The following is a 144,179-nucleotide window of genomic DNA, read 5'->3' on the forward strand; positions in this document are numbered from 1 at the left end:
TGCAAGCATCAGGAACAAGCTACTGGGGAATTAGTTTCTGGGCCCAAGGCATCAGATTTCCTTGAATCAATGCAGGAAATCACACCCGTCACGGGACCCCTTGCTTTGCATATTCCGAAGCCCCAACTGCAGCAGTGCCGATGTGTATCATTCAGTCCCATGGTCCTGGCACATGTGGCTTGTCTGCTTTGGCAAGAACTCACAGTAACGTGGGACCATAAACTAGATGTGCTGGGGCAGAGAACCTCCTTGTCTTTAAGAGGACCCCACGATGCTGTCAAAAAAGACCACCTGAAGTTCCATCTCTGCCACCTTCCTCAGGCTCCCTCCAAAACCGACTGGTTATTTTTCAATCAAAGTTGTGCTCTAGAAGCAGAGATGAAGGGGTGGAGCTGGGGAATCAATGTTTAGTTTGAATTCAAACCCTGTCCCTGACTCTGGGCACTTCACTGACTCAGTTTCTTCATCCGTCAAACAGTCATAACAGTTCTTGGCTCACTGGGGTGTTTGGGGTTTCCATGGGGTAACAGATGTAAAAGTGCTTCATTCGTTCCACCAGTAATTTTTGAGTAGTCACGCACGACTTAGCAACTAAACAGCAACAACTGTGTGTAGGAACATTTCCTACCCTCTTTTAGGCACTAGGGATACAGAATGAAAGCAAAGCCATCATCCTGAGAGAAATTAAATTCTAGTGGATGCATCAGGCAAAAACAAATAATACATCATGCTATGCCAGGACGTGTAAAGCATAATGAGGAGACGGGGGTGGTGGTGGTAGGGGGGTGATACCAGGTAAGATGGCTTAGTCAGAGAGGTTCTTTTTGAAGAGGGGGTGTTTAGCAGATACCTGGACCATGAGAGAGACGGAGCCATTGGAATATCTGGAGAAAGAACAGGCAGAAACACCCTGAGGGATGGCTGCACTTGGCAGGAAACTGCAAGAGGCGCTGAGTTGGGAGTGGATGAAGCCAGTAGGCCTCGAAGACCAGGGTCAAAATTCTGGGTTTCATACCGTTTTAAAGCACTACATGTAATTTTTAGTTATTAATTCCATTTAGCTCATGAATCACTCAAGAAAATGTATGATTTATTAATTTTTTATATACTATGAGGTTGGAATAAAAACAGAATGTTTACTTTGTCATCTCAAAGTTGATTAAGAAGAAAAGATCAACATCCTTGATATATTTTATACTGATAAAATGAAGACTATTAAATGTAAAGACAGAAAGAAAATGTTAGGGGAAAAAAAAAGGTTCTGAATTTTAACCAAAGTGTCATGAGAAGTCATTAGAGGATTCTGAGCAAAGAGAGTGACTCTGTCACCTACATCTTAGAAGGATCCTCTGCCTACTGTTTGGAGAAGAGGCTTTAGAGAATCACGGTAATCACTAAGCTGACTGCCAAGTATTTCTTGCACCTCCCAGGTACACGGTGGGTTGCATTTCCTATTGCCAAGTGGGGCTATAATACTCTGACCAATGAGTTGGGGGGGCAGAAGTCAAAAGTGTCACTTCCAGGGAAAGCAGTCAATTTCCAGTCGGAGAAGGCAATGGCACCCCACTCCAGTACTCCTGTCTGGAAAATCCCATGGACGGAGGAGCCTGGTAGGCTGCAGTCCATGGCGTCATGAAGAGTCGGACATGACTGAGCGACTTCACTTTCACTTTCCACTTTCATGCATTGGAGAAGGAAATGGCAACCCACTCCAGTGTTCTTGTCTGGAGAATCCCAGGGACAGGGGAGCCTGGTGGGCTGCCGTCTTGGGGTCGCACAGAGTCGGACACGACTGAAGCGACTTAGCAGCAGCAGCAGCCAGTACGAGACCCTCCAGGGCTCGTTCTCCTTCTGTGTGAGCAGTGAACAACATTGGAGGTGAAGCCTGGGTTTGTAGGTGGACAGAGCTGCAGCTGGCCTGCAGTGGGTACATCGCTTAAGTGAGAAATCAACCTTCATCAGGATAAATCATGAAGCTTTGAGAACTGTAACCATAACCTAACTGAATCTATCCTAACAGATTCCAGGAGCAAGAGGGGAAGTAGGGAGCCGTTTAGAAGGCTGGAAAGTGATCCCAGCTTAACCTGGAGTGATAGCAATGGGGATGAAGAGGAGTGGTAAGATTCAGGATGCGGATTTGCTGAAGGACGGGAGATAGGGTATAAGGCAAAGAGATGAGTCATGGATGCCTCCAAGGATTATGGCCCGAGTAACTGGGTGAATTACTGGAAAGAACACCTAGGAAAGCACAGGGCTTACCCACAGTGCTAGGCACACAGCAGAACTACAAAATTGTAGCTTTGCGGTTATTACTATAAAGAGGGCAGACAATGTGGAATGTGGAGGCTTGGGGGCCTTTTCAATTCCAAATGATCAAAAGTCAGATTTATTGAGGCATAATTTATATGGGCTTCCCAGGTGGTGCTAGTGGCAAAGAACCCTCCTGCCAATGCAGGAGATGTAAGAGACATGGGTTTGATCCCTGGGTCGGTAAGATCCCCTGGAGGAGGGCATGGAAACCCACTCCAGTATTCTTGCCTAGGCAATTTCATGGACAGAGGAGCCTGGTGGGCTACCATCCATAAGGTCACAAAGAGTCGGACATGACTGAAGTGACTTAGTACAATCTATATACAGTGATAGCTACTTTTTTGGGTGACTAGATCTGAGTTTTATAGACATGTATTTTGTCTTAGCCACCTCCACAATCAAGATGTAAGTTACTTCCATTGCTTCCCCAATTCCCTTCTGCTGTTCCTCCTCGTGTAGTCAAATCCTCCCTCCACCCCTGGCAACCATTGATCTGTTCTCCATCCCTGTAGTTTTGGTTTTTCTACCATGTCACCTGAAAAGAATCACACCCTATGTGACCTTTGGAGACTGGCTTCTTTCACTTAGGATAATGCATTTGAGATTCACCTGTGCTGCACAGATATGTCCAGAGTTTATTCCTTTGCCTTGCTGTGTAGTATTCCATGGTGTGGAGGTACCTACTGCTCATTGTTTCTCATTCACCAGCTGAAGGGCATTTGGGTTGTTTCCAAATTTTGGTGATGAGGCATCAATATCTGAGTACAGGTTTTTATGTGAACATATGTCTTTACTTCTCTTTGTAAATTTCTAGAAGTGGGATTGCTGGCTCACATAGTAAGTGTGTGTTTAACTTTGTAAGAAACTGTCAAACTGTTGTTTCAGAGGAATCATACCATATTGCACTCCCACTGGTGTTGTTTGAGGGTGGCTCCATGTCTTCCCCGGCCCTTGGGAATGTCGGGATTTTTTATTTAAGCCTTTCTTAGGTACAGTGGTATCTCACTGTGGCTTAATTTGCATTTCTTTAATGAATAATGGTGTAGAGTGTCTCTTCACATGCTTATTAACCATTCATACTTTTTTTTGACAAAATGTCCATTCAAATCTTTTCCTCATGTTTCATCAGATTACTTGTTTTTCAATTGTATTGTAAAAATTCTTCATATATCTTGGATGTAATTCCTTTATCAACTATGTGTTTTGCAGATATTTTCTCCCAGTCTTTGACTTTTCATTTTCTAAATAGTGTCTCTCAAAGAGCAGAAGTTTTTAATTTTGATGAAGTCCAAGCTACCAGCTTTTTCTTTTATAGATCATGTGGTTTTGTTTGTTTGTTTTTTGTATCTAAGAAATATAGGTCTATCCAAGGCCACAAAGGTTTTCTTCTTTCTTTTCTTTTGGAAGTTTTATAGTTTTAGGTTCTGCACTTAGGTCTCACCTATTTGGAATTAATTTTTGTAAATGTGACATGGTATTTCCTACTGTGCAATAAGCAGACCAATAAAACTTGCTGTCTCTGATGAGCGTGAGCACAGGTGACAGTGTAGCCCGTGGAAAAATCTGGTTAAGTTTCAAACACAGATGTTCTGGGAAGCTCCACCTCTTTCTGACTCCAAGGTTGAGTCTTTAGAAGTTAATCCTATCTTCAGTAACTCTCTACAGATGTCTGCAGTGGTACCAGCACAGGCCTGAGCTTTTCAGTGAAATGAGCTAGGTTTTCTCCAGTTTCTAAGATACTGTAGGTAGTTAGATGCTTCAAGAAACAATGTTTTCTCTTAAACCACTGAAGGAATATTCAGTGCAAAGTAGGGCATTAAATCTTAGCAATTATGATCGAAAAATCTTAATCTTCCTAGCTTCTGTCCTTCTTGGGTGACTTTTTCATTCACTAAGTGATACTGGTTTTTTTTTTTTTTTTCTGTTTCACTCAATAACACTGTCTTGGAATGTTTCATTAAAGTTATTCAGATCTTGGTACACTTAAAATATCAAAGATAAAATTAATGAGGAGAGAGCGTTAGGAAGCCAACAGAGAATTGTCCTTGTGATTTGGTCAACCGAGGACATTTTAAGCAGGCAAATACCGTCTACTATTGCCAACACTCATTAAAAAAAGGAGCATTTAAATTACCCAAACCTCCAAGAAATGAAAAAAATTGGAAGGACATAATATCAGAATAAAAAATAGTGTTTGCTGAGAACCAACTAATTGGTAATTTATTTGGACCTAGTATAGTATTCATACATTTACCCCTTTCCTGCTAAGTCGCTTCAGTCGTGTCCGACTCTGTGCGACCCCATGGACTGCAGCCTACCAGGCTTCTCCGTCCATGGGATTCTCCAGGCAAGAACACTGGAGTGGGTTGCCATTTCCTTCTCCAATGCCTGAAAGTGGAAAGTGAAAGTGAAGTCGCTCAGTCGTGTCTGACTCTTAGCGACCCTATGGGCTGCAGCCTACCAGGCTCCTCCGTCCATGGGATTTTCCAGGCAAGAGGACTGGAGTAGGGTGCCATTGCCTTTTCCATTTACCCCTTTAGCTTTCTCATTTCACTGCAGATTGGGGACAATCTCACCCCAAACTATAGTTTGCACTCAGACTAAAGGAAGGTGTATCATGGAGAGAGCAAGCCCTAAGGTATTGGAGAAAGGCTTTTTTCTCTCACTTAAAGTTCCAGTCTTAGTATTTAGATTTTCTGTCTGGGAGTAAATACAGGAGAAAGCTGAGCTGATGACATTTCAGACCTTTCCTTTGACAGCCACCAGTAGTTTCGCATCTTTCTTGGGCATAAGAAAAGGAGGGGAGTTCTTTATGAACTGCCTTCCTGTTCAACTCCCAAGGAGATTTAATTCTCCCACTGTGTCCCCGCTCCAAGGGGATCAGCCTCTCCCAGGCCCTTATTCATGAAAGCAGACCACAGACAGTCCCCAGCAGAAAGTCTTGTTAAACTCATCCGTGGCTTCAACAGCACTTAGGATAAAGACTGTACTTTCACCTTAGCCCACCCCACCAAACAGGACATAGCCAAAGGCTACATCTTCCGTCTCAGGTCTCCTCTGTTGTAGGGCTCCTGGTACAGCTGCTTGCCTCAGACTTCTTCAAAGCTCCACATCCCTGAATGTTCTTCCTTTCTCTTCTTCTAGGCAATCTCGCCTTGCATCCTGTACTTGGCAGTAGTTGTCACAATCGTAATGAATTACTCAGATAAAGTTGGCCTTCTCAAGGAGAATGCAAACTCCAAAAGAACAGAAATCAAGTCTATTTTGTTTATCTGATCTTCTTGTCCCTGGCATGGGGCAAGCCACCAAGTTGCTGTGCAATAAATTACTGTTAAATGAAAGAAATCCTCTTCAATGCATGTTTACCAGGCACTGTTCTAGGTGTTTATATATAACAGTGTGTGTGTGCTGGAGTGGGGATGGTGGTGTGGGGGAGAAAAAGAGAAAAAAAAATCCTTGCTGCTATAGAGCTTCTATCCTACTGGGCAAAGATCTGCTAAACAAGATAAGTAAACGGCATGGTATGTTAAGCGGTGATAAGTGCAAAGGACAAAAAAAAGTAAGGCAGTTAAAGAACACGTAGAGGGCTGGTGGACGATATTTTTAGATTAGATGACTCGAGGAAACCTTACTGAGAACGTGGCTTTTGAGCAAAGACATGAAGGAGGTAAGGCATCTGTAAATGTGGTTATCAGGGTGGGATGTGGAGGAAGAGCATTCCAAGCATAGGGAATAGCAAGTGCAAAGGCCCTGCGGTGGCAACATGACATTCCTGGAACAGTCAGTGTAATGGAAGTGGTGAATAAGGAGGAAGGAAGCAAAGTGTCCAAATGTAGTCTTTTAATCTGCCCTGTGTATCCATGGAATCATTTACACCAGACATTTCTTGGAGAGTGCCTCTGACCGTGTCTACTCTAAAATCATGGGTTTCTAATAGTTTTAAAGCAGTAAGTAGAACCTCTCCTTCCAGTGAAATATGAAATGGAAGTTCAAGATAGGAAACAAGAGGGTGGCTCTCTGTCAACTGCCACCCATCCCTTCACCTCACACTAGTTCAAAGCAACACGGTGGAAGAAAATTTGCTCCCCACCCAGCTCAGGTTGAGTGCACTGCTCTAGAATCATAGTCTGATGCTCTGTCTAGAACCCTGCTGTTCTCCAGCATGAAGTAGAGTTGTCTGGCTCCTGTAACCACAAGGAGACTCACAGTAGATATTTACCTCCAACATGTGAATGAACTTAGAGCTTCTATAGTTACAACCACATGGTGTGATGTGTGCATCTGATATGTTCCCAGAAACTAGTTCTCTATTCTGGAACTTCTTTTTTCTTCAAATCAGGTTTTAAACTTTTTCTTTTTTTTAAAAGAGATAAAACAGGTCAAATACACATACACACAAACACACTAAAAGGTTGGTTTCCTGCGGATAGCTAAATGACCGTGTATTTGCAGTGGAACTCTACACAAGCAAATGAAAATGAACTACTAGAACAGGCAACAGCATGGATTAATACCACACATATTTGGTTGAGCAAAAGCTGCCAGCCAGACACTTCAGTACATACCATATGATCTTCAGGCAAAGCTAGTCTGCAGGGAGGAAAGATGGAAAGATTCTATATCTTGATCTGGATGTTGCATGCAAAGGTGTAGTGGATACATGTAAAAATTCATGGAGCTATCAAAAACAATCCGTGCGTTTTACTCTAGGTAAACAATAATAAAGTCAGTGTCCTTCCCACTACCTGTGGCTCCCAGCTACCCTCCCCAGAGGCTACTCCTCCAGCTGGGATTTCTTAATTCCCTTTTTCTCGCTGTACCTTCACGCTAGGGGCAGAGTCCTGGGAGCATGCCAGGCAGACACCAGAGGCCAAGGCTGTGGGCACCCGGCCATGGCTTGTGTACATGCCCCTTGTCTTTCTCTGGCCTCTTTGACCCTCAGCTCCATGCCTCCCTCCTCCTCTTCCTCCTTTTCTCCCTGAAGGTTGGCCTGGGAGGTTGCTGACCCTGGCTGAACACTGTTGTCCCTCCTGGCTCTCCAGGGTGTGCCTCCCTAGAAAGGACACCGTGGGCTGATCAAGGTTATCATTGACACATTCCCTCCCTCTTTTATTCTCTCTTCTGATCCCTGGACTGATCCTAGGACTTCTTGCTCTGTGGGTACTTTGTCTCAGGGAAGTGAGCTTCCCTGGTGTCCTGCCCTGGACCGCTTCCGTTTTATAGGGCAGCCTTGATAGTAGCCCATTCTGCGTTTGCATATAAACTGGGGGGAGGGGAGCTATCTCAGTGGAAGCTGAGAGCCCCTCTTATTTTCCCTCCACACCCCTATCCCCACCCCTCAATTTCTAGCATCATCCTCTGACCCTGTCCCTACCCCCACCCAGAGCTTCCACCCAGCCAAGCCTTTTATCTTATCATCTGGGTCCTACCTCAACCATGATTCCCCATTGCCTGAGGGCAGAGGGGCCTGAGTCACGTTCAAGTCAATTTGGCAAGCGTTCTTGGAACAGGCTAAAAAGTAAAGGGTACTACTTGTTCCTGGCCTCCAAGAAGCTTCTAAAGCAGGGGAAATGGTGCACAACCCAGGCTCAGTTATAATAGTTCTCAACCACTATTTTCTATTGGTCCTTTCTAAGTGCCAGGTACTGACCTGCTTGCTTTTCGTACATTAAGTCCCTGAATTTGCCAAACAACCTAAGGAGGAGAATGGCACTGAGGCACAAGGTTTAAACTGCTGGCATGTGGCTGCTGGCATTTGAACAGTAACTTCCCTAGGGAAACGCCCCATTTAGGCTCTGGGCGGGGGGGGGGGGGGGTTCAAGCAGAAGCAGAGTTGTCGGGCCTTGGGGGACATGTAGTTGTGCCACACCTCTTCTGCACAGTTCCCTCCTGCGTCAAGGGCTTGGAAAGGGGCTTCGGGGCGGTCTATCTACTCGAGGCAGGAAATTTACGAGAGGCAGGTACAAAGCTCCGCGTGGCAGAGGAGCAGAAGGGAGCGGGGGAACCCGGGCCAAAAGAGGCCCTGCCAGCTCCGGGGGCACTGCAAGCCTCGAGGCGTTGCGAGCGTCGCGGCGGTTGAAAGCCCCACCGGCTCGCGCAAACTGTGCCCAACTACTTCCCCGGGGCGGCTTCGGGGCCCGGGGCCCTGCGACAGCCCTACGGGGCGGCCGCGCGGGGGCCAAAGCCCAGAGTGGGTACCCGGGCGCGGCCACGTGCGCCCTGCGGGGCTCGCACGCTCCGCCACGCCGGGCCGCGGGGCCACCAGCAGGCACGCGCGCCCCCAGCGCGCACACACTCCGGGGCACGCACACCGACGGCCCGGCCCACGTCCACCACGCCCCGCCCTCCCCCGCGCCCCGCCCCCGCCCTCGCGGCGCCGGCCGCCGCCTTCCCATTGGCCGCCCGGCGAGTGACGCGCGGCGCCCGGCCCCGCCCCTCGTCAGTCACTCGGCGGAGGCGGCGCTGGCGGGGACTAGTCTCGTCCGGAGACTGGCAGCGGCGGCGTCGGCGGCGGCCGGAGCTCGAGCCCCAGCGGCTGAGGGCGGGCGGGCGGGCGCGGGGGAGGGAGGGGGGCCGGTCCGCGACGACTCCCCGGACGGCGTTTCTCCTCCGAGCAGCGCGGGTGTCGGATTTGGGGGGGGCGGGGGTACAGCCCATCCATGACCATGGGCGACAAGAAGAGCCCGACCAGGTACCTGCTCCGAGCCGAGGGGGCGGAAGGGGAGGGAGGGCTGGGGGCGGGCGGGGGCCGGCGACGACTAGGCCCCGGAGCCACCCGGGGCGGGGGGAGGCGCTGCTAAGATGGAGATCCGGGGGCGGGGGGAGGCGGCGGCGGCGGGCGGTGGCGGCGGCGGCGGGAGGCGGTGTCGCTCCCGCTCGGGGCCGGCGGCCGTGCGCGCCGCAGCCATGGCGGCTCCTTCTCAGCCGCCCTCCGCCGCCGCCGCCGCCGCCGCCGCCGCCGCCACTCCTCCCAGACAAAGGGAGATTTAACCAGGTGGGGAGGGAGGGAGGGCGCGAGCATGGGAGGGGAGAGGGAAGGAGCCAGCCCACTCCCCGCCGCCGGCCTCGGGCTGCCCCTGCGCGCCCCCTCCAGATCCGGCCCGCGGCTCCCCTCCCGGCCCCCCCCCCCCAGCCCCACGCTCAAGTCCACAAGTCCGCCCGCTTCCTGCGCCCGCCGCGGCCCTTCCCGGGGCGCCGCCGCCGCCTACTGTGCGAGGCAGCACAGCCCGGGCCCGGAGGTTGCAGGGTGCCGGTGGGGGCGCCCGGTCCCCTCCCCCGGTCCCTCCTCTCGGCCCTGAAAAGGGTGGGTGGGTGGTCGTCTTAGCGAAGTTTCCAGCGCTGGATTCCTGGGAAATTACGACGGCTCACCAGCGCCTGTGTTTTTGCTCTCGCTCCCCCTTTTTCCTGCTCCCTGACTCTTCCCTCCCCTTTCCCCCACTCCTCACTCCTCTGAAGGCCAAAAAGACAAGCAAAACCTGCCGCAGACGAAGGCTTTTGGGATTGTAGCGTCTGCACCTTCAGAAACAGCGCCGAAGCCTTTAAATGCAGTATCTGCGATGTGAGAAAAGGCACCTCCACCAGGTACTTGAAGATTTCTGTTATCTTTTGTTAAAGGACTTTTTTTTTTTTTTTTTTTTTAAATCAAGGTTGGGGAGCGGGTTGTGAGGTCTACTTTCTGCCCTCTTTCCAACTTGTTGATTACGGCTTTTTTCTGCATTTGCGGGTTGGGGGGGGGCATTGATGTGTGGTTTTGATTGTGTGTAATTTCATGTTGGGTGCAAAGCCTCGTGTTCACTGAATGATTTATGGGAGAGAATTTTTCCAGGTTTCGTCTTATTTCAAACAGACGCTGGATTTATTTGACACTTGTATCCATTGGCTTATTGGTATTGGCTCCAAAAGACAGGAAGCAGTACTTTTGCTATGGATTGTAGGACATTGGACCTTTTATTTTTGCCATGTGCAGAATGTTTTTAATTTGCCTATCCTGATTTATTTTTCTCTTTCCTGAGAAATTTGGTGGTGGTTGTACAGTAACGGGGTTGTGCTTTTCCTGTCTTGAACTGCAGCTGTCTCCCGCCCCCACCCCCACCCCCCCTTGCACTTGACAATAAATGGTGGGGTTTGATAAAGTGCATTTTTTGAAAGACCGAACTGCCAGTTTGTGTCTGTGTTTTTTTCTGATTAGCTTATGAGGGATGGTGATGGAGGACGGATTTTTGGAAAATGTGTAATGAATAGTGTGATTATACTGAAGTTTGTGTTTAGAGCTTTATTATAATGAAAAGAATGTTGAAGGAATTCCTTTTCATTCTAGTGAAGGTACTAAAGTGTATGGTATCAAAACGAGTTGAACTACTTCAGATTTAACATTTAGATATACTTGAGTGAAATCTCAAAGCTGATTTTTTAAGTCTTTCGGTCATCTTTTAACTTTTATCTTGTATTTGTTTCGGTGATTTTAGTTTGAAGTTAAACTATTCTTTATGTCATTTAATGGGCAGACATTGGGGGAGTGTGTGTGTGAAAGTAAGATGGAACGAGTGATTTTCCTGTGCATCTTTAAAGTTGATTGCTGAAAGTCTCATTTCATCAGGTACTTGTTTTTGAATTGGTAATCTTCCAACATGACCGTGTAGTAGTACTGCACGGTTCTAACTGGATGTTGTTCTTTGACTAAGTGAATGTGTCCTGTTAGGGTTTGGTTGCTTTGTTTATACCTGGGACTAAATAGCATATTGAGCAACCTAAAGAATGTAACTGGGATGAATTGGTCCAATTACTGGTGGAACACTTCTGTGAATTTCACTGACTGTAAGTAATGAGACCTTTAAGTAAAAATACTCCAGGGCTAAAAGTATCTCCCCATAGGTACTTTTTAAAGTAAATTCATATCAATATTTGGTATTATTATAGAGCAGATTTAGTTAAAAACACCCATTGGGAGCTCAGTAGATCTTGTTTTGCTACTTAAAACAGGGAATTCCATCAAATGACATGAAAGTTTAGAAATGTATTTGTTATTTAAAGCAATAGTGATTGTATTTTATTTGAGTAATGTTTTTTTACATGTAGAATCCCTCAGAGGCCAAACCTCTTTATTGTGGTTTTGCTTTGAGTGTTACCGTAGATGATGTTAAAGTAATGACTAGGAAACTCCTAAGAACTTGAGAACTTTACTGGTGAAGAGAAACAAATTCAGAAGTTTACATCCAGTGTATTGCTGGGAATAATTATCTCATAACAAAGTGCATTTCAGTTTCTATATGTATTTAAAAAAAAACTGACTCATCAACTTTTGCAAGCACGTGGAAGGTGTTGATTTTAAAAACAATGTAGATGTTTAAAATTTCTTCAGACCCGTAGATGACAACATTAGAATTAAATTTTTTAAACAAATATATTAAATTCTTAATAATGAAAATACAGGAACATGATACTCATGTATTGTCTTTAAGAGTCTATGATTTTTTGAGGTCTCTGGTTGTGTAGGATTTGAACACAGATTTAAGAGATCTGAGGATTTAGATTCTTATCCAACTCATGATACTTTTACATAACTTAATTTCATATTGGTTGTTGTCAGTATTTTGGTGTGTTAGAACTAAAAGTCTTTATAAAAGACTGTTCTAAAAGTCATTAATAAGAAGGCAAATAACATTTTGGCCTTCCTATGCTGTGAATGGGTTTCATGTAGAAGGGTGAATTCCACAGGTTTTCATCTGTGCTATCCAGTGTATTAACTGTTGGCTAATTTCTCTGTGATACTAGTTACTACTGCTTTGTCTTTTCCCAGGGCCTTTTTTATTTGTAATTTAATTGATTCAGCAAAGATTTGACATTTGCTGCCTTTTATAGTTTTATTTATTAAAAAAAAAAAAAAAAAATTTGCCAGACAGCATGTGGGATCTTAGTTCCTGACCAGGAGTCGAACCTGCACCCCCTAGAGTGGAAATGTTAAGTCTTAGCCACTGGATCACTCGCGAAGTCCCATGCCTTGTATAGTTTTAATCAGACGTGGTGTTAACGGCAGTAGAAAACGTGTTGGGTTTTCGATACTGGGTAATAAGCTAAATTTTTTTGATATTTAGTATAATTTTTAAGTAATGAAAGGACTTCTAATCTGCTGACTGGTATAGTAATTTGGTTTTGTTGCTCTGAGCTGATGTTTTGTAACAGCCTTGACAGTTGGGAGCTAGTGGTAATCCTGGAGTTTGTTCATCATTCATGTCATTGTTGTTGCCATCATCTGTCTGACAATCAAGTAAGGAAGTCAACTTTGAATTAATGGTAGTCCAGTAGGATCCAGACTGTATTCTTTGAGAATAGAATTGATATTCTTCAGTTTGATTTGGAAAATACTGTCACTCATCCAAAGAACATTTATTAAATTACTAGGATGTGAAAGACTCCTGCTCAAGACATTGAAGACAGGAAGGGGGTTTTTTAGAATGTTGGTAAGACATGTATAGGAATGATCATAATCTAAGTTATAAAGGCTCTAAGAGAGGTATGCATAAAATGCTACAGGAGGTCTGAGCAATCTGGCTTGGGCATCAATTAGAAGAATTCCTCTCCCTTCAGTTCTTCTGGAGAAGAATTGATTTCTACAGAATTGCCTGCCATCTTTCACTATTATTGCCATGTGTACCAGATAAATTTAATTCTACAGTAGAGTCATGAAAGTGATTCAGAAGGTCTTTTCTTTTTGTAGTAGCATAGAGCAGAATGAAAGGTCAGAAGCTCCAAAGGAATCTGTTAAGGGAAGAGAGAAGAAATACTTTGTTGGCTACTTGGAGGTTCAGAGGGCAGTGGAAATCTTTATTTTGGATTTGTTTTACATCTCTTTAGTTCTTAAATACACTCCCTTTCCCAACTATTGCATTCCACTCTTTATTTTTTTTAAACAGCTTTATTAAGACATACTATAAGATTCACCAGTTGTATAAGTTTTTAATTCAGTGATTTTTGCTAATTTTAAAAATTGACTATACAGCCAGCACCACAAACCAGTTTTAGAACATTTCTGTCGCTGTGAATGGCTTCCTTATGCCTGTTCTGTGATATACTTTTAAAAAATTACTTATTTAGTGAGTGATTTATTTTTGGCTGTGCTGGTCTTCTAGTTGTAGCACGTGGGGGTACTCTTTAGTTGGGGGGCTTGGGCTTCTCATTGTGCTGGCTTCTTTTGTGGAGCACGGTCTCTAGGGCTTGTGGGCTTCAGTGGTTGAGGCACCTGCAGCTGAAATGTTCATTTTCCCACCATGCTGATGTACCCTGAGCTTTTCAAGATAGAACTTTTCAAGTATGTGAAAGGTGGTGGTGAGTGGGAAGAAACACTATCCCTTCCGTAGGTGATAGCCTAAGTAGTATTTCCCAGCCCACTTTGCAAATCTCATGAAAGAGGATATCAGCTTTTAAAAGGGAAAAAAAGCCCAACAGAACCACAAACTCACAAATTTACCTAACTGTTGTTCTTCTAAGTTGAAGTTCTTGAGTATTGGACAGAGTAATAACTTCCTGGACATCTTGATAAATGTATTTTACTTTTGGTCTTGTTAATTCTCTGAATGTAATTATCTATAAATAAATATTGTAAAATAAAAATTACTGAGATACTGCTGCAGCTTTTCTTGATTAGTGGTGCTTTGATAATAGTGCTGCACTGAATACTATCCCCCTGAAAAATGTACTCTATTTAGAGCTTTTACAGACAAGTAAAAGTGAGGTTAGGTGTGTAATAAAATGGTGTGGCCTTAAAGAAAAGAAAAAACAGCCTGGTACTCAGGCTATTGAATGGGAATTGGTAGGACTCAGTTGTCTGTGTGTAAAATAATCCCCTTGTCCAGGAGCTCCCTGATTCTTGGCAGTTGTAACTTTGGACGTTTTCTCCCCGTCAATTGAGATACCCTGACAGCTCAGAGTCTCTTGACTTGTCATGAAGTTCTTTAGAAGTTTTAGGGGGAAAATGCACATATTTAGTGAAACATGAAAAGTTTTCGTCTTGGCTGAAAGCTTCAGAAGTGCATCATCCTGTGATACACTTTCAGATAGAAAGACTCCCAGAAAGCTGGAGAGTCTCCACTCTGCCCTCACCTAGAGTGGAGCGGGACTTCTGGGTCATCTGCCACCGTGGTTTTGCTTCTTAGGCCACATTGGGTTTTTTTTGTTTTGTTTTTTTTAGTTTTACAATTTTTATTAATGTTTGGCCGCCCTGGGTCCTTTGTTGCTATGCTTGAACTTTCTCTAGTTGCGGGGAGTGGGGGACGACTCTTGATTGCGGTAGATTGTCTTGTTGTAGAGCACAGGCTCTAGGGTGCGTTGGCTTCGGAAGTTGCAGGATGGGTTTAGTTGCTCTGCGGCATGTGGCGTCTTCCCAGACCAGGGATTGGACCCATGTCCCCTGTGTCGGCAGGTGGACGGATCCTCAACCACTGAACCACCAGGAACTCCCTGCACTGGTTTTATTTTAGTGTTTGCCTTTTCATAAAATTTCTCCATAAAGTACATAGAAAATTATCCATCTTCCAAATCATCAAACCTTGTTAAACATTTCAGCCTCATAGTTGGTGCAAAAGCGGGTACAGGTTAGAGATTATTCTTAACCCAGAAACGAAGTGATAATTTATTTTGTGTTTGCTGTTACACTGGACTTAACTGATTTATTGTTACTGACTTGATCTTATGTATACTTGGAGACTTAAAGTATCAATAAATTACCTGGGTAGTTGTGATTGACAAGCTTTTATTGAATACACAGTCATCTGTGCTCTGTGTACATGGTGTACAGACAGATGAGATCTTTGTTTTCATGAAGCTTAAAGTACTATGGAGAGGAAAAGAAAATAAACAAGTGAACAGAAGAAAAAGCGTTTCAGCTGGAGATCAGTGCTCCAAGGAAATTGGAGCAGGATAGGGAACTAGAGTGGTGAGAACTGGGCGGAGCAACAGCTTTACAGACAGTATTGAGATGCACACTGGCCTTTTTAGGAAACACATGCTGCTTTCTTCTGGAACTAGGGGATAACTTTTTTTTTTTTGGAGGTTTACCTGCACCAGTTTGCTCATTTGGTTGGGGACAGTTTATAGAGTTTGAGCCTTTATGCCCAGGCTAAACTTTGAGTTAAACTTGTAGATGAAAGTCTGGCCAGCTGCCATGCAGTATATACTGTTGCAGTTGACCCTTGAACAACTGGGAGATGAAGGGTGCTGATTCCCACGCCTCTGTGTGTAGCTGGACATTAACGTAACAGTTGTCCCTTGGTATCCAAAGGGCATTAGTTCTAGGACATGCCTTGGTGGTGATGGTTTAGTTGCAAAGTCGTGTCCGACTCTTGTGACCCCATGGACTGTATCCTGCCAGGCTCCTCTGCCCATGGGATTTCCCAGGCAAGAGTACTGGAGTGGGTTGCCATTTCCTTCTCCAGGGGATCATCCTGACCCAGGAATCGAACCCAGGTCTCCTGGATTGCAGGCTGTCTTTAGTTTTGCAGCTGTGAATTCAACCAACCATGGAATGTGCAGTACTGTAGTACGTGTTTATTGAAAAAATCTGTGTATAAGTGGACTTGTGTAGTTCAAACCCATGTTGTTTAAGGGTTAACTGTTCCTCCAATAGGAGATGTTAAATGGATTCAGTTATGTGTTTTTTTTAATGCATCATATATTTATTGTGTACTTTCATAGATGCTGAACAAATTCCAACTAATTGTATGTAGTTTAGCAAAATAGTTATCAGCACTAACACAGTTCCGTGAAAGTGAAGTCGCTCAGTCGTGTCCGACTCCTAGCGACCCCATGGACTGCAGCCTACCAGGCTCCTCCATCCATGGGATTTTCCAGGCAAGAGTACTGGAGTGGGGTGCCATTGCCTTCTCCTAACACAGTTCCTTAGTACTTGAGGAAATAGTGGCTCTCCAGATGTCCTCTTTTCAACTTGAACAAAAATATTTTGCAGTCACTGCGGTTCTCAATTGCCCTCTTGCCCCATCGCCAGGGCCTTTTCTCTTTGTGACATCTTCTATACTTACTATCATTTGCTCTCCTGGTTTTTTTTTTTTTTTTTTTTTTGGCTTGTTGGCTTGTTTATTTTTAAGTGAACTTTGTGAACGGTAGCATACGTACAGAGATGGGCACAAACCATAATTGTAAGACCTGATAACTTTCACAAAGTGAGCACACCTGTGTAACTAGCAGCCAGATTAGGAAACAGAATATTAACAGGACCCCCAAAGCCCTTGGGGCCCCTTTGCAGTCACTTCCCCCGTCCCAGCCCTGTCCTTACTTCTGACACTGGAGATGAGCTTTGCTTGCTTTTAACTTACAGTATGTACACTTCTGGGTCTGTCTTCTTACACTAATTCTTATATTTGTGAATATTCATGTTGTGTGTGGTTCTTGCTTATTTTACCAGTGCTGTTTTATCATAAGAATATCTTAAGTGTTTAACTCTGCATGCAGACCTCTAACACGTTCTAGAGATAGAATCTCTCTGCGACTTCTGTTCATTACGTACATACTTGAACTCAGCCATCTCCTTCCAGCAGCAGCATAAATCCACATATCATTAGGTAAAAGGAGGAAAACCTGGTATGTGGAACTTTCTAGAGTGTATAAATAGAGTAAACTTTTGCCTGTCATGAGTAATATTATTCATGAATCATTTATATTTCAAGGCTTTGGTTAAATAAACACAAAATTCCTGCTCTGAAGGAACCTAACAAACTTGTTGAAAAGATAAGACTATAAAAAGATGACCAGTGGTTGTGAATGCAAGTTATTTTTCACAGGAGGTGGAGACCCTGTTTTGAGGGGTATTGGGGGAAGACCTCCTCACTGAACCTGAGATTTAAACTATGCCATAGTTTTTTGGTTCTTGATATGGGGTTTGTTATACAATGTGATGCAAGTTAGTTAGTTCTGTGCCTTCTCCTTTTTAACTGTTCACACTCAGATGTCACCCATACCTTCCCACTTGTCTTTACAGCTTGATAATTCCCAGATACTATTGATTAACCACCTGTCACCACCCCCATGCATGAATACACGTGACAAACAGATCCAACTGGTTCTTGGGCCTTGCCACTTGGACAGCTTAGATTATCTCCTGGTTCTCATTGTTCTTAGGGTAAAGTCCAAATCCTTAACCATCACAAAGGGTTTCTGATTTGATCCTTTGCTGTTTCTGTAGAATTGCTGGATGCAGCCTGCCCCCACTCCATCTGCCCCGTACACACAGCACTTGTGTGTTTCATACCAAACTGCCTGGTATTTCCTTGTATGGACCATACTGTCTCATTTCCATACCTCCACACATTCTTTTCCTCTGGATTTCTTCTCAGATGTGCCTCCTTCCTTAGCCTGGCTGCTCCTGTTTGTCCTTCTAGGCATCTTGGGAAGTCTTTTTCCAGTGCCCTACAGTCATGTATGCCTCTTCATTACATTTGAACTGTAGTTTTGTTTGATTGCCTCTGTTACGTTTTCACCTTTTTGAGGGCATGATCTTTCTTTGTGTTACAGAGTCAGGCGCTCAGTAGGGGTTCAGTAAATGTATGTAGAATAGATGAAGACTGGAAGTTTGAATCAGAGTTGCCTTTAAAACTGTTCCAGTTAAAGAGTTCTGATACATACCCTTGCACATTAGGGCTTGCGTTTTGTCTGTAAAGTTATTGAGTTAGTGGAAATTTGTCTTTATAAAGTATGTCCTTAAGTAGTATTCTCATTTTCTGGTTTTGTTTCCTAAACATGTTCTAGAAATTACACACAGATTATAACCTTGGAGACCCTGGCCTATGCATTTAAAGTACTTCCTGGAGTGGTTTTGGGCTTCAGAGTTTTAGCACACTTACCTAAACAATAACTGTGACCATTCTCCTTCTCTTTTTGTTGCGCATTTGGTGATTTAAGCTGCCAAAAGTCATATGGAAAAGTCTGCAAATAAAGCAGAGGATCAATCATGTTGTGTAAAACCAATTTTGAGGTGTGTTAAGGAACTAGGTAGCAGCCCGTGGGATTGCAGGGGACAGACGCCACTTAGCGACTGAACGAGGAGCTGGGCGAGTGTGCTTGTGAGCTTGGTCCTAAAGGCAGTTTAAAAATTGCTACGGAGCATCTTAAGTGTTGTTGAAAATGTTACGCTATGCTGTCCACTGTGTTAACATACCCATAACTTGATAGTTGCACCTTGCACATGGTATACATGACTGTTATTTGAATTAATTACTGCTGTTAAGTTGAAGTCTTGACTCCTTCATTTATTTAGCTATAGTTTCACTTCTGTGCAGTGATTGACACAGATGGATGCCAAAGGTGAATTCTCAGTAAAGGCATTGCAAATAAACCCCTGTGTAACTCAGAAATCAGAAGTACAGACCTTTTTCGACTTAAAAATGGGATTATGTCCAGAACCATCATAAGTTGAAAATACTGAAAGGTGAAAATGCATTTAAAACGCCTAACTTGTCGAATATCACAGCTTGGCTTAGACTACCTTAAACACCTCAAAACGCTTATGATGGCCTACAGTTGTGCAAAATCACCTAACACAAAGCCAGTTCTTCAGTGAACTGTTGAATGTCTCATGTAATGTTTGAATACTGTACTGAAAGTGAACAACAGAATGGTTGGCTGGGCACAGAATGGTTGTAAGTGCATCAGTTGTTTGTCTTGCCGATTGTGTGGCTGTCAGGGAGCTGCGGGGCCTGCCCTCTGCCCAGCATCACCAGAGAGTACTGGACCCCACGCCTCTGGCCCAAGGAAAGATCAGAATCTGAAGTGCGGTTTCTACTGATCGTGTACCACTTGGGCCCGCCGTAAAGTCAAAAAATCCTAAGTTGTGAGCCATCCTTAAGTTGACTGTCTGTAGTTGAAACCACAGGGTAAACAGCTGAAATTTTTATTTTTAAATATAATTAGATCCTTATCACTCCTCTCCTTTCTTCCCTCAGTCAGTTTAGAAAATTTGTGTAGGTTATCCTTTGGTTCGGAAAAGAAGCTAGGAAGCAGGGATGGAAAAGAAGCATCTTCAAACTTATTCATACCATTTTCTCTATAATTTGAGATCATTAACAATACAATTGAAGAGAAAACTTCAAAAGCCTTCGGAAGGGACAAGAAATTAAGGGTGATGTAGGATGCAAGTTTCATCAACTTATTGGGTCTTAAAATATCAAATGTGTGGTGGTTAGTTGGAGAAAACAAACCTGGTGACTGCTTTCTAAGAACAGATATGATTTCATATTGTAGGCTCTCAGTTTTTGATTAAGTAGGTCTGGGATAGCATTGCGTTTCTTACAAGTTCCAAGGTGATGTTGATGGTGCTGATCTAGGGAGCATACCTTGAAAACTGGTTTCAGTTCAGTTCAGTCGCTCAGTCGTGTCCGACTCTTTGCGACCCCATGAATTGCAGCACGCCAGGCCTCCCTGTCCATCACCAACTCCCGGAGTTCACTGAGACTCACGTCCATCGAGTCGGTGATGCCATCCAGACATCTCATCCTCTGTCGTCCCCTTCTCCTCCTGCCCGCAATCCCTCCCAGCATCAGAGTCTTTTCCAATGAGTCAACTCTTCGCATGAGGTGGCCAAAGTCCTGGAGTTTCAGCTTTAGCATCAGTCCTTGCAAAGGACACCCAGGACTGATCTCCTTTAGAATGGACTGGTTGGTTCTCCTTGCTGTCCAAGGCACTCTCAAGAGTCTTCTCCAACACCACAGTTCAAAAGCATCAATTCTTCGGCGCTCAGCCTTCTTCACAGTCCCAACTCTCACATCCATACATGTCTACTGGAAAAACCATAGCCTTGACTAGACGGACCTTTGTTGGCAAAGTAATGTCTCTGCTTTTGAATATGCTATCTAGATTGGTCATAACTTTCCTTCCAAGGAGTAAGTGTCTTTTAATTTCATGGCTGCAATCATTCTCCTTTAAAGAGAAACCAGCCAGTCCTCATGAAGATGAAGATTGTTTTTGATGTTTGTTATGGAAAAATTATGTCTTGGCATTTAAAGTGAACTTAAATAAGTGATAACATTCTAAGAAGCATATTTTTAATCCAGAGCTGGCATTAGTGTCGATTCCTCCACATTGTGTGGAGTATAGGATTACTGATAAGTTGGGGGACCATATCAAGTAAACGTTTATTTTTTGCATCCTAAAATCAGTGATTATCTTGCATTACTAACACTTGGGTTGAATTTCACATATATTTATTTAAACAGCTCTTTCTTTGCACCATAAGTCAGAGAGACAGAACCAGGTCTTAAAATCGATACACCAACATTCCAGTAAAATGTTGGCAAAGAATATGAACAGATAATTTATGAAATTACTACAAATTAAGTCAGGAAATGTGGGAAATGTATACAACCTTCCCATTATTCAAATATATACCAAACAAGATAATGTTTTTTGCAAGTAAAAAATTAAAGATGGAAAAAGATATTTTAGTGAGATTAGGAAGTGAACATTCTCACAGACCATTGGTGGGTGGTGTGTATGTTGATTTAAGTTTTTTGAAGGTCATTATGGCATTTGTATCTCGTTACCCAATAATTTATCATATAGGAATTTATGTGACCTGTATGCAAAAATTTTTGTGTATGTACACTAACGGCAGCATTTTAACAAAAATGAAATTACCTACGTAGGAATCGCCATGGAGTTGTTAGAAGCCGTCAAATAGCTATAAATATTTTGCATCTCTTAAAAATGTTTTGAGATCTCTCATACACTGGTGGTGGGAATGTAGAATGGTACAATTACTCTGAAAAAAGTTTGGGCAGTTTTTTTTACAAAACTAGGAATTTGACTTCTGGACATTTATCCCAGGGAAATTAAAACTTGTATTCACACAAAATCTGTTCACAAGTGTCCATGGCAGCTTTACTTGTAATAGGCTGAAACTGGAAAGAAAAGTGTCTTTCAGAATGGTGCATCCGTACCATGGACTATTACTCAGTTCTTAAAAAGGAGCAAACTCTTGATGCATACAACTGGCATGGATATCAAAGGGCCCTTGTGCTGAGAGAAAAAAGCCAGTCTCCAGAGTCACCTATTGTAGGATGCTAGTAACATTCTTGAAATACAGAATTAATGGTTGTCAGGCATTAGGGATGATGGAGAAAGGAGGGAGATTGATGTGACTGTAAAGGGGATAGCAAGAGGGAGATATTTGTGATGAAATAGATCTGAATCTTGATGGTAGTGATGGCTTCATGAATCCAAATGTGTGATGAGATGACATAGAACTGTTTACATGTATTATACCAATGTAAATTTCCTGGTTTTGATACTGTACTATAGTCAAGAAGATGCAGTTTTGAGGAAATTAAGGTTTATATAGGACCTTGTACTATTTTTCCCACTTCCTATGAATATATAATTATTTCTAAATAAAAATTTAATTCAGCATTAAAAAAACTAAGATCATGGCATCCAGTCCCATCACTTTATGCCAAATAGAAGGGGAAAAGTGGCAGCAGTGACAGATTTTATTTTCTTGGGCTCCAAAATCAACTCAATGGACATGAATTTGAGCAAACTCCAGGAGATAGTGAAGGACAGAGGAGCCTAGCATGCTGCAGTCCATGGGATCATAAAGAGTTGTACATGACTTAGTGACTGAACAACCACAAAAATTTAAGAAAAAAAATTAGAAATAATATGTAGTAAAAGAAAATGCTCTTAATTTATTAGAGAAAGCAAGGTATAAATGATACACAGTGTAATCCCATGTTAAATATTATTTCATGTGATTTCATCTGCTAGAAGTAATGACTGATCAAATACTAATTCCGTTTGGTGGCATGATAGGATTTTTTTCTATGTGTGCTTTTCTGTAGTTTCTGTAGTATTAATGAGCCAGTATCAGTTTTGTAGTTGGAAAAACCAATGTTCATGATAGAAAATTTAAAAAATAATTATCTAATTCTAGAAATTGAAATTTAAATACACAAAATCACGTTTTAGGTTAAGGAAATTTAAAGTTCTGTTTATATTGATTACACTTAGTTTTTATTTAATGTTTATTTTTGTTTACTGATTTTTGTCTGTGCTGGGTCTTTGTTGCTGCGCAGGCTTTCTGTAGCTGTGGAAGCATGGGTTACTCTCCAGTTGCGATCCACAAGCTTCTCACTGCAGGTGCTTCTCCCATTGTGGAGCACAGGCTCTCGGGCATGCAGGCTTTAGTATTTGCAGCACATGGACTCAGGAGTTGCAGTCGCAGGACTCTATAGAGTACAGGGTCAGTAGTTCTGGCACATGGGCTTAACTGCCCCGCCGCATGTGGGAGCTTCTTGGATCAGAGATCAGACCAGCGCGTCCTGCATTGACAGGTGGATTCTTTACTACTGAGCTTTCAGGGAAGCCCTGGTTAAACTAACTTAGTATTAAAACAGCTGTTAGGATGGGAAAATACTTGTATACTCTAAAACATACTGTGTTTATAAATTTAAAGTTGTCTTGTGCTCGTCGTATAACATTGCTTATATGTGGAATCTAGAAAAATAGTACAGATGAACTTACTTGCAAAGGAGAAATAGAGACACAGGTAGGACAGATGGGATACCAAGGTGGGCAGGAGATGCGCGATGAACTGGGAGATTGGGGCTGATGCCTACACACTGCTGTGTATAAAATAGATAGCTAATGAGAACCTACTGAATAGCACAGGGAACTCCACTCAGTGCTCTGTGTTGGCCTAATTGGGAAGGAAATCCAAAAAGGGGGTGGGGAGAATACATGGGGGAATACATTGGATTGGCCAAAAAGGTGGTTTAGATTTTTCCATAGCATGGTACAGAAAGACTTCAATGACCTTTTCTGCCAACCCAGTTTGTATATGTTAGCTGATTTTCTTTGCTGTACAGTAGTAACTAACACAATATTGTAAAGCAACTATATTCCAATAAAACTAATTTAAAAATTAAAACATTTAAAAAACTGTGCTCTTTTGATTCACAAAATCCTGTATGATATTCTAAATCAGTGTATTCCAGTATATGCATTATAAGCCACAAGTAATTTTAAACTTTCTAGTAGCAACAATAAATAAAACTAGGTGAAATTAGTTTTAGAATATATTTTATTTAATCCGTTATGTCGAAATCATGATTTCAGCTTGTAATCAATATAAAATTGCAGTGAGATACTTTACATTCTTTTTTCATACTAGGTGTTCAAAATCTGTTGTGTGTTTTACAGCACAAGTCAATTTAGACTAGCCGCGTTGCAAGTGCTCAATAGCCACAAGTCCCTTGTGGCTCTCATATTGGAGAGTAGTAACAGTAGGAGTTGAAAGTCAGGGCTTTGGCGTCAGACCTAAGTTTGAGTAACATCAGGTCTGTCATATGCAATATTGAGACCTTGGGTGTGTTAATAGATTGTGTATTGAATTAAACGACTAACCATTCTAAAGGCACAGCTGATTTCTTAGTATTATTACTAGTGAATAAATATGTAAGAAGTATATGAGATAATCTTTGGTTCCAGAATTAAAGTTTTGGGCACTAACTTTTAAATTATGGCTGAATGAATGGACAAATATTTGAGCATTTATGTGCAGAATACTGCATGAGGCACTCAAACATTTGGACTGTAAGTTCTAAGATGCTATCCTCAAATACAGTGTATTTGCATAGCACTTTACATTTTGCATACCACTTTTATGTCTGTTTTCCCAGTGCAGTGCTCAGAGCAGTCCTGAGAGGTAGTTGTTATTCCAGCTTTCAGTTGAAGAAGCTGAGACTCAGAAAAGTGAAATAACTTACTTGATTTCATACCCAAGTTAGTAGAATAGAAGAAATAGAAAAATGAGTGTAATTAAACAGGCAAATATGATACCAAAGTGTTCTAACTATATTCTTTTGATTCTTTCCCTTCCACATTTTCCACCTCGGGAGAAACACATCATCCTCGTCTAGGGCCATTTAAGTTAGGAGAGGGTGGTGATGGAATGTGAGTTGAATAGCTACCTCTCTCAGAATTATCCAGTCATTATTATTAGCTGAATCAGATCACCTATGTTGTAAAAATGTTAATATAAGCTTGTATAGACAAGGTGATATATTTTGCTCGTTGTGATGTTTCTCATAAAGTTGAGGGTTTATCATTCTATCTCTTGGCTAAATATACCCATAAAAAATGGGCTAAGAGTATGCTATATATGCTGACTGCCTTAAAATCACATTCTTTGAAGTGCTGTTTGTCTGAAGTGCTGTTCATCGCTTGACTTACTCAGAAAATTACACAATTCTTTGAAAGAACATTGCATGCCACCATTAAAAGTCAGTGGTGAGAGGCAATGAGTTTGTGAATGATTGACTCTCTCGAGGCAGTGGTGCAGTAGAAGGCAGTCGTCTCCTGGGTGGAGTCAGGTGGAACATGTATCATCAGGTGTTCAGTTTCTGTGTTATAATATGTAGATTCTCTTTTCACTTGGTGCCTTGTGGAACTTCTGGTTTCTTCTTCAATTAAATTGAAGTCACAGGACCTCTAATTTGTTACTGTCAAGTCATCTTCTACTTTGGTGTACATCATTGAAGCATATTTATAAGAAGGGGAATTATGTTTTGGTGCTCCAGGACACGAGTGATGACTGGGGGAGGTAGGTGAAATGTTCTTTGCCCCTTAGTTTTCTCTTTGCCTTCTCAGATAGTTTTCCTTTGGCTTAGCATGATTTACCTGACAATATCTCTCTTCCTGTCTGTGTTATCTTCACTGTAGGTTTAGGGCTATAAATCTTTCACAAAGAACCCATCAGAACTCCTACAAAAGAGTCATCATTTCTGATCTTGGTAATACTTAGTGTTTGTTTTCCTTTATTGGAGGGGTGTGAGAATTGTGGGATGTAGCCATTCTGATTGACTTTGGGGATGAAATTTGATATAGTCATGTTTCAAACATGTCTATTTTGTCAGCGGCAGTCTAGAATTTCTTACAAGTTTCACTGTACACAGTGTCTGCTATTACAGTTATATAATAAAAAATAATATATTGTAATAAAACATATATGTACAGATTTGTGTACAAGGTTGGAATGTAAAACTATGGATTGCAGTTAACACTTGAAATACCCTGAAATTCACAGAACTGAATGATGTCTGTGTTTGCTCCAGTTTTGAAATACTGTGATGTATGTCAGTTTTGGTAGCTAATAATGACTGTTAAATATTATGGATGCCAAATACTTGTCTTAAAATATATGGAAAATAATGTGTTTGTAATGTCTTAACCCTCCACTCACAAGCTATAACACTGGATGCACATTTCACAGTCTTTCAATAGGAGTTCTTTATTTGTGAAAACTTTCTGGCATTGTCGAGTTTATATGTGGCTATGTAGTTTCCTATTTAAGTTATAGTTAATCTTTTTATTTTGAAATTCTTCATTTATGAGTTAACAAATCCTTGTCCCTGATTTTGCCAAATAGATTAAGCTCATTGCAGACTGACCAAAACACTAGAATCAGTTAATCTCCTGTTAAGGATCTTTAAGATGATACGGGCTTCCTGACAGAACACGTAGTGTGGAAGATGATTTTTTTTTTGGTAACTAAAGACAGGGGTACTGCAGCCCTAGGGGTATTCTTTCTTTTTGTTACAGCATTTAATTAAAAGGACAAGTTTATAGAATGGATAAACAACAAAGTCCTATTGTATAGCTCAGGGAATTATATTTAATACCCTGTGATAAACTAATGAAAAAGAATGTGTATACACACACATATAATTGAATCACTTTGCTGTACAACAAAAATTAACACAACATTGTAAATCAGCTATACCTGAATAATATGTTGCTGATGCTTTTTTTTTTTTTTTAAGTTTGTATTATTAATAAAATAGTTAATGCTTGCATCATACCCCAAGGCAAAGCTGGGTTCTAATAGAACAGGTGTACTTTTGGACTTTCTCATGCTTAGCGTTTATTGGACAACTTTATCGAGTGAGCTAGGAACTGTAAATGTAACAGATCCAGAAGGAGCTTCATCAGGGGTAACAGGAAGGACAGTGGGATATAGCTCCTCAAAGACTTGATCAGTTCTGCGCTCAACCCAGTAATGCTGGTGAGGGCACCATTTAATGCGCATTTAACATACAGCAGGCACAGTGTTCATTTCAGTCGTTGTCTCAGTTAATCTTTACGTGGCTATGGTATGTGTATAGTTATATTTCCATTTTACAGATAATGGATCTTAGAGTTCACATTCCTAATGGAAGTTCAAATAGCAGTTACACTTGACTTGGATCTTCAGCTTCACAGGATTTCCTTTTGTTTTCTATTTAGTCTTGTCTGAAAATGGCATTGCTATCTATTTTGCCATGCAATCCAAATATATGAATTTAGACACCCACCTGTAGGTGGGTGTAGATTATTTCATGTTTTATTTAATTATAAACTTAATTAATCACAAGCCTGTGGTTGAGACCTGCACCTGGACCATTGCATTAGCCTTGAGACTTGTCTGCCAATTATGTCACATGTCCAGAAAATATGTAGCTGATGTAGCTTATCCGCTTAGAATTCTTGGTTGTTGCCTTGTTGCCCAAGGAGGTATTGACTTGTTTCCTTAAACATGACACAGAAGCCCGCCTTGGCTTGGCTCTGTCCTGCTCATCCATGCCACATCTTATCCTGCACCTTCCAGTCAAACTTCGTGTTCTTTCGTGCTATCGTGCTGTATAATGACTCTTAACAGCTGCCTAAACGCAGCTCCTGGAAACTCTTTTGGGAAACCTTCCTTGATTCTTTTCTTTTGTGATCACTGAAGCACTTTGTATGCATCTCTAGCATAGCATCATTTTCTACCAGAACCTCTTGTTTGTGTTTGTTCCTCAGTTTTTCTTTTGAAGCTTTCATGAGCACGCACAGGTGCATATGGTTACATTTTCAGAGGCAGGTTCTTCTGTGCTGTTGCTGTTGTATTCTTCATTGAACCCTCTAGGGTGTAATCCATTCTCCTAATCTCCTTTTAAAAAATCCTGTTTCCTTTTTAAAATAATTGTAGAGTATTGGTTTACCCTCTCTGCACATGTCCATTAAAAAAAAAAACAATCATGGTAAGTGACTAGGAAATACTGCCAACTCTAGTTTACTTCCCCCTCTATAGTTTCTAATTTTACATTTATTCTTTGCATAGTCTGTTGTTAACTGTTAGGTTAGGTCTCTTGATTTTCTCCCTTTCAAGTTGATACGTGCTTTTCTGCTCACAGTAAGACAACAATTGATTGCAAGATAGAATTCTTCTGTAGTGGTGTCTGTTTTAAAAAGATGATCCTTCTCAGGAGAACTAAAGAATGCCTCCCTCTTAAATTCCATTCTGTTCTGTGCTTGCTGGCTTAAGGTTTTAGAAACAGAGTTCTCTTGAAAGTTTTGTAAAACAGTGACTAGAGGGTCTAGACTCAAAAGTATGGCTGAAGGAGGAAAAGGTGGATTAAAATTGACAAGATCACAAAGTCTTATTTTTCCTAGAAATTTTGCAGCTGTATGGGACTCAGAATGATTGTATTTCTCTTAGCAAAAGGATCTTCAAGAGGTGGACTAGAGAATTTTTTGAATTGCTTAATAATTTAGACATGTTTGAATTCTACCTGTTAGTTTTTCAGGAGTGATGTCCCAGATCTTTCCCTTTTCAGCTGGTAAGCCTCTAAATTAGTATTTTCAGAACTCTTTGATTTAATAATGTGAGAAGATATTTTTCCTGATGCATAATTACGTTTCCATAAAAATGAATTTGTTACATCTTAAATTAACCTCTTAGCTAGTAATGAACAGTTAAAAACTGGAGCATGAATTTTGAGACTAAATTTTCAATGAAAATAGAGACTTCAAGTTTCTAAACAGATATTAACATGGGAACTTAATACCTAGTTTTAGAGGATATTTACAAGCAGGAAATGTCCTATAAAAATTGAATAATTTTAGTATACAGCAACTGGGCTGATCAGTAGAAACTTTTGCTAAATTTAGTATTAGAGTTAATCCTAGTACTTAATCAACAAGTCATTGTGATCCTCCATGGTTTTGAAGGTGTTTTTTGAGAATTAATTTTGTTTGTAACCTGCTCACAGAAAATTGGCATAAGGATATTGCTTTGTTTTTCTCAGTGACTAATAGAATGCTAAAATGTCCTTTTTAGTTTTGTTTTGCTGTCACCAAAGTTTGTTTCCAGTTCAGTGATTTTATGAGTAAACAGGTCTTGATTATCTTTTCCCTTTTCCCTTTACTTTATCTAGCGTCTATATAGTTTTATATGAAATAATACTTCAGAAATTTTTGTTGATAACTCTTGTTCAAATGTCTATAAAGTAAAATTCAAATTTACATTAGTTTAGCTTCTTAGTTGGAGAAGGCGATGGCACCACACTCCAGCACTCTTGCCTGGAAAATCCCATGGACGGAGGAGCCTGGTAGGCTGCAGTCAATGGGATCGAGAAGAGTCAGACACGACTGAGCGACTTCACTTTCACTTTTCACTTTCATGCATTGGAGAAGGAAATGGCAACCCACTCCAGTGTTCTTGCATGGAGAATCCCAGGGATGGGGGAGCCTGGTGGGCTGCCCTCTGTGGGGTCGCACAGAGTTGGACACGACTGAAGCGACTTAGCAGCAGCAGCAGCTTCTTAGTTATAGGCAGTATGGTGAAGTGGAAAACCTTTCAAACTCTTACATAATGACAAGTATATCTTGAATACTTTTGTGTCATTTAAACTTTTCAAACCCTGGTGCTAATGGATGAGATTTTCAATATAGGTCAGAGCTAACTTCTAACTTGGCTTATGGTGGTGGCTGCTATGAATTTCATTTTAAAAGTCTTTTATGTAATTGAGTAAACCTACCTGGATTGTAGAATGTAGGATACAGTATATAGGTTTTTTGGTGTCCTTTCTATTTTTTTCTTTCCTTTAAAGAATAGGTTTTTGAACTTAATGAATTGTTCTTTATAGAATATTTGTAGTGTGCAGATAAATCAGACTTCTCCTGTAGTCCTGTTCTTGGGTATATAATTTGACCTTCAGTTTAGCAAATATTTGTGGAATGCATTTGATGGCCTGTGAATGAAGACATTTGTAACTCATTCCATTGGCTGTATTTAAAATCAAAGAAACCAGTATTGTTGGCCTCCTCTGCCCTGTGAGATGAAGCAAAATAAGAGTGGTGAATGTGGAGTGATGAATGCATCAGTTTCCAGTTGTCTTACATAATTTAGAATTTCCTCATCTAACTCCCAAGTTCATTTTAATCATTTTAGTTTCAACCTTTTTATCACCGCTGTCACACACACCCCTGCCCGCCCGGAAAACCCCCGCAAATAAAACACCAGACAAACCCAAGCCCTGGAATTAGACCAAAAAGGCTTATGGCAAATAGAAATTGATAAATTAGTACTTTTCCTTGCTTACCTCTGAGTTTTCCAGACTCATAGCTGACCAGATAACTAACCTTTAGGTAAATTCAGCCTGGCTGTGTATTGTTCCTTTCATATCTTTTCTTGTGCTGGGCATAAAATGGTTTGGACCAGATACTGGTGTGGACATAGAAAAAGAGTAGGATTTCTGTATGTAGAGAATATGAGAAATAGCATAGTGACCCCCAAATCACATGAAGTTGTAAACAAGCTTGATTTATGGTCTCTTCCAGTCGTCAGGAAAACCACTCTATGCCTTGGTGAAACTCTGGCAGTGCAGATTGTTTCTGAAGAGATGCATGTTACAATTTATAGGGTGTGTTGTGTGTGTGTATGCAATGGTAATGATCATATTGATACTAAATTTACAGCTAAAATGTCAGGCTCTATTGCCAGTTAAAATTACTAGGAATGAATATAGAGTATTTTGAAAATACTTGAGAAGTTAGTGAGAAAATAACTCGGCTCTACAAGAAGATGATCTATTTGTAGCATTTCTAGAATGTATCATCAAATAGTACTGAACAGTTAGATTTTTATCTCCTGATTTAAAAGATGATGAACAGTAAAAGTTGTGTAAATTTTGTACACTAATGTATAATTTCTGTGTAAACTGTGCTATACGTAATCCTTTGTATTATTTAAGAGAAACCAAGAAGTATACTGCAGTCAGGAAATAAAGCACAGCATCTTGTCATTTGTGTTTATTTTTTCTCAGTTTTGTTAAGGTGTATTTGGCATATAAAAAACTCCACATTTAAGAATATAAACTGGGAAACCACCATAAAGAAGATAATGATCATCTGTTACTCCTAAAAATTTCCTCTTGCCCCTTCATAATTGCCTTTGCTCCTTTCTGTCTCCAGGCAACCGCTAATCTGCTTTGTGTCACTGTAGATTAGCTTGCATTTTCTTGAACTTTATCTAAATGTTATCATACACCATGTACTTCTTTGGGTCTGATTTCTTTGAATTAGCTTGCTTATTTTGAGAGTTAGCTGTGTTTATTACTTTTGACTGCTGAGTAATATTCCATTGCGTGCATATTCTGCTGTTTGTTATTCCTTCACCTGTTGATGGATATTTGAGTTTACATTTTCTGACCAAGTCTTAGTGTAGACGTATGCTTTCACTTCTCTTGAGTACATATCTAGGGGTAAAATCAGTGAGTATGGTTAACTTTTTAATAAGTTTCCAAACTATCTTTTTCAAAGTAATTATATTATTTTAAATTTCCAAAACAATGTTTGAGAGTTTTAGTTGCTCTACATCCTTCCGACCTTGATGTGGTCAGTCTTTTTAATCTTAGGCTGATAGAGGACTTCTGATGGTATCTCATTGTGGTTTTAATTTGTTTTCCTAATAACGAATGATGTTGAGATGTTGAGCATGTTCTCATGTGTTTAGTTGTCATCTGTGTGTTTCTTTTAAGTTCTTAATTTATTTTTTGTATCTTTGTTTTAAAATTTGGTTGCTTGACTTACTGAATTGTGAGTTCTTTATTCTTGATGTGGATGTATCTTTTGAAAGTGTGTTGACGAGAAGATTTACTAATTTTGATGAAGTTTTCATTTCTTTTTTCTTTTATAATCTTTGTGTGATTTAAGAAATCTTTGCCAAACATTATCACTATAGTTTTCTCAAATCATATTCTAGAAGCATAATTTATAGTTACAGTGTCTACACTTAAGTGTTATTATTCTCTTCACCTCTTCCACTATTGATGTTATCTTTGGAAGTCTATGTTTTGGTTGCTTGACGGTTGCTTCTTATTTGAGATGAGGGTTTCAGGGTGTAACCTGCTTTCTCTTGACATGTTTCTGTTCTTGAACCCATCTGATTTCCCTCAGTGGGAAGCATGTAGAAGAGATTGGTGTGCCTTTTTTTTTTTTTTTTTAAAGCGACCATCTATATGATTTCCGTGTCTTTCCCTTTGTAAGATGTCCTTTGTTTTTGAATCGTTTCATATTGATGATTCTTCTTGATGACTTTTAAAAAATATTTATTATGTATTTGGCTGCTCTGGATCTTAGTTGTAGCGCAGGGGATCTTTGATCTTTATTGCAGCAGTGGGATCTTTAGTTGTAGCATGTGGGGTTTAGTTCCCTGACCAGGGATTGAACCCAGGCCCCCTGCATTGGAAGCACCATCTTAACCATTGGACCACCGGGGAAGTCCCCTTGATGACTTTATTTATAAGCAGTTGTGCAACAGCTGGAATACTTTTACAGATCTAGAATGCTTTCCTTCTCTTTTTGGAGGTCATCAGATTGTACATTTCTTTGCATTAGAAACATACTGTCTAGAAATATGGACAGCTCACCTTGTCTTGTAGAGTTGATGTTTGATAAAGCTGCTTATATGAGACTCCTCATCAGAAAGCCATCTACAAGGACACGATGAAAGGAGTTTCTGAATGGAGAACTGAAATGATTTAAATGTTTTAGAGAAAATACTTAAGAAAATATATAAGAATTTTTAAAAAGTTAGGTTTGTTGTGGTATTTTTGTATAGTAGTATCAGAACTTTTCATGTATATGTCTGAACTTGGTTTTGTAATTACAATCAAGAGAAAGATTATTTCCATCATCCCAAAAAAGTACCATTTAGTACTCACATCGGCAGTAGAGGAATTCCATTTCGGTGTGTCTTTCTCAGTAGTTGGTATTGCCAGTTGCTGTTTGGAGTAGTAGCTTGTAGTGGTACTGCATCGTAATGTTTATTTTCATTTCACTAATGAATAAGGATAAACCTGTTTTCATTTGCTTATGTAACTCACCCATGTATCTTTGATAAAATGAACTCAGTTTTTTGCCCATTTTAAAATGTTTTGTTTCTTTGTTACCGGGTTTCTAAATTTTTTCATATATCCTGGATAACAGTTCTTTATCAGATAGCTATTTTGATAATACACAAAATATTATTATACATCTGTATTACATAGATGTAGATTTTGTAAAAAAAAAATTTTGCTGGTCTGTAGCTTTATATTTTCCTATAGTATCCTTCATCGAGGAGGGAGAATTTGAAAGAGTTGGTCAGAAGGTACAAACTTCAGTTATAAAAAAGCAGTAGGGATGTAATGCACAGCATGATGACTATAGTTTCCACTGCTTCATGATACACGCTAGTTCCCCCCTTATCCATGGGTGATACTTTCCAAGACCCCTAAAGGATTCCTGCAACTGTGGGTAGATAGCACTGAACCCTTATCGTTGTTCAGTCGCTGAGTTGTGTCCGACTCTTTGTGCCCCTATGGACTGCAGCACGCCAGGCTTCCCTGTCCTTCAACATCTCTCAGAGCTTGCCCAAACTCATGTCCATTGAGTCTGTGATGCCATCCAACCATCTCATTCTCTGTCGTTCCCTTCTCCTCCTGCCCTCAATGTTTCCCAGCATCAGGATCTTTCCTAATGAGTAATTGCTCGTATGTAGAGAGAGAAAATTGATGATTGTATTCACTTATTTTAGTAATTTTTTTGGTATGTTCTTTGGGATTTTCTGCATATACAGCCATGCAAACTCTGAATAAAGACAGTTTTATTTTGATCTTTTTAGAATGTCTGCTTGCTCCATGGGTAAGTACCTCCAGTACAGTGTTGAATAAAAGCCTTAGTTTGCTGGTTTTTTGAAAATTACTACAGTGAATGAATGTTGCTTTCTTACTGCATTTATTGAGATACCGGGTTTTCTTTGTGGTCGGGGGTTGGGTTGCTGCACAGCTTGTGGGATCTTAGTTTTCTGGACCAGGGATGGAATGTGACTTCTGTAGTGAAAGCAGAGTCCTAACCACTAGACTGCCTGGGAAGTCCCAACATACAGTTTGTTTAATCTGTGAACATGGTGAATTATTTTAATTTTTCAAATAGTGAAACAACTTTGCATTCACAGTATAGGACCCACTTAGTCATCATGTTTATTATTTTTATGCATTTCTGGATTCGGTGTACTAGAAATTTGTTAACAAGTTTTGGGTCCGTATTTGTGAGAAAGATTGGTCTGTAGTGTTCTTGTGTTAGACCTTTGTCTAGTTTTAGTATTCAAATAATGCAGGCCTTTGTTTTTTTCTGGAGGAGATCTGTAGAATTCTTTTCCAGGAGAGACACTAATGAAATATCTTGACCTGGAGGGTTTCTTCTGGATTTGTTAATTGCTGTAGGTTGTTTAAGTACAAATCAGTTAATTTAGTAGATACGGGTCTATTTATATTCTCTCTTCTTAAGTGAGCTTTGACTGGAAAAGTTCCTTGACACATAGTTCATCTAAGCAGTCGTAAGCATAAAATTGTTTGCAATTTTCCCATAAACTTCTAATTTTTAAGAGTTTGTAAGAGTTGTAGTGATGTCTCTTCTTTCATTCCTGATAGAGAGAGTTTTTTTATATTCTTTTTTCCTTGACTTAAATATGTTAACCCCTTTCAAAAACGTAACAAACAGCATAATCCTGTAAGTTAATAGAAAAGTACAGAAGAGTAGTAATAAGTACCCATGTACTCTCACCACTTGGTGTCAATAAATGTTAATATTTTTTTTTTCTACATTTGCTTTGTGTGTGTTAATCACTCAAGTTGTGTCTGACTCTTTGTGACCCCCGTGGACTGTAGCCTGCCAGTCTCCTCTGGCAGGGGAATTGTCCAGGCAAGAATACTGGAGTGGGTAGCCATTCCCTTCTCCAGAGGATCTTCCTGACCCAGGAATCGAACCTGGGTCTCCTGCATTGCAGGCAGGTTCTTTACTGTCTGAGCCACCAGGGAAGCCCCAAATGTTTAAATAGAGAACATTTAGTTGGAGTTGAAATGGTGAGTACACAGGCCACTGTTCCTCAAGCTGGTGTACATCATTCACGTGCATACTTTCCTATTTCTAGTACTTGTTTGTAAGAATTCATTATCAGTGTAATCCTTTTTTCTTTGAAGAATCTGCCTAAATGGTGTACAGTACCTCTCCTTTTGCATCTTTTTTTTCACTCAAGTTTTGTTTGAGATATATCCATGTTGATACTAGATCTGACTTGCAAATTTTAATTGCTGTGTAGTATTTTATTGGGTAAAATATAGCTTGTCTATTCTTAGATAAGTTGCTTCTCCTTTTTCTTTATTACAGATAGCACTGTTGGAAGCAGCTTTGAAATTTTTTCTTGTGATAGTATGTGAGTTTCTTTAGAGATCTTAAGTGGAATTGATGGATTGTAAGATACGCGTTTCTTCAGTATTAAGAATCATAGTCATCCCTGGGAATTACCAGGGGATTGTTTCCAGGAACCTGTGATGATACTAAACTCTGAGAATACTCAAGTGTCTTAAATAAACTGGCATGGTATTTGCATATACCCTACATACATCCTCCTGTGTACTTTAAATAATCTCTAGATTAATACCTTATACAAAGTAAATGTTATGTAAATTGTTGCTGTCACACTGCAAATTGAAGTTTTGGGTCTTGGAACTTTTTGGAAATATTTTCCTTTTTTGCAAGTAGTTTCAGTTAGCAGTTGGTTGAATCCGTGAATGTGGAGCCTGCAGATAGAGGGCTGACTGTGTGTTAAATTGTCCTCCAGACTCTTTGCGAGCAACAGATTTCCAGTTTTCAGATATAAGGCATACCTTGTTTTATTGTGCTTCACAGGTAATGCATTTTTTTTTTTCTTTTTTGACGAATGGAATGTTGTGACAATCCTGTGTCAAACAAGTCAGTTGACATTTTTCTAAAAGCATTTGCTCAGTTTGTGTCTCTGTCACATGTCAGTAATTATTGCAGCATTTCAAACTTTTTCATTATTAAATGATGATTGTGATCTTTGATGTTACAAATCAAAGATTTTACTATTGCAAAATTTTATGATGTGCTGAAGACTTAGATGATAGCATTTTTAAGCAATATTTTCTAATTAAGGTGTGTATTTTTTCTTAAAGCCCATAACATTTAATAAACTACAGTATAGTATAAACATACCTTTTATATGCACTGGAAAATCAGAAAGTTCAGGAACAAAACCCAGGATATCTCCAGGGTATGTCTATAATGCCAGCAGTGGGATTATCAGATTTAAATTTGAGAGGGGAGAGTGGAATCTATAGGATGGGGAAGGATTTTTCATGGTTTTGATTTACATTTCCTTTGTCAAGAAGGTTAAACATCTTTCCAAACATTTGTTGGCTATTTGAAATCCATCTATATTTGTTAACTATTGAAACGTTGAGAGGGCTTAATCTTCTGAACATACTTCCCTGAGTTATAATTTTGAACTTTGGCATTCCTTTTTTTGTTGAATCTCTTCTCATATTTTCTATCCTTTTGTCTTTAGTTACTGTTTAGTTCAGGGTGCAAAGGACGACGGTGTGTGCCCATTTTGGTTATCTTTCTATTCTTATAACTACCAGGTAATGTTTATAGTTTTAAATGACTACTTTACAGCTGCTCCTTTCTTTGAAATGGACAGGAAATCTTACCCACTTCTACCCAATCCTCCTTTTCCTGGCAGTTGTCCATTCCATTTGAAGACTACATAGTGCCATCAGTAGGTCACCAGGTTCCAGGGACTGAGTCTCATAGGCTTTTGTTGTTGTTGTTGTTCTTCAGTTGCTAAGTCATCTCCAACTCTTTGCAACCCCTTGGACTGTAGCAAGCCCGGCTTCCCTGTCTTTCATCATCTCCCAGAATTGGCTCAACTCCATTGAATTGAGCCGGTGGAGTTGTCCATTGAGTTGGTGATGCCATCCAACTGTCTCATCCTCTGTCGCCCCCTTCTCTCAATCTTTCCCAGCATCAGGGTCTTTTCCAGTGAGTTGGCTCTTTGTACCAGCTGGCCAAAGTATTGGAGCTTCAGCGTCAGTCCTTCCAATGAATATTCAGGGTTGATTTCCTTTAGGATTGACTGGTTTGCTCTGCTTGCTGTCCAGGGAACTCTCAAGAGTCTTCTCCAGCACCACAATTTGAAAGCATCAATTCTTTGGCGCTCAGCCTTCTTTATGGTCCAACTCTCACATCTGTACCTGACTACTCAAAAAAACCATAGCTTTGACTATACTGACTTTTGTCACAGGCTTGTAGTGGGAATAAACGGTGAAAGAAGATGAAATCAGGTTTGCAAAAGACAGGTTGGAAGCAGAATGGCAGTTTATGGTGATACTTCTTTCCACTAACCAGAATGCCCAGATATCCTTATCAGATGCACTTTGTCACATGCCAGGGTACTAAGAACCCAGGTTAGTGATTTGAACTTATTTGGTAAACCTGGAATTTGTAACAGATCTGTTTGTGTGCCTTACAGTTTTTTAAAGGCATGGCTTATATACCTTTCTGATTGATAATAAGATTGTTCTTGTTTTCGGTGAAAATTTTAAGTCTACCTCCAGAAATTGTTTGATGTGACTTGGTATAAAAGTTTTAAGTGCTGAATTTCTTTCTGCTGAAAGTTAATGATTGATTTTTGGTGAAAACTTTTCTTCTGGTGAGGAGGCTTATGCCCCATAAAAAAGAATAATGTATAGCAAGACTTAAACATAATGCCTCCTCAGAATATGTGATACATTGGTATTGCACAGTAGTAATATATAGTGTCTTGACTTTTTTTTTTAAACTTAAAAAACCTTTATCCAGAAATACATATAGATTCATTGCAGTTTTAAGAAATACTACAGAGAAATTTCATATATCCTTTACCCTGTTTTTCCCAGTGGTAATATTTTGCATGACTAATACCACTTTTAGAAAATTGACATTGATACAATCCGTAGACTTTTTTCAGGTTCCTATATTTATACTCAGACCCCTTTGTTGGTGGTGGGTGTGAAAGAATTTTGTGTATTTGCTTTTTTATAATATTACCACATATGTAGTTTGTGTGACTACTATCACAGTCAAGGCACAGAATAGCCCCATTACAAGAATCGTTCATGCTACTCTTTACTAGCCATAATTAACCACCCGCACCCCCAGCCTCTCTCGCAACTAGTCAGCTGTTCTCCATCTCTATAGAATGTTACATAAACGGAGTCATACATATGTAATTTTTTGAAATTGGATTTTTTTACTGATCGTAATTCCTTTGAGATCCATTCAGGTTGTGTGTATCAATAGTTCATTCCTTTTTATTGCTAAGTCGTATTCCATGATATGAATGTACCATAATTGTGACATAGACCCATCGAAGGACATTTGGGTTATTTACACTGTGGGGCTATGAACAAATAGTTTAGTTCGGTCATTCAGTCGTGTCCGACTCTTTGCGAACCCATGGGCTGCAGCACGGCAGGTCTCTCTGTCCATCACCAACTCATGGAGTGTACTCAAGTAAACTCATGTCCGTTGAGTTGGTGATGCCATCCAACCATCTCATCCTCTGTCGTCCCCTTTGCCTCCCGCCTTCAATCTTTCCCAGCATCAGGGTCTTTTCAGATGAGTCAGCTCTTCACAGCAGGTGGCCAAAGTATTGGGGTTTCAACTTCAACATCAGTCCTTCCAATGAATATTCAGGACTGATTTCTTTTAGGATGGACTGGTTGGCTCTCCTTGCAGTCCAGGGGACTCTCAAGAGTCTTCTCCAACACCACAATTCAAAAGCATTAATTCTTCGGTGCTCATCTTTCTTTATAGTCCAACTCTCACATCCATTCACGACTACTGGAAAAACCATAGCCTTGACTAGATGGACCTTTGTTGGCAAAGTAATGTCTCTGCTTTTTAACATGCTGTCTAGATTGGTCATAACTTTCCTTCCAAGGAGTAAGTGTCTTTTTATTTCATGGCTGCAGTCACCATCTGCAGTGATTTGGGAGCCCCAAAAAATAAAGTCAGCCACTGTTTCCACTGTTTCCCCCTCTATTTGCCATGAAGTGATGGGACCGGATGCCATGATATTAGTTTTCTGAATGTTGAGCTTTTGGGTGTTCTTTGGAAAAGTGAAAGTGAGGTAGCTTAGTCGTGTCCAACTCTTTGCGACCCCATGGATTGTAGCCTACCAGGCTCCTCCCTCCATGGGATTCTCCAGGCAAGAATACTGAAGTGGGTTGCCATTCCCTTCTCCAAGGGGATCTTCCCAACCCAGGGATCGAACCTGGGTGTCCTGCATTGCAGGCAGATGCTTTAACCTCTGAGCCACCAGGGAAAGAATGATGCTAAAGCTGAAACGCCAGTACTTTGGCCACCTCATGCAAAGAGTTGACTCATTGGAAAAGACTGATGCTGGGAGGGATTGAGGGCAGTAGGAAAAGGGGACGAGAGAGGATGAGATGGCTGGATGGCATCACCAACTCAATGGACGTGAGTCTGAGTGAACTCCGGGAGTTGGTGATGGACAGGGAGGCCTGGCGTGCTGCAATTCATGGGGTCGCGAAGAGTCGGACACAACTGGGCGACTGAACTGAATTTTCACTTTCATCAAGAGGCTCTTTAGTTCCTCTTCACTTTCTGCCATAAGGGTGGTGTCATCTGCATATCTGAGGTTATTGATATTTCTCCTGGCAATCTTGCTTCCAGCTTGTGCTTCATCCAGCCCAGCGTTTCTCATGATGTACTCTGCATAGAAGTTAAATAAGCAGGGTGACAATATACAGCCTTGACACTCCTTTCCCTATTTGGAACCAGTCTGTTGTTCCATGTCCAGTTCTAACTTTTGCTTCCTGACCTGCATACAGGTTTCTCAAGAGGCAGGTCAGGTGGTCTGTTAGGAGATTTGCCTGTGGGTGTCTGGGAGTCTCTGGTGAAGGCATGGGTTAGTGGTGGCCTGCTGCAGGGTTGGGGGCACAGACTGTAACAGTACATGCCTGGGATCTTTTGAGGGAGGTCACCATTATCTTCATTACCTCCACCATAGTTTGGCCCCAGGTAAATAGCAGGGAGGGAACATGGCCCCGCCCATCAGAAGAAAACCCAGTGTCCCCCCTCAGTCTATCCTGTCAGGAAGCTTTCATAAGCCTCTTATCCTTCTCCATCAGAGGGCTGACAGACTGAAAAACATACTCACAGAAAACTAACCAATCAATCACATGGACCACCGCCTTGTCTAACTCAGTGAAACTATGAGCCATGCTGTGGGACCGTCCAAGCTGGACGGGTCATGGTGGAGAGTTCTGACAAAATGTGGTCCACTGGAGAAGGGAGTGGCAAACCACTTCCGTATTCCTGCTTTAAGAATCCCATGAACAGTATGAAAAAATAAAACTGGTATAAAATTTTTGTGTGGCTTCCCTGGTGGTTCAGATGGTAAAGAATCTGCCTGCAATGCAATAGACCTGGGTTCAATCCCTCGTTTCCCCGGGAGAAGGGAATGGCTTTCCACTCCAGTATCCTTGGCTGGAGAATTCCATGGACAGAGAGGAGACTGGCAGGCCACAGTCCATGGGGTCACAAAGAGTCGAAAGTGACTGAGTGACTAACACAAATGTTTGTGTCCAGGTTTTTATGTGAACCTAAGTTTGTTTCTCTAGGATAAATGCCCAAGAGTACAATTAGTGGCAATGCATTTTTTTTTTTTTTAAACACTGCAGTTAAGACTGGAATATGTATGCTGTGTAGAATTTTCTATACAACATGTCTTAAATGATAAATTGCTACTATCTTGAATTTCCTTTAATTCTAATAAAATTTATATTTGAAAATAGCCTATTGTTTAATTGGTAAATAAAGAATAAGAAGTGAGAAATTTTTGAGAATTTATTTTATAATTTAGAGGATTGGGTTTAAGTTAATAGCATATTGCATTATTTACTATACAGTTCACCCATGAAACGATTCAGTGAGTTTTAGTGAACTGATGCAGTTGTACAGCCACCACTAAAGTCCAGTTTTAGAACACAGCAGCTTAGAAAGGTCCCTCGGACCTGTTTGCAGTGAGTCCTCACTGTCCAGGCAACCATTGATAAGTTTTTAGTCTCTCTATAAATTTCATGGCAGTGGAATAATTCACTATATAGCCTTTTGTATCTGGCTTCTTTGACTTAGTACAGTGTTTTGGAGGTTTGTTCACCTTGTTTCATTATTGTAGTAGTATTTGGTTGCATGGTTAAACCCAAGTTTTCTGTATTTTCACCAGTTAATGAGTTAGGATTGTTTCCAGTACGACTGTTAGGAATGATGCAGCTATAAACATTTGTGTGGTTATTATTATTATTTGTGTGTTGTTTCTCTTGAGTAGATAACTTCGGAGTGGATTGCTGACTTGTATATTTAACTTCTACAAGACTGTCAAAGAGCTTTCCAAAGGGGTTGTACTTTTTTTATATTCCCACCAACAACATATGAGGGTTACATTTTCTCTACACCCTCACCAACACTTGGTTGTACTGTATTTTTTATTGTAGTCTTTTTAGTGAATGTGTTGAAACTTCATTGTGGTTTTAATTTGCAGTTCTGAAATGACTAATGGAAGAGCATCTTTTCTTGTGCTTATTAGCCATTTGTGTATCTTCTCCAATCAAATGTCTATTTAGATATTTTTCCCATTTAAAAAATTGAGTTGTCTGTGTTTTTAGAGTTGTAAGAGTTCTGTGTTCTGAATATATGTTGTTTATCAAATATATGTGCCTTTTCTTTTTCTTATTGATATGTTTTGAAGGGCACAAGTTTTAAATTTATCATTTTCATCCTCTTAATAGAAAAACATTTTTTAAGAAGGCAGTCTTACCAGTGAAAAAAATATACTTAGGTTGTGACCTTTATTCATCTGTTTCTAAAATATACTGAGTTCCAGCCTTGATTGTTTTCTTAGTTTTAGCTTTTTTTACCCAACAGTGAAACAACAGCTTATCATACTCAGAGCCTTCTGAAGGTATTATGAATCTTGTGTGAAAAATTAGGTTTTCATCATTTACTTTATAGTGAAAAAGTGAAAAGTATTCTCCCCCAAAATTCAGGGTAGTGGGGAACCAGTGTCTCTGAACTCTGGAGCTCAGTCACAACTATGTAATTCTCGCTTGAAAGGTATCAAGTTTTTTATCATCATTTTTCCTCTTCATATCTCACTTCTGTCTTAGTTTGACATTGGCTTACTAGTAGTAAATTATTAAGTGCAAGGTAGATCTTGAGTAAATTGTTTGTTTTTTTTTTTAATTTGATCAGGAAAGGAATGCAAACTATACCTATTATGGCATTGGAGTTGAATTTTTTACCCACTCATTTTCATAAGCAGAAGGCAGCAGAATGATTCTGTTTAATTGAAAGTGAACTTCTTGGGTGGATTTCAAGATGGGTTCAGGTTAAAGATTATTGGGTACTTTTTCACTGCTTTGCATCAACCATCTTTTATGAATCTCCCTATTCCAGAACAGTCCTGGCTTTGGGTCAGTATGTATTCGTAAATAGATAGCAGACCATATAAGAGACTCTGATAATGAAGATCAGAAACTTCACCTGTGATCACCTCTCAGCTAGGACACTTTTTAGTATGAACTGTGTGTAAACTTCCTACGCATATTTTTGCCTCTAATAGGTAAAATTTTTCTTGCCAAGAAGTAAAATGTCATATCTAAAGTTGATAATATGGAAAAGTTAACAGGGATTTAGTTGTGGCTTCAGTGAAGGCGTCTTACCTGAAAGAATTGTATGCGGGAGAATGTGTGTAAGCATCCAGGGTGTTGGTGGAGTAACATGTGAAGGTCTCGTGCAGGATCAATCCCAAGAGAAAATTATTGTTCAGTTGTGTCTGACTCTTTGCAACCCCATGGACTGCAGCATGCCAGGTTTCCCTGTCCCTTACTATCCCTGAGTTTTCTTAAACTCGTATCCATTGAGTTGATCTTGCCATCCAACCATCTTATCCTCTGTTGCCCCATTCTCCTCCTGCCCTTCATCTTTCCCGGCGTCGGTCTTTTCCAGATAGTCAGTTCTTTGCATCAGGTGGCCAGAGTATGAGCATCAGCATCAGTCCTTACAGTGAATATTCAGAGTTGATTTTGTTTGTTTCTCTGGTTTGATCTCATGCTGTCTAAGGGACTCTCAGGAGTCTTTTGGGAAGATGTCTTTGTTTTGCATTATACACCATGCCATGGAGGTTGATCTTTCAGACGTGGAACACCTGTTTGTGCAGATATTTACTTGTTGCAGTCTTCCCCAGCATGGTTGATTGCACAGAAGTAAAAATATGGGAAAGTATTTTAATAAGCATGCTATAATCTTTCAAACATCTACTCTCTAGAGGTTTTGCCAGAAATGTATTTCAAGTAAGTAATCATCTTCAAGCCTTCTAATGTGATAGATCCTGCTGAGTTAACCACAAACTTTTTGGGTTAGGCTGCAGTTAGCCAAGCAGCACTTAGTTGTATAGGCTGTCTCATCCTGTCCTATTACCAACCACATCTGGTAAGCTGAGGACCCTCCAACCTAGTTTGGATGCCTTCTCTCAATTACGAACCAGGGTGCGTGTTTTGCGGACTGTTGAGAAAATGTGGAGAGTTAACAAGCAGGTGAGTGGACTTCCTGTCTTTAATTTTCTTCCTCAAAGTAATGGTGTTGCTCTCACTGACCATGTTTTAACTATATGATTTAATGAGGTTTTCTTCACAGCGTTTACAGCTGGTGATTTTTATCTTTCTGTTTTTGATACCCTTGTTTGTCAGTGTCAGTGCCAGAGTATGCAGGGAGAGTGTTTGGGGAAGGAATTCTGATTTGATCAGGCAACTTGAACTGCTGTATCTTTAGGCTGCTCTACTCCACTTAAGCATGGACATGCATTTAAAAGGTGAATCTGCTAATAAATAATGGAACCCCATTTGCTACAATATAGAAAAAGTGTTAGATGATCTATTGTCCTTTATTTGTACCGTTCGTGTAGCTGCATAAGGGTCAGTTGGGACCTTTCTGAGTCTCTTGAGTGATAAAAGTGACCCATCTTCCCTTTGCCTCCCTGGAGATCTTGTCCTTTAAAGTTGCCAAGGTGCGTGTGTCATCCTGGTTTTATGGGCCATGGGGCATCCTCTGTTTACATTTGGTTCTGGAGATAAATGTTGAGGTGACTTCTCATCATGGATTCACAAATTGGCTGAATCATCCTTAATTTTTGCTATTTGTTGGTCTTAAGTTTGTCTCTTGGGCTAAAGTTGATTGGTTCCTCATTTATCATATATAAGTTGTATTTAAGTTTGTGTTCTGAAGTGTGTGTGTATTAGTAGCTTAAAATATATACTTTAAAGTCTCTAAATCATGGCAAAAGTTTGAGTAATAATCACTATTAAAACCTGTGACACCAAAAATAAATGGCTTTGGCTTGAGCCAAGTAAGTTCAAACTTAGCTCGTTCTAAAAGTATAAATGAGACATGAGATGTTAATAAGTTGAATTTATAAAGTATTTTCTTATAGAAGCATTAAAGATGAAATTCACATTTTATTTCTACCTTTTTGAAAAGTTACTACAAATGAGATACCTATAGGTTCGATGGTCTTAGCATATTTCTCCTGATAGTAGTCAGTTTCTCGCTGACTTGAACAACAGTGTCACTAAAAAGTAAACAAATCTAAAAGTATTTTCAGACTTTAAAAAAGTTGACATTGAAATGTAAACAGATAAGCTTAGTTCTTACAATGTGTGTTCAAGTGGATATAAACATTGAATTTGGGAAGCGTTATGAAGTAATGCTTCTTCTTCCCTATCGCTCCTATTGCTAATTATCACTCCATTATAAAGTCCTTTTTTTTTCTTTGAAGTGGTGTGTATCACCTATAAAGAGGACTAATCGTGAAGGGAAATGGAGAGTGCCTGCAAAGGCCTAAATAAGGGATGTGACTCTCAACTTGCCCTGGCTTTTGTTTCTGAGCTATAAAATAAGAGGCTTACCCTCACTCGATCTCAGTAGTGCTTTGCGGTTCCAAATCCTTAAATTCATGGGTTCTGAATGTTTTTTACCTAGTTTTATTCTAAATAAATAACATCATCTGAGATGCTCAGCAATTAAATTATTTGCAAATATTGTACAGTTGTGGATTTAGCATATCTTACTGCTTCCCCTGCCACCCTAAGAAAAAACTATAACACCATTGGAAATTTCTTGCCATCTATTAGCTTTTAAATAAGAGCAGAAGCCTCAGGTTGAGTTTCTATACATATACTCTGTATAGAATACATACACATTCTGTGTACAGTCCTAGGATAACTAAATGCACAAAATTCTTAAACCCAACTGACTTTCTTAATGGTTCTGAAGAGAATTGAACTCTACTGCTCTAAGGCTTGCATTGGAGGTAGTGAATTACCTTCTCCTTCATGCACTCACAGTGATATTAGTTTATGTATGTATACACACGCACACGTATTCCTATCTGCATCTTTGGGAGACTTGAGAAGATGATACAATCATTTTTTGTGTGCTCTGTGGTTCAAGTTGAGAAAAGCTGTGGACACTGATGTGGTGTAATCGATTCTCATGTGAATTTACAAATGCTTGACAAAAGCCTGCAGCAGAGATGTTCTGTGTACTTAAGAAATCAGCACCTGGCATATGCTTTTAGTTTTCCAGGAACCCAAACACTCAGTGAACACCTACAGTCCTTTCTATCACTGGTGATCATGTGCTTTGGCTGCCCAGATTTTGTGGAGTTCCCCACACTTAAAAACTTGTTTGTCTCTCCCCTTGCATGTTTCCCCTCCTCGGAATGTTCCCTTTGTTCACTGGTTCATTGACTGAAAACTCCCTAGTCAGCTTCTGTTACTCATCTCCCGGTACAGAGTTAGTTTTCCCTCTTTTGTGCCCCAATACCTGGCCTTGTAACCATCTTTCACATTTGAAAAATAGTATTTTACAGCAGCATCTCACAACCCCATCCTTATCCATCCCCAGAGGGACTGTTAGACTTGTCAACACCTGATGTGTGTTGGTTGAATATGGAATAATCCATTTACACTCTCTTGCTCAGTGTAGATATGATAGGCATTTATAGTACGGTTTTGCAGCAGTGTATCTGGGTAGCAAACAGCGGAGTGTTTTGGTCCATGTGCATATAGAAACGCAGTCTTGGCTTTGTTAATACCACACTCCAATCACCTGAGCCCCATAACTGCTATTACCAGCTGACAAAAGCATAAAGACATTGGAAAACAGCTTAAGTGATGCAAAGGCTGCATACGTCAAATACAGGTATGTTATTAGTGGCATAGAACAAGGCAGAAAGAACTTTAAAAAAATAAAATAGAGCTTCAAAGGAGGTACATACCCAGAAAACCTAAAATGAAATGGCTTATACTGTCACTTTGAGGCCTTCCCAGGTGGCTGAGTGGTAAAGAATCTGCCTGCCAATGCAGGAGATGCAAGTTCAATCCCTGGGTTAGGAGGATCCCTGAAGGAGAATATGGCAACCCACTCCAGTATTCTTGCCTTGAGAATCCCATGGACAGAGGAGCCTGGTGGGCTACAGTCCACAGGGTCGCAAAGAGTAGGACCTTACTTAGCGATTATATATTATATAGATATTATGTATATCTATATATATTACATAGATATATAGAACAGCTTTAAAAAGTCAGTACCATTCTTGGGCCTCTCATAGTTTTCTCATTTGTGAAACTGTTGTTTTGAGAGAATTGTTTGATGCTGTATGAGCAAGTGTGTTGAAAGTGAGAAAGCAACAAAATAGAAGTGTGAAGTATTAGTGAAACCGGAACAGATTCTGAAGTTTGAATTGTTGAGAAGTTTCTAGAATTGTCACCTCTTTTCTCAAAGAGGTTAATACATAAGGCCTTGCATATAGTGAATGTTCAATAAATATTTCTTGAGTCAAGCAAACAAGTGAGGCTTGGGGATATAATGAACAAAAATGACACCGTGGCTTGGATTGGAGTGCAAAAAGAGTGGTCCAGGCCAAAGAATCTTCCAGAGAATGTCTAGAAGTGCCAGTGCTATCCGGCAATGAATTGTGATGGTAAGAACTTAGATCTGGCTTCTAGGGCATGAGGGAACTCATGCTGACACTTTGAGGGACCTGCTGCTGCTGCTGCTAAGTTGCTTTAGTCGTGTCCGACTCTCTGCTACCCCGTGGATGGCAGCCCACCAGGCTCCCCCGTCCCTGGGATTGTCCAGGCAAGAACACTGGAGTGGGTTGCCATTGCCTTCTCCAATGCATGAAAGTGAAAAGTGAAAGTGAAGTCGCTCAGTTGTATCCATCTCTGCGTGACCCCATGCCCTGCAGCCTACCAGACTCCTCCATCCATGGGATTTTCCAGGCAAGAGTACTGGAGTGGGGTGCCATTGCCCTCTCCTACTTTGCAGGAGGGAGTGGTATAATCAGTGACAGCGAATGAACTTTGACACTCCTTGTGATAAACTGAAGACAGGACAATACTAGAGGCCTGAAGTTTGTAGAAAAAATAGCTTAGGTGAGCTGTACTTTGATCCACAGTGGGAGGTGGAATAATAACCATTTATTGAGGGACCATTATATGCTACCCAGGCGTATACTTTTTTATCTTCACAGAAGCCATGGGGATACCTAGTATTACTGCCATTTTAAAGATGAAGATAGACATAACCCATCCGGAACATACGGAGTCGGTATGATGTATTAACTCCAGTTGCAGAGGAAGGTGTTACATGACAGGGAAAAGTGGGAATGGGTGAAAATTCCTGTTTGTTGTTATTACTCAACATTGTCTTACTGTGAAGAAGGATCTTTAACCACTTTGGAAATTCATACTACCAGTTCATTTGATAATGAATGGTGGGGTAATGTAAAGATCCTGAATTGGGGTAGGAAAAATAACAAATACATACATTGGAAAGTAAAACTAAGAGCTCTGTCCAGTAACTAACTTGCCACTTGAGTAACCTAAGTATATATTAACCACCCAAAGAAGAAATGAAAGTAAAATTTTAGTCATTGAAGTATTTGATGGTGTCCACTGTGTGTTTTATTCTGCAGAGCCCCTACCTAGAACAGATGATGTTTTCCTCTCTGATGTCTTCACACTTCTTTACTTTACATAGATCTTAGAGGTTTATGCGCAGCAATCCACTTCATTTAAGCTTTCTATTTCTTCATGCAAATCACCTTTTTAATTGCATTTCTTTCTGAAATGCTTCTGTCAGCTGGTCACCTTCCTTCCCTCAGCCACCCCAGAGATTTGAATCAGGTAGATTCCTGTTGTATTGAGGTGCAGCGGTTCTATAGGGAGTCATATGATTTATTGCAGCATACTGCTAGTACTCTTTTGCCTGTTTATTCACCAGTTTACTGAATGAGATCTGCCTGCTTGCAGGAGATGTGGTGGGCTTGTGGGTTAAGAGTCAGATATGACTTAGCGACTAAACAGCAAAATGCAGTGTTTAGCTTGCTTAAGATATTTTATCTTGTTTTTTTACTTTATATGTTCTGAATATTTTTATTTATATATCTAGACCATAATCTCCAAAAGGGAACTGTAATATCTTCCACTTGTTTGGCATTGAATCCAATGTGAGCAGGCTCATTAAAAAAAAAAAAAAAGTTGTAATAAGGAACAAACTTAGTCATTCTGGTTTTGTGTGTGTTTTAAGCTACACCAATTGGATGAAATAATAAAGGCAAAGGAAATTTGCCTATTGCTGAGTTTATAGAAACAACTTTTAAGTACCACATGAAAAGCACTGTATTTGTAAAAGATGCCTAATGTGTTATAAAATAATTTTGACTTTTTTCTGCCAGTTCTAAGATTTATATTAAGTTAAAATTTTAAACACAAAGACATACTATTGCCTTAATGGTGGTGATGATGGAATAGAACACATTTCCAAGAATGCAGCTGTTGTTAAAAGAAGGACTTCTACTGGATGGCATTTTCAAGTCATTTCATTTTTTCAAAGTGTAATTTTCGGGAAGAAAATAAGAATATGCATGAAAATTGTTGTTTATTATGTCATCAAAATGTGGAATGGGATATTCTTGTTAATAAATTTAAAGAAAAAAAAAAAACATTTTATGTATGTTTGCAGCTTAGAAGTTTAGAGGTGAGAGGCATTTGGTGAGCAGACATTGTTTTTTATTTCATTAATTCCTTCAAGACTCCTCAAGACACGTGATGTTAGGCTGACAGTTCATGTGCTCCATCTTTCAGGCACTCTGCCCAGGGTCCAGCCTGTCACTAAGAGAAGTAAAGACATTAAGGATCCCAGTAATCCACTGTCCCATCGATCTGTGTATTCTGATCAGTGGAACTGGGAGAAATTGTGGGCATTAAGGGCTACAGACAGTGAAAGGCACTTCTGCCATTGAGGTGAGACTCTTTAAATGGAAAATGACTTCAAATAATGGTGCCAAGATGGTGTCATTTACAGTTGGCCCGGGTTCATCTTAGAATGGAAAGTTCTTGGAGAGAGCTAATTTTTCTCATTGTGTCACCTGTAATTGTTCTTAGAATGGCTTCACTTTTAAAACAGAGAAAGTGAAAATTGCATTGCATTTTTTGAGATAATTGTCACCAAATTCTGATTTTTTTCATATGTAAAACTGCCTGCTTGAAATCTTTATGCTTTAGTGCGTCAGCCTCACACCTCTGGAGAGATGCACAGAGAATCCACAGTTGCCAGAGAAATCTAAAATTACTCTGAAGTTGCATTTGATTTTGAATTATTAAAAACATTACCATTGTATATAACCAGGATTGAGGGATAGAATCCTATTATTACAGATATCGACTAGCAGTTTTCTTATATAACAAGCATAAGCTATAGTTAAAGTCTCTCTGCTTAAACTCAGGCAATTTTAATAGCTTAAGAGTTGACCTACATTACTTTGTATTTGAGTTCCTAAGACTGTTCCATGTTTGCAGCTTCAGGAGCAGTTTTGAGTGCCCTTCTTTCCTCCCATTCTTGGTGTCCTGCTGTCTAATATTCTCTGTTGATTTCTCAGAGCTTTTTGCTGTAGATGGCAAGTAGACACAAATCCAGTGCTTTCCTTTCCCCTGGTTTTTTTTTTTTTTTCCTTTTCCTTTTTGGCTGATAATGAAGGTTGGGGGGAAGCTTTTCTCTTGAACAGAAGTCACCCTTCTTGTTTTGTCTGACATTTATAGATTTTACTCCTTTCCCACAATCAAGAGTTTTGACTCGTATTCAAGACTGAACTTACTTTCAGGGTGGTTCTTATTACTCTAGTTCAGCACCTCACTCCATCTCCACCTCATTTTTTATACCAGGTTGCTTGTTTGAAAAGGATCTGAAAGGAATGAGTGTGGTTCCTGGGTCTCAGGTACTCAGATCTATGTTTTGGGACCCCAGCAATTGGGTTAAATCTAGGAGGAATTAGGGGGCAATGTCTAGCAGTTAAGGAAGGGCTATGAGAAACATGGGGCTATTTCTGAGAAGCTTGTTAGGAGAGTTTATTCCTAAAATGGCTGTCCATGTAGACTTCACATTAGAGTCTCCTGGGGAGCATGGTTCCTTTGCCTAGATGGGCTCCATCTCAGACCCATTGAGTCGGTGTCTCTGTTGGTGGGATTGGAGCCTCATTATGCTTTCTAGGCTGCCTTGTTGATTTTAATGTGCAGTTGGTATTGACAGTTTCTGATCTAAAGGGTAAACGTAGTAGTTGGCAATCAGTGATATGAATCTGGTAGGATTGTCTACCAAAGCTATTCCTCCTTTAGCAGTTTGTGTCTTTTAATATTTCAGCATATTCCTGTTGTTGAACTCAACTTTTCATTAAACTAGTGAATTTTACTTTTCTATAAAATAGTATGTAGTAGACAGTACAGAGGACTTAGAGTAGTTGAGTACCTGCTCCCTGAATAATAGTGGGGATCTGGCTTTCTGCCTGGCCTTCTGGTCTCATCTTCTGATGCCCAGTCTGCAAATCTGCCACCTTGGTCTTCCTTTAGTATGTCCTAACAACGTACTATTAGCCTTCTGACTATAGGGCCGTTTCTCCTGTTTTCCCTACCTGAGACTGCCTCTGTTTGACTCCTCCACCACCACCCATCTCTGGTTAACTCCATCAGTCTACCCCAAAGCCACTTTTTTGAATATGCTCTCCATGTTCCTGTGCTTTCTCAGTTGTAATTTTCTATGCTTGTGTGTGGTTATTTGCTACTTTGATTCCCTGTTTAGACCTAGCTGTTTAAGAGCAGGGATCAACCTGTTTTTACCCACTCTTGGTTGTGTCTAGCATCTAGCACACGGCTTGAAACACTGCGTGCATTGAATGAGTGAATTAAAGTGGCGGTGTAACTGGACACAAATTCCGTAGTCTTGGGTGTGTCTATAGAACCAAGTAAATAGGACAGCTGACAGGAACTCAGAGACTTCTGAGGCTGGAGATACTGAGGAGCATATAGGTTTTATCTTAAAGCTTTCAGGAGTGCTGTTTTGAGGATTTTGGATCCCCATTTGAGCTCTGCACATTTGCTCTGGTTTGGAAGGGAGAGAAATTGTGCTAGGTATTTGTCTTCCATGGGCTTTGCAGAATGGATGATCAAGAGTCAATATGGAAAAATAGTGGTTTATAAACAGTGATTATTTCTAGAGGAATTGTTATTCAGTGGTAGCAAATCTTATGGATACAGATTAAGTTTTTTGGGTGCTTTTGTTTTCTTTTAAGGAAATGGGGATAATTCACACCTTGGGTTTAGAATTGGCAGGCAAACCAATTGTTTATTAAGCCACCTGTTTATTAATAGCAGAGAAGTCTGAGGGTACATGTCTAATATTTAGGAATCTATTTTCACATATCTGTGAATGTTAATTTCAGAATATTTACATGAGTTTTATAAGGAAGGCACTGTTATGGAATAAAAAGAGCAAGACCACTATACCCAGGAGTTAGACAGTAAATAACAGTTAAACCTTTGGTAGATTACTGAGTATCTACATTTCATTTTTGTCATCTGTAAAATAGAAGAAATTGAACTAAATATTTTCTAACTGGGAAGAACTGAGAGAACATTGTTACCTACAGCTCTTTTTTTTTTTGGTCTGAATTTACCCTACCTTACAGCTTAAATGAAAACAAAATGAAAGATAATCATAGATGCACGTCCCTTAATTCCTGCTTTTAATTGTCCAGGGAATAAAATGCATGGTGATTCATCAGTGTTATTTGCTAATGACCAACCTTGCAGGAAGCCTGAGGCTTAAGCTCACTGGAAAGTATTAGCAAAGCCACAGTATTCAGGACAGTAGAATGAAGACCTTTCTGGGATCTTGGTAGCCAGCTCTTCTGAAAAGTTTCCAGGCAAAAATCACCCTCCATGGCTTAGGTAGAGCTTTAGGGGGTCACTTTAGAACTTGTACTCATACTGAGGTGGGCTTTTCAAGTAACAGAACATGAGACTTTACCCATAGATGCCTCTGCTTGCCCACCCTACAAGGGAATGGTTGACCTGGTCTAAGCGCCTACGTTGTTGTCACGTTTCAGGACTTAACCTCTGTATATGGCCGCTCGTATCTGGGCCCTCATCACAAAATTCCTCCTCCAGCTTATTTTGTTCAGCTTCCCCCCCAAATCTCCCCTCCCCCAAATTACTGATAATAATGTAAACAGTCTGTTTGTCCCTAAATTCTCTTCTTAAGGGTCCAGTGGCCCTAAGTGAAGACTGTTGCCTTTGGTTTTTAAAAGTATGAGGAAGCCATGGGAAACTCAGCCAAAATTTGAATTTCAGGTGATTAGAGTGACAATGTCAGTGCCGTATATTCTTTTTCCTAGTCCTAACTTTCCGCTTTGGCCTTTCATTATATATTTTATATGTGTGTGTGTGTGTGTATATAAAATCTCTGATTAAGAAAATTTATCATCCACTTCCTTCTTTGTGGTATACAATGGAAGTAGAATAAAGGTTCAATTTTTAAAGAAATTTTTAAGTTTTCTTAAAACATTGAATTTCTCTAAGGTACTTAGTATTTTTTAGTTTTTTAAGAATTTTACTTCAGTATGGACTCCAGATACATACACAGCTTTATGTTAAGTATATCTAAAGTATTAAAAGACTTTAAACAGTATTTATATCATTCTTGGATTGAAACTGAATCCTTACCTGTCACCAGATGAGAGATAGACAATGGAGTCTTTCCTAAAAGCTTTCAACCACTAAACAGGAAAACTGTTAACCAAGGGAATGCAAGACTATGTATAATTTCACAGTGAGTAGCCAGCTATCTGTTTGTGGCAGATGTAGCTTGATCCTGTTGTTTTTCCTGTGGGGGTTTTCAGGGTCATTGGCGCACCAGACTGATTTCAAGTGCTGTCAGTGATATTTCCACTTAAGGGAGGACATTTACCAAGAAACCTTTATTGGGGGGAAAAGATTTCTAATGAGAAAATTAATGGCTCTCTAATTTTAGAGACAGAGACAAAACATTGTCTTTTAAGGCAAATTAAGCAATGAGAGTGGCATTCCCTTTAGATAACATTTCACTGACTTTTTAGAGACTTTTCCTAATAAAAGAGCATAAGCAAATTGTGTTTTTCAAACCTTAATTTCTTTCCATTGTCCTGCAACACTCCCCTTTTAACTATAAGAACACCTGCTTACCACCTAATAACAGTTATGTAGACACAATGAGATTATTTTAGGCTTCTTCATATATGTTTTAAATATGAGTCATGAGGATCTGAAGAGTTGACACGAGGTCAGAGCTGAGTTACTTACATTAATTATTGAATAAGATTCACTCCTGGCTTCCTTGAATTAACCATTATTCCCTCTAGAGTAGATCTGATGAGACTGTATAATCTTAAAGGTTTTGTAGAAAATAGATGTATTTTAACATGGAACATGCATTCTCTTTCCTAGGCATTTTTCTTTTAAACTGTTGTCTATTTGGGAAATGTAGGAGGTATGTGTCCATGTGTGAACTGTTGATATCTATTGCTGTATAACAAGTTATCCTCCAAATAGCAACTTAAATGTTATCTCACAGCTTTTTCAGTTTTATTGAGGTACAATTGACTTCCGTATAAACACACACAAATAGCACTGTATATAAGTTTAAGGTGTATAGCATGACTTGACTTAAATATATTGTGAAATGATAATTACAGTAATTTTTGTTAGCATCCGTCATCTCAGATACCAAAAAAAGGGAAAAAAATATTTTTTCCTTACGAGAATTTAAGAAGACTCCCTCTCAGCTTTTCAGATTACCACACAGGAGTGTTAACTACAGTCATCGTGGTGTGTGCTGCATCCTCAGTGCTTGCTTTACTTTATTACTGGAAGTTTGTGCCTTTTTACCGCCTTTATCCAATTCTCACACCTTTAAAAAGGCTTAGGAATCTGAGAGTGGTTTAGCTGGGTGATTCTGGCTCAGGGTCCCTAATGAGATTGTATCAAGATGTTGGATGGGGCTGCAGTCATCTGAACGCTTGACTGGGGCCAGAGGATCTGCTTTTCTGGATGACTTCTTGTGTGGCTTTGCTGAACACCTGTCGGTTGGCAAGGCAGGAGGTCTTAGCTGCTCATCACATGAACCTCTTCTTAAGGCCTTGTAAGCATCCTCAGTACATGACTGCTGGCTTCTTTCAGCGAGTGGCCCAAGAGAGCAGGGAGGATGCTGCAGGCCCCTCCTATTCTCGGCTCAGAGCACCTGAGTCCCATTCTGTCCGTTAGATGCCTGTTAGGACGTGAAGGGACAGAAGGAAGGTATGGCAGTAGGTATCTTTTGGCGGAATTAGGAGCACTAGTTTGTTTGGCTGGTATATTTGTGTCTGGATTTTGTTGGTGACATGGTATGTGTTTGAAGAGCCTGTGCTTTTGAGGAGTGTGTGGTTTTCTATGAAGTGGATTTGGGAGATTGTTCAAGGGGTGTGAGTGGACGTGAATGTGTCTGTCTGAAGGGGTATGTGCTGGTATATGTGAAGTGAGATTGAGGTAAGGTAACAGTGGGATGCTGTCTTTATCAGGAAGGAAGACTGATTGATTGGTGGGATAAGGTAGACTCTTCACTGTCTCAGGTGGGTTGAGATTTCATTTGGAGGCCTCCAAGAGGCATTTCTCCTTTTGGACGGTGCCTTTGCCGTGAACTGGAAATATTTTGTCACACAAACGCACGTGCACACACACACACACACACACACACACACACACACACGTTGATAGTCCCTTGGACAGCAGGGAGATCAAAGCAGTGAATCCTTAAGGAAATCAACCCTGAACATTGATTGAAAGAACTGATAATGTCGCTGAAGCTCTAATACTTCAGCCACCTGATGTGAAGAGCCAACTCATTGGAAAAGACCCTGATGCTGGGAAAGAAAGATTGAGGGCAAGAGGAGAAGGGGGCGACAGGATGAGATGCTTGGATGTCCTCACCGACTCAGTAGTCATAGGTTTGAGCAAACTCTGGGAGATGGTGAAGGACAGGGAAGCCTGGCGTGCTGCAGACCTTGGGGTCACAGAGTCAGACACAACTTAGCAACTGAACAACAGCAAAAACATGTATTTAATATGGATGTCCTTTGTACAAGCCTGTTGAATTTGTCTCACCCAAGCTACCCATTTTCACTTATTTCCATCACCTTAGTCAAGGATCTGTTTGAAGTATCACCAAACTCTTATATTAACATTTTCAGATTGGGCCTAGTGGATTCGGTTATGAAAGAGATTAAATAAGTCGAAACATATTCCAAAGCATTTCTATTTTGAGAGAACTTTAAAATGCAGATTTTGAATTCAGGGCTATTTGCCCATGGTGTCACAGGAGAAAAGAAACAGAACATCCTGTAATACTAGACGATTGGTGATTTTTGTTAGTCTTCAAGCTAACGGTTTATAGAGGCTTAGATTTCAAAAGAGAATAAGTAAAAACTATTCTTACATCACAAAATACTTGCAGTTTATTAGTTAGGGAAATTAATACACAAGCAGAAACTCAAGAATAGACAAGCAAGTTTGAACTTAAACTCTGTGCTAATTCTTCTCGAATAAAAGGTAATGCAGGGACCAAAGTGGAAAGGGAAGGATGGAAAGATTCTGGGATGTGGGTGTCTGTCACACCCTAATGGGAATAATGTTGGTGACTATGTAGAAAAAAGGTAGGATGGCACTGTGTTCAGTCATTTTCCTTTAGCTAAGTGTTTGGATACTGTTCAAGGACTGTCTTAAATTCAGTATTTGCGGTTTTCACAATTGATAAAGAGAAAAATGGGACAGCTTCAATGATACCATCCTGAGATTGTGTAAGTCCCAGATGGAATCTCATCCCTGTAGTTCTTGTTTGTCTTTATATAAACTAGTGTTTGTTGTACCTGTCTTAACTATGGGATCTACAAATCTTTTGAAGTTAAACCCTGACATTTACTTGTGGGCACTTTTTTCTGAGTAGATTAATATTTACCATATTTGCAAAAGTTTGCAAGAAGGACCCACACCCACCCAGGTTAAGAACTGCTGAAGAATTTACTTGCAACATGCATAGTGTTCTTTATCTCTGTTTCCTCAGCACTTAGCACAGTGACTAAGTATGTCCTAGGGATATGAGTCTGGTATTTTTCTGTGAAAATTTATTGCTGTAGATGTCCTGTAATTCCCTCTACTAACACATGTTTTGCTTCCTTTTTCTTCTTGGGCCCCAGAACTTCAGAATAAAATGCAGAGCATCTTAAGGAGAGCAGTTCTCTTGGATCATTTTGAGAATTTTTATTTTTTTAAAGTCCCTAGGTAGATAAATGGCACCACTCCCTAGAGCTTTAGGGGGTAGGTATTAACCAAAGTTAACTGTTTCAGGTCAAGTGGGTATAGAGAGGAGGAAATCCAAGCAGACCTCGAAATGAGAATAGTAAGTGTATATAGGGCTTCCATGGTGGCTCAGTGGTAAAGAATCCGCTTGCCAATGCAGGGCATCGCTTCGATCCCTGATCTGGAAAGGTACCGCGTGCCTCAGGGCGACTAAGCCTGTGCGCCACAACTGCTGAGCCTGTGCTCTAGAAGCCATGCTCCGCACGCAAGAGAAGCCACCACAATAAGCCTGCACACCACAGCTAGAGAAAAGTGTGCGCGACAGCAAAGATCCGGCACAGCCAAAAATAAATAAACGTTTTTTAAAACGGTATTTAAAAATTAATTCCGTTTTTAAAATCCAGTTTTGTTTTTAAGCACTGTGTGTTTTTATTGCAGTGGTAGCAACTCAAGTGCTGAGTGATCCAAAGGAGTAAATCAAATCATACACTGTTTTGCCTGTTCTGATATGCCATGTTCCCGTATTTTAAACTTCCTGACATGGTGACATATACTAAAATTGTTGACATTTTACTTGGTGTTAGCAAGTAGAGGTGTGAAAATTTCCCTTTGACATCTGGTAAGAAAACATGACATCAGTTGGGGCTTGGAGTAGATGAATAAGAGTTTTAGTTATGCACTGACCCTTCTCTTAAAAACTCTGAAAAAATTTTTAAGAGTCTTGGTTAGGCACTTACCTGGTAGTTTACTATGTGGAGAGGCAAATGAAAGCCAGATTCTTGTGACAATGACTAGTTTTCTCTAAGCATACTGCTCCTCTGTAAAATAAAGAAAATTTTTCATTATTATTAAAAAGCAATTACTTTGAAACTAAGCAGAGTAGCAGCCAGTGTACACCAGCCGCCTTTGCAGGTGTTCCCCTGTCTCTGTCTGCATTCCTGGATAATCACGCACCCACAGTAAGATTACCCTGCAAATTGTAATATGTAAAGTGTATAAACTCATTACCATATTGGTTACTAACTCGGACTTTTATCACAGACACAGCACTTTGAAGAGTTAATTTCTATCACTAGAGAAAAAGGACAACAGTGCAACACAACTTGTTTCAGAATAACAGTACCACCCCTACTCCGTTCTCCTAAAGAAGCAAAAAGCACCCGTCCTCATACTTTAATTGACTTGAGTGGAGATGGATGGAACACAAGGAGAACACACCGTATGAAAGTTACAGACTCAATGAATATTTGGTAGGAATATTTGGTAGGAGAACCAAAGAAACTTCTATGGTCAAGTAAACGTGGGATCATTGGACAAAAACAGTGCTATGCAGATCCAGTGTAGACGTTTTCTTTAAGGTTAACCTCTGTTGCGAACCTTAAAAGGGGGTATTATGACATATTTCTCTGTGGATAACGGACTTCTCACAGCTGAAAAACTGAGCGGAAGGCACTGCTGGGTGCTGTGCCTCCCCACCACGATTGAACCTCTTGCTCTCCTTACTGTTTCTTCTATTTTAGGCAAGTTCATATTTTTCTTAACTCTATGGGAGAGTTTTAGTTTTGCCAAAACATAGTCAACAAATTGTTAATCATATTTTTCAGTAGTGGAAAAGGTTAAATGAAGCTGATCCTGTTAAAAGTACACCAAGCAAGATAAATTGGGAGTTAATGAATATTATCTAAGAGTCATGCAGTTCTAAAACTTCTGAATTGAATTTTTGCTCATTCTTCAGGAGTCATTTGTTGGGTAGGAAACACCTCTTCTCTGTTGAAGACATTAATGGTTAGTCCTGATGTCCTTACAGGTAGCCCTGCCAGTCAAAATAGATTTCCTAGCTTCTGTTCGAAGGGAAAGGGTTTGGTCTTGATTTATTGTGTTTGTTGTTCTCAGGAGATGTTTCCTACTTATAGAGTGAATATGACTATTGATGAGTTTGTATCTTCCTGAAGTTTTCCTTTCTGGGTCTCCTGAATTGCAGGCAGATTCTTTACTGACTGAGCCACTTGAAAATTGCTGAAGTTTTCCTTACTAGATTTTGAGTTTGGCGAGATTGTGTGGCTGTGGCTTACTTGTTAAGAACAGTTAGGTATGGGAGGAAGTTTTAAATGAATTTTTTGTGATTGATGAATTTGATGCAGTAATAACTCATGTAAAAAAACAAATTCCTTTTAAAGACATTTGGACAAGACCCTGAATTAGTGGTTAAAAATTGAATGCATTGTAATCTGCTTCTAAAAGAATTGTGTTCTCAAGTCTGGGCATGTTATTTTAAGAGCATTCCAGTTTCTCAGAATGAGGCCTGGTCGTGGGCGTGGGTGCTCTTATTTTAACGGGAAGAGTGGACAGCTGTTAGGGCAACAGAGATGGCAGAAGTACAGGATATGGTCATCGATTTATATACTGTGTAAACGCTGTATGGGGACTGTATAGGACCAGAGCAGCTCTGTGCACTTCTCCAAGGAATTTCAGTGTAATAGCAACCTAAGGTAACCAGAAGATAAATTGTTTTCCATGTAATGTTAATAATACTAGTAATTCAAAATACAATTTTTAAAAACCTTAAAAAAGAGAAAATTATTTGGCTAATTCACTCAGCTCACCAGTGGTGCTCAATAAATGTAGTATGGCAGTTAAGACTTGTCTTTTTTTCCTTACTGAATGATTATTTATGTAGTATCAACCCTCTGAGGCATATATTGGTATGAAACTTAGGAAAGCATTTTCTGTTTTTACTAAACTTGGATTTGCTTAAGACTGTGCATATAAAAGTGTGTGTGTGAAAGTGAAAACCAAAATAGTTCTGCTCTTCTACACCCAAATGTAGGTTTTGCTGGTTCTAACATTTTATCTCATCTGTATTGAGACGGATGTAGGAATGTATTTTTCTCTCTGTTAAGTGGTTGGGAAAACTGAGGCTGAAGGCTGTGGTTCTTTAAGATCGTTCTGCGAATTGGTAAGAGAACTGGGGATAAAATGCCATTTTCTTATCATCTATGACTCTTCACTAGACCAGTTACATTCAGATTAAGAAATATAGCAAGCAGATTACCTGTATAAATATTATTACCCTGTGAAATCTTACTGTCTGATCCCACATCCATTATTCCAGTTCACTGAAACCCTTAGATTTCCATTCTGTCACCCAGAGTGGTAGATCTCCCTCCAGCTATCCTTTCTAGGCTGGCCACCTGTCTGCTGTGTCCACATCTAATCAGTTGAATTTTACAGACCTTTATATAGTACATACACTCTTTACACGTCTGGGTCAACTGGGTAACTTTTAAGAATTAGTTGATAGTAGTTTCTTGAAAAGCTGCTTGGCTCAGAGTCGAAATGCTTTTTATTCCATTACTCTACACCTAAATTAGACAAGTCATTGTCTTTTATTTTCTTCTTTCGGAGTCCAATACCTCAATTAAGGTAGGCAGCCCACCAGCCTTCTGGTTTATTTATAACTTTTTTCAGTGGACACAGCTTAAACACAGAATTCTGTAATGACATCAGCCTCCCTGCCCATCACTCAGTTTCTGCAGTTACCATATTGACAAGCTTCTTGATCTTCACAAACACTGCAAAAGTTATTGTTTCTGGTAAGCCATCACCTGCATTTGTGTAGATGTGCATCCTGGACAAAAAGTTGGCTCAGCGTCATTAGTCATGGGGAATTGCAAGTTAAAGCCACATTGCGAAGCTAATATACGTGCACTAGAATGACTCAAAGAGACTGACGGTAGCAAGCGCTCTTGAGGATGGGGAGCAGTTGGAAAATCCTGCAGTCACTTTTGAGAAGAGTTTGGCAGTTTCTTAAAAGTTAAATATATATTGTACTTGCCATGGATTTTTTTTTTAGCCAAGAGAAATGAAAACATGTCCACACAAAGGCTTGTAGATGAATGTTCATAGCAGCTTGATTCATGAGAGCTGAAAGCTGCAGATAGCCCAGCTGTCCATCAGTAGGAGCCACGGTAAACAAAACACACAGCAACAGGGATGACTCTCAGAAAATGCTGTCCTCACTGAAAGTAGCCATATAAAACAGCAGCTGTATGCCCTGTAGTTCCATTTTATGTGAAACTCCAGAAAAGACTCATTGAATCCACGGTGCAGGGGAACAGAGGGCCTCCCTCGCAGCTCCGCTGGTAAAGAAGGCACCTGTAATGCAAGAGAGCCCCGTGCGATTCCTGGGTCAGGAAACAGCTTAGTGGTCTCCTTGAGCTGGGAGTGGAGATTGTCTGCGAAAGGACACTGAAGAACCTTGATCAGGAGTGGTGATTTCACCGCTGTATGCATTTGTCGAAACAAACTATACTCTTAAAACAACGTGTGTTTTGTTGTATGTAAATTACACCTCCTTCTTCAGATTTGTTCTAGGTAGAGATTGTCCAAGTCAGCAGACCTCAGCACTGGTTCCTCTTTCTAGCTCCCCCAACCCTCCCCTTTTTTGAATGTTTGGATGGCAGGTGAATAGGCACCTGTAAGTAAACAGAAAGGCATTTGGGAAGCCCCACTTTCGTTAGTGCTTTTAGAGCCGTGGAGACGGCGGGGTAATGTCTGAAGGAACAGTGTCTTGGTTGCTTTCTTCCACCACAGGCTGTTTATTCTTTGGAACATGCACTCAGCCTTGGGTCTTGTACCTTTATTCCTGTGCAGAAGACCTCCAGTTTCTTCCAGAGTCTGAAATCTTTTCCCTTTCCCTCTGCAGAATGCCAGAAAAACATATTGTGTGTTTTTAGAGGACACTTTTGTCTGACTACAGTGTGGGAGACCCGGGTTCAATCCCGCGGTCGGGAAGGTCCTCTGGAGAAGGCAATGGTAACCCACTCCAGTACTCTTGCCTGGAAAATCCCATGGACGGAGGACCCTGGTAGGCTACAGTCCATGGGGTTGCAAAGAGTCGGACATGACTGAGCAACTAAACTTTTGTCTGACTAACTGGAATTGTATCATCATTCCACCTGGAATTTTTACCACTGGCTACAAAATGTTTGATGATTAAGTATGTCTTTAGAACACAAAAGTTTTCTGTTAATAGAAGCATTAGATTAATGATTACATTCTGAGAAAATGTACTCCTTATGATATCCAGAGCTCTGATTTGCTTAGATATCACCCAACTTCTGTTAGTGGTTATGCTGTGTGGAATATATCCCTGATTGGGATAAGATGTAATGATATATCACTTTGAATGTCGGACACGTGTTTTATTCCTTCTCTAACTGGACTATAAGGATTTTCTTTGAGTATAGCACTTAGAAATATAGTCCAAGGAACATTTGATTCTAAAAACTTCTATACTTTTGGGCTTGAAAAAAGGGTGGGAACCTATCAAAAGAACTCAGCCTGAAGAAAGAGCTCCTCATGACCAAAGCTGGGACAATTTGCACAACAAAATAAATAACGATAGAATTGGGTTTTAACCTATAGGATATGAGAAATAGCCATAAATTCATACTGATAAAAAAATTAAATAAATGAATTCAAAGAGACAGCTCTCACGTACAGAAAAATTCCAGTTAATAAATGTAGAAGACCAAATCACCGTGGGGCCAAAACAAAACAATAGCAATATTTGCAGAATCCATGTTGGAATGCTAAAGTTAATGGGTGAAAGTTTGTGGAGAAATGGCATATTGTTACATATATAGTTTCAAGATAACTCTTAAAGTCTTTTATTTAATCAGTAATAACTTTAAAGTGAAGAAACCTGACAGACATCACCTTATGCACTTCATCATGGTTAACATCAGTGGGGATAAGACATGGAAACTCAGGAACTCCTTGCTGTGATGCAGTCAACAGAATGCACATCTTTGCTCTGATATTATATCAGAGTGTATAATGTCATCGTGATCATGAGATAAACCCAGATTGAGGGCGATTTCTCCACAATAAGTGACTAATACTCACAGAAGTGTCCAGGCCATCAAAGACACCGAGGAACTATCAGAGATAGGAGGAGGCTAAACAAGAGGAAAAACAAACTCTGCTGTGGATGCCTGGATGGGAATTTGTTGGTGATAAGAATATTTGTGGGGAAACTGGTGCAACTTTTCAAAAAAAAGTGTCCTGTTCAGTTAACAGAATTGTACCAGTGACTAGTTTTCTTGTTTTAATAATTATACTGTGTTTATATAAGATGTTAACATTCGGCGAAGCTGAGTGAGGGGTATTTGGGAACTCTGTACCATTTTTGAAACTCTGAAAATTAAAATGAAACATTGAAATTTCATTTCAGACTTCAAAAAAGACCTTGCAAATCTCCATTGTACCTCTGCAAATGAGTTAATCAAATTTTCAGCAAATCTTTGTTTGATGAAAGTGCACTTGCAGCAATTTAGTTGAAGAAGAAAAAAGTCCCTTTCAAATGAAGGCATTTCAAAGTTATTTTTGGCACACACAGAATCCTTACCTTGTTGGAAACTTATTACCGGCATGCAAATTGGCTTACTTTGATGCCAAAGGCAGATGCTTTGGAGTGGAATATCAACTTGAAAAGTGCCTGTACCAGAATGATGCAGATACATGCGTGTATGCAGTATATCATCATCCCAGTTTAAGTATCCCTTTTTATAAGCTGAGGATTTAGATAAATCTGTGTAATTGAAGAGCTTGCTGGTACTGTGAGAATCCCACTTGGGTCTGCATTACTCACTCTGGTGATAATGTAGTTTCTCTTAAGGTTAAGTAAGCAGACTTACTAAATGTGCCATGCTTTGAGAAGTCAGTTGTTACTACTTACACGTCTTTTTTACTTTGATAGAGAAACAGGAAACCAAGGGCATTCCTGAAGGACTTAGACTTGACTTCCTAAGAATTTTGTCCTAATTCCCTAGCCCTCGATATTTAAAAATACAGGCAATGTAATACAGAATGTCAGAGTGTGCTTTTTTCATATCTGTAGTATGGTGGTGACTCTAGGGTGGGATATGTTGAAGTAGTTGGGATATTTGAGGTTAAGAGGAAAGGTGAAGGGTTAGGGGGCACATGTGATCTAGTGAAGAATTAGAAGAGAATCAAATCACTTCGTATGGAAGGGGGCATCCCTGAAGTGCCCTTCAGGCCGAATCAGAGACCTGTTTTCAGTCTTTTGTAGCAGTTTTCGGTACTACTGACTACTTCATGAAATCTTTCTCCTGCTCTTTTTAGTGGTTATACCATTCTCCTTTGTTTTCCTCAGTTTTACTGGCTCCAGTTGAGTTCCCTTTCTTAAGGTTCTTTGGGTGGGCCGTGTAGGTTAGTGGAAAGAACAGAAATAAACTTGGAGTAAACTGCTCCAACCTATTGGCTGTTGGACCTTTGGGCTTTGGTTTCACCAAAAACATCAAAAAGTTGTGAGAGTTATGAGTTAGATATGTAAAAACTCAACACAGTGCCTTGTCATAGGAAGCATTTCATCATGTGTTTTCTTCCTTCACCTCTGACAAACTGGGAGCTGTTCTCTCTGGGATAGATAGTTCTATTCATTGAGAATGTGTCATGTCCTAGGCTTTTTGCTTAGTCTTGGCAGTATGAAAGATGAGTTATACGAAGTTCTCAGTTCAGAAGCCCAGAGAGACAGTTCACCATTAGAATACAATGTTATGTTACATGCTGATGCAGCATCTGCTCCCTACACCACATTGTACAGAGAATGCTGTTGGGAACAAATGATTACTTTGAAGCAAGTTTGGAACTTAGAGCATAAAATGTAAACCCGCTGCAGACATGTACAAAGCAACAGATAATATTGTACAGATATACAGATACTATAAAGGAGAACATTAAGTGGTAGAGGTATATTGTGTTTGGGGAACCCTGAAAATGTGACCACAAACTGTTGTTGCCAGGAGAAATTGGGAAAGCAGTGGCATATGAGTTGGGTCTTAAAATAGGTATGACGTTTGCAGATGAAGTGTGAGGTTCGTTCAGCAGATAAACAAATCCAGCCATTGGTTTTGGTGTCCCTGGAGTTCCTGGAACCAGTCCCCCTCAGATACTGAGGGATGACTGTATTGACATTTAAGTTTCTGTTTTTATCCTCCAAATTATTTCCTAGAATTTTGAGAAATGTTTCATCCATGAGTAGCAAATATGACCCCATTTAATTCAAAGATTATATGTGAAATCCCATCGTTAACCTGTTCACTGTCCTAGCACAACAAAATCATGTATATTGAGTTGAAGGACTTCTCCAACCCAGTGCTTGTGTCTCTAACCAATAACTGCAGGTAGTTTCAGAATCTTCACCTTCATTCACATCTAATTTTTCAGCCATTTGAAATGGTTGAAACCTAAAATAAAGACCATGATTAACCTCAAGTGCCCAGAGTATAGAGTATAAGATGTTGTTAGTTGTCAGAGTTGGAATTGTGTAGAAACCATCAGATGGTCTTCCCTCAAGCATCTGTTTGGTGATTAAACAGACTGGTCTTGTGGTGTATTATACTCAGAAGTTGCTTTACATTTTACTTCGTGTCTTTCCCCTAGAAAAGCCTCTGCATATTAAAATAATGTTACTTAAAATCTTGAGCAACTGATATGTTCCTGAACAAACGTGTGATAGCTGTTTAGAATTACCAAAGACATCATGTTTAATCATTGTAACTGATCTATCTTAAAATGGGTATGTATATTTCGCTGCTGCTATGCAGTATAGAACTTTATCTAATAAAACTTTTGTAAATTATTTGAGAAGAGTGATAGTTACAACTTAATTTTTAAAAAGCCCCACAGTATCGATATATGAAAAGCTCTTAGGATTCTTCTTTCTGAATCCTACCCTCTTATAATCCCAAGCAATTAGAATGATGAATTATATTTATGTTTTTGACAGATTTAATATCAAAAAATTATATCTTTTGATAAAATTTTGGTGGGCCAAGGGCTGTTTTTCTGCTGGGCTGCCTCCCTTTGTTTGTAAATATTTCTATTCCTTTATATTATATTCTTGAATAAACCAGTGATTCTGACCTGGGACTGATTTTGCCACTCAGGAAATATTTGGCAGTGTCTGTCAAAACTTGAGGGTGGAAGTGCTTCTGGTGTGTGGTGGGTAGTGGCCAGGGATGCTGCTAAACATCTACAATGCATCAGGACAGCTCCCACAGCAAAGAGTTAGGAGCTCTCTAGCATATCACCAATGCTGTGGCTGGGAAACCCTGCAGCCGACACCCTTACAAAGTGATGATAGGCTTTAAGAAAGTTTTGACTACCAATGATTTAGGAAGCCCATTATAATTTGACCATGAACTAGCTTGTTTGTTAGAACTGTTATTTTCTAGTATGTATGTTTTTGTTTTAAGATTAGATTTGAAGAAGTTCTTAAGATTACGTTAATTTAGTCCAACCCTCTAATTTCACAGGTGAGGAAACCAAGACCCGAAGAGGGCAAGTTTGTTAGACCTTGATTTATTTAAATTATCTAAGTAGCCTTTTCTCCCCTCTCTGAAGAATTACTAATTTTTCTGTGTGCTTTATAAGTGCCCAGTTTTGTGGCGTGAACTGTAATTTCAAAATGGTTAAACGCGTTTTAAATGGGATCTCTGACAGCTGTAAGGTAATTGCAGAGCAGATTGATTGCTTTAGTATAGAGTTGCTTGGAGAAAGACTTGATTCGTCATCAAGTTTACTTGCATCTGAAGATACAGTTTGCTAAGAGATTTGTAGTGTCTGTGATCCCTCTGAAAATCATTGACATGATTTACAAAGTAATTTCGGGTATCTTTTGGGGGTGGTGGGGAGAGGTCATTATCAGAGTCACTAAACCAGCAGTATAGTTTGTACAGTGTACTTCACGCAGACTTGCCTGTACCTTAAGAACAGTTGTTTTTATTAACTACTGAATACAAGTATCTGAGCCATAGAGATTGCTTACTTACTCTGTTCTAATCTCTCTTATCAGTGAGGAAACTGAAGTTTGGAGAGAGTGTGTAATTCATCCAAAGTCATGGAGTTAGATTCCAAAATAAATGCAGAAAGCAGAGGAGAGAACCAAGGCATCTCACCTGCTAAGTCCTAGGATGCAACTTGTGTGACAGGGACCAGTCCAGAAAACACACTGGACCCTCAACAGACATCTGGGCCAGTGAAATCTAATGCATTATATTTTACCAACTCTTTGGAAAATAAACATTTCTGTACCTGGAATGCATAGTGCCCTGCCTCTGCATATAGTTGACATCAGTTTAATGAATTTGGAAACATAAGCCAGAATGCCAAAGATGAAACCAGGATAAGAGACAACACAGGGACTGTTAAAATTTCTCTCTGCTCCTTTACCCAGTTGGGCTTTAGGAAGCGGAGATGCTTGCCCAGAGAGTCAGGCTTTGGTACCTACATGGACTTCCTTCCTTAGTGAGGCAGGCAAGGGGAGGTGTGTGTCCACCACTCCTGTAATCACAGTACCAACAACTTCTGTGATTCCTACACTGCCTCAGGTGTTGTAGCCACCTTGAAACACTGCTCAGGCCAAATGCTCAGCCAGCAAAAGAGCCTTCTCAGTCTTAACACTGAAGTCTTTTATGGTAGAATAAAATTTGTGTTGAAATAAGGAATGGCAGGTGTCAAAAAGAAATGCAGTTAGCCATCTTCAGAAAAGGTCCATTTTGAAAACAGTTTAGGAAACATTTCTCCATACGTTTCAACTATTCCATTCTTTGTCAGTGGACTTACTTTTTGTGAGAGATCTAAAGGACGTATTTATGGGACATTTACTTTAGGTATTTGAAGGACCATGATGAAATTCAGTTGTTTCAGGCACCACCTGGGTGAGGAAATGGAAGTAAGCCAGATTTATAGTCTGTGGTTAAAATACTTTTAAGCCTCCTTCTTGGAAGTTTTTCTTGTGCTTGATAAGTTTAAAATTTGCAGATCTTAGGGTTTTTTGATCAGAGGATCTCTTGCACTGTTTAAAATTATTATGGACCCAAGTACCTTTTGTTCTGTTGGTAATACCTGTAGCTACTTTCTGTATCAGGTAAAACTGAGCAATGTTTAGAACACAAGAATTTGCCACATTCGCTCTCAAAGTGGTGATGTCACTTGCCATTTAAGCTGAAAAACGAAATGGAGATGATGATTATGGAAAATAGTTTGGGTGTTGTAGACCCTCCGCAAGGGGTCTTGAATACCCCAGGAGTCTCTGGACCACAGCTTAAGAACAGCTGGACCAGAATCTCTCTCCATTGCTGCCAGCTTGGTTTATAAAATAGGGATTTTGTTCTCAAGAATTGTAACCACTTGTAGCTCCTCCTCCTTTCTGAATATATGTTCCTGAGTTACAGAAAAGTTAGTAATGCGAACAGTTTTTGTTCCGCAAGTGTGTTTTCAGAGCGTAAGAGACATTTGAATATTCACAATGACAATTTTGAATCTGTAGTAGAACATTTAAGATTCTGCTATAAAGGATGCTTACGTTAGTTCTTTTGGAGCCAGTTTCCAGCCAAGTCGTATCTGGTGAATTTGTGCAGTACCATGTATATTGGGGGGCTTCCCTTGTAGTCAGTAAAGAGTCTGCCTGCAATACATGAGACCTGGATTTGATTCCTGGGTGGGGGAGATCCCCTGGAGAAGGAAATGGCAACCCACTCCAGTATTCTTGCCTGGAGAATCCCATGGACAGAGGAGCCTGGCAGGCTATATCTATGGGGTTGCAAGAGTCTGACACGACTGAGAGATTAAGCACATGCACACACATCTGCAAAACCCAAATTCTGTCTGAAATAATGCAGAAAAACTGACAGCTAACTCAATGAGGATCCTCAGTTCTGCTCTTGCTGCCAGACAGTGTGATTAACTTAGGGTCAGCTACATGAAGGATATCTGTTGCTAGAACCATTTCCTTGGAACAAGGCTTACCAGCTTCTTTCACTTGTATATCTTTCCCTTGGCCTCAAAGCTGAGCAACTTTGGTAGATGCAACTCCAGCTGGGGAGATAGTGCTTTGAAATGTATCTGTTACTTTTAAGGTGGTTTATCAGTATTTTGGATACTAGAGAATTTCAGAAAAACATCTGCTTCACTGACTACGCTAAAGCCTTTGACTGTGTAGATCACAACGAACTGGGGGAAATTCTTAAAGAGATGGGAATACCAGATCACCTTATTTGCCTCCTGTGAAACCTGTATGCAAGTGAAGAAGCGACAGTGAGAACCAGACATAGAGCAATGGACTGGTTCCAAATCCGGAAAGGAGCACAGCAAGGCTGTGTATTATTTAACTTACATGCAGAGAACATCATGCAAAATGCCAGGCTGGATGAAGCACAAGCTGGAATCAAGATTGCCAGGAGAAATATCAATAACTTTAGATATGCAGATGACACCACCCTTATGGCAGAAAGCAAAGAGGAATTAAGGAGCCTCTTGATGAAGGTGAAAGAGGAGAGTGAAAAAGCTAGCTTAAATCCCAGCATTCAAAAAATGAAGATCATGGTACCCAGTCGCATCACCTCATGGCAAATAGATGGGGGAAAAGTGAAAACAGTGACAGACTGGGCTCCAAAATCACTGCAGATGGTGACTGCAGCCATGAAATTAAAAGTCGCTTGCTCTTTGGAAGAAAAGCTGTGACCAACCTAGACAGCATATTAAAAAGCAGAGATATCACTTTGCCGACAAAGGTTGGTATAGTCAAAGCTATGGTTTTTCTCCAGTAGTCATGCACAGATGTGAGAGCTGGACAGTAAAGAAGGCTGAACGCCAAAGAATTGATGCCTTTGAACCGTGGTGTTGGAGAAGACTCTTGAGAGTTCCTTGGACAGCAAGGAGATCAAGCCAGTCAATCCTGAAGAAAATCAACCCTGAATATTCATTGGGAGGACAGATGCTAAAGCTGAAACTCCAATACTTTGGCCACTTGATGCAAAGAGCCGGCTCATTGGGAAATACCCAGATGATGGGAAAGATTGAAGGCAGGAAGAGAAGGCAACAACAGAGAATGAAATGGTTGGATGGCATCACCAAATGGACATGAGTTTGAGCAAACTCCGGGAAGTGAGGAGATGATGAAGGACAGGGAAGCCTGGCATGCTTCAGTCCATGGGGTCACAAAGAGTCGGACACAACCCAGCAACTGAACAACAATCAGTATTTTGTAGAATGTCTACATGTTCTGTGTACATGAACTATGACAAGAGCTAAGTGAACTTGACCTCCTTTAATCTTAAGCCCTGTTAAGTTAGGTATGGCCCCATTCCCACTTAGAGAATTTACCCAGGCTCAATAGCAGAGTCTGGATAAAGTCCAGAGCCTGTCCTAACTCAAAGTCTGCACTCTGCCTATCATCTGTTAAAGCGAGGATGGAGAAGTTGCTGAGATAAAGGGAATGGCTTGTTTTTTTTGTTTGTTTGTTTTTTAACCTGATAGTTGGAGTCCAGTTTGAAGGGGAAATTTTTGTTTCCTTATGCAGAGCAGAATGGTTCTCCTGAGTCAAGGAGAAGAACTCAAACCCCTAAGAACTCAAACCTTCAATGGCTCATTCTAGAAGATAAGCCAGAGGATTTGAGAAACTTCATGAAGATGAGTATTTACTTGAGGGGGGGGAACTCTTCAGGAGAGAAAAGAACAGCAAGAAGAGATACTATTTGGGGAGCAGAGAGAATTTAATAACACCATGCAGTGTATGCTCCTAGCAGTGAAGGTCCCAAGGTCACAAACATTCCGCACTACTTTGTGGAGTAGCCTGCCTCTGTGCCGAGAGCAACTCTAGGGAAGGCCAAGAGTATTCCTCTTTCCAAAACAAAGCCAGCTAGGTCTGAGTAGTGGTGAAGTGAAGTGAAGTCGCTCAGTCGTGTCCAACTCTTGCGACCCCATGGACTGTAGCCTATCAGGCTCCTCCGTCCATGGGATTTTCCAGGCAAGAGTGCTGGAGTGGATTGCCATTCCCTTCTCCATAATGGCCTGGGCCTAAACCAGCAAGCTGAACTGGCACCCTAGTCACTGGGACTAACAACTGCATAACAACGTCTGATGTTTCTTCCATCAGGGGAGAGTTTGGTTGGAGTACTGTGTGGTTTCATCTTTCTATAACTGAACAGATGTGTTTTCATTTGTCTGTTGGTCTGTCAAGATAATCAATCCTTTAAAATAGTGGCAAAGAACGTGCTTACATAGAAACTCCTTTGAAATTTACTAAACTAGATCATCTGCCATATTTTCTCATCTGTCTGTCTTCATTGGGCTAGATTGGCTCACATGGGTGATTCTTAGTAATAACTGTACTGTAGCAGTGCCTCAAATACAAAAATGTACAGAAATTTTTATGGGATTAAAACCCTTTATTTAAAAACTCTCAGCCTAGTTTGGTATACCTGAAAGACTACCAGACTAATGGTCCTTGATCTGGTTGTAAGTCCTCTTTCTCTTTTTTTTAACTCTGGATACTAGTGATTGTGTAACATACCTGTTAGTGTTGTCGCAGATAAGCAGTAGTTAGTTGTTGGATTTTGGTGTTTTTTTTTTTTTTTTTTTTTAAAGAATGATAGGTAAAGGGGAAGGAGGCCTAAAGTAGTCTGATTACTTCAAATCTGTTTTATCTGTGCATGTTAGATTTTAAAAGGAGTCTTGTATCCCCTTTTAAGATTTTGTGGTCATTGATGTTGGAGCCAGAATCCTGACTTCTGTGTTCTGCTCACAGCATTTCTCCTCTGCTTTATCTTTGGTCTTTAAAATATAATGGGTCAGGAGTGGGTGGGTAAAATGGACAGAAAACAAGTTGTTCTTGTAGGACCTCTTTTCTGTTTTGCTGTGAAAGCCAGGAGCCGTGTAGTGTGTGGTTGACAGTGTTGGGACAGACAAACTATGAATCTTAAATCGCCTTAAAAGGTAAATACAGGCATTAGCCCATGTGAAAATGGATTGTATCCCACAAATACATTTGCTGTTTGGTTGCTTTAATTTGGAATACATATTGTATGCACACAAGTCCAGACTTATTGAACCTCATTATGGCTTTATCAAGGTACTCCGCAAAGGAAAAAAGTTTATAAAGCATTTTAACGCATTTGGCCCACCCAGTTCCTTGAGGTTACATTTACTGTTCCCATTTCATTTTCAAAATGTTGTAGTCGGAAATAGATATGCAGAGTACTTTGCTTTGTTCCCAGCTGGTGTGTGTGTGTGTGTGCGCGCGCGCTCATGTATGTATTGTGGGCATCAGTAATAGAAAAATTCAGTCATTGTTGAGCGGGAGGAATGCACCCTAGTTAGCCCAGTGCACACGTGTAGACTCTTTTGAGTGTAGGGACAGGAAAATGGGTCATGTGGAGAAGTCTCCTTTTAATTACAGTCATGATGTGATTTGTCATAAAGAATTGTCGGCTCTCCTGATAGTGTTAGCTAAATGGACAGGCATTTTCAGAGTAGTTAGATCTTAAAATTGCTAATTCTTCAACGAACAGATTGCCAAGGCAAGGAAGGGTTGGCTGGGGGCGTAAAGGCGATGTTCAGAAAACTTAAGAGCAATGTAAGTTAACTTGGAGAAGACATTTTGTAAGTTGCAGAGTAGTTTTGTTTTTTTTTTTTTTTTTTAGTGAATAAGTTGATTGTCTGATTCCAGAGCTTTTGAGGTATTTTAGTTGAAAATCCCATAGGTGAGTCCCGTAGGTGAGCCAGAACACAAGTGATGGTTTAGGAAGAGCTGGCCATCATGAAACAAAAGAAACCATGTGTTACTGCTCTTTGTTGCCTGAGCTAAAGAAGTAGTTGTCTCTTTTCTCTGGTTGTGGGAGCTGAGATACAGAAAACCACAGAAGTGACCTCAGATCCCCGAGCACACAGTGGAAAGGGAAAGGGCTGTGTGGGGGAAATGTAAGGTTTGCCCATGTTCCCCAAAGTGCCATGAGTGCACCCATTTAAGCAGTCCAGGAAGATGGCTTGGTTTTTTTGGTTTTTGCTCTCATTTGTGTTCGTGTGGGCTCAAATAGACAAGATTTCTTGATGATGTCTATTTGAAATTTCACAGCAGATTTTCTTTTGTAAACTATTGTAAAAACAACAATAAACAAAATTTTTGAGAAAACTAAAAATTTTGTTATTGACAGAATATAGTGTTGAAGACTAAGATAGGAAAAAGCTTTCGTTGCTAAATGTACTTTTACAAAGGAAACCAGGCCCCCTGTTATATTTTAGCATTTCTGGTCGGGCTGTGTAGCATTTTTATTGTTTGTTTTATTATTTTTAGTTGATGGGCTTTGAGGCTTAGACACTAAAAGCAATAAACCACGTTCATTGACCTGAGGTTTCCCCTATATTGTGAAGGCTGTTGATTGCTTGTTTAAGATTTGTTTCTTGGGAAACTTAGGTAATTTTGGAGAATCCAGACTCTCAGCTCCATATTGAAGAACTGACTTCCCTACAACATGCGCATTAAACAAGCTATTTATGGTGTGTTGTGTAACATTTAAAAGACCGCATTGGGCAGTGTAAATCTGTGAGAAGTAACTATTTCTCACTGATCAACAGTATTAAATACTGTGATAAGGGTTCATTCTTTATGGGAAATGTTCCGTAGACATCGGAAAACATTCTCACCAGCTTCTCTCCCCCTGCCCTTTTCCCTTAAGGATAACCAAGTAGTCTCCGCTTGCTCCAGTGAGGACAGTGGGGTTAGCAAGTGTGCTGGAATTCTTGTGCGGGTGTCTGTCGAAATCGTAGCCTGGATTGACCTGGGTCTTTCATTCCTAGCACCCTGTGCCCCCTCCCCACCCCACACACGCGCATGTGCACACACAACACATGGGTGGTGGAGGGAGGGACATTGTGAAGTTACTTTCGTAAGAGGAGTTTTTGAATGATGGTTCATTTGGGTCTGTGTTGAAACCCCCAGGTCAGCCATTTACTATAAGCCTTAGACAGGGGTCTTGATCTTCCTGATCTAGAGAACACTGTGCTGACTCTGGTCTCACAGTGTGCCTGTCCTGGGATGGCTGGGAGGTGGCTCTGCTCCTGCCGCTTCACAGGCAGTTTATAGCGTTGAACTGGGAGAGCCCGGCAGGGTGGGAATGGGGTGCATGTGGCTCTTAGTGGAGCTGGCACATTCCCAACCCTCATGCCATTGGAGCGTGCTGGCCTAGAAATGCGGGGACGGATGGCAGGAACTGCCAAGGCAGATCTGGCAGGGTGGCACCTTTGGAGGGCCTCCCACTGATGACCCTTTCTTGTTTCTTCATCTTCTCCAAAAGTTACGCATTTTGTTCAGTGACACTGCACCATTTCAAAATGAATTAGATGCATTTTCCTACCTCACCATGTTCCCTGATCCGAGAAAGACTGTGGAATTTGTTGGGGGAACTAGTTTGAAAAAACTGCTCTAATAATTAAAATGATTGTCAACTTGTTGGTGAGGGTTTTTTGTGGGCAAGGGGCAAGTGGTGATGGAAGAGTTACTGGGTTGTTGCTTGAGGACATTGAGAATGTACTTCTGAAACAACACAGGCGCCTTTAGCAGACACGCTATATTTCTTGGTAATCTGATCTCAGTTAGCCTTGCTGCTGCTGCTAAGTCGCTTCAGTCATGTCCGACTCTGTGCGACCCCATGGACTGCAGCCTACCAGGCTCCTCCATCCATGGGATTTTCCAGGCAAGAGTACTAGAGTAGGGTGCCATTGCCTTCTCCGAGTTAGCCTTGGGTCCTTTTCATTTGTGAAGTTTCGGTTTGGTTACACATTAGAGGGGAGGAACCTTTATTTCACCATTCTGGTCAGACGTTCATTTCCTTAGGAGCACGTGAGGACATCCTATGGTTTCGTGTGCGCGCGCGTGTAGGCTGTGCCCTTTAGGTACCGGCTTGTGGCAGCTGCACTGAAGCACTCTGAGGGGTTGCTTGCCGCGGTGTTAGAGCGTGGTCGTCCGTGGGAGGAGCGCGAGGCGGCCCGGACCTGCTGCCTGTGCACACTGTGCCTTTGGCCTGGGTGAGCCGCCTGAGCGGCCCCCAGGGCTCCATCATGGAGCAGCACGTCCCGATGCTGGCGAGCTGCTCTCAGTCGCACCAGGCACTTGTGTAAAGGGCTGTTTGTGAAACAAGGGTGACTTCCTTTCATCTCTGCCTATTCCTAGCTCTCTGTTCTGGCAGTTCCAGCTGCTTACCAACCTAGGCACCACTTCTGATGTCTATGGTTTCAGGATCTCTCCTCTGATTTCTCATTTCCATATTCTGTCCATAACTCCCCAGTACCTAGCATCCCTCCCCTGTCTCAGAAGACTGTGCCTCTGCCAGTGCTTTGCTTGCTTATGTGCTTTCTCTCCTTTGGCCCATGGCTGACATTGCTGTCTTGCCTGCCTTCCGCCTTTCTCCCTCTACAGTATCCATGACTTCAGCCTCCCTTTCCTATGGAAATCTGCTCCGACCATGCTGACCCCTCTCTGTAGTGGCAGGACCATCTTTACCTCACCACGACATTTCTCCAAAAAAACTCTTACTGGCCACCTCTAGGTTATTCCTCTGACATCCTGTCACCCCTTCATTTTTGCAACCCCAGTCTCATGCGGCTTGCTCTCCTAAAAGTCAGCAGTGACCTCCTGATCACCAGAGCTTGGGCTTTTTTCTCAGTCCTTACCTTACTTTGTCTTTCTCTGCAGTGTTTGTTTATTCTTCATTCAACCAGGAGGTAATTTTACTGGGTACCTGGTACTGTGCTGAATGCCATAGTGACAAAGATGATTAAGATGCAGTCGTGCCATTCAGGAGTGTACATTTGATTGGTAGTTACATAATGGTGTGGTAAGTAGCCTTGTAGAACTTTATAGGATGTGCCTGGAGTGAGACAGGGCCCCCGTAACTCAGATTGGGCAGGCCTGCTGGGCGAGCCTAGGGGTTCTTTGGGGCAAGGGTTTGGGGTGCCATTGAGTGTCTGTTGAAGGTGGTCTTGGACTGCTGTCCCGCTGTCCTCTCTCGTCATTCTGTGTCGTGAAGTATACATACGAGTTTAATTGAAATTCTCCATCAAGGTAGCTTTTTGTTATATACTTAGTTAAACTCTGATTAAGTTATTTCATCTTGAGTATTGGTTAGTGTAAGACAGTTGTGTTTTGTTTTTTTACTCTGATTTAAGCTGCCTGGTAATCCCTGTAGACAGCTGATCTGATCTGTTTGTGTCCCTGGTGAGTACTTGTGAAATGACTTGTAGTGGTGATTATCTTCTCTCTTACGTATTAACAGATACACTTCCTCTTTGAAGGAGTAGGATAGGCTGCTGCTGCCTTTGTTAAGTGTCTGACTTTTTGCGACCCTGTGGATTGTAGTAGCCCGCCAGGCTCCTCTGTCCATGGGATTTCCCAGGCAAGAATAGTGAAGTGGATTGCCATCCCCTTCTCCAGAGGATCTTCCTAACCAGGGCTCGAACCCGGGTCTCCTGCATTGCAGACAGATTCTTTACTGTCTGAGCCACCAAGGAAGCAAACCTATGAAAAAGAAAGTTCCCTTTCGCAGGAAAGGGCAGGGCCTTAACTGAAGCGCCGCCTCCCTTTGCCCCCCGCACTGCACATCTGTGTTTGAGCCCCTGCTCAGTGGCAGGTGAGGCTGTTGCTGGTTGTGAGCCAGCCTGAGGTGACTGTGCCTGTGACTGGGTTTCATTGTGTGCCGTCCATCGCCAAGGCCTGTGTTTGCTGGAGACCATAGGAGACTTGCCCTGGGGTTGATCCTTTGTTCATCAGTTTCCTGCAAAGCCGAGACTGTGGAACCAGCTCCGAGACGCTCAGACAAAAGCCAGGGACTCCCCCGAGCAGGTGGCCTTGATGAAGTTGTGGGGTAGGCGGCAGTCCCCTCTCCATCCTCTATTTCTTCTCAGCCACATCACACCCTCTCCCAAGAGGTATTTCAGACAGTGTGTCCTGTTCCTAGCAGCTTTTTTTTTTTTTTTTTTTTAATAAAATGGCATGATTATTTTTAAAAGAAACTTGTTTTTCCTAGGTTTGTTTTTGATTTTTTTCCTTCCATTTCTGTTCCTCTACCACTGGCTCTTTCATGGATGAGCCAGGGCTCATCTGTCCAGTTACTTTTCTTTGGCCAGTGCCTCCATGGTGGGGAGCAGAGCAGGATATAGGGTCTGAGGGGGGTTGTTACATGGTGGCCGGCAGTTGCTTCACCTCATTAGTGACCCTAATGTAGATACACACATCCTTCCTCAGGCTTCCGTTGTGGCTCAGCTGGTATAAAGAATCCGCCTGCAAAGTGGGAGACCTGGTTCTATCCTGGGTTGGGAGGATGCCCTGGAGAAGGGAAAGGCTACCCACTCCGGTATTCTGGCCTGGAGAATTCCATGGACTGTGTAGTCCATGGGGTCACAAAGAGTCGGACATGACTGACTGACTTTCACCTTCACACCTTATACTTGGGAGAGTTTATTATATTGTAAATGTCAATCTAGATGCTAATGTCTTTGAAAATTAATATTGTGTGCTAAGCTTTCCTTTCTCCCTTTGCTGTTTGGGTCTGAATGGTCATGCATTGTGAGAAACATTTGGCACCATTTAGACTTTGTAAACAATAGTGCTAAAAACCAGTGTCAGTTGGAGACTGGCGCACACATAATGGTTGATGGCACAATGAATGTATCAGTTTTCTAAGATTTTTTTTTATAGTGATTTTCAGTGTTCACCCCCTTGGGAGCTCGCATGAACCACAGTTACCTTCTATTGCTCTGTGTTGTTGGTGGTGCCAATCACAGAACTGCAGGGGACCAGACCAAGTCGGAATAATTAGATTGAGGAGTGAATGTCACACTTCTAATTTCATTCTCTTTTCGAGGGATTACCAGTGTCCATTTAATAAAATGAGATTAACCCTCTGCAGCAGCAGTATTTGAAAGCTGTCAGTCAGTATAATCTTGACAACTCAAAAGAAGTAGTGCTCTCAGCACTCATAGAAGCAGTCGTGTTTTATTGGCTGAAAGTCTTGACTGCACAGGGATGTGTGTATTTGAGCACATGTGTCTATGTTGTTAAAGGTATACAGAGAGTGGATTTGAAAGAAGAAAAGGTCTATGGACTTAACCATGCTACCTAGAAATGATCATGTAGAAATAACACCATATAATTGAGTTTTGAGTTGCCAGATGCCGGTAATAAAATGCCTAAACATTATGAGACCAAAATTTTAAAATCAGAGAAATATTTATAAAGCAAATAATGAGGCATCTTTTCTTGAATGTTGTAGAAAACCTCGGATCAATTCCCAGCTGGTGGCACAGCAAGTGGCCCAGCAGTATGCCACTCCACCACCCCCTAAAAAGGAGAAGAAGGAGAAAGTTGAAAAACAAGACAAAGAGAAACCTGAGAAAGATAAAGAAATTAGTCCTAGTGTCACCAAGAAAAATACCAACAAGAAAACAAAGTAAGTTCTTGAGTAACTCAGTACAGTACTGTGTTATTTTGCAGGCAAATCAAAGATATCTTTTAAATGCCTCTTTTTCTATCTCCCCATTTAGACCAAAGTCTGATATTCTGAAAGATCCTCCTAGCGAAGTGAACAGTATACAGTCTGCAAATGCTACAACAAAGACCAGTGAAACGAATCACACCTCAAGGTATTTGAAACTAGACTGAAATACATCACTGCCCAGATTCAGCTGCTCATACTCGAGTCGGGGGTGGTTTTGTGTCTGTGGGTTTGTAGGCTAAGGGTGGGATGAAGAGTTGGGGTGGGACCGTTAACTTTCAAAATACATGCACATATATATGAGCTATTTTTTTAATCACTGAGACCAAAACAGGAGAAAGATAAATTGATTTTAATTTCACAGTGGTCCAAAGCTTTGCTCACTGATCATGGTTTCCATTCTTGCTAAGCTTTTCAGCAGATCTGGTAGTAAGCATTGGTACACTGTGCTGGCGGTTTAGATTCATTGCCACAGTGCCATGAAGTGTGTGTGTGTTTCGTTGCCACGGTGTCATGAAGTGTGTGTGCGTGAGAGAGAGATTCATTGCCACAGTGTCATGAAGTGTGTGTGTGTCAGAGAGAGATTCATTGCCACAGTGCCATGAAGTGTGAGTGTGTGACATTGGAACCGAGGTCCTTTGCACCCATACCTGATTTAACAGGCTCTTCTGTGCGTGTTGCTTTCAGGCCCCGGCTGAAAAACGTGGACAGGAGCACCGCACAGCAGTTGGCAGTGACTGTGGGCAACGTCACCGTCATTATCACAGACTTTAAGGAAAAGACTCGCTCCTCCTCGACATCCTCATCCACAGTGACCTCCAGTGCAGGGTCAGAACAGCAGAACCAGAGCAGCTCGGGGTCGGAGAGCACAGACAAGGGTTCCTCCCGCTCCTCCACGCCAAAGGGCGACATGTCAGCAGTAAATGATGAGTCTTTCTGAAGTTGCACATGGAATTGTGAAAACTATGAATCAGGGTATGAAATTCACGTCCTCCACCTGCCCATGCTGCTTGCACCCCCTGGGAAATCTTCTGTGGACATCGACCTCTTAGTGATGCTGCCAGGATAATTTCTGCTTGCCATGGGCATCTGGCCACCAAGGAATTTCGCACCCTGACGATTACTCTTGACACTTTTATGTATTCCATTGTTTTATATGATTTTCCTAACAATCATTTATAATTGGATGTGCTCCTGAATCTACTTTTTATAAAAAAAAAAAAAATCTGCTGTGCACAATTTTCCACGTACATTACAACTGGTTTTTTGTTTTTGTTTTGTTGGGGGAGGGCAGGGCGGGAGGGGGAGGGCGCTTTTATTTATTGTGTTCACAGACTCCATCCTTTCAGCATATCCTTTTACGTTTAGTTCTTTCTTCCAGTTATACTATGTACTATCAGTTTTGATATAACTATATATATATAAATATAAAATTATATATAAAAGGTTATTTGAAACCAATCCATGGCAACGCTGGTGCTTGATACACTGTGAAGTGAATACAACATTGAACAGTTACAGATCTGGGACAGTCCCTTCTATGAAAGTGCTGAAAGTAAATTAAAATCAGTCTCACATGAAGTATGTTCCAACCCACGTGGGAACTTGACTCTCTTATCTGTCTAAAGAGTACTGGATGATACGAAAATATATATTTTTTAAACAATGTGATCTCAAATTTAAAGACTGCTCCAGATAGCCTGCATTGTGGTGGAATGACTGACAAATCACAAGTGGTTTAGTTGGGAGGGCTTTGATCATTCGAAAGTAACTAAACTAGCTCCAGAATGCCAAGTATTCGTGTAAATTACGGTTACATGTTCACTTTGCTCTTCTTGCATAAGCACTCATGAAAATACGGTATTCTGTCACTTGAATTCCATCCATATTCCAGACCTCTACTCATGTCTGAGGTGAATCATAAATTGTCTTAGTTTTAGGATTCAAACTGTCTAACTTGTACTTGTGGTCCATACAAGAAGCAAATCCCTGTTTCCACTTTGCACACGGTGTTTCGTTTAATCGAACTTTATTTGCCTCACAGCCCCTTGTTTCCCTTACCATTCAGTGAGAATTCTTTTCCTTTCTTAAAGTCTAGTCTTGTTGTTTGACTGAACAGAGGTTATCAACCAACACATCCAGTCCCGACATGAAGCTTTCAGTCCCATGATGTGTCTCAGTTCCCTGCTGTGGGAAGGAATGCAAGTGCTGAAGAAATGGTTGGAGGGCTGGCAGCTAGAGTTGCAGGGAAAGCTCCTTCTTCCTGTGAGCCTGTGAGCTTTTACTTCCTCAACACAAAGACAGCTTGAGTAAACTCTTTTTTAAAAAGATTCTTTTCACTCTTTTTTTTTTTTTAGATGCCTTGCAAAAATAAAAATCGTGTAAAAGACCACTAATATGAACCCACCCCTCCTCATTTAAAAAAAAATGTTCTGTTTTGCTTTGTTTGGATTTAGGATCTCTCTTCTGTCTGACTCTTACATTCATATTCGCAGAGTTGGTAGACTTGAGAGTCATTTCAAGCATGGGAACTTGATGTCACCTTCCTTTATTCGACCTGGGAGGGCAGCAGAGTAGTGATGAAACTCCGCATTTTGGTGTGAAAAACCTGGTTTGCTTAAGAATAGAAGTAACTTCTGTGTATGGAGGCAACGAGTTAAAAGAAAAATTAACAGCTTGATTTGAGTAGCCAACAGGAAAGGCTCCTTTCACGTTTACATTAAAACTATTCTGTAGTCACTGATGTACCATCATTTAAATTCTGTTCTCAAAGGTGTAGATGATAAAGCAGTGCCATTCGTTGCTGTGGCCTATTCGCAAATGCACGGACAATGTTCCCCCTCTTTTTAAAAATACTGCTTGTATCTGGGATGCAAGCTATACTTAACCTTTTTAAATACATTTTTAAAGTATTTATTAATGAACCAAAGGAAATCAGATGCTTTCTGTAAGCATCAGAATATAGAATACATAGTGATTTGACTATGAATTTTAAATCCACATTTTAATATTAGTGGGGTATTGCAAAGACATTCCTTCTAAAGTTTTAATATTCCTTTTATTAAGGGTCTCAGGGAGGGTAAATTAGTCAGCCATATTTATTTTCCAGAGATGTAAGGAATTGCTAAGTTTTTTAATTAACTTTTTAAAAAAATTTAAATGCCACCAAACTCATGTGGGTTGCACTGCTTTTGGAACCAGTAATGTTGGTATGCACTTTGTTCAGAAACACTGTACTTTTGCAAAATTAGTTTCATGTAAAGTGATTGGACCCCTAGACTAGTGGAAAAAGCTGATTCACCAGCTACTCAGAGGCTGCTAATTCATTGCCAATGTCTCGGTTTTTCAGTTCTGCCTCCGTGATAAATTTAAGGATAAAGAATAGGGAGGGGTGAAGGAAGGGAGGGCTGCTTTAGAACAGGTGAGATGATACTGCCAGTTTGGTAGAAACTGCAGCAGCTCGCGGTGGGAGCACTCTCAGCAATCAGGTGTTTTTGGGCCCGTCCTTTAGCTGCTCTTGTGTGTTGTATTACGATAGTGAGATGATAGGTACTTTAGACTTTTAATTTCCGAAATGGATGACATCCCTCAGGCATGTATTCTGGAAATGGAATTCCTGTAACTTCCCGCTTTTGCAGTTTACCCTACAATTAGTAGGCAGCGTGTAAAAACACTAGTGTAGATGATAAAAGATATATATTGAAAGAGGACCAGAAATACTTGGTATTCGGCGGCACAGTAAGCAGGTTATAAAAGCAAAACAAAAGCACAGTGTTAATGCTTGCAAGTTTCCATTTGTTTTAATACCACACAATCTTTCACACTCGAGCGTGTGCACGCGCACACAGGGCTTACCCAACCTGCTCTGCTTGAGTCATGCAGTTCAAAAAAAGGCAAAAAAAGGTAAAGACATCCTGATACCCTCAAAATATTTTCAATCAAAATCCTTCAATTTTAATCTGGACATTGAAAACATTGGCAGAAGCTTCTGTGAGTTTAGTTCCACTAAGATGTTTCACCTGCCTTATCAAGACCATTCTCAGTCTACTTTTTTAAGCTACCGTATCTTAAATTATTGAAAATTTATTAATTGCTGATATATAATAACCTTTGCTTGTATGTAACCGAAAATGGTTTAAGAGCCAACATTTAGAGTATGACAATGGAGCTGAACAGTTTTTAATGCGCAAGCAGTTCTGTTCTTGTGTATGACTTGTAACCTTAATTTACTGTGTAAAGATGGTTACATTATTTCCTTAGCTTTGTTTGTTGGAGACAAATAGAGAATGCTTGTTAAGTATGTCAAAACATAATCTTATCTTGTGAATTTTTGTTAATGTATTATACGAGCTATATTTTTCATTTGCCCAGAAAGACAGCTTGTATAACGCTTTTGGAAGTTTCTGCTCTGTAATGTCTTTAGAGCTGACAGTCTGTTAGGTTTGTTTTTTTCTTCATGCTAAAGTGTCGGTGGTTTTGTGAACTGGTCAAAAATTCACAGGTCTTAAATGTTTGGGGGAAATTTATATTGGACACTGCTCTTTGTCTAGCAAATAAAAGATGTTAATATATTCCTGTTACTGGCATGTGCACGACTATGTTATTAGAAGCCACTTTATCGTTTTCCTGCTTTAAATAGAAATGTCTATTTATGAATTCTGCTTGTAGTTTTTTCACAAATAAAATAGTAAAATTTACATTGAAATCTTTATTTTTGTCTGTGTAGACATTAGCAAGTAGGTTACTTTTTGTACTCAGATTTTTCACTTAGGTAGTATTTCAGGAGAGCTTGAGTTTATCAGATGCTGAAGTTGATTTGGGCATTTCAGGACATGGCTCAGAGCTGCAGCAGAAAATATAATGGGACACAAGGACGCCTGAATTTTGGAAGAAAGCAAACGAGTGTCTCTAAAGGAGTCCTTTGAGGTAGGCAGTGGTGATTTAATGAAGGAAGTGAAGATGATGCGTAACTGGTTTATTCAGTGCCTGACTGAAGAACCGTGGAAAGAACCCATTTCTGGCCAACTGCAGGTAGGTTAACTGTGACTCTCATGGTAAAGGAAATCGTGTCATACCTAATAGCTGCACAAAGCCGGCATCTTGCCCAGTGCTAGGGAGGTAGTCACTTCCAAAGAATGTGGAAACCACTTAGGACACTTCTAAGATTCACCCAATTACTCTTAGTCTGCACTTGAACTAGCAAATGGGAAGAGTGTAAATGGTGCAGGATCGTAATATGAAAATTGATTTGTCCTGGTAAAAGAAAGCAAACTTCATCCTTTTTTGTCTTCCAGTACTGAGTCATACATAACCCGAGTCTGGCTCTTCAAGAGTCTTGGAAAGAATCTGGACGGATTGAAGAATAGGGTTAGTGACTCTCATGTTTCCCAGCGTCCTCAGGCAATGGGCTGGCTGTACCCTGACTCTCAGCTTTCCTTGGTACCTGAGGAATCTTTTTGAGGGTCCCCACACTGGCACTACCCTTTGGGGAAGCTAGAGGCTGCCTCCCATAATAGATGAAGGCATACAGCTGAAGGCTGGTCCCTACCATGGAAGTGCAGGGATGTCTTTTAGTGAATTCCTTCAAGTTGTGAAGATGAGAAGGAAGGTGAAGTCTTCTTTCCCGTGTCTTTAGTTAAACGCCAGTCTTGATAACGCATGTCTAGACACCCCTACTGAGGAATACCATGGCCGATGTATTAACATCACCATGATAGGAAGCTCTTGCTGAGTTAATCTTGGTTGAGGGTAGGATGATGTCTTCAGCTGAAAAGTTCAGCATTCATTGTCCGGTAACATGGAAACTGGCCAGCCCCTTCCCCAGAGCAGTGAGGAGAAGGAAAGAGCTGTCAGTGAGGCCCTGCATCTCTTTCATCCGTGACCTCCCAGCAGTTCTGTAGAGCTCCTCTGAAACTTTAACATCATAGCAAGGAAAGCTTCGGAGCCACTGGTGTGTTAGGTGTAAAAATTCTTGATCAAAGTCTTGCTTGCTAATCATCAAGAGAAGCCAGGTTCTAATCTGGCCACCCTTATTGGTGCTTGTCAGGAAACGTCAGTCTTCATCTGGCAGCCTGAGCTCTGTTTACACAGAGTAGATATGAACCACTGAATACTGTGAGGAAAGGCTCTGATTTTTCTAGGAAAGATCATTGGCCTTGTCTGGAGAGAGAAAGGGACTGAAGTCTGGAGTGAAAGCTGTTGTGTTCTGCCTGGTCACCCTGCCTTCTCTCCGGGCGTTACCTGCAAGGCTAGGGTGGAAGCCTGCTGTGGGGCATCCAGTGCCTAGTTCTGCACCTGGTGTGGTTCTGAAAAATTCCAAGTAGGACTGGCTGGTATGTGGAGAAAGGGCACAGACTGAGTGGCCATTCCTGCAGGTGTTTTTAATCTAGACTATGGAGAAGGAAATGGCAACCCACTCCAGCGTTCTTGCCTGGAGAATCCCAGGGACGGGGGAGCCTGGTGGGCTGCCGTCTATGGGGTCACACAGAGTCGGACACGACTGAAGTGACTTAGCAGCAGCAGCAGCACACGCACCTGGTCTCCCTGCCTCGCTCGTGCCAGGCATCACAAATCGATCACAGTATTCTTCGGCTGAATTCAGACTCAGAAATCTCAACACGGCTCTCCAGGCATCCCACGTCCGTGGGAGGTAAATGCCTTTGCCCTTCCTGCCCTGGATCAGACCTACCTGAGGCAATCGGGGAACCATACAAGGCCATTTTTAATCAGCTTTTCTGCTGTGGAACACTTCCTGGAGCCGTAGGAATTCCAAGTAGAAGGCAGCTGAGAGGCTTGAAGGAGTCAGGGAAGAAGAGAACGAAATATCCAACACACCAGTTCTCAATAGCTCAGCACAGGACAAGAGGAGGAGGCCCATGGTGGACACTGTCACTTTAAATGCCCGACGCCACAGTGCTGCCATGTAGGCCGGACCAGAACTTGCCCAGGCTGCTGCACCGGTTCTGCTGACCTCCGAGACTCAGATGACAGGGCAGAACACCAAGCGGATGTGATGCTTGGAAAGAACAGGACAAACTTTGGGAGTCAGAACTGGGTGAGACTCCCACCTCCACCTGACTGGGTGACCTTGGGCAAGTCAGCCTCCCTGAGCTCATTGTCCTCACCTCTGAAGCAAACTGCTCCTGCCACGTTCCCTGCTCCCAAGTGGCCCATTTGTTGCTAATATTCTAACATGTTTCTAGTAAGGGAGAGCAAAAAATTTCCTGCGTGTTCATTCTGCTGCTTCGCTGATGTTAATACTGGGAATGAATGAGAAGCATTTTGTTTTGTTTTGTGATTGTCTTATCTTGTTTTTAAATATTCCCTTATCTATCTAATCTGTCTGCCACTTCCCACCGTGGAGGCCACACTTGAAACCACAGCAGCTTTGCAAGGGCATTGCTGCTTTCACTTTCAGGTTCCAATTAGTCACAGAGATAGGGCCATCCAAAGCTGTAAAGCAGGCCCACCGCAGAAGAGGGAAAGTCCTGGCGCTCGTAACTGTAACTGGAAAATCTTCCTGGAGTGTCTGCGTGCCAGCATCGTGGTCATGGCAGGGGGCCGGCTCCCCACCCTGTGGGTTTGTCCTCTGTCACTTTCCGGGAGGATTTAACAGCGTGCTCCGCTGTCAGCTGCGCTCTTGAATCCTCTGTCATCTTAGTGACACTCCTGCTTAAGTGAGTCATTCTTGACTCCCTGGACACCAGAAGCCTTTCTTCCTGACAGCAGGTGAGATGCTGGCAGCCTCTCAACGTGACCATCCACTTCAGTGCCTGTGAAAATCCCCACCGCCCTGCGACCCGGACATCTGAAGATTTTGCTTAATAGAGTCGGCTGCCGCTTGAGGGAGGTGTGCCCGGCTGGCTGGGGAGCCCAGCATGAGAACCGCTCTGCCTGCGCCAGGGACCTTCCATGGCTGCTGCCTGGGAAAGGCTGGTGTGGCTGGAGGGCACGAGGGGAGGAGGCAGGCCACTCGGCATGCCTGAGGAGCGAAATACACAAGACAAAATTGTGGAAACATGGAGAGGGGGCATGAAATGCTACTTCAACGTGAATTTCAACAATAGAACACAGGATCTCAAAGAAATTTCAGTTCTCAGTGTGCTCTGCTGCCTTGATGAGTGCTTCTGTTGAAAAGTTCCAGGAAGCCTGCTATTTTCCTCCCCTTCAACTGCACGAAGCCTAGTTTGAAGAGAGGACGGAGGAGATGGTAAACAGGTATCTGACAAGGTGTGGGCTCCAAGGCCCTACTGCAGGCGTTTGCTCGTCTCTGGCGGTCGGCAGATAGAGCCAGGGGCCTTCTCTCACAGATGCCCCTGGGCACCTCTAGAAAGCCTGCCCCTCAACCACGTGATGGCCTGCCCATAACCCGCTTCTGTTCTTAGCCCATGTCTCCCGCCATGAAGCCATGCCCCTCACAAAGCCCAGCACTGACTCTGCTGCTGTTTGATAGTAAAGGCCATGGTTCCAGGACAGAGACTAGCTATATCCTCACCCCTCTTAACCCACTCCTCCCCACGTGGAGGGTTCTGGCTTCAACTTACAATTCCCTTGGAGAATAGGCTCTCCCAGTCCAGGGCCACTAGCTCTGCTTCTTGCGTCCCAAGAAGCATCAGGCCCTGTGGGATGAGCCGAGATGGTGGCCAGCCTCTGCCCCTGTTGAAAGACTTAACATTTTATTTCCTGACTCTGTTTGGATGGCTGGCTGCAGCATGTGTACCTTCACTTCTGGCCACTCTTAACTCTTTGCCCAAAAGGAGTCTACCCAGGAAATGACAGTCTGATCTGGTGTCCACTAAACCATTGCTGTGGACCGCACACAAGCAGAACTGTCCTTACATCTTGACAGCCTTCGCCCGGTGTCACAAAGGGCACAGCCAGCCTCAGCCCAAGTCTGTCTGGTCAGAAGGGCCATATGTGAATTTAAGAACAGTGACATCGCCCGGTCACCCAGTAGAGACTCTTTAACATCCTTGAGTGATGGAAGGGAGGCAAACATCCTTTAGCTCTGCCTGATTCCTCAAGCTTCCAGCTTGGGACTTGAATGTGATGGCTGCAACTCAGTCATCTCTGCCTATCAGATCACCCTAAGGATGGAAGCTACACAGTAAGGATAATAAGAGTTGAAAGATAGCAGTCTGGATGCCCTGTGCAGCTCCTGCCATCACAGGTGAGACAGAAACTTCTTTTTTATTTAAGCCATTGTGTATTAGGATTCTCCAGAGGGAAAGAACCAGTAGGAGATTAACAGGTGACCCTTAAACAACATGGGAGGGTTAGTTGTTCAGTCACTCAGTTGTGTCCGACTCTGCAACCCCATGGACTGTAGCATGCCAGGCTCCTCTGTCCTCTACTATCTTCCAGAGTTTGCTCAAATTTATGTCCATTCAGTTGGTGACACTATCTAATCATCTCATCCTCTGCTGCCCCCTTCTCCAAAAATCCAAGTGTAACTCACAGTCAGCCCTGGGTATTAATATCTGTGGTTCTGCATCTGCGGATTCAACCAATCGGAGATTCAACTAACTACAAATCGTGTAGTGTTGTATTGATAGTATTTATTGAAAAAAATCTGAGTGTAAGTGAACTACCTGAGTAGTTCAAGTGTATCTGAGTAGTTCAAGCTGTGTTGTTCAAGAGTCAGCTACAGATAGAGATATACAAGGTTTCCAAGCATGGCTATAAAGAACTGAATTCTGGGAAGCCCACAGTGGAGTTTTGGCGAGCAGGGAAGCTCACTGGCACAGGTGATGGTGGGGAAGGGGCCAAGCCTTGGTGCTGGGGGCCTGCTCTGTACTGCACACCTCCAGTGCTTGCTAGGAAAATGAGTCCTCTCCGGCTTCCTCGAGGCTGAGGAATGCCATGTGGAATGCATTACCCACCAAGTAATAGGCCATTTACCTTCCCCAAGGCTGGGGGCAAACGGACCTAATTGGTGCAGCCCCTGGAATATTGTATGTCTCATTGTGGTCCCAGGACTTGAGACCCTCTTACTTTTGCAACCAGGACAACATGTGGCAAACATGGTGGTCTTCGGTCTCAACGGAAAAAGCAACAAAACCACATTTTAGATGGTGTGTGGAGGGGAGGGGTTTGAAGTGGTTTCTGGTTAATCCTAGCTGCATCAGGCCATCTGAGAGGTTGGCTAGAGCTGGGGGCTGCTAGAATGAGGAAACGATTTTGCTAAGCCAGCCTGTGTCTGCATTCCCAAATATGGAGTTCAAGGATTCATCTTGGAGAAAATGAAACAGAAGCTTCCAACAAAGGGTTCTTGGAAGTCGGTTTGTAATTAACCTTTCTGTGTAACATGAGATTTCTCAACTAGATGGAGGGGGGGAAATAGATTCCATTTTAATAATTAACAGATACTTGTAAACAGCAGTTCCAACATGCTTTATAGAGTATTGATAACCGTAGGCTGGGGTGTTAGTCGAGAGGCATGTCTCAACTGATCCAATCTACCTCTTGCCTTGAATTTGCGTTTTCTCCTGGGCCTGGCCTGGCTCTGTGTGGGGGCTGCCACACAGCTCCTGGAGCCTGGGGCCTCAGTTACAGACTCTGCCCTTGTTTAATTAGCGACCTCGCAGACTCGTCTCCAAACCATAATTGAATTCCCACTAGATCCGTTTGACCCCAGCTTCCCCCTGGAGCCAACTGCCCTGTGGACGGTGTGCTCCGGGGACCTGTGAGGCTGCAGGGGTTGCCACCTGTGCCCTCCTGGGCAGAATGCAGCCCCTGGACAAGTCTTGTGTGACCCAGATGAACTGAAAAGCACTGTGGTGGGTGAAGGCTGTCCGTGTACTAGTTTGCTAGAGCTGGCCATGATGAAGTGCCCCAGCCTGGGTGGCTTAACAACAGATACCTCGCAGTTCCTGGGGCTGGAAGTCCAAGGACAAGATGTGGACAGGGTTTCTTCTAGAGCTGTGAGGGAAGGATGTGTTCCAGGCCCGTCTCCTTGCTTTGCCGTGTCTGTCTATATCGTCTTCCCTCAATATGTGTCAGTCTCTGTCCCAATGTCCCCTTTTTATGATGAAACCAGTCATAGTGGGTTAGGGCCCACCCTAACAACTTCACTTTAACTACATCTTCAAAGACTCTGTTTCCTAATAAGGTCGCATTCTGAGTTCCTGGGGGTTAGGGCTTCAACTTGTGAATTTTGAGGGGACAAGTTCAACCCCTAACAGAGGTCATGGCACTTCACTTGCCATGGTGCTGTCCACCCACTGGTCCCTTTTACTGGGTGCCTATCATTAAGTATGGGCTTCTCAGGTAGTTATAGTGATAAGGATCCTGCCTACCAATGCAGGAACACAAGCAAGCGACTTGGGTTTGATCTCTGGGTTGGGAAGAGGGCACGGCAACCCACTTCACTATTCTTGCCTGGAGAATCTCACGGACGGAGGAGCCTGGCAGGCTACAGTCTGTAGTGTTGCAGTCAGACACAACTGAAGCGACTTAGCACACATCGTTAAGCACAGTCCCTCCTGGCTTCTGTACACTTTTGGATTGTGGTCCTGCTCTCATTTAGAAGTTTTTTCATTCATTCATTCGTTTGTTCATTCATTCATGTGTCAATCAAACATGGTAGTGCTTGCTTTGAAAGATTGTTAGAAAATAAAATATTTACAGTTTTAGCTTCACGTCTGACAGATACTAGGTACTCAACTGCATTGATTCATCTGTGCATTTACTGACGTTTATTAAGCAACACTAAAGCAGCCCAAGGTTGGGCTGAGCCTGCAGAGCCGGGTGAGATATCTGCCCTGATCAACACACAGGAGGCAGAGGTGTGTGAACAACACTGCTGTGAAGATGGGGGTCCCAGGAACCTGGGGCTGGAGCAGAAAGATAGGGACAAGAGGGCAAGGATGAGCTCCTAGAGGCAGTTCTGCAGAGCCCAGGGTCCACAGAAAGGCAGCTGAGCTTCCTTTTAGTGTCCCGGATGATGCCATTGGTAGTTTTTCAGCAGAGGGTGACAGAATGAAAGTTGTGCTGAGGGCATCGGGTTGGACTGGGCAAGAGGGATTATGGCAGAGACCATGGCAAAGCTGCCGCTGGTGTTCCGAGGAGAGAGAAGGGACCTGGGCCAGGAGGACGGTGGTAGAGACAGGGAGAGGCAGTTGACTTTGAGAGATGAGGGTTAGTGGCGATGGGCGAGTGGGTATGTGGCTGGGGGCAAGGATGGATGCTTGTGGAGCTTGCTGGGGGGTGCGGCTTCCCTCAGAGGAGCAGGAGGGCCTGGCTGGTGGTGAGATGTTGAATTGGAGGCAGAGGAGTCTGGACTTGATAAAGTATGAAGAGTTGCTGTCCCTCGTGTGCTTGTTCATTCCACCGCTACTTATGGAGTGCTTGCCCACAGCATGCACAGGCCTGGAGGCCAGGGCACCGCAGTAAGCGACGCAGAGCCTTATGCAATGGACATTCTAATGAGACAGACAGCAAGCATGGGAGCACGTAGATGGTAAGGCCGTTCCGAACTATGATAGGGAGATGAGACCAGGCCAGGTGATGGGGAGAGGTTAGGGGCTACCTAAGTTGGAGTGGACAAGAAAGGCCTCTCTGAAGAGGTGATACTTGAGCTAAAGCCTGAATGGTGAGAATAAGTCATGTAAGGAAGAACGTGGGGAAGTTCTTGATGGATACAGAATGTGCAAAGGCCCAGAGGAGGGAGAAAAAGGCTCCAAATGAGATGGGAGTGAGAACCAGGGACCAGGCCCCTTGGGGAAAGACAGGCTAAAGGAAGGCGTTCATAATTTCCCTAGGACTGTGCAAAGTCAAGAAACCTTTAACGCCAGAGAGGGCCAAATTTGAGAAAAGCTGAAGAATTCTGGGGACCCTGTACCTATGGTTCTGTTTTGGCCTAACTTGGTTTGAGTTGACTTTTCATCACTTGTACCCCAAGGGTCTTGAACCCGTCTGGGAAGAAAACTCTTTATCTGTAAGGAGAGGGGGATGGGAGTGGGCGGGGCATGTGTCAGGATCTGAGATGCCCAGACCAGTAGAGCTCTGAGGGGCCGTAGGGCTGAGCTGGTAGAGTTAAGTGCACACAGCTCCCCCAAGACTTATGAGAGCCAAGACCCAGGTCTCAAGTTTTCTGGAACAGCTGCTCTTTCAGCAGATTTTCATGTGGGGGTTTGCATGCTTGTTTACTCACACTGTCCTTGCCTGAAACTGTTTGGAAACAACTGAGCCAAGTGTGGGATGAGAAAACTTTTACAAATGGGGAAACTGAGGCTTGGGAAGATTAGTGAGTGCCTGAGCAGCACAGCTGTGAAGAGGTCACCCCGAGTGGGAGGCAGGCCTGCAGCCTCTTATTTCAGAGCCCTTTGTGGTGGAAAAGGCAGCCTGCCTCAGAGGCCTGGGATGGGAATTTTGCTCTGGCTCGGAGAATGTCCTTCCTGGATGTGGCCAGGCAGGGGCTTGGAGGGGCTACAGCCTTGGATCCATCTCTCCCTGAAGTGGACCAGGGCCGTGTACCCAGGACCATGAAGTGCAGCCTAAGTAGAGACCAGGGGCACAAGCTTTGGAATCAGAGCTAAGTTCTAAAACTGGAGCTGTGCCCAACTGACTGTGGGATGTAGGCACGTCAGTTGAAGTCCCAAGCCTCAGTTTCCTTACCTGGGATAAAATGTGCAGCAGCCCCGGCAGGATGCAGTGAGATCAGAGTGAGACCTCACACGGAGTCTGCAACTCTGCACCTGTTGCCTGGCAAGCCCTGAATTAGCTACTGCTCAGCTATTAATAGGAGAAGGCAATGGCACCCCACTCCAGCACTCTTGCCTGGAAAATCCCATGGATGGAGAAGCCTGGTGGGCCAAAGTCCATGGGGTCACTAAGAATCGGACATGACTGAGCGACTTCACTTTCACTTTTCACTTTCATGCATTGGAGAAGGAAATGGTAACCCACTCCAGTGTTCTTGCCTGGAGAATCCCGGGGACGGGGGAGCCTGGCGGGCTGCTGTCTATGGGGTCACACAGAGTCAGACACGACTGAAGCAACTTAGCAGCAGCAGCAGCTATTAATGCCATCACTTCACAAGAAACATTATTTCATTCTAAGGCTCACACTGCAGGGCTGGGTACAGGAGGCCCCCAAAGGCAGAGCCTAAAGAAGACCCGATCAAGCCCGGTTTGTCCATTGGCATGAAAATCCCACCTCACAGTAAATTTCTAATGGAAAGGAAGCCTGAGAGTTCAGTTTGTGTGCACTTAATGTAATTGTGAATTTTCTTCCTGCCGTGGCTCTTTCTCATGGACCAAAGTTGCAGGAAATGCTGCAACTGCTGTTCTCACATTTTTGTTTCATTTTTATCTGATGAATGATTAAAATAAGTAAGTTGATTTGTGATTTCAAGGAGCTAAAGGAAAAAACAAAACAAAAAGAGAAAACCTGTACAAGGCCTGAGCAGGCCCAGCTTGGATCACATCACCAGACCAGAACCAGTTGTCTGGTTAAGGGGATACAGTATTCCCATAGGCCAGAAATGGGTTTCTCTTTCTTGTGCTAAAACTACAAGTAGAGTGTCACATATCTAGAAATTTTGTGAAGCAGAGTAGAAGCCTGAAGGCTCGGGTAGTCGTCCATCTTTGTACCTCTGGGACCATAAGGTGAAGCTAATACTGAGGAAAACAAGGCCAAAGGATGAGAAAGAATTGTGAGAACATTGTTTGAGCATCTGGATCCAGCTGTAGCTGAAGGCCCTGAAACTCTACAGCAAAGTCTTTGGAGGAATGGAAATGGGCTTAAGCCAGTTTGAATTGGATCTTGCCACTGAAAACTCCTTAACTAGTTCAGAACCAGAGCTGAAGGTAGTAGAAAGAGATAGCTAAGACCAGCCTTGGGCCCAGATCCTAGCCCGGCTCCCGAGAGCTGTATGCCCTGGTTGAGCCTCAGCCTCCTCATCTGTAAAATGGGAACAGTAGTACTCTCTCCGATGGCTGTTGTGCTGCTAAACTATATAAAACAGGTTTTCTGGGATGTGGCAAGTTGTAGGTACTCAGAGCATGGTCAATGTTTACTATAACCAGAGGATTCAGAAGCGGGCTTCCTGTCCTCCCTGGGCCAGGATCCAGCCTCACAGTTTGTTTGTCCGCAGATCCCACAAGTCACACGACAGCCCTTCCTGTCGCCCGCAGGAGGATGGGGTTGGCACGGGCTCTGAGCTCTGGCAGGCCTGCACCGTCTCTTCCAGAACCTCCCTCCTGCCCGTCCTCCCAGCCCAGAGGGCTCAGCACCCTGGAAATAGTGCTGTCCCAGTCCCACAGACCAGCCTGGCTCTGCGCCTGGGGGGAGCCTCCTCCCTTTCCAGATCACAGGCTCTTGGAGACGGGAACCAGGGACCCTGGGAGCTCCTCCTGCTTTGGTGGAAGGAAGACAGAGGCTCTCGGCGGGGCTCTGCTAGAGCCAGGAGGTGGCACACCCAGAATCCAAACCCTGCTCTCCGCCTCGCCCTGATCCCCACCCTCAGCTCCTTCCCTGGGAGGGGAGGTGTGGGACTTTCTCAGCACATGCCCACGTGGCGGGCGGTCACTTGATTTTAGGCCACATGCCAGGGAGTGTTTTTAATTTTAGCAGCTTTGTATTCATTTGGACAGTGATCCCCCCTGTCCCTTCCACAGGACAAAGCCGGGTCCACAGGAGAGGAATCCCTGTCTGCTTTGTCCCTACCGCCGTTTCCAGAGCCTTGAATACTGCCTGGCACATAGTCAGCGCTTCATCAATGTCTGGTTCACTGAACCAGGAAATAAAATTTTGGAGCAAATGTATGGCCAGCGGTGCAGTTTCTCCCCACTCAGAGATCAAGTTCTCTTTGGAAATCCACTGGAGTAGGACAACATTAGGTCGGTTTGAAGATAAATACTAAGGGATGAGGGGCGGCGTGTGTGGAGGTGGAAGCAGCAGTCACGTGGAGCCTGGGTGCCTGGACTCAAACAGTGCCAGGTGACTCAGACCCTGCATCCCTGCCAGCAAAATTGCCTGTGATTCTTTGTGGGCTGAAGCAAGAAATGAGCACGCCCTTCCCAGGTATATTAGTTTCCGTGGGTGTCATAACAGATTAACCACAGCTTGGCTGACTTACAGCGACCGAACTGTCTTCTCTCACAGTTCTAGGGGCTGATACGTGCCATCAAGGTGTGGGCAGGGGCACACTCCCTTGAAAGGCTCCACGGGAGGGTCCTTTCTCACCTCTCTCAGCTCCTGGGGGCTCCAGCCGTGCAGGGCCATGTGGCCACATCATTCCAGTCTCTGCCTCTGTCTTCACGTGGCCTTCTCTGTGTCTGTGTCTTCTCTGCTGTCTCTTAGAAGGGATATTGGTCACGGGATTGAGGACCTAGCCTGGAAATCTAGGGTGGGCCCATCTTGAGTGTGGAGAAGGCAATGGCACCCCACCCCAGTACTCTTGCCTGGAAAATCCCATGGACGGAGGAGCCCGGTAGGCTGCAGTCCAGGGGATTGCTAAGAGTCGGACACGACTGAGCGACTTCACTTTCGCTTTTCACTTTCATGCATTGGAGAAGGAAATGGCAACCCACTCCAGTGTTCTTGCCTGGAGAATCCCAGGGACGGGGGAGCCTGGTGGGCTGTCATCTCTGGGGTTGCACAGAGTCGGACATGACTGAAGCGACTTAGCAGCATCTTGAGTGCCTTGGTTATATCTGCAAAGACCCTCTCCCCCAAGGTTCCGGGGGTTAGGACTCTCTTTGGTGGTCCCAGATCAACCTATGATACCTGGGCGTCTGGAACCCGTGCAGTACCAACCCTAGTCCTGAGTGTCACCTTCTCCAGGGAAGTCCAGCTGTGTCCCAGTGCCTCTCAGGGTTGACATCCTTGGGGATATTTGATGGAGTCTGAGAGAGGAGTGGCAGACTCCTGGGGAGGACTAATTGCAGGCAGCCACCGTGGGACCCCCTTCCCTGGCCAGCAGTTCCGAACAAGAAGGGTGTTCAACTGGGAGGATTTGGCCCCTGGGGACTTCACTGAGGGAAGGGATCTGTTTGTCCACTTCTGTGGAGTGTCCCTCTGCAAACTTCTACGAGTATCACTTTCTTTTCTTTAAAAAAAAAAATAGTTCTCTCTTTGGCTTAGGTCTTAGTTGCAGCATGTGGGATCTTTATTTGTGGCATGCGGGATCTAGTTCCCCAATCAGGGATCAAACTCGGGCCCCTTGCATTGGGAGTGTGGGGCCTTAGCCACTGGACCACCAGGGAAGTCCCAAACATCACTTTCTGAATGTCTATGGGAAGGAAGAAAGGAGCACCTGCGTGAGGAATGTGGCTCAGGGGTCCCGCGGGCCTGGGCGCCCGCGTGTCTGTGCTGCTGTCTCAAACATTCATACGTCACCTGTTGGCAGTGGAGAGAACAGTGAACCACACAGAGACAGTCCAGCCCTCATAGGGCTGGCAGCCTAGGGCAAAAGAGAGGGTAAAAGTGAAGCTGTAGATAAAATGATGACAAGCTATTATCGCTGCGAGAAAGGAAACAGACTGTGTGGAGATGGAGCTTAACCACAGGGGAGGCCTTGCAGAGGAAATGGAATTTGAGCTGAGACTTAAAACTGGGGAAAACCATTCCAGACAAAGGGGTAGCATGTGCAAAGGTCCTGAGGTTGGAAAGAGTCCAGCCATCAGATAAATGGAAAAATGTCCAGTGGGCTGGAATGTAATCTGTGGGGGCAAAAGGGAAGGAGGTCAGCAGGTGCCAAGTCCTGCTGGCCCTGTCAGCTGTAGGAGGAAATTTGGATTTTATTCCAAAGATTTCAAATAGGTTGTGTCATGCCTTGAATTAGCTTTTTGAAGGTTCCCTTTGGAGAATGAGCAGAAAACAAGACAGGGCAGAGGTTGGCAACCTTTCCTTGTAAATGTTCAGATAGTAAATATTTTGGGCTTTGGGGGCCATCAAATCTCTGTCTTGACTAATCAGCTCTGCTACTGTGTAGCACAAAAAGCACCCAGAAGTAATTCGTAAGCAACCTGGTGTGGCTGTGTTACTTTATAAAATTGGGCAGCACTTGGACTGGACTGCAGTCAGTGGTTTGCGGACTCCTGTTGTTGGGGGACCAAGCTGGAAATGAGAAGAGCACCGTGGCCCTGAGTGAGTGACTTAGCCTTTGGAGTTCTCAGCGTTCTCATCTGTAGAGTAGGCACACCTTACCTCAAAGAGACGTTTGTGATATTTCTGAGTATTAATGGAGAGAAAGTGCTGAGCATAGAAGCCAAGCTTGTGGTCGGAGCTGGACACGTGGTGACCACACACCAGTGGCCGCTCTCCTATCTCATTGAACCAGGGTGGTTGGACGTGTAAAGACTTGAAAGCGTGGGGTCAGTAGCCTTATACACATGCTGGTCCTCACGGTGCTTTGGCGGCTGATTGAAATGCTTGCATGTGGAATTGCATGAATCCAGCAGTGCCATGGATTAGAGCCTCCTCTTCAGTCAGGCTGACACTCTGCAAATTTTCCTCCCTGTTCGTCACTATGGCCTCACCTCCCCACCTCCTCACCTCCTGCCTTGGCCAGCCCAGCTGCTCCTCCTGTCACTCTCTTTCCCCTTTGGGGAGATATCTTTGCAGCCACAGCTGCCACTGTGCTGCCCCTCTGGGCTGCAGATGGGGTTTAATGACATAATCCTTGTTTATACCTTCCTGTGGCTTTTCTTCCCTCTCCCACCATGGGTGATTTGGAGACTCCTTTTTCTGGCTTGGTAGGAAGGAAACTATGCAGAAAGGTAAGTTTTCTGTTTTTCTTGAGTATTCTGGCTGGAGAAGAGGGAGGTGAGACAGAAGAGCTTTGGGGAGAGTCTGAGCTCATTCACCTTCTGGCTGATCCTGGGGGAACAGCTTGGGAGGAGAGGTAAGGAGGCTCATGTGGGACCTTTCCTGCCATGCTTCCCCCTGTTGTTGGGGTCATTACCACGGGCACTGAGCTCGGAGAGCAGGTACTTCAGGGGAGGGCGGAGCTCCTCTTGAGGTACTGCGTTGGGGGGACCCTGTCGTGAAACTCAAGGAGGCAGAGGCAAGAGGGATGCACAGAGAGGCAGAGAATGTGGCCAGGACCTCAGGGCAGAGAAATGGATGATCCCCAAACCCAGAGAGAGAAAGAGAAGATAGATGGATGGATAAATTGATACAGAGATAGATACATACATACAGACACCCACACACACACACACACTGGCACATACATACTTAAGATACAGAGCATGTCTTCTCTATGCAGTTAAGTGAGAGCCATTCCTTCATCAACGAAGATTTCTTGAGCATCAACAATGTGCTGGGCATTGGCTGGCCCAGATTACACAATGCCAAGTGAAACAGGCATGCTCCCTGCTCTCACGGCACACTCAGTCTGTTGTGAAATCTAATGCCCTGGGCCAACAGAAACTATTTTTATTCCTCTCGTTATTTCCTAGGGTGAGTCACCCGGCAGCACCGCCGTTACCCCATCATCAGCCAGGAGCAGGCAGAGGCCAGGACCTGATGGCCTGGTGTCCACATAAGTACATTTTGAGAGGCTGACCGGCATCCTTGAGCGAAACTGTGAACATATGAGAGTCAGACCCGCCTAGGTTCAGATGGCTAGCTTTGCCACTCAGTGGCTGGGTGCTCCTGGGCAAGTGACTTTACCGCTCTGCACTTCAGGTGCCCCGTTTGTTCGTTATTGTTGGTGCTGGGGACATGGCAGTGAGCAAGGCAGACAAAATACCCAGGCTCTGTGCAGTTTACATCCTAGTTGGAGGAGACAAGAAACAAATACATAAATTTCCAATACACCAGTTGGTGATGAGTGGAATGGAGAGAAGATGAGGCAGGGTACAAGAATAAGGAGTGCCAGGATGTGGGTTTGAGCACTTGAAGGGGGTGAAGGAAGAAGCCATATGGATTTCTGGGGGAAAGGCATTCCAAGCAATGAAAAAAGCAAGTGCAAAGGCCCTGAGGCTAGAGGGACTTTCAGATGTGATTAACATAAGGAATTTGAGATGGGAGATGACCCAGGTGAATCCAGTGTAATCACAAAGGCCTTTATTAAGAGGGAGGCAGGGGATTGGAGGGCTAGAAGACCACGTGAAAAGGGAAGCAAGAGGTCCCGTGATCAAAGGTAGGGCCGCAAACCAGGGGAGGTAGTGGCCTCTAGAAATTAGGAAAAACAAGTTTCTAGGCTGAAGACGTCGGAAGGAGCCCAGTTCTCCTGATACCTCAATTTCCTTTTAAGCTCAGCTCTCCAGAAATGTTAAGAGAATATGTTTGTGGCCATTTCTAACAACAGCCAAAGGAAACAAATCCAGGAAGTAGCTCGTTTCTTCTTTTGTAAAAGGAACAGGGATAGCTCCTGCCTGAGGGGCTGTAGAATTGGGAGAGCTGCTCAGAGACTGCCTGCTGCCCTAGCCACGGAGAAGGGCTCCCTCCCTCCCCTAAGTGTTCCTGGGAGCCCGGAGTGGGAGGTCTTCAGTTTGCCTCGACCGTCCCCAGCCCCAGACCTAGGGCTGCTTCCCCTGCCCCATCACCCTGGTACTACAGCTCTGGCTCCACTAGCCGGTCCGGGTGCCCCGGGGCGCTCCCCTCTCTCCCGCCTCCAGGTCTCTCACAGACCTTCCCTTCTGCCTGGAGTGCTCTAGCCGGTGCCGTCTGTGCCTTGGGCTAGCCCTCGATGTCTGTGACTCCTCTAGTCCTTTCTCATCCCCTCCTCTGTCCTTAGCCCTTAGCACGCCCTTGGTATTTAAAGGCTTATTTTCTTCTTTGTTTTTCTCTCTCAGGGAAAGACAAATGGCTCCTATTTATGAGTCCTCATTGCGTGCAGTCAGGGTCGCTGTGAAGAGCTGCCGAGGCTGTGGCTGATCACGTAGAATGCGAAGAGCACCTTGTAGAATTGTGTAAGGTGCCAGCCACTCGGCTAAGTGCTTGTTTCCTCCTTGCAATGAGCCCCAGGGTAAGGTTAAGACCATTTTGCAAATGAGGAAGCAGGTTTGGGACAGAAGGGACAGACTCTCAGCTCCCTGCGCCTTTTATTTTTTAGGCATGGATTGAGCATTTGTCCAGCCCTCTCCATGACTCTGAGACTGATGCTGTAGTCAGCACCATTGTGTAGATGGGACAATTAAGACTCAGGGGAGGAGTCACAGGCCCAGGGTCACAGGTCTAGAAACCAACTGAGCTGGGATTCCAATGCTGGTCAGCCTGAGGTCTTAAGCCTCAGGAATGAGGAAGGAACGAATCAGGAGATGGCCTTCAGTTCTTGGCCGTGACCTTGGGGATGCTTCATTACCTGGTTTGCGATAATTTGCTGCTACAGGTGGCTCTGAGAGTCTAATGAGATCCTGTCCTCAGCAGCCCTTTGAGAACAGGGCAGCAGCGTTGCTGTGGGGGTGGGGGGTGGGGGTGGGGAGGGAGGGATTTTTCTGGGTTCCACACCCAGGTTCTCAGCCCTCTGGGGAAATTCCACCCCTTGGCCTGCCCTGGCGCAGCTGGGAGCCTGGCCTTTTCTCCTGGCCCTGGAGAGACTTGAGAACACTGGGTGTTCCTGGAAGAGGCCCCTGCCCCACCATGGCTACTCAAGAACCCTGGGTCCTTGGCTCTTCCCAGGGGAACCCCTGAGACTTTCCTTCTGATTTTGCCTCCCTGTCCCCTGGGGGCCAGGCCAGTGGCTGCGGTGTCTGCAGAGAGTCTGTTGAATCCTTTGGGGGCCCGGGGGCACCTCAGGGTGGCTGGGAGGGCCTGGCGGGGCTCAGCTTCCTGGCTGAGAGGCTGCTCCCAGCACTCTGAGGCTGAGTGAACTTCTGGCTTCCTTTCAAAGATTTTCATTAATCTCAACATCTCCTTTGATACGAATATGAATATCACGAGTGCTCACACTACTTGCTCCTTTACCAGGTGCCAGGTACTGAGCTGCAGTCTTTATCTGGATTATATATTTTTCTCACAAGCTTATAGAGGAAGAGCCATTACTGACACCGTTCCCTTGGTGGGTGGGTAAGTGGCACACATATCTGTGAACCCAACTGGAGTTCTGCTAAACGGCCTCTGGTTAGAAATACCAGTTGAACAGATTGAGGAAACTGAGGCTCAGAGAGGTGGAGGGCCTTGCCCAAGGTCATTAACTTCGTTCCTGACAACCTGCTGCTCAGTGACCCCTGGGAGAGTGGGGAGCAGCTTGGAGTTCACGGCTTTCCTGAACTCCAGTGGGGCGGCCCCAGGAGGGCTGTGTTTTGGGAAATGCCCCGGGGCCCTGAGAGTGGTGGGCCTCTGTTTCCTCAGCTATAAAATGGCAGTGGTAACAGAAGTGTGCCTGACAGACACAGGCTCCTTCCTTAAGGCTTCCTCAGCCCTGAGTTACAAGGCCTGAATTTTCTAGAGCTGCGTCTGGCCTGCAGCCAAGCCCCGTAACTGGCAGTCACGGGCCCTGCCCCTCACCCGCCGGGCTTGCCTCCTTCCCCTCCCCCACACCGGGCTCCTATAATTGGAGTCCTGTCTGTGAGTTATTGGCTCAATATTTTTATAGGTTTCCCCCCAGCCCCCTTTCTCCTCACTGCCCCCAAATAAAGGAGCCGCACGACTCAAGCCAAAAACACAGCTCAGAGCATGTGTGCCAGTGACCCAGCCCCTGTGAGGGTGAGGTGGAGAACTTTCCATGTGGGCCCAGCCCTGGGCAGGGCCTGTTCCCGTTCTCCCTCTGGCAGCTCCTGCTTGCCTCCTCCTGCTGCTCCACAGAAGCTGCTCTGTCCCCTCAGGCTGGGCCGGCTCCCTGCAGGGCCTCTAGTGGTTCTTCTGGGACAAGTAGCCACTCTGTTTGCAGGCTGCCCAGGAGGCAGTCAGCCAGGAAAAGTCAGTCAGTCTGTCATTGTCTCACAGTCAGGCTCCGACAGACAACCTGGGCCACACAGTGAGGCAGGGCCCCTCACAAGTCCAGTCACAGCTGTGGTCAGCCGGTCGCTTGGCCAGCCTCAACGGGTCAGGCAGCTGGGCAGTTAGCCACTGACTCACAGATGGACTTGGTTACACCTAGTCACAGCTGTTCACACCAGGGCTCACAGTCACCGGGTCATCCAGCCAATCTCAGTCACCGTCTCACAGTCAGACCCAGCGGTACATTCAGGGCTACACTGCCAGCCCCGGCCACTCACTGTGGGGGTCACAGCCACGGTCAACATGCCTCCTGCCAACTGGTGAGTCACAATCTGTCAGTCAGCCTGTCAAGGCCGGGTCAGTCAGCCCACCTCCAGCAGCCGCCCAGTCATCTAAACCACCTTGTCCTGTCATCTAATAGCCCATCACAGTCAGTCAGCCGGTCAACATGTTGCAGATAGTCAGCTGACAGAATGTGGTCTCACAGTCAGACTCAGGTACACAGGCCCAGTCAGCCAGTCAGGCAGGTGATCATCCATCAGTCCTGTCTGTCTCAGGCAGCCCGTGGTAGTCAAGGCCGCCGGACAATCAGTTTTCAGTGATTGAGGCAGATAGGCAGTCCACTCAGTCAGACCAGTCTTTCTACTGAGCTGTTGGTCAGAGTGAGACACAGGCAGCCACTGCCTGTGTCCAGGTCAGTCCCAGCCACAAGGTAACACCAGCCAGCCAGTCGGTCATTCTCAGAGAGTCACAGGTGCAGGCACCAAGGGCAGCTGAGGCCCTGGGGTTGCAGTCAGACATCTGGTCATCCAGTCAATCTGAAAGAGGTAACCCCTCCCCCAGCTTTAGTCCTTCAGGCAATATCACCACTCGAGGCTGTTGGACCGGGAGTCATAGTTACCCAGTTACCTAGTTAGTCTGAATTGGCCACCGGCCCCACTGAATTAGTCACAGGAGTCAGGCAGTCAAAAAAGTAAGTCACGGCAAGTTCCTAGGTATCCATTCAGTTTTAATTAGGCAAACAGCCAGTCAACTACCTACCAACAAGCCCATTGTCATGAACCAGTCAGCCAGTTAGTCATGCAATCCCAATCCGTGAGCTAGTGTGCTGATCAACCAGTCCCTTGGCCAGTCAGGCTCCATCCATCAGCCTAGTTTCAGGCAGTCCAGTCAGCTGTGGTCAGCTGCAGGCTTCCACAGTCTGAGGCCAGGTCCAACTCAGTCACAGCCAACCAGCCACCATTGGTCAGTCACTCATCTAACCTCATGCGCACCAAGGTTCAGGCTGGCTTCTTACAGAACCAGATGAATCGTTAGCAAATCCCTGACAGAAATCCTAAATCAAACCCCAAACATGCCTCAACCCCCTTCAGCAGTGTCCAGAAACATCAAATCAGGCTTTGCTCCTGATTTGTTAGGAAGAGGGGGGTGAGGGGTAAGCTGATTTACAACTCCAGCAGAATTCACTTGTCAGCCAGCGAGGCTGAAGACCACCAGAACAGGGCGGGAGACCCCAGGACAGCTTCCTACCCACACCACCTATATGCTCTTGGGGGTGTTCTCAGAGCAGGGACCACCCAGGGCTCTTGGCAGAGGAAGGATGTGGGGGACAGTGAGCGCACCGGATGCCCCAGAAACCCCTGGCATCCTCCTTTGCCTCGTGCCCCCTCTCACCTCTTGTTCTCCACTCCCTTTTCCATCCTCACCTCCCACCTGCTCTGCTCAGATCTGCACCCAGACCTCCCCCGTCTATTCAGATCCTGTCCTTGGCATCCCATAGTGCTGTTTATCTCCTCAACACATATGCATGTACACCTCTCTCCTTCACTTACCTCCTCATTTCAGAGCATCCTGATCCAAGCAGCCTGGGGAGGGTGACACTCAGGCCCGCTGTGTGCCCTGTCTCCCCTTTCTGCTCTCATGAATTCCGCTGCCCAGCGATGCCCTTAGGGGACCCACTCCTGGCTTGAGAAGGGGCGTGAGAAGGAGATGCAGCTCTTCCTGCTACAACACCCTGTCCTCCCAACTCTCTGGAGGAGACAGATGACAAGGAAAAGCCTGGGAGGGTGGTGTCCACCTCCCTGATTTCCTGTGGTGGCCCCAGGATTTCCCTGGAGCCACACAGGAGTTCTCATCATGGGGCAAACAGGCTCCAGTCCAGCAGGGGAGTCAGCGGGGATTTCTTAGCCTGAGGGGAGGACTGTTCAGAGGCACTGAGGGTGCCTCCGGCTGGAATGGACCTGCTCCTGGCAGAGGGGCTATGGGCCCTTCTGGCACTGGGACTCGCCCACTTGTGACAACGATGGACACAGTGGTTGGTTTTCAGAGCCTCAGATCCTACCTCCTAGGGTCAAGGTGTGGAAGAAGTTAAGAAAGCATTGAAAGGGATTAGGTCCCTGTTGACTTGGGGCTAATTTTTTCTAAGCAGGCAAACTGATGGTCCAGGCTAAAGGGGCTCATGGAAGCTTCTTCCCATGACTCTTCTCATCCTGATTCCACACACACCCAGCCCTGCCAGCAACTCCAGTCACTAAGGGCTTCTGTGCACCAGTGATGCTAGATGGGATGTCAACATTTTACCCCCACAGAAATCACGTGAAGTCTGTGCTTTGGCTGTGCCCATTTTACAGAGGAAGAAATTGAGGTTCCAAAAGTTGGAGTAATTTGCCCACAGTCATGGTGCTAAGCGGCAGAGCCAGAACTGTCTGACTGCTAAGGCCCTTGTCTGAGAGCCACATGTGCAACATTTCAGTCTTTCCTCCCTGGTCTTACACTTCCCTTTCTTCCTGCCTCCCCTTCTGGCTCCCACTGTTTGGGACTCCACTCTCTGCTTGATGTCCTTCAATATTTGTTCTTCCTTCTTCAGAAACTGAACCTCCAATTAGGTTAGGTGGATGTTAGGTGGATGCATGATCCCCTGGGATAAAGAGGACATTCCTGCAGCTGACCTTGCTGTTCTGTGTTTATGCCTGTGTTAAGGCTGACAGGATGCAAAATCAGGCTACTCTTTGCCTTCAGGATGGCTTTTCTATGAATTGAAGAAAGCTGCTGGTGGTCTCCTGGTAGATGAGGCCCCGTGGCCTAGGGCTGGGAGGGTGGCTGACTGTGTGTCGAGGAGGATGCAGACCCATGTTGGGGCGCACTGCCGGGGACAGAGTGCGGACTGGGGTTTCAGTCACTCTGTAAACCAGTCCTGGCATGGTGGGGGTATGAGGGGGCTCAGCCCTCAGGCCCAGCCCTGGGCTCTGCCCCAGGCATAGAGGGGAGGGGAAGAGTCAGCGATGAGTGGTCTGTGGAGGGTTTGGCAGGAGCTCTGGGCCTGGGAGCCCAGGACCGGCTGTCTTGGGGCCTGTGACCATCCTTACTCAGCTTCCCCCACCCGCCTCCCCCATCAGCCTCTCTCCCAGCTCCCCACCTCTCAGCTGTCCCCACTTTCCTTCCTCCTCCACTGCCTGCTCCCCTCTCTCCCAGCTCCTTCCTCCTCTCCCCCTTCCCCTGTCCCTCCTCCACACTCAGCCCTCCTCCTTTCTCCCACCCCATCTCTTCCTCTCCTTTTGGGTCTCTCTCTCTTGGTAGACCCTCCATCTCATTCCCAGGGGTCTGTCAGTTTAAAGATCCCTCTCGCCCCCTCCCTCAATCTGTAGGTCTCTTTTTGTCTGTCTGTCTGTCTGTCGGCTTCTCCTCCCCGCCTTCCTCCCTGCCCCCACCTTCCCTTATTTCCTTCCTTCATCCTTTAGTAAGTCTCCTTTCCTGAACTCAGGTTTGCAGGAGCCGCCCCCGTGTCTGCAGTGTTTTGTAAGCCGACCAACCCGGACTCCAAGCCTAGCCCGCGTGCTGGTGGGCCAGGTTCCTGCTTATCTGGCTCAGTCCCTGTGGAGCCTGCCCAGCGTCTTTCCTGCAGGGTTTGCCTGCACGTTAGGGCCTCTTCAGCCTTTCCCCACCCTCGTTGCTGCCTCATTGCCAAGTCCAGCGCATCCTTTGAAGTCTCCCATGGCTGCTCCTTCTAAGCCACACTCGGGTCTGGCATTCTTTGGGATCAGATATGGGGGATCCGCCTCCTTAGGATCCCACAGGGGAGCCATCAGCTACTCTCCCCAGCCCCACCCACCGCCCTGAGGGTGCCCTGAGCACTTTAAAGTTCTATCCCTTTCCTAGGCAATGTTCCCCTCTCTTCCCTCTGGGAGCCTAGACTAATCTTCTATATTTCACAACAGCCAGAGGCTATCTCCAAACCCTGCAGTAACCCCGAAGGGCCTGGCTCCCTGCTGGAGCCACTGTGAGCCAGCACAAACAGCTCTCCTTCTTTCTGCTTCTTCCCCAGCAGCAAAGGCAAAGCAAACACACATCAACAAAAGGCTCAGTTAAACATCGCCCCATCACCACCACCTGCCCCCGCCCCCCCCCCAATTCTCTGTATTCTCAAGTCACTGCTTTGGACACCCTTGATCTCTGTTAAGCCTTGCCCCGTATGCAGCTGGGGGGCTGCACACCTGTGTCCTGGGGGTGGATGTGCAGCAGGCCCATGTGGGACTGCCTGTCCAACCACGTTCCCAGCAGGATCACTGCTCTAGGCTTTCCTGACAGCCTCTACTTGGACAGTCTTTTGGTTTAAAGACAACTCAAGCATCTTGGGAAAGGGTGCTGAGGCCTTTGAAGAGGGGTTGGTGCCCTGTTTTCCTTATCCCAGGTACAATCGCCGCCCTGCCCCCCGCCCCCACCACCCATTCCAACTTTTGCTCCATCTCATAATTACCTGATAGGCTGTTTGCTGCTAACATGTGCTGACCCGAGGTTGGTGATCAGTTGGGTGGATATCAGTGGAGGCAGAGGCCCTCAGCAGCCTGGGGAGCGGGGCATGGCAGCCCCAGGGACACTTCAGAAACTCTGGCTGAGGAATTGGGCTATGAAAGGAATGTAGGCAAAGACTAGGAGGCACTTAGACACTATCTTTTGGGGATGGGGGAGGTGGTAGGAGAAAGGCCTCTGGTGTATGTATCTCCACATCTTTTGAGTCTTGGTCTAGATAACAGGAATCTTAAAAGCAACTCTTTACTGGCCCCGCTTTGCAGGAATTGAGGGTTGTCTCTTAAACTAAACTTTCCCATTAGCAGTAAGAACCCCAGGACCCCACCCAGCACCTCCTGAGATGCGGCTGCCTTGCAGGAGAGATTTCTCTAAGGGACCTTCTGGTCGCCACCCAGCGACACTGCTCCCCTTCTGCATCCCCAGCGGCTTTGTGGAGGACTTTATTTGGATTCATGCTTGGTGGTGATGATATTTTTTGAGGGGCCTGCAGGGTGAAAGGCAGTGTCAGAAGCCCTTAATTCTGAGACTTGAGGGGGCTTTGCAAAGACAGTCCCTCCCCACAATGACAGTTCCTCCCCTGCTGAGCACAAACCTAGCATTTTCCTCACTTTTGGGTTCCAAGTAGGAGGGCCAGGCCACAGTGTGAAATGCTCTTAGAGGAGTCCTGCTGGGGTGACAAGGCAGAAGAAAAAGGCAGATGGCTCCCCACTGCCCTTGGGATGACATCCAAATGGCCTGCCTGCTGGATTCACAAAGGCCATCCTCACCCTACCCCTGGGCACTGCTCCAGCCCGTGCCCTTGTTCAGTTCAGTTCAGTTCAGTGGCTCAGTTGTGTCCGACTCTTTGCGACCCATGAATCACAGCACGCCAGGCCTCCCTGTCCATCACCAACTCCTGGAGTTCACTCAGACTCACGTCCATCGAGTCAGTGATGCCATCCAGCCATCTTATCTTCTCTCGTCCACTTCTCATCCTGCCCCCAATCCCTCCCAGCATCAGAGTCTTTTCCAATGAGTCTACTCTTCACATGAGGTGGCCAAAGTACTGGACTTTCAGCTTTAGCATCATTCCTTCCCAAGAAATCCCAGGGCTGATCTCCTTCAGAATGGACTGGTTGGATCTCCTTGCAGTCCAAGGGACTCTCAAGAGTCTTCTCCAACACCACAGTTCAAAAGCATCAATTCTTCGACGCTCAGCCTTCTTCACAGTCGAACTCTTAAATCCATACATGACCACAGGAAAAACCATAGCCTTGATTAGATGGACCTTTTTGGCAAAGTAATGTCTCTGCTTATCAATATGCTATCTAGGTTGGTCATAACTTTCTTTCCAAGGAGTAAGTGTCTTTTAATTTCATGGCTGCAGTCACCATCTGCAGTGATTTTGGAGCCCCAAAAAATACACTCTGTTTCCCCATCTATTTCCCATGAAGTGATGGGACCAGATGCCATGATCTTCATTTTCTGAATGTTGAGCTTTAAGCCAACTTTCTCACTCTCTTCTTTCACTTTCATCAAGAGGCTTTTGAGTTCCTCTTCACTTTCTGCCATAAAGGTGGTGTCATCTGCATATCTCAGGTTATTGATATTTCTCCCAGCAATCTTGATTCCAGCTTGTGCTTCTTCCAGCCCAGCGTTTCTCATGATGTACGCTGCATAGAAGTTAAATAAGCAGGGTGACAATATACAGCCTTGATGTACTCCTTTTCCTATTTGGAACCAGTCTGTTGTTCCATGTCCAGTTCTAACTGTTGCTTCCTGACCTGCATACAGATTTCTGAAGAGGCAGGTAAGGTGGTCTGGTATTCCCATCTCTTTCAGAATTTTCCACAGTTTATTGTGATCCACACAGTCAAAGGCTTTGGCATAGTCAATAAAGCAGAAATAGATGTTTTTCTGGAACTCTCTTGCTTTTTCGATGATCCAGCGGATGTTGGCAATTTGATCTCTGGTTCCTCTACCTTTTCTAAAACCAGCTTGAACATCAGGAAGTTCACGTATTGCTGAAACCTGGCTTGGAGAATTTTGAGCATTACTTTACTAGCATGTGAGATGAGTGCAATTGTGCGGTAGTTTGAGCATTCTTTGGCATTGCCTTTCTTTGGGATAGGAATGAAAACTGACCTTTTCCGGTCCTGTGGCCATTGCTGAGTTTTCCAAATTTGCTGGCATATTGAGTGCAGCACTTTCACACCATCATCTTCCAGGATTTGAAACAGCTCAACTGGAATTCCATCACCTCCACTAGCTTTGTTCGTAGTGATACTTTCTAAGGCCCACTTGACTTCACATTCCAGGATGTCTGGCTCTAGGTCAGTGATCATACCATTGTGATTATCTGGGTCATGAAGATCTTTTTTGTACAGTTCTTCTGTGTATTCTTGCCACCTCTTCTTAATATCTTCTGCTTCTGTTAGGTCCATACCATTTCTGTCCTTTATTGACCCCATCTTTGCATGAAATGTTCCCTTGGTATCTCTAATTTTCTTGAAGAGATCTCTAGTCTTTCCCATTCTGTTGTTTTCCTCTATTTCTTTGCACTGATCACTGAGGAAGGCTTTCTTATCTCTTCTTGCTATTCTTTGGAACTCTGCATTCAGATGCTTATATCTTTCCTTTTCTCCTTTGCTTTTTGCTTCTCTTCTTTTCACAGCTATTTGTAAGGCCTCCCCAGACAGCCATTTTGCTTTTTTACATTTCTTTTCCATGGGGAAAGTCTTGATCCCTGTCTCTTGTACAATGTCACGAACCTCAATCCATAGTTCATCAGGCACTCTATCTATCAGATCTAGGCCCTTAAATCTATTTCTCACTTCTACTGTATAATCATAAGGGATTTGACTTAGGTCATACCTGAATGGTCTAGTGGTTTTCCCTACTTTCTTCAATTTAAGTCTGAATTTGGTAATAAGGAGTTCATGATCTGAGTCACAGTCAGCTCCTGGTCTTGTTTTTGCTGACTGTATAGAACTTCTCCATCTTTGGCTGCAAAGAATATAATCAATCTGATTTCGGTGTTGACTGTCTGGTGATGTCCATGTGTAGAGTCTTCTCTTGTGTTGTTGGAAGAGGGTGTTTGTTATGACCAGTGCATTTTCTTGGCAAAAGTCTATTAGTCTTTGCCCTGCTTCATTCCGTATTCCAAGGCCAAATTTGCCTGTTACTCCAGGTGTTTCTTGACTTCCTACTTTTGCATTCCAGTCCCCTATAATGAAAAGGACATCTTTTTTGGGTGTTAGTTCTAAAAGGTCTTGTAGGTCTTCATAGAACCGTTCAACTTCAGCTTCTTCAGCATTACTGGTTGGGGCACAGACTTGGATTACTGTGATATTGAATGGTTTGCCTTGGAAACGAACAGAGATCATTCTGTCGTTTTTGAGATTGCATCCAAGTACTGCATTTCAGACTCTTTTACAAACCTCATATAACAGATGAGAAAAACAGGGCTCAGAGACAGTAAGTGACACATACAAGGTCACACAGTAGGGTTATGGGTTGAACTGTATCTCCCCGCCAAAAGATACCTTTAAACCCTAGTACTTCAAAATACAACCTGAATTGGAGAAATGCTTTTTACAAAGGTAAAGCTAAGATGAGGTCATTAGGGCGAGCTCTCACTCAACATGACTGACTGTTGTCCTTATAGAGACAGGACGTTTGGACACAGAGACATCACACAGAGGGAAGACAATGAAGAGGAGCGGGGAGAAGGGCATCTACAAGGAAAGGAACGCCTGAGGCTCCCACGAGCTAGGGGAGAGGCAGGCAACAGATTCACTCTGCGGATGGCCTGATTTTGGACTTCAAGCAGAATTCTGTGACAATTAATTTCAGTTGTTTGAATCACCCAGGATGCTGGGGACTTTGGCTCAAGGCTTAGTTCCACTGACCAGCTGTGTGACCTTAGGGAAGTCCCTTTACCTCTCTGAATCAGTTATCTACTGCAGCAGACAAAGCACTCCCAAGCTTGGGGGCTTAAAACAACTGCCATATATTTTGCTCATAAATCTGCAATTTGGGCAGGGCTCCGTGGAGAGAGCTCTTTTTGAGTTCTATGTGACAAAAGCTGAAGCAGCTCAGACTGTGGCTGGAGGATGAGTTAAGGTGACTCATTCATGTGCCCAGCAAGTAGATGCTGGCTGTGGGCTGGGCACTCAGCCAGGGCTGTGAGCCAGGGACCTTGGTTTTTCTTGTGAGTCTCTCACTGGAGCTGCTTGGTCTTCTTCACAGCATGGTGATTGGCTTCCAAGGGTGTAGCGTGGTGGTCAGGTCAAGCTTCCAGAGACTCAATATTCCCCCACACCTTGAAGGTGCCATTTACTTGTGTTCCCTTGGGAAAGCACTTCACCTCCCCAGGGATTCAATTCCCTGTCTGGAAAAGGAGGCTGAGAATGGATGCCTCACTGTGGGTGAGGATGCACGTGCAGATCTTTGCATAGAATAAAGCGCAGATGACATTCTCTGTAAACGTCTTTTTTTCCCGTAAACATTGCTTCTCGTGTTCCTAAAATGGAGCTAGTATCAGAGGTGGGACCCACAGAGGTATTCCATGAAGTCACTGTCTGCGGCCATACGATGGCAGAAAAGTAAAGAACCTGTAACCTACACGACCAAATGAATGAATGTTTTCTGTCTTAGGCTGCATCCCTTCAGAAGCAGACTCTGAGGCAAAGATTGGAGAGGACTCCAGGAAACACAGGCAAGTGTGTAGAGAAATGAGACAGGGCAGGGAAGCAGCCAAGATGGTGTGTATTAATGAACAGGTCACTGCTTTCGGCACCTGGGACTTGGTGCCACTGGGTCCCCTGGGAGAATTGTCCTGCTTGAGATCCGAGAAAGCTGGGTGTTTGATCCCTGCCTCCTGACTGTTTTGCTTGAGGTTGCTCCTGGGGGTGTTTACTGCACAAACTCTGCACAGTCAGGCTCAGCCCCGAGGCCAGGGGCTCCCAAAGATGAAGGCTGTCTCAGGCTGTTTGCCTGAGAAACCTTTGGGTGTCAGAGAACAAAGATGTAGGTGAAGTACCTAGAAACTCAGTTTGGGGTCTCAGGGCTCCCTGCTTCTGGATGTCCTTCAAAGGCAACACATGATTCTGTACGTGGTCTCCCCTCTGCCCTCCCCTACACTCTGAATGTTCCCGTAGAACAATGGGTGTCTGTCTGCATGGACCTTCCTCCTGCTGGCATCTTCTCGGGCTTTTTCTCCCCATTGCCTCTGAAGCAGGTCATCTGACCTGAGACTCTGAAGAGTTGGGGCTGGCTGGGAAATTGGTGGATAGGTCTGGGAGGAGCTGGTCTGCATGAGAACATTTAAAACATGTTTGGCTGAAGAAGCAGGCAACTTTCCTGCATGGGTGTCTGGAGGTTGGGCGTGAACCTCTGGCTTGTTGGTGTTCCCCGCCCCCTCCCTGCAGCTCCACATCTGGCTCCGAGTCCCCTGCAGGAAGGGGCTGCAGCAGAAACTGAGGTCCCCTTCTCTGTGGGATGAGGGGACAAGCTGGGCCTGGCATTGACACTGCACTCTGTGTTGGGCGTGGGTTCTGTTCCTGGCAAAGCCACTGTCTCGTGGTGACCTTGGACATGTCACTTTGTTCTCCAAGCTTATTCTTCTGCATCTGTAAAATGGGGTCAGTTCTTCACCTCTGCCTCACAGGGCCAATGTGAGCCTGGCACTTGGTAAACGATAAAGTGGGATGAAGAGCGGCCCCCACTGCAGCCTGAAACCGGAGCTCTAGGGGTGTGTTCTTGGAGAATTTGAGCCTTTGAGGATCCAGAGTGGCATATATGCTATTGGCCACCTTGGCACTGGGGACATGAATGAAGACCCCCCCTCCCAAGACTCCAGGCAGTGAAGATTGATGGAGCAGGGCCTGCAGAGGAGATGGTGTCTGCGGCAAACTCTGGAGGCAGTGAGTTCACAAGACTGAGTGAGACACACCTTGGAAAACTCACCACACCCAGGGAAAATGGGGCCAGGAAGAAAGGACTGTGGTGCGTGCAGGGGAGGCAGGGCTACACGATGCTTGCTGACTTTACTCACAGAAACTAGTCTTGGCTGAGCCTCTACTACATATGCGGCCCCATGCAGAGTGCTTTCTTCAAAAAAAATCCTATTTTATCCAAGCAGCAATGGAATGAGGTTGAAACTATCTTTTGTCTTCATTTTATAGATGAGCAAATGGAGGCTCAGAAAAGAGAAGCAGATTTCCCGGGTGGGGGTGTGGTGGGGGACACACAGCTAATCACTGGCAGAGTTTGGGCTCGAACTCATGTCTGGGGGTTGACTGTAGAATCTGGGTGTTTTCCACAAACACAGCTAAAAGAGTCTCGCTTTATTCTGAACAGGAGGAAAACAAAGTGATGAACTAGTCTAGCATGCAGATCAGAGGAATTTGCCAAGAGGGCCGGAGTTCTTCAGTGGGACCAGCTATAGTAATTTGTTGAACCCCAGAACTTTCCAACTGCGGATATGGAGTCCCTGGTTCCAAAATGATTTGGGAATTTCAAGGTGGTGACAGTTCGGTATGAAACTGAATGTGCGGCCCTTCTAAGTGCAGGGCCTGGGTGACCACAGGGACCACACACCCACAAAGTCCCTGGCCTTGTACCCCTGTTGCCAACAGCTAGTGGGTACAGATGGGGTTCTCTGCGGCAGGATGAGTACAGGAAAAGCGCCAGGGCCAAATAGCCTGGGTTCGAACCCAGGGCTCCCAGCTTTCTAGTAATGACCCTGAGTGACTTCTTTAACCTCTCTGAACCTCAGTTTCCTCATCTGCAAAATGGGATGTTGTTAGTTCTTCTTTTCTAGGAGTAGTGTGAGGTGGAAATAATATGATGCAGGTAAATTGTTGAGCCCAGCGCCTGGCCCACAGTACATACCAGCAGTACCAGGTACTGGAGTCAATAGTCCCTCCCCCCACCACCTCCCCCAGGGCACAGACGCCAAGGAAATGCCAGGTCCCAGCTGTCATTCCCTCATGCTGCTCAACCCCGGGCCAGAATCTTAGAGATTGCAGCTTCTGCTCTAGCAACCCCTCCTCCACTCCCCATCCCCCAGGCTTTTAATGAGTTTAGTATTTTCATCAAATCATTCTTCCTACAACACAGGACTGGGGGAGGCTAAAAATAGCTCCCTGAGTCACATGACAGCTCCAAATGCGGAGGCTCTCAGCAAAGGTACAAGTGCGACTCCCTGTTTCCTAGGAAATGAGAGTCATTGTGATGCCTGACGCCAGGCCTCTGCCAACGCAGCCAGGGCGCTAGCAAAAGCACATTGTCTCCTGTGACATCCCCGCGTGTGACAGGCGGAGGGCGCGGGGGAGGCAGAGCCCCCACAGCTGGCAGATCCATGGCCTGGCGCCCGGGGGTCTGAGCCAGAAGCTGCCCCTTGCCTTCAGGAGTAAGGGCACCCCAAGGCAAGAGCTTCCCCACGCCTGGATTCTCTGACCCCATCTTTCTACCCAGGAGCAGTCAGGGAACTGCTTTGCCAGCAGGAACGATGTGGTTTGTTTTTTTTTTCTGGTCCTTACACTTTCTACCTCTTGTTCTCCTGTCAATGACTTGCAACTAAAGGTTTTCTACTGTTTGGCATTGAAGTGAATCTGGGGACAAACATTCCCTCGTGGAAACCTTGCCAGGCTCCTCCTCTCCCTGCCCCCCTCCCCCACCTACCCCCAGTATAACTCCCAGTTCCCTAGACTGGTCGTGAAACTCCCAAACTTGAGTGCCTCACAGTCACCTGGAGGGTTCATGAATCCCTTGATGCTGGTCACAGCCCTGAGAGTTTCTCATCCTGTAGGAGTGGGGTTGGGACCAAGACTTTGCATTTTCAGGTAGTTCCCACAAGACGCTGGTGCTGTAGTCCAAGGAACAAACTTTGAGAACCACAGCCCTAGATGCTGTGGCCCATATTTCCCATCCCCTCCACCTCCCCCCATCCCTCCTTCCCTTCCCTCTCTGTTCTCATCTTAGAGCAACCCCATGTCACTTCTGTGCCCTGGCCCTACCCTCAGTAAGACTCTCTGGCCTGAATCTGCATCTTGCTACCTGGGCTGCCCTCTCTCCCACTTCTCACTGGCTACCTCACACTTTAAGTGTAAGAATTACAGTAAAAATGATTGCTTATTGATCAGGAACCATAGAGTCCTCCTTCTTCACAATGCTGTGTGGTAAACATTGCTTTTATTTCCATTCTATCCACTGTCATTATCTCCATCCTGTGATAAGAAAACCAAGACTCAGATGGCAAGTCATAACCCCAAGTCACAGAGCTAGAAAACAGCTGGGGTTTAAGGTGGTCTGAATTTTAAGCCCATAGGTAAGTCACAGCTCATCTGCGTCCCTTGGGAGCCTTCCCTAAATCTTCTGGACTAGATTTCATATACCTTCTTGGAGTGCCCCTATACTCCATGTGTGTCTTTATTAATGCACCAGCAGCCTTGTACAACAGTTACCCTTTGATGGGTCCATCTCCTGATTTAGATTGTTTGTTGCTTAAAGGTGTGGACTTTGTCCTAACTCATAACATCACAAGTGCCTAGAACAGGGTCTGGCATTAATAAGTGCTCAATAAATGCTAATTTGCTGGCTGACTGACTGAATAATGGTTGGTTAGATGTTTGTTGAGTGAATGCGTAAATCATTGCTGCCTGATTACTCATCAGGTAATGCATAAACAATAGGTGCTCATTGCTGGAGTAAATGAATGAACTTATTCATTCATTCAGTTCTCTAGACATGTTGGTTGGTTGAATGAACGAACTGATGGTAGCTACTGAAAATGCTTGCTGGATGTATTAATGAATACATGAATGACTAGTAGGTATTCATTAAGTGTCTGTGGCCTGGCTGGGTGCAGGGATGGGTTGGACTCGTAGGATGGATGGGTGGTTGAATGGTAGAATGGATAACCGGTTAGGTAGGTTGGTGAAAGTGAAAGTAAAGGTGAAAGTGCAAGTTGCTCAGTTGTGCCCGACTCTGCGCTCTCATGGACTATACAGTCCATAGAATTTTCCAGGCCAGTATACTGGAGTATACTGAAGCCTTTCCCTTCTCCAGGGGTCTTCCCAACCCAGGTCTCCCACATTGCAGGTGATTCTTTACCAGCTGAACCACAAGGGAAGCCCAGGTAGATTGGTAGATGGATAAATAGATGGAATGGGTGGGTGGGTGAGTACCTGGATGGATGTGTGGGTGGATGAGGGGACGTATGGATGGGTGGGTTAGTGTATAGTTGGATGGATGGGTAAACAGTTGGAGAAGTAGGTGGGTGAGTTGGTGGGTGCATGGTTAGAAAAGGAGGGGAGTGGGAGACAGGGCCATGACTCTGGCCTTGTTAGCATAGGTACTCTCTGTGTGATGCCACTTCCACCAGATAGATGACGAAGAGTGAGTTATGCATGGAACCCCCGGGCACATGGAGTCTGCAGTCAGCGGGGCAGCCGGAGGGTTCTCTGGGCCACCAGCTATGACTTGGGAAGCCAGGTGGATGATGCATCATGAGTGTCACAAGGGGGCTGTGAAACTGTTTTAAATGTCAGGATGTCACCCAGCTGTGAGACTGGGTCTTGACGTTTGTCGTGTTCCCGAATCACTTGTTTTAATGACTAATTATTTTCCCTCTTCTGACATGGCTCCTTGGGGGAGAGTGGGGGAGCTTGGCTGCAAGCCGGGAATCTGTGCTTGGCAATTGAATTCACTAACAAGCCAGGCGTGAATTAACCCCGACCTGCCAGGTGTGCAGCAGAACCTGGCAGGCCCAGCTCCCAGGCCCAGGCAGGTGCTGCTCGGCTGGGAGGTCCTTCCAGGGCTGGCAGGCACCCGAAAAGAATTCAGACTGTCTAAGCCCAAACCCAGATGGCTGTCTGAAAATCTATGAAAATGCAGGTTATTGGCTTAAGAGCTACTTGATTTTGATCTAAATGAAATGATTAGCCTTGTGGTTTTTATAAAAAAGTACTTGCTACGTATGGGCCATTGTATAAATACTTCACCTGAAATATCTCATTTCATCCTTGCCATAGCCCTTTTATCATTATCTTCTCCATTTTATAGTTGGGGAAACTGAGGGACAGAAATTGTTATAGAGGTTTTAAAACATGTCTTGAAAATTCTCTGATGTTCCCTTTAAGAAGTGAAGTCTAATTCTCTTCCCCTTAAATTTGAACTGGGATTAGTAACTTGATTATGCAGAGCAGAATGAGGTAGAGATGGTCTATGTGGCTTCTGAAACTAGATCAGGATGGTGGTACAGCTTGCTCCTGGCTCTTTCTTGAGACACATACCTCTGGAGACTCAAACCTCCATTAAAGAACTCAGGCTGCCTTGAAACCACCATGCTGTGGGGAGAGCCCTGTGGGGAGACCACATCCATATGGAGAGAGCTCTGAAGTGCTCTAGTCATTCTAGTCTCAGCGGTTTTGCATCTTTCTTGCCCTGGTACCAGACACGTGAGTGAGGAAGACTTGGAGGTGACTATACCCAGGCCATGCCTGATCGTAGCTGCAAAATTGACTGTGAGGGAGAACCTCCCAGCTGAGCCCAGTCCAACCCCATTATCACAAGTCATAACAGTAAAATGACTGTTGTGAAGTTTGGAGAGGTTTTTATGTAGCAGTAACAGGAACAATGGTGAAATGTCCTAGATGATACAGCCAGAGAATGGCCCAGCCACTATGTGAACTGGGCAAGTTGGCTCAGGAACCACAAACTTACCCTGTAAAGTAGTCCAGACTTGCCTTCACGGTCTTGCCTCTTTACTCTACCCATTGCATGGACTAGTCTCAACCTTGGAGGCTTGGAAGAGGAGTCAGTTAAATAATTTGAGTAAAGCATTGTGTTCAGTGCTTGGAACATAGTAAATGCACCGTCTTAGTTAAATTCATCAACTTCTTCCTTGTAGATCCTCAGACATAAACTTTGTCTTTATTCTCACATTGCTTTCTTCCTCCCACATCACACATCTAACATGTCTACAGACCCATTTAGTACCACCGTCTTTGGATCCGGAAAGTCGCTCCTTCATCCTTCCTCCCATCCTGGTCTCTTCAGTCTCTTCTCAACAAAATGGCCAGAGAAATCCTGATAAAATCCAAGTCAAATCGTTCACCTCTGCCCCAGGCCTTCAGGGAACAGCCCATACCTCTCAGTCCATGCCTACCTAAACAAGGTCCTTTCAGTGGCCTGCAGTGTGCCGCACAGTCTCCCTTTTCATCACATTCCTCCCTGATTCATCTCCTGAGACGCCCGCTGGCCCCCAAGTGCTCACTCCAATTACACAAGCTCCTTGCTAGAACAAGCCAGCACACCCTACCTCGGGGCTTGGCTTCTGCTGTTCCCTCTGCCTGAACTGCTTTGCCTGCTGATGTTGACATGGCTCACTTCCTTGCCTCTTTCAGACCGTGGCTTGAATGTCACCTTCTTTTGGGGACCACTCCTCACCTCCCATTTAAAATGGCAGCCCCACTCTCTCCCCTCCTCTCCCTTTTCATTCTTCTCCATAGCGCCTGTCGCCACCTAACATGCCGATGTCTATTTTTTCTCATTCACCTGTTTCTTTTATCTAACCCCACTAGAAGGTGGGCATACGAAAACACAGATCTTTGTTTTGATCACTGCCCCTGGGAGAGTGTGGGGCACACAAGAAGTGTGTGTGTTATCAATAAATGCTTGGTAGGTGATAAATGAATGGTTGTTGACTGTTATTATTAAGGGGACCAGGTAGGAAGCTGTTGAGCTACTCCAAGTGAGGACAGAGATGAGGAATCTGTGGAATCTGGTGGAGGAAGGAAGGAATCAGGAGGCCTGGTGTTCTGGCCCATGCGAGGAGCTCCCCACCAGGAGACGTGGTGGCAGGAGCAGCTGTGGACAGAGGGAATGATGCCATATTGGTATGAGACAAGGTGGAAATGCTGCTGGGATGTCCAGGTGAGGTCTAGGTTGGTGACAGAAATGAAGACTGGGGATGTGGTGGAAAGCCCAGCATGGAAGAATCCTGGGAACCCCAGGAGGGTGGGACAGTGAGAACAAAGAACAGCGAGGACAGAGGCCCCCCCCCACTGTGAAGCCCATGGGAGCCAGGGGGTCACGTTATGGAGGAGAGGGGCCTGTGGCGAACAGAAGCGCCTGTATCCCTGCTGGAAGAAGAGGGAGCCGCTGGGTTTTCACTGGCTTGTTTTTAGGTGTGAAGACAGGCCTGGGATTGTAAGAGCTTCCGGTTTGTTGAAGGAGGCCAGAAATCTGGATTTTCATGGGAAATTTCCTCTTGTTTTGAGAGAGTTTATGCAAGCCTTGCACAAGTGCTATATGGATCTAATAGTGCACGGCTGTGAGCTGGATTCAGCACATGGGCACTCAACTGAACCTCTGGAGTAAGATAATGAGGGAAAGGGCTGGGGGCAGCCCCTGCGGCATGCAATCTCAGGTGGTGTTGTCTGGCTGAAGGCACAGGAGGCTGGGGTGCTCTAGGCAGTGGGTTGAAGTGCTGACCGTCAGGTAAGGGCCAAGGATCTTAGAAACCTGGCCTTCAGGGCATCACAGCAGAGCCTCACAGAGCAGGTCTGTGGATTGGTAGGGGCAGAAGTCAGACTTTACTTTTCTGTTTAAAAGGTTTCCACCTTCCATACAAGGGTCAGCCATGGGGAGACACAGATGGGGGTTTCTTTGCTTCAGACAGGGGCTGCCCCTAGAAGAGGATAGGGCCAGGACAAACAAGCCAGTGTGAGGCCAGTGCCCCCAACACCTGCTTGAAGGGCACCTTCAGAGTCCTCCTGGAATACTGCGATTCTCAGACATTTGGAAATTAAATGCTAATGACGTTCACAACAGAAGAGTGAGTTTTGTGGCTCCCCTGTCCAAATTCCATACCAAACACAGCCTGGGGTGGACACTGCGATCTCCCCACTGAGTTACTGTGAAAGCCGGAAGCAGCACTGCCTGCTAGGACTTTCCATGTCGATGGCAGCACCAACACAGCACCCACAGGCCACACGTGGCTACCAAGCACGTGAGGTGTGTTGAGTGTGGCTGGGCAGCAGGATGCTTCATTTAATTGAATTGAAATGTGAGTGGCCTCCTGGGGTTAGCAGCTGCCTGAGTGGCCAGGGTAGGTCTAGAGATCTGGAAGAAACTGTCATGAGTATAAAGACAGGAGTCTGCTCTTCTCTGCCATGGCTCCCTCCTCTTGGGGCTGGATGGCCAAGAAGAGGCTGGACTTCCTTCTTGGGGCCCATGTGCACACCCTGGTCCCCTCTTTGCCATTTCCCGGGAGCATCTCTGACGTCCGGGTCTTCTCTGGCCTAGCAGACAGCTGGACGAGAAGCCGGGCTCAGCGGAGGCTCCCGTGTAGGTTATGGGCCCAGGCCTTATGCTGCAGCTCAGTTCCCTGCCTACCCGGGCACCAGCCCAACTCATAATAAAAAAAGCCACTTTTAGCTTTCTTTCCTGATCTCTCATGTGAGTTTGTCTTCCAAAGGAACTTTGTGGGACTGAAGTGTGTGTGGCGGGGGAGAGCCAGTGGCTCTGGTTTGGCAAGATTGCTGCATTCCCGAGTTCCTGAGACATTTGCATCGAATTAACTGTAAGCCCCTAACAATGGTATTTTCTTATTTTTTTCTTCTGGTATTCTAATTAAAACAAAAGAACTTCATATATAACGTATGAACACAGTTCCTGTGTAAAAGATTAAAATAATTCAGAAGGCTTTCTCTACAGGTAAAATGGCCCGTGGCCTTAGCCTCAGCACCCTCTCTGTGAGCACACACACACACAGACACACACATAGACAGAAACTGATACATAAAGACATACAGACATACACAGACACACGTGCACATGTGCACACGCAGAGACACACAGAGACATTGAACCTCAAAGACAGATAGACATACACAGACATGACACACAAAGACATACAGACACACACAGACACACACAGACACAGACACTGATACACAAAAGCATGCACACACACAGACACACACACAAATAGACATGCAGACACACACACACAGACACACAGGTGGGTGTTTTTCCCCCCAAAGGCGTCATGCTAAATTCGTTTTTCTGTGACTTTCTTTTCTCACTTATCACATCTTAGGGCATCTTGCCCTTTCTGTTCGTGGAGTTAGGTCCTGTTTCTTTTGAACTGCTGTATGGTATTCCACCATATCCATGAGGTACAGTTTATTTAATCACTCCTGTTGACGGACACTTTTGTGTCTCTAGCTGTTAATAGCACAACCCGTATTGTAGCAGACATTCTTGTCCATGCCTGTTTGTGCAAGAGTGTGAGCATAAGCCAACACGCATGTGTAACAGAGTTGTGCAGTCCCGATCACTGCTCAGCATGTATTTGCTCCTCCCGTATTCCAAACTCTGTGACAGGCAGATGCCTTCCTGTTCCATTGATGCCAGGCTTGGCTACGGGGCTTCCCTAAGCCTTCAAAGGCCTTGAATGTTTCTGCCTGTCCCTCTTGTCCTTCTACCATCACCAGATGAGGGACATTCCCCAGGAAGCTACTGATCCAAAGAGATAGGAGACATGGTTCAGATCAGCCCAACCCCTGCTGAGCTGCAGGTAAATGAGCTGGAAAATAAATGCTTGTTGTTTTGTGCAGCTGAAATTTCAAGGTCGTGACCCAGGAGAGGATGCCTGACCCAGGAATGAAAACTGGAAGAGCTTTGAACATCTATCAACATGTTTCTTGACAGGCCCTTGGACCCGGCCTTCTATTTCCAGGTATCCAGCTTCCCGAAACACTGCACACCAAAACATATGAAGCATGATCCTTAGCCCAACACCTACTTGGTAGGAGTGGGTGTCCTCTTTCCCATTTGATGGGTGGGACTGTCTAGGCATCGAGCTGTGAAGTCACTTAGCAACTCATCCTGGGAGCCCGTGGGGGGCTGGGGAGGTCCTGGGGCTGGCTCCCCTCTACTCAGAGTGACAGCCTCAGGGGTCAACAACCCTCATGGCTTTGCATGTTTGGGCACCCCCTGGCCTATCTGAGGTCAGATCATGGACTGAGAGCCTTGAGGTTTTATCGCCCTGGAAGACTTTTCCCTGCAGGAGCCAAAGCTCCTGCACAAGCAGTTCAGATCCCTAGAGGGCTGCCAGGGGCTCAAGATTGGCTGAGAAAACTCATCAGACAGAATGCCTGGGGAAAGAAGAATTTCCCATTGGATTGAAGTTGACTATTTTCCGTTCATTCCCCAAACAGCCAATCTTTTCACCAAAGAACTGCGTTTTCCAGACTCTTTGTATCCCCCTGGTCCTCCAGTGGCCTCTTGGACAGGATTGCAGGAGAGCTTCCTTGCGGAGGAAGATGCTCAGTGCTGCAGCCATGTGTCTGTTGCTGGGGCTCCTCCTGCTCCCTCCCTCAGCCGCTCAGCAAAGGCCCAGAGGGAGGAGATGGACTCGACCACAAAGTCTCATGGACACTTATGCAGAGAAGTTGTCTTTTGCTGGGGGGAAGCCCAGATAGAATCTTGGAGCTGGGAGATAGACCTGTTTGCGGGCTGTCCCACTCACTTCTCAGTCCCTCTCTCACTGTTAGCTCAGTGCTGATAATTTTGTTGACTTGGAGCGCTCGCCTGGCTTGGCAGCGAATGGAAAGGAGGAGTTTTTCCCCAGCAGAGACTTAGCCTGTCCATGGTTATTTATGATGGATGCTGTTGTTAGATTTGGGGATGGAAGGTTGAAGGCTGGGAGGAGGGAGTGGCTTCATGTAGGGCGTTGGAGTCATTAGGGTCTCTGTGCCCAGCTGAGGTTATGGGCATCTGGGCATCCACTGGCATAGCCTGCCACAATAGGCAAGGAATAGATGAGCAGAGAAAACTGTACTCCTCAACCATCCTGGCTGTCCACTAGCCCGTCCAGAGGGGCTGCTTCATCTTTCATCAGGCCGTGGAGGAAGGTCTTGTTCCTTGTTCTTGTTTCCAGCTGCTGCCTCTTATTTCCTTGTAGGTCTGTGATGCTGTCTCTGTGATGGTGAGGAGGTGGCCCCTGATTAAAGCAGTGTGGATCCAAGACAGATTGTCCATGGGCTGGTCAACAACTTAGGAGGTGTCAGGCACGAAGCCTTGCCCAGCTGGCATCATAGGCTCACCTCAGGACCAGATATACTCTTCCCTTTGCTGTGAGGAAGTGGGGAGTCTCAGTTCAGTTCAGTCGCTCAGTCATGTCCAACTCTTTGCGACCCCATGAATTGCAGCACGCCAGGCCTTCCTGTCCATCACCAACTCCCGGAGTTCACCCAGACTCACATCCATCGAGTCAGTGATGCCATCCAGCCATCTCATCCTCTGTCGTCCCCTTCTCCTCCTGCCCCCAATCCCTCCCAGCATCAGAGTCTTTTCCAATGAGTCTACTCTTTGCAAAGTATTGGAGTTTCAGCTTTAGCATCATTCCTTCTCAAGAAATCCCAGGGCTGATCTCCTTCAGAATGGACTGGTTGGATCTCCTTGCAGCCCAAGGAACTCTCAAGAGTCTTCTCCAACACCACAGTTCAAAAGCATCAATTCTTCGACGCTCAGCCTTCTTCTCAGTCCAACTCTCACATCCATACATGACCACAGGAAAAACCATAGCCTTGACTAGCTGGACCTTTGTTGGCAAAGTAATGTCTCTGCTTATCAATATGCTATCTAGGTTGGTCAAAACTTTCCTTCCAAGGAGTAAGCGTCTTTTAATTTCATGGCTGCAGTCACCATCCACAGTGATTTTGGAGCCCCAAAAAATAAAGTCTGACATTGTTTCCACTGTTTCCCCATCCATTTCCCATGAAGTGATGGGACCAGATGCTATGATCTTCGTTTTCTGAATGTTGAGCTTTAAGCCAACTTTTTCACTCTCCACTTTCACTTTCATCAAGAGGCTTTTGAGTTCCTCTTCACTTTCTGCCATAAGGGTGGTGTCATCTGCATATCTCAGGTTATTGATATTTCTCCCGGCAATCTTGATTCCAGCTTGTGTTTCTTCCAGTCCAGCATTTCTCATGATGTACTCTGCATAGAAGCTAAATAAGCAGGGTGACAATATACAGACTTGACGTACTCCTTTTCCTATTTGGAACCAATCTGTTGTTCCATGTCCAGTTCTAACTGTTGCTTCCTGACCTGCATACAGATTTCTGAAGAGGCAGGTCAGGTGGTCTGGTATTCCCATCTCTTTCAGAATTGTCCACAGTTTATTGTGATCCACACAGTCAAAGGCTTTGGTATAGTCAATAAAGCAGAAATAGATGTTTTTCTGGAACTCTCTTGCTTTTTCCATGGTCTCATTCATCCTCAAAACAACCCTATGAGGTAGGTACTATCATCACCATTTTACAGATGCATAAACTGAGGGTCAGAGAAGTTAAGAATTGTGCCCAAGATCACACAGCTAGCATATAGCAGAGCTGGGATCAAAGCCAGGCCTGACTGACCCCAAAGGCCACCCACCCTCATAACTACTACCTCCCTAGATGGTCTGCTCTGCAGGAGAAGATCAGGAAGACAAGAGAATCGGGGACGACAGGCTTCATCCCCTAGCCTCATAGAGTTCCACATATGACAATAAGCCTCCCTACCCACACTCAGTAGCTTTATATAGCCAGGGTGGAGCTCTGGTTTCGGTCAGCAGTCTGATCAAAGTCCATGGCTTTTGGTTTGCTAGCTTTTGCCTAAAATAGCCAGATCACTGCTGCAGAAGCAAATCACTCAGGTTGAGTTGTGAAAGTCAATCGCCTCCTTCTTGGTCTTGCCCCTCCCCAGGGAAGCCTTTACCCTTGCTTTGCCTGCTTTGGGGTGATCAATGTCAAAGCCAGAGTCCTGGACCCCAGCATCAGCTCTTGTCACCCTGCAGTCAGAGAACCCAGGTCTGGTGGGGATTGATGTTGAGTGGGGGTGCAGATGTTGCCAATGGAGTTCTGCCCAGCCCCAACCTCCTGTCAGCAACCTGGAGTGCTGGAGGGCCAGGCTGGATGGCGGGGGTCCCTCTGCCTGGCAACTCCTGGCAGACGTGCTGCCTGGGGCTCTTCTGCATACAGCACCTCAAGGCTGGGCCAACACTAATATTTACATTCAAAGGCAAGGCTGCAGCTAAGGGCTGCTTCCCATCCCCTTGGCTCTCCTGGGCCCAGGGGATGGAGTTACAGAGTGGGGTGCTGGGTGACTGCCTGTGTGGGCTGAACAGGAGCCAAGGGAGATGGCAGACAGGGAATCAGGTCCAAGCCTCAAATAACAAAAATAACTATAGTGATCAGACCAGCAATTATTTATAAAGTTCTTACTTTGTGTCTGATGCTGGGATAAGTCTTTCTCATGCATTTCAATTTTAGTTCTCACCCTGGTTCTTCAAGGCAGGTGTATCAAGACAGTTTTACAAGCTAGAAGAGAGGGAAATAAGAAGCTTGCCCAAGGTCACGCAACTAGTAAGTGATGAACCTGGGTGTCCAGCTGGAGCGTATGAACCTTGGCGATTCTCAAGCCCAGTTTCTACAAGGAATAGGCAGTTTAATGTAATGAGTGAAGCCTGGTAAGTGTGAAGCAGTAGGGAGTGGCGGGGACTGGGGCACACTGGAGAGGAAACCCCTGTCTAATTCTCAGCTCGAGATAGTTGTTGCCACAAGGAAATGTGGACCCAGTGGGGCCAGCTTGTCTGATTTTCAAGAGAAAATGTTGGCATGCTTATTTCTCAAATAAGGAGGAATATACATATTTATGCATCTACAGGTTTTTATTTGAAGAATTCCAATTTTTAAATGTTGGCAACACATTCCTTTTCTTAAAAAAACATGGTGGGAGCCAAGTCAAACATGGCTTTAGGCGATCACTCTGCTCCCTCCGCAGAGCCCAGCTTGTTTGCCTGGCCCTCTGCTTCCTCCATGCAGAAGGGCATCACTGAGAATTCAGCTCAAGGCCCACAGTCCAGACAGTCACCTCTGGTCCACTTTTGGGCTTGGAACCTGGGAATAGTGGTACCCTTTGATCCAGATGATCAGGGCCCCACTGGTCCCACACTTCAGAGGGTCACCTCCCGCTGTCCCCCCTGCCCATGAAGAAGAGGAGGGTCTGCTGGGCCAAGGTGTCTGCCCACCCAGAGCTCACACCCCTTCTTCTAGACCAGCCTCTGACTCCTGGCAACCCCAGAAGTCCCTACATCAGAGGCCCAGAGCCCGTTTGCCAGACCAGTGTATCAGTTTTCCATTGCTGTAGAAGAAGCCGCATGGCGTTAAATAACAGTCATCCCATTGTTATTACCTCTCCCGGCGCTGGGGCTGGCAGGATCAGTGCAGCGGTCACCCCTCGGGTCTCTCCTGCCGTCTAGTTGGTGGCGGCCAAGGCTGAAGTCATCCTGAGGTTCTTTTACCCACACGTCTGCGGTCTCTGGCTGTCAGCTGAGGTCTCAGCCGGGGCTGTCAGCCAGAACACCTGCACGTGGCCTCTCCAGGGCCCCTGTTTCCTCATCACGGGGCGAATTATGCTCAGAGCAAGGGTCCCAAGATGGGGAACCAGGAGGAAGCTGGATCACTTTTACCATCTAGCCTGTGGGGTCACTTCTGCCGTACTTACTGGTGGAGGCAGAAACGAAAGTCTGCCCAGGTTCAAGGGGAGGGATGTGAACTCCCCCTGGATGGTGGAGGGGCAAGATGTCATGGGGAGAAGAACCTGGATAGTGGGAGATGCTTCCTTCCGGGGCCGTTTGGGAAAGTCTTTTCTGCAGCAGTCTGCTTGTTTCTCTTCTCTGCAGGCCTCCTCTGAGGACTGGCTAGCAGTGGGAGAGTCCCTGGGGCGGTCGCAGGGGCTGGGAGCAGTCTGGTGGGGCGTAGGCCGGCTGTGCTCAGGCCAGCGCCCAGGCCCCCTGACCCGCCTGTGTCAGGGGCAGGTTGCCTGGAGGGCAGGGCAGGCCCTCTGGATGCGCTTTGAGGAGCCCCCACTGAGAGCCACGTGTGGACAAGGCAGAGGCCAGCTCCTGAGGGATCAGAGTGACACCGCCGCTGAGCAGGAAGGGCCAAGGGGAGGAGAGAGACGGAGATAAATGAGCCCCTGTGTGTCCACTGACCTCCTGGCCGAGTATCTTGACCGAGTGTGTAAAGGAGAATCAGCACTTGGCTTGCAGGGAGCCGTGAGGGATTCTACGTGGTACTTCCTGGCCAGAACTTGGTTTTGCTCAGATGGGACAAAAAGACACACAAGTCAGATATCACATAATGCAAGTCACTGGGTAAGTTTGGGTCAAAGCATAGGCCTTTCTAAAGATGTTGTTTTCTTTAAAACAAAAATGATTTATTTATGGTCATACTTCTTGGCATGGCATGCAGGATCTTAGTTCCAGACCGGGGATAAAACCCCGGCCCCCTGGAGTCTTAACAACTGGATGGCCAAGGGAAGTCCCAGACCTTTCTAGAAGGAAGAGATCAGAGTCCTGGTTCTCTTATACCCGCTGCAAATCAAAATCACCTGGGGGAGCTTGGTGACCTAGTGATGCCCAGGTCCTGTCAGCTCAGTTCTGAAGCAATCTGTCCCTTGGAGGCCTAGACTTGGGGATTTTTCTGAACTTATTTTTTATAAAGGTAACACTGGTTTATAACATTATAAAAGTGTCATGTGTACAACCTTCTGTTTCTACTTCTGTCTGCACTATAGCATGCCCACCATCAAACGTTTAGTTTCGATGTCTCACCACACTGTTGGGTCCCCTTACCCATCTCACCCTCCTCCCTGCCCCTTCCCCCTGGGAACCACTGTGTTCCCTGTATCTGCCTGCTGAGTTTGGTTTGTTTATTTTGTTCTGTTTTTATATTCCATGTATGAGTGATATCATGCAGTATTTGTCTGTCTCCATCTGACTTATTTCACTTAGCATAATACCCTCCAGGTCTCGCAGGGGGATTTTTAAAAGCTCCCCAGTGATTCCCATCTGCAGCCAAGGTTGAAACCCACTGAGCCAGAGCAGAAATAGCTGGAGGGCAAAGACTCCCCTGCCTTAATGAGGGAATGGCTGAATAGACAGAGGGCAAAAGAAGGCATTCCAGGTGGGTGGAACAGCAGGAGCAAAGGAGACCCAGGTGGGAATGTGCTTTGCAGCATTAGGAAATAGCCAACACAGGAATGGACGTTCATGTACTAGCCTAGGTGATGATGATAATAACAAAAAAATACTGACATGTAAAGACACTGTTTATAAACTTACAGATATAATCTCATATGGTCTTCACTACTACTGCTCTGGGGGTTAGGTATTTTAATTCACGTTTTACAGAGGAGAAAACTGAGACTCACAGAGATTCTGTGATTTTCCCATCGCCAACCCAGAGCTGGGATTTGAACACTTGACTCTAATTTTGAAAATGATACTTGGAGACTTTGATTCACATGTGGGTGAATTCTCATGCTTGCTTCGGCAGCTTATATACACATGTGTGGACCTGAGCCAGAGGTGACAGGGAGCCAGTGTAAAGTGGGCTTCAAGCAACTGGCTGGCATGTTGGAGAAGGTCCCCATGAGGTGCTGAGCATGGTAGGGCTGTGTGGAGGGAAAAGGTAGGAGTGTGTGTGTGTGGAGGGAAAAGGTAGGAGGGTGTGTGTGTGTGTGTGTGGAGGGCAAAAGATAGAGGGTTTGTGTGTGTATAAGAGAGGGTGTGTCAGTTGAGGCCTGGCAACCTTCCTGAGCATCTCAAGCCTGCTGGGTTTGGCACGTGCTCTTCTTCTTGCCTGGAACTGTCTCACCCTCTTATCCACCTGTCTCCCTGCACATTGTCCATGCATAGCTGATCTGTCACCTCCTCCAGGAGTCAGACAAGCTGAGTTTTGAGTTTGAAATCTGACACCCTCTAGTCCATGTTCTTGGGCAAGTTATCCGGCCTCCCTGATTCTCAGTTTCTTCATCTGTAGAATGAAGAGTGAAAATAGTCCTGGAGGATTATCAAGCATATAAAGCTCTTAGGATGCATTATAGTTGCTATTTGTCTGTCTGCTTCCCCCTTGAGACTCTAAGCCCCTTAGGAATGAGGCTGTCTTGGCCTCCACTAGAACCCTGTGCTGTGCGCAGCAGGATGCTTGGCACGGTATGGTTCTGGGAGGGTTCTTGGTGAAAACTGGAAAATTCTGGACCTGATCTAGAGGTCACCTGATGTAGGTGTGGTAAGGACTGCTAGAGATAATCTCACCCAAGATGTTGCCTCTTGTATCCGTCTAACTGGTCACACCTTCCAGACTCTGGCAGCCAGAGTGGTCACGTGATGCTGTGGCTACGAACCAGCCAGGCTGTCTCAGTTTGCATTCTCAGAAGCAGACTCTTTAAGGCAAAGATTCAAGAGCCAGTAATTTATTTGGAAGATGATTCCAGGAAGGATTTGTATGGCAGTGGAGAAATGAGACAGGGAGAAGAAGGCAAATGCAGACCCTGTGAGTAAGCAAGGGGGCAGCTGGGGCTCTGTTATCCTGGGGGCCTCTGAGGGTGAGAAAGCTGGAGTATTTGTCCACCATCTGCTGCCTGTCATTGGTTGAGGCTGCTCCTGGGTCCCATTAACTCTGACTTCAGGTTTGCTCTATGTGGTGACCTGAACAAGCTACTGGGGCCGAAGGAAAATGTTTGTAGAAGTAGTTTCTGTGGCACCCAACTAACGAGTGTCCAGGGGACATGAGAGGGGCAGGCACGAACAGTGCCACTTACAGAAGTGTAAGTGGTTAAAGAGAACTTCCTGAAAAGCCCCACAAAAGGTAGCCAGACTCACCTGATAAGAGCTCTTTTGCTTATGACCTTCCCACTCTTCTCTTGCTTGCTACTGCTGCTAAATCGCTTCAGTCGTGTCCGACTCTGTGCGACCCCATAAACGGCAGCGCACCAGGCTCCCCTGTCCCTGGGATTCTCCAGGCAAGAACACTGGAGTGGGTTGCCATTTCCTTCTCCAATGCATGAAAGTGAAAAGTGAAAGTGAAGTCGCTCAGTCGTGTCTGACTCTTAGCGACCCCATGGACTGCAGGCCACCAGGCTCCTCCGTCCATGGGATTCTCCAGCCAAGAGTACTGGAGTGGGGTGCCATTGCCTTCTCCGTTCTCTTGCTTAGAATATAGTTTTAATGGCTGGAGCTGTGACAGTCATGTTATGTCCATGAGGAAAAGACCAACAGAACCATTAAGATTTCTTGCTGGTCTGACAGCATTTACCTAGAAAACAATTTGCCACTAGACATGATGTCATATAAGAGGGAAAAAAAGCAACACTTTATAGTTTCAAGAAGCCAATGAAATTTGGATTTCATGTTGCTTTCAGCCTAATCCAGTTTTAGTTCAAAAGTTGTAAATATTGAAGAATGAATGAATAAACTCCGGGCAGAGTTTGGGATAAGATAAAGAATACCTTTTGCTTACGGAGATACTGAGCAGGTTTGACTATTCCTAGACTATAAGGGCTGGATAATAATTATTTTTGCTCATTATTTTATCCTCAGCCTGTACAGAGAAGTCTTGTAATAACTGTGTCCTGAATAGGTTAATGGCCAATGATTCTCGGGGAGGAGAGGGATCTGCAGGTGCTCTGGACAAAATTGATTTACATTTACATTTATGGAACATTCTCCCATGTATCAGGCTGTACTTTTTTTTTTAGCTAACAGGGAAGGACTGGGGAGGAGAAAGAAAGGAAAGCAAATGAGCTAGGATTATGTCCAAGTGGACCTTGGAGATGTGTGGGTTCAGTTCTAAACCACTGCAATACAGTGAATATCACAAGAAAGTGAGTCACACACAGTTTTCTCTTTCCCAGTGCACGTCAAAGTGATGTTTGGGAATTTCCTGATGGTCCAGTGGTTAGGACTCTGTACTTCTACTGTAGTGGGCACGGGTTCTATCCCTGGTTGGGGAACTAATGTCCTGCAAGCCTCACAGTGTGGCCAAAAAAAAAAAGTGATGTTTACACTATATTGTAATCTGTTAAGTGTGTAATAGGGCTTCCCTGGGGGCTCAGATGGTTAAGAATCCACCTGCAACGCAGGAGACCCAGGTTTAACCCCTGGGTCCAGAAGATCCCCAAGAGAAGGGGATGGCAACCCACTCCAGTATTCTTGCCTGGAGAATTCCATGGGCAGATTTTCTTCCTGGACTCTGAAGGGTTATTAAACTGTACCCGAGATCAGCTGACTGGTTTGCGGTGGGCCTCTCCACCAGCACCGTGTGGGAACTCAGAAGGAACAAGTGCTACTAACTTTGGGACAAATTCAGCAGAGGAACTCCGTGACTTGGTCTTGTACTGAGGATCAACATTACACAAGGGTCCCAGTGGGCTCTGTGGTGGCAGCTCATCTCACCACACCTGGTTCCCTCCTATCCTCAGGCCTCAGAGACCTCAAGAGAGCCGTTCCTGCCCTGAACTTGAATGTGCATGTGCTGAAGGTGTTACACATGACCAGGGTTCTTGGGCTTCCCCAGGCAATAGAAATTGACTAGAGGCCAGACAAGAAATTCAGGCAAGGCTTTACTGGGGCCCCTGCTGCAGCAAGCGGGGAGTAAGAGCAAACGACAGGTTCCCTTGCTGGCTCCCGTGCAGGGCAGGGGGGAGTTGCGGGGAGAGGGGAATGGAGCTTGTTCCTTACAGGGGGTGAGGGCTGGGGTGTGTCCAGGGGTCAGGCTGGAGAGGTAGCTTAGGTATTTACCCACCCCTTTCATGGCGTTGTGTGCAGCGGACATGCTCAGAACGCTGCATTTGCTCTCCAAGCTCTGTTTTTGCTCCAAGCTCTTCAAAAGTGGCAGTTGGCTTTTTTGGTCTCTTTGTATCTTTTGGGTCCAGAATTTGCCCCAGCTGCAGGTGCATGCAGTTATTTTTAGTTCCATGTAGTTTCTTTGTATTTCTTTGCTTAAGGAGAGGTGTGTCCAGATGCAAGCACTGCAGCAGAGCGTCCCAGGTCCCAGCCTGTCTCAAAAGGAGTTGACTTGGCATGGAACGTCTAAAGGAAGTGCCTTTTAGTGAAGTTATGGATGGAAATGTCTTCCAAATTAGGATGAGGTGCTTAATTCTCGAGCTTATTCCCTGAACAGGCTTCTTCCTCCTCGGGACTGTCCTGGTGCTGCCGATGGCAGAGTTGCCGTCACCAAGATTGCAGACCGCAGTGAGCTATCAGTGGCTGGTCCCACTTACCCAGGAGAAAAGAGAAGAGTTCCCCTCATCACCTGGCTGGTGGTCTTCCCCAAGGGGGTGACGATTTTTCCAAAATGTCTGTATGGTAATTGATGGCGTTATTAAGATTCATTGAGGAAGCGATGCTCCTGTTCAGAAGCTCAGTAGAAGCCCCTCTGACTTCCCTGTAAGTGGGCTTCCTTGTTGATTGAGCGTTGGAGCCCTACCTGTTCCCATGGCCCCCATCACAAACTCTGTGACCACCACAGTCTCAGATCAAGTGACTTTCCTAAGGATGAAGGCCTCAGAGGAGAGAAGGGAAGGGGCAGGGGGCCGAGAAGCCCCACTTAGTCTTAACCTGAGAGACACTGGAACCAATGCAGGCAGTGCTGGGCTTTGGGTTTCTCTCTGCGGGGGCTGCCACTCCCTCCTCCAGCATCTTGTCACCTGGGAGATGGTTTTCCTAAGGTGACACTTACCCACAGGCATAGCTGTACTTGGTGTGAAACAAGTAAGCAAACACGGTCTTTCTACTTCTCGACAGAACTGTTGCAGAGTGTGGGGTGGGAAGCGACGTGTTCTTTGCTCCCGGTGTTTCCACCTCACCTCCTCTTCCATTCCACCCGTGGTGCACTCTGTACTTATTGCCTTGGGGAGGGGATGACTCAGCAGAAACTGAGAGCAAAGAGTGTCAGCTCCTGGCTTTGGAGTTTCAAAAGCGTAGGCCTCAGGGGGATGGGAGGGACTGGCAGGCATAAATAATAGATGTGAGGGAAGGGCTGGGGAAGAGTTCTGAACCTGGCTGAAGGAAAGGATCCCTCCGGCTGGGGGATGGGAGAGAGAAGGAGGGGATGTGATGATAGAGGACAGCCGACAGGGCACCTCATGGGCATGAGGGGCTGCGGTTTCCAAATGCTGCCCGCCCCGCCCCACCCCAGGGAGGGAACATGTAGGTCTTTAGCCAGGGATGCCCAAGGGAGCCCAGTCAGGACCTCTGAGCTCCACAGTCTCTTCCTGTGGTCGCTGTGCTCTGTCAACACGCAGAAGCATAAACTATACAGGTAGGGAGGCCCTGGGCACCTGCAGGAGTGAGAGTGATGGAACAGACAGAACTCATCACTCCCAGCCCCCCACCCTAACTGGACTTGCCAAGATGTTCCTGCTGAGTGGGGCAGGGCACAGCCAGGGGCTCTTGGAAGCTTGTTCGATCACAGTATGGGGAGGAGGGATAAGATGGGCTGTGGGTTCATATACATCCCTGAGGACCAACTGTCACTCCATCTTTTCTGCTCCTCTCTGGGAAGCTTGAAAAAAGTGAAAGTGTTAGTCGCTCAGTTGTGTCTGATTGTAGCCTGCCTAACTCCTCAGTCTGTGGGATTCTCCAGGCAAGAATATTGGAGTGGATTGTCATTTTCTTCTCCAGGGGACCTTCCCAACCCGGGGAACAAATGCAGCGCTCCCTGAATGGTATTCTTTACTGTCTGAGCCATGCCTGCCTGCCTGTTAAGTTGCTTCAGTCGTATCCGACTCTTTGCAATCCTATGGACTGTTGCCCACCAGGCTCCTCTGTCCAAGGGATTCTCCAGGCAAGAATACTGGAGTGGGTTGCCGTGCCCTTCTCCATGTCTGAGCCATGAGGGAAGCCTTAATGGGGTGAAATGTAAGAGAGGAGTCCCTCTGCCTTCCTCCTTTGCAGAAGCTCAGGGGATGCAGTCTGTGTTTCTCACAGACTGCCTCTGCAGTTCTCCCCTGGGACCTCTCCTCCCCAGCCAGGCTGCCCAAGGGGTGGAGTCCCCCAACGGCCCTGGCTGGTCCTGCTCCCCACCCCAACCCTAGTCCACAGGCCTTTTCATTTGAAGAGCTCATTGCTGCAGGAAACAGATGGGATCTCAAAAATAATAAACAGTGAGAATTTCAGAGATTCCGGAAGCTACAAGTCATGGTCTCAGGCCTGTAGTTAAAGACTTCCTTCTGAGATAGGTCCTGAAACTGACTGCACCCCCTGTTCCTTGGGCACCTGGGATGGCCAGGCAGGTGCTGGCGGCGTCCTGGGTTGTCAGCAACTGGACTGGTGTGTAAACCTGGGAGGGCATTGTTACTGCCTTTTACAGATGCAAACATTGAGTTCAGAGAGCAGGCTGGGGCCATGTGATTTACAGGGCCCAGTGCACCGTGAAAATGCAGTGCCCTTGTTCAAAAATGACTAGGAATTCAAGACAGTGATGTGTGCTCAGTAGCTTAGTCATGTCCAACTCTTTGTGACCCCATGGACAGTAGCTGGCCAGGGTCCTCTGTCCATGGGATTTGCCAGGAAGAATACTGGAGTGGGTTGCCATTTCGGACCAAACCCATGTCTCCTGCATCTCAGAGCATTGAACCAAGCATGGGGCCCTTCTGAGGATGGACTGGGTAGGACCCAGGCCCACGAAGCCGGACCTATGGGAGAGATGAGGCCAAAGCTTAGGAACAGTCATTCAGCTTGTGCAAGGAAGCCCAGGTTTCAATGCAAGGCCTCAGATAACCTTCAGCTGAATTTTGCTGTCTCCTGTCCTTCACCTGCAGGCACCCTGCATTCTCTCCCGCCCACCCACCCTGGCTGATGAAAGCTGGGCTGTGACCCTGATTTCCATGACTTAAAAAGAACAGTGAAAAGCAGAGCCTTACTGTAAGACAGGGACGCAAGATAAATCGGATGTTGTTCCAAGCAGCCCTTTGGCTTGTGCTGAAATGGAAGCTAAAGAGAGGCTTGGGCATGCCCCGTGCCTGGCCTTCCCCATTCAATTAACTTGACAAGTCAACGTTTTTTAGACAGATGATTCTCATTTCCAATGCAGTTTGAAAGTCCCTGGGGGCAGGAAGAATATTCAGGCTTGCTTACTTCAGGAAGTGGTGTCTTCACTTCAATTTATGGGGACTTGATTTGCAGGGACTACAGCGAGCTCAATCCATGTAGATAAGTCTCCCTGATGGGACATGTATAATATAGGGTTTACAATATACGTTTGATGCAACAGCTTGAAAGTTGTTTATATGAGCATACATTTGTATTTTATTCCATTATCACAGTGATTCTCAGTGGAGGGAGGGACTTTACCCTTCCCTTTCCTCTGGGGACATTTGTCTGGGGATATTTTTGTTGTCACAGCTGGGTGGAAGAGCTGCTACTGGCTCCTAGTAGGTAGAGAAACCAGGGATGCTGCTAAGCATCACACAATGCACAGAATGGCCCCCACGGCCAAGAATTATCCAACAGTTCATTCTGCTGTTTTCTAGGAATGATACCGGAGAAGGCAATGGCACCCCATTCCAGTACTCTTGCCTGGAAAATCCCATGGACGGAGGAGCCTGGTAGGCTGCAGTCCATGGGGTCGCTAAGAGTTGGACACGACTGGGCGACTTCACTTTCACTTTTCACTTTCATGCATTGGAGAAGGAAATGGCAACCCACTCCAGTGTTCTTGCCTGGAGAATCCCAGGGATGGGGGAGCCTGGTGGGCTGCCGTCTATGGGGTCACACAGAGTCGGACACGACTGAAGTGACTTAGCATAGGAATGATACAGATCTCTAAGACAGGAAGCCTACTTTGTGAAAATCTATCCTTAGAGAATGAAGTTTCGAGAGTGGCCCACTGAATTTGTGACCATGATGTAAGAAAAAACTGGGCCCCAATTCAGGGATTGATTGAACCTCGGGTAATCCTCACAACAACCCCAAAGAGTCTGAATTGGTACCCCCTTTTGCTGATGAGCAAACTGAGGCTCGAAGAAGATAAGTAATTAGGGAAGGTGAGGTGAACCTTCTGAGAGGTGAGGTTCACCCGAAGATGCCACAGCCGAGTCAGGCACAACATGGGGTTTTTTGACCCTAAGGGACCTACTTTTGTCTCCCGGCACCCCCAACTGCTGGAAATGATGCTGGGAAAGATTGAAGGCAGGAGGAGGAGGGGATGACAGAGGATGAGATGGTTGGATGGCATCACCAACTTGATGGACGTGAGTTTCAGCAAGCCTCAGGAGTTGGTGATGGACAAGGAAGCCTGGCATGCTGAAGTCCATGGGTTGGCAAAGAGTCGGACACGACTGAGCAGCTGAACTGACCTGACCCCACCTGCTTTGGTGACCCCACCACTTGGGAGATCCTATTTCTCCACCTCCAGCCCAGGAATTCCTCTCTCTGCACTTGCTCACAGCAGCTTATATCTTTCTTGCCTCTCATTCACCCCATCTCTACTTCTAAATGCAGTGTGTTTGTAACACCTGGACTTTGCTTTCAGGGAACCACCCTCGTAGAAGCTTGAGATGCACTACAGAGTCTGAGGATGGGGCAGGTCAACTAAGTGATAGCACCCAGTGAAAAAATTTCATTGGGCCACACTGATTGCTTCGGGTTGAGCCAGTCTGAGCCAGTGAGAAGCTCTGAAAGGTTTGCCGCTCAATTGCTATCCCAGTGGACTCAGCCTAAGGGACTGCCAGAGAAAATACAGGAGTCCAGTTAAATTAGATTTTCAGATAAATAGTGATTAAAAAAATTTTTTTATAAGTATATCCCGCTACATGTTTCAGTTCAGATCAGTTCAGTCACTCAGTCGTGTCTGAAGCTTTGTGACTCCATGGACTGCAGCACACCAGGCTTCCCTGTCCATCACCAACTCCTGGAGGTTACTCAAACTCATGTCCATTGAGTCGGTGATGCCATCCAACCATTTCATCCTCTGTTGTCCCCTTCTCCTCCCGCTTTCAGTCTTTCCCAGCATCAGGGTCTTTTCAAATGAGTCAGTTCTTTGCATCAGGTGGCCAAAGAACTGGAGTTTCAGCTTTAGCATCAGTCCTTCCAATGAATATTCAGGACTTATTTCCTTTAGGATCAACTGGTTGGATCTCCTTGCAGTCCAAGGGACTCTCAAAAGTCTTCTCCAACACCATAGTTCAAAAGCGTCAATTCTTCAGCACTCAGCTTTCTTTATAGTTCAACTCTCACATCCATACATGACTACTAGAAAAACCATAGCCTTGACTAGATGAATCTTTGTTGGCAAAGTAATGTTTCTGCTTTTTAATATGCTATCTAGGTTGCTCATAACTTTGCTTCCAAGGAGCAGGCATCTTTTAATTTCATGGCTGCAGTCACCATCTGCCATAATTTTGGAGCCCCCCAAATTAAGTCTCTCACCATTTCCATTGTTTCCCCATCTATTTGCCATGAAGTTGGGACCAGACGCCAGGATCTTAGTATTCTGAATGTTGAGTTTTAAGCCAACTTTTTCACTCTCCTCTTTTACTTTCATCAAGAGGCTTTTTAGTTCTTCTTCACTTTCTCCCATAAGGGTAGTGTCATCTGCATATCTGAGGTTATTTATATTTCTCCCAGTAATCTTGATTCCGGCTTGTGCTTCATCCAGCCTGGCATTTCACATTATGTACTCAACATATAAATTAAATAAGCAGGGTGACAATATACAGCCTTGATGTACTCCTTTCCCAATTTAGAACCAGTCTGTTCCATGTCTGGTTCTAACTGTTGCTTCTTGACCTGTGTACAGATTTCTCAGGAGGCAGGTCAGGTGGTCTGTTATACCCATCTCTTTCAGAATTTTCCAGTTTGTTGTGATCCACATACTCAAAGACTTTGGCATAGTCAATAAAGCAGAAATAGATGTTTTTCTGGAACTCTCTTGCTTTTTTGATGATCCAGTGGATGTTGGCAATTTGATCTCTGGTTCCTCTGCCTTTTCTAAATCCAGCTTAAACATCTAGAAGTTCACGGATCACGTACTGTTGAAGCCTGGCTTGGAGGATTTTGAGCATTACTTTGCTGGCGTGTGAGATGAGTGCAATTGTGCAGTAGTTTGAGCATTCTTTGGCATTGCCTTTCTTTGGAATTGGAATGAAAACTGACCTTTTCCAGTCCTGTGGCCACTGCTGAGTTTTCCAAATTTGCTGGCATAATGAGTGTAGCACTTTCACAGCATCATCTTCCAGGATTTGAAAGACCTCAACTGGAATCCCATCACCTCCACTAGCTTTGTTTGTAGTGATGCTTTCTAAGGCCCACTTGACTTCGCATTCAGGATGTCTGACTCTAGGTGAGTGATCACACCTTCATGGTTATGTGGGTCACGAAGATATTTTTTGTACAGTTCTTCTGTGTATTCCTGCCACCTCTTTTTAATATCTTCTGCTTCTGTTAGGTCCATACCATTTCTGTCCTTAATCAAGCCCATCTTTGCATGAAATGTTCCCTTTGTATCTCTAATTTTCTTGAAGATATCTCTAGTCTTTCCCACTCTTTTGTTTTCCTCTATTTCTCTGCATTGATCACTGAGGAAGGCTTTCTTATCTCTCTTTGCTATTCTTTGGAACTCTGAATTCACATGGCTATATCTTTTCTTTTCTCCTTTGCCTTTAGCTTCTCTTCTTTTCTCAGCTATTTGTAAGGTCTCCTCAGACAACCATTTTGCCCTTTTGCATTTCTTTTTCTTGGGGATGGTCTTTATCCCTGCCTCCTGTACAATGTCATGAACCTAGGTCCTTAGTTCTTCAGGCTCTCTATCAGATCTACTCCCTTGAATCTATTTGTCACTTCCACTGTATAATCATAAGGGATTTGATTTAGGTCACACCTGAATGGTCTAGTGGTTTTCCCTATTTTCTTCAATTTAAGTCTGAATTTGGCCATAAGGAGTTCATGACCTGAGCCACAGTCAGCTCCTGGTCTTGTTTTTGCTGACTGTATAGAGCTTCTCCATCTTCAGCTGCAAAGAATATAATCAATCTGATTTTGCTTTGACCATCTGGTGATGTCCATGTGTAGAGCCCTCTCTTGTGTTGTTGGAAGAGGATGTTTGCTATGACCAGTGAATTCTCTTGGCAAAACTCTTTTAGCCTTTCCCTGCTTCATTCTGTACTCCAAGGCCAAATTTGCCTGTTACTCCAAGTATCTCTTGACTTCCTACTTTGGCATTCCAGTCCCTTATAATGGAAAGGACATCGTTTTGAGTGTTAGTTATGGAAGATCTTGTAGGTCTTCATAGAATAGTTCAACTTCAGCTTCTTAAGCATTACTGGTGGGGCATAGACTTGGATTATTGTGATATTGAATTATTTGCCTTGAAAACGAACAGAGATCATTCTGTCGTTTTTGAGATTGCACTCAAGTACAGCATTTTGGACTCTTTTGTTAACTATGAGGGCTACTACATTTCTTCTAAGAGATTCTTGCTCACAGTAGAAGATATAATGGTCATCTGAGTAAAATTCACCCATTCCAGTCCATTTTAGTTCACTGATTCCTAAAATGTCAATGTTCACTCTTGCCATCTCCTGTTTGACCACTTGCAATTTACCTTGATTCATGAACCTAACATTCCAGGTTCCTATGCAATATTGTTGTTTACAGCATTGGACTTTTCTTCCATCATCAGTCACATCCATAGCTGGGTATTGTTTTTGCTTTGGCTCCATCCCTTCATTCTTTCTGGAGTTATTTCTCCACTGATCTCCAGTAGCATATTGGGCGCCTACCGACCTGGGGAGTGCATCTTTCAGTGTCCTTTTTGCCTTTTCATACTGTTCATGGGGTTCTCAAGGCAAGAATGCTGAAGTGGTGTGCCATCCTTCTCCAGTGGGCCACATTTTTTCAGAACCCTCCACCATGACCTGTCTGTCTTGGGCGGCCCTACAGTCTTGGATCATAGTTTCATTGATTTAGACAAGGCTGTGAAATGGAGTAGCCATCATCGTCAACAAAAGAGTCCGAAATGCAGTACTTGGATACAATCTCAAAAACAACAGAATGATCTCTGTTCATTTCCAAGGCAAACCGTTCAGTATCACAGTAATCCAAGCCTGTGCCCCAACCACTAATGCTGAAGAAGCTGAAGTTGAATGGTTCTATGAAGACCTACAAGATCTTTTAAACTAACACCCAAAAAAGATGTCCTTTTCATTATAGGGGACTGGAATGCAAAAGGAGGAAATCAAGAAACACCTGGAGTAACAGGCAAATTTGGCCTTGGAATACGGAATGAAGCAGGGCAAAAACTAATAGAGTTTTGCCAAGAAAATGCACTGGTCATAACAAACACCCTATTCCAACAACACAAGAGAAGACTCTACACATGGACATCACCAGATGGTCAACACCAAAATCAGACTGATTATATTCTTTGCAGCCAAAGATGGAGAAGCTCTATACAGTCAGCAAAAACAAGACCAGGAGCTGACTGTGGCTCAGATTATGAACTCCTTATTACCAAATTCAGACTTAAATTGAAGAAAGTAGGGAAAACCACTAGACCATTCAGATATGACCTAAATCAAATCCCTTATGATTATACAGTAGAAGTGAGAAATAGATTTAAGGGCCTAGATCTGATAGATAGAGTGCCTGATGAACTATGGAATGAGGTTTGTGACACTGTACAGGAGACAGGGATCAAGACCATCCCCATGGAAAAGAAATGCAAAAAAGCAAAATGGCTGTCTGAGGAGGCCTTACAAATAGCTGTGAAAAGAAGAGAAGTGAAAAGCAAAGGAGAAAAGGAAAGTTATAAGCATCTGAATGCAGAGTTCCAAAGAATAGCAAGAAGAGATAAGAAAGCCTTCCTCAGTGATCAATGCAAAGAAATAGAGGAAAACAACAGAATGGGAAAGACTAGAGATCTCTTCAAGAAAATTAGAGATACCAAGGGAACATTTCATGCAAAGATGGGCTCGATAAAGGACAGAAATGGTATGGACCTAACAGAAGCAGAAGATATTAAGAAGAGGTGGCAAGAATACACAGAAGAACTGTAGAAAAAAGATCTTCACGACCCAGATAATCACCATGGTGTAATCACTGACCTAGAGCCAGACACCCTGGAATGCGAAGTCAAGTGGGCCTTAGAAAGCATCACTATGAACAAAGCTAGTGGAGGTGATGGAATTCCAGTTGAGCTGTTTCAAATCCTGGAAGATGATGCTGTGAAAGTGCTACACTCATTATGCCAGCAAATTTGGAAAACTCAGCAATGGCCACAGGACTGGAAAAGGTCAGTTTTCATTTCAATCCCAAAGAAAGGCAATGCCAAAGAATGCTCAAACTACTGCACAATTGCACTCATCTCACATGCTAGTAAAGTAATGCTCAAAATTCTCCAAGCCAGGCTTCAGCAATACGTGAACTGTGAACTTCCTGATGTTCAAGCTGGTTTTAGAAAAGGTAGAGTAACCAGAGATCAAATTGCCAACATCCGCTGGATCATGGAAAAAGCAAGAGAGTTCCAGAAAAACATCTATTTCTGCTTTATTGACTATGCCAAAGCCTTTGACTGTGTGGATCACAATAAACTGTGGAAAATTCTGAAAGAGATGGGAATACCAGACCACCTGACCTGCCTCTTCAGAAATCTGTATGCAGGTCAGGAAGCAACAGTTAGAACTGGACATGGAACAACAGACTGGTTCCAAATAGGAAAAGGAGTACATCAAGGCTGTATATTATCACCCTGCTTATTTAACTTCTATGCAGCGTACATCATGAGAAACGCTGGGCTGGAAGAAGCACAAGCTGGAATCAAGATTGCCAGGAGAAATATCAATAACCTGAGATATGCAGATGACACCACCCTTATGGCAGAAAGTGAAGAGGAACTCAAAAGCCTCTTGATGAAAGTGAAAGAAGAGAGTGAAAAAGTTGGCTTAAAGTTCAACATTAAGAAAACGAAGATCATGGCATCTGGTCCCATCACTTCATGGGAAATAGATGGGGAAACAGTGTTAGAGTGTATTTTTTGGGGCTCCTAAATCACTGTGGATAGTGACTGCAGCCATGAAATTAAAAGACGCTTACTCCTTGGAAGGAAAGTTATGACCAACCTAGATAGCATATTGAAAAGCAGAGACATTACTTTGCCAACAAAGGTCCGTCTAGTCAAGGCTATGGTTTTTCCTGTGGTCATGTATGGATGTGAGAGTTGGACTGTGAAGAAGGCTGAGCGCTGAAGAATTGATGCTTTTGAACTGTGGTGTTGGAGAAGACTCTTTCGAGTCCCCTGGACTGCAAGGAGATCCAACCAGTCCATTCTGAAGGAGATCAGCCCTGGGATTTCTTTGGAGGGAATGATGCTGAAGCTGAAAGTCCAGTACTTTGGCCACCTCATGTGAAGAGTTGACTCATTGGAAAAGACCCTGATGCTGGGAAATATTGAAGACAGGAGGAGAAGGGGACGATGGAGGATGAGATGGCTGGATGGCATCACTGACTCAATGGACGTGAGTCTCAGTGAACTCCGGGAGGTCTGGCGTGCTGCGATTCATGGGGTCACAAAGAGTCTGACACGACTGAGCGACTGAACTGAACTGTGGTCCATGTGATCAGTTTGATTAGTTTACTGTGATTGTGGTTTTCATTCTGTCAGCCTTCTGATGGAGAAGGATAAGAGGCTTATGGAAGCTTCCTGACAGGACAGACTGACTGAGGGGGAAACTGGGTCTTGTTCTGATGGGTGGTGCCGTGCTCAGTAAATCTTTAATCCAATTTTCTGTTGATGGGTGGGGCTGTGTTCCCTCCCTGTTGTTTGACCTGAGGCCAAACTAAGGTGGAGTAATGAAGATAGAGGCGACCTCCTTGGAAAGGCATGCACTTGCTGCACTCACTGCCCCGGACCCTGCGCTAAGCCACGGCCAACCCACACCTCAGCTGGAGACTCCTGGACACTCATGAGCAAGTCTGGGTCAGTCTCTTGTGGGGTCGCTGCTCCTGTCTCCTGGGTCCTGGTGTGTGCGAAGTTTTGTTTGTGCCCTCCAAGAATCTGTTTCCCCAGTCCTATGTAAGTTCTGGGGGCTCTGTGGTGGGGTTACTGGCGACCCCCTCCAAGAGGGCCTATGCTATACCCTCGTCTGCTGCACCCAGAGCCCCTGCCCCTGTGGCAGGCCACTGCTGACCAGTACATACTTACACTAAAAAAATAATTCTTGTTTATCTTAAACCCCAATTAAACTGGCAGTCTGTATTTTTTAAAATTGAAATACAGTTGATTTACAATAAATATTATAGTAGTTTCAGGTATATAGATGATGATTCAGTGTTTTTACAGATTGTACAACATTAAAGTTATTATAAGATAATGGCTATAATTCCCTGCACTATACAAAATATCTTTGTTGCTTATCTATTCTATATGTAGTAGTTGGTACCTGTTAATCTCATACCCCTAATTTGTTCCTCTCTCCTTCCCATACCTCTTTACTAACCATAATTTGCTTTCTTATGTGTATATGTGTGAGTCAATTTTGTGTATATGTTTCCTTGTATTATTTTTTATATTCCACATATAACTGATACCGTATGTGCGCATACGCTCAGTTGCTAAATTGTGTCTGACTGTTTGCAACCCCATGGACTGTAGCTCGCCAGGCTCCTCTGTCCATGGGATTTCCTAGGCAAGAATACTGGAGTGGGTTGCCATGCCCTTCTCCAGGGGATCCTCCCAACCTAGGGATTGAACCTGTGTTCCTGAATCTCCTGCATTGGCAAGTAAGTGGGTTCTTTACCACTAAGTCACCTAGGAAACCCAAGTGATATCATATAGTATTTGTCTGTTTCCATCTGACGTTTCATTAAGCATACTGTTCTCTAGGTACATGTGTGTGCTACAAATGACAGAATTCCATTTTTTAAATATATATATTGTATGTGTGTGTATACGCACACACACACCTCATCTTCTTTATCCCTTTGTCTGTTGATGGGCGTTTGGGTTGTTTCTACATCTTGGTTGTTTTAAATAGTACTGCTGTAAATATTAGGGTGCATGTGTCTTTTCAGATTAACATATTCATTTTTTTTTCAGCTACACATCCAGGAGAGGGATTGCTGGATTGCTGGATCTTGTGGTAGTTCTGCTTTTTATTTTTTGCTTTTTTGGCTGCATGTGGCATGTGAGATCTTAGTTCCCTGACTGGGGATCAAACCCTCAGTCTCTGCATTGGAAGTAGAATCTTTATCACTGAACCACAAGAGTAGTCCCCTGCTTTCTTTTCTTTTTTTTTTTTTTTTTGAGGAACCTCCATACTGTTTTCCATAGCAGCTGCACCAATTTACATTCCCATTGAAAGTTTCCCAGGGCTTCTTGACATTCTGTATTTTAAAAAATCTGGCCATTTATCAGAGGAAACTAAAGAGGAACTGGCTCCTGGTGACACCACGTGAGCCCTGATTCAACCCTGCTGCTGCTAAGTTGCTTCAGTCGTGTCCGACTCTGTGCGACCCCATAGACGGCAGCCCACCAGGCTCCCCCATCCCTGGGATTCTCCAGGCAAGAACACTGGAGTGGGTTGCCATTTCCTTCTCCAATGCATGAAAGTGAAAAGTGAAAGTGAAGTCGCTCAGTCGTGTCCGACTCTTAGCGACCCCGTGGACTGCAGCCTAACAGGCTCCTCCGTCCATGGGATTTTCCAGGCAAAAGTACTGGAGTGGGGTGCCATTGCCTTCTCTGTGATTCAACCCTACCTAAAGCCAAATTATCTTTGGACCTACAGCTGCATAACTCCTAAGGAACGTGTTATGCATTCAGGAAATTTTCTGAATCTTCTCAAAGTCTTGGCCTTAGGAAGCTTGGAAAGAAAGCCTCCTGAGGGTGTCCTGTGCTTCCTCTGGCCCTGACACTGTGCTCAGTGTCTGAGACAGTAAAGGTTTATTGGAGAGCAAGCTTCTGGGCTTAGCTCCCTTATAATAAATTGTTTTTATTCTTTTGAGCATCTACTGTTGTTACAGGTCAGGGTTCTTGATAGAAGTTGATCAGAGGCCACACCAGAAATTCAGGCAAGGCTTTATTGGGGCCCTTGCTGCAGCGGGGTAGAGTGAGGACAAACAACAGGCTCCCTGCTGACTGGCTCCTCGGGCAGCGGGGTGAGGCGGGGTGAGGGGTGGGGGGGTGAGATGGGGAAATCAAGATTGTTCCTCATGAGGTATGAGGGTTAGAGTGTATCCAGGGGTGGGGCTGGAGGGCTGGCTTAGGGGTTGAGCCCACCCCTCCAGTGGTGTTGTGTGCAGGGGGCAGGGGCAGTACTCTGCTTTTGCTCCAGGCTCTTCAGAAACGGCAGTTGAATTTTTGGTCTCTTTGTATCTTTAGGGTTCAGAATTTGCCCCCAGGGGTGCATGCATGCAGCTATTTTTAGTCCCATACTGTTTCTTTGTATTTTGTTGCTGGAGGAGAGACGAGTCCAGGTGCAAGCATTGCAGCAGAGGGTCCCAGGCCCCAGCCTGTCTCACTGTGTGTCTGACACTCTACTGGGGATTTCACTTAAATGACTTCCCACCCTTCAGATGTCTTGGAGTTAGGTAACATCACAGCCATTTCACAGGTGAGGAAACAGAGGTCTGGAAAGGTACAACCCGTGGTTGTAGAGCTCAGGCTGAAACAGTGAGAAGTGGAGAATTTTCAGCAGGTCCTCACACCTGCAAAGCTCGCACTGGTCCCTTCACAGCTTGCCACCTCCTGGCCCCACACCTTGCCTCCTGGTCAGCCCTTTGGAAGGAACCCAGTGTTAGCCACGACCCTACCTTCCTCCCTGAGCCCTTAGGGACCCCCATGAGCTGCCCACCTCCTGCCTGAAACAAGCCGCTGAACATCTGGAAGCCCTAGGAGGCTGTTTCTCTGACAACCCTCACCTTAAGGGCTGGTGGAAATTCTTGCCTGTATTGGTGTGTGTGAGCAGCTCAGGTACACAGGCCTCTGGAGGCCAGACTGATTTGGCGCATCTGCTTCCCATTACCCCGGGGAGGGACTGCACCACCAGCCGCGGGTAACAGGAGCCCCTGGCCTCTGAT

At 44.4% G+C, this 144,179-nt stretch overlaps 1 protein-coding gene and 1 long non-coding RNA gene across 2 annotated transcripts; both read left to right on the forward strand.

Moving 5' to 3' along the window:
• The first annotated feature begins 8,784 nt into the window (after nucleotides 1-8,784).
• RYBP (RING1 and YY1 binding protein) lies at nucleotides 8,785-82,329 on the forward strand. The gene is made up of 5 exons (XM_024983347.2): nucleotides 8,785-9,001; nucleotides 9,766-9,891; nucleotides 77,411-77,587; nucleotides 77,682-77,780; nucleotides 78,320-82,329. Exons 1-5 carry the CDS (start codon nucleotides 8,970-8,972, stop codon nucleotides 78,570-78,572), a joined length of 687 nt encoding a protein of 228 aa, XP_024839115.1. The 5' UTR covers nucleotides 8,785-8,969; the 3' UTR covers nucleotides 78,573-82,329.
• Nucleotides 82,330-111,504: 29,175 nt separating this feature from the next.
• Nucleotides 111,505-124,166, forward strand: LOC112443456 (uncharacterized). Its single transcript, XR_009492364.1, has 4 exons — nucleotides 111,505-113,588; nucleotides 118,743-118,847; nucleotides 119,887-120,008; nucleotides 120,490-124,166. It is a non-coding gene; the product is annotated as an uncharacterized lncRNA (long non-coding RNA).
• Nucleotides 124,167-144,179: the final 20,013 nt, after the last annotated feature.

The sequence above is a fragment of the Bos taurus genome, chromosome 22 (genome assembly GCF_002263795.3).
Source record: "Bos taurus isolate L1 Dominette 01449 registration number 42190680 breed Hereford chromosome 22, ARS-UCD2.0, whole genome shotgun sequence".
Taxonomy (NCBI): Eukaryota; Metazoa; Chordata; class Mammalia; order Artiodactyla; family Bovidae; genus Bos; species Bos taurus.

What these genes read in the sequence shown, in the direction of transcription:
- RYBP (XM_024983347.2), top strand. Translation starts at nt 8,970, where the DNA reads ATGACCATGGGCGACAAGAAGAGCCCGACCAG. An exon ending in AGAAAAGGCACCTCCACCAG is followed by an intron (nt 9,892 to 77,410) that starts GTACTTGAAGAT and finishes TGAATGTTGTAG; the next exon opens with AAAACCTCGGATCAATTCCC. An exon ending in AATACCAACAAGAAAACAAA is followed by an intron (nt 77,588 to 77,681) that starts GTAAGTTCTTGA and finishes CTCCCCATTTAG; the next exon opens with ACCAAAGTCTGATATTCTGA.